General features: G+C 42.8%; 4 protein-coding genes and 1 pseudogene across 50 annotated transcripts in view; 2 read left to right on the top strand and 3 right to left on the bottom strand.

Annotated features, from left to right (window-relative positions):
- The first annotated feature begins 12,954 nt into the window (after positions 1-12,954).
- On the top strand, positions 12,955-16,742 carry LOC118366703 (protocadherin-8-like). The gene is made up of 3 exons (XM_035749297.1): positions 12,955-15,547; positions 15,647-15,845; positions 16,078-16,742. Exons 1-3 carry the CDS (start codon positions 13,124-13,126, stop codon positions 16,395-16,397), a joined length of 2,943 nt encoding a protein of 980 aa, XP_035605190.1. The 5' UTR covers positions 12,955-13,123; the 3' UTR covers positions 16,398-16,742.
- A 23,336-nt stretch (positions 16,743-40,078) lies between these two features.
- On the bottom strand, positions 40,079-44,052 carry LOC118366575 (endothelin receptor type B-like). The gene is made up of 7 exons (XM_035749188.2): positions 43,666-44,052; positions 43,437-43,549; positions 41,785-41,989; positions 41,446-41,586; positions 41,007-41,140; positions 40,817-40,925; positions 40,079-40,293 (listed from the first exon to the last, which is right to left on the bottom strand). Exons 1-7 carry the CDS (start codon positions 44,050-44,052, stop codon positions 40,159-40,161), a joined length of 1,224 nt encoding a protein of 407 aa, XP_035605081.1. The 3' UTR covers positions 40,079-40,158.
- A 1,316-nt stretch (positions 44,053-45,368) lies between these two features.
- On the top strand, positions 45,369-73,781 carry LOC118366704 (glutamate-rich protein 6-like). Of its 4 annotated transcripts, XM_052492874.1 has the most exons (16): positions 45,369-45,648; positions 45,783-45,840; positions 46,561-46,700; positions 48,401-48,483; positions 48,666-48,782; positions 56,979-57,119; positions 57,367-57,527; positions 60,777-60,838; positions 60,993-61,135; positions 63,420-63,499; positions 63,579-63,734; positions 63,884-64,112; positions 64,300-66,190; positions 66,442-66,575; positions 68,383-68,529; positions 73,518-73,781. In XM_052492874.1, exons 1-13 carry the CDS (start codon positions 45,612-45,614, stop codon positions 64,549-64,551), a joined length of 1,659 nt encoding a protein of 552 aa, XP_052348834.1. In that variant the 5' UTR covers positions 45,369-45,611; the 3' UTR covers positions 64,552-66,190; positions 66,442-66,575; positions 68,383-68,529; positions 73,518-73,781. The 4 variants fall into 4 exon arrangements, with proteins under 4 accessions (XP_052348834.1, XP_052348832.1, XP_052348831.1 ...); XM_052492871.1 differs by lacking the exons at positions 45,369-45,648; positions 45,783-45,840; positions 46,561-46,700 and adding exons at positions 46,890-46,963; positions 47,047-47,295 and having other exon boundaries at positions 48,194-48,483; XM_052492872.1 differs by lacking the exons at positions 45,369-45,648; positions 45,783-45,840; positions 46,561-46,700 and adding an exon at positions 46,889-47,295 and having other exon boundaries at positions 48,194-48,483.
- A 12,490-nt stretch (positions 73,782-86,271) lies between these two features.
- On the bottom strand, positions 86,272-119,521 carry LOC118366576 (conserved oligomeric Golgi complex subunit 3-like; annotated as a pseudogene).
- A 9,148-nt stretch (positions 119,522-128,669) lies between these two features.
- The window catches only part of LOC118366705 (E3 ubiquitin-protein ligase Midline-1-like), a 34,075-nt gene continuing 29,733 nt past the window's right edge, over positions 128,670-133,011 (bottom strand). Inside the window, exons 9-16 of one of the 44 annotated variants that reach the window (XM_052492915.1) lie at positions 131,738-131,899; positions 131,100-131,307; positions 130,261-130,896; positions 130,168-130,219; positions 130,038-130,089; positions 129,934-129,959; positions 129,829-129,854; positions 128,670-129,777 (exon numbers count right to left, since the gene is read on the bottom strand). In XM_052492915.1, coding sequence (XP_052348875.1) covers positions 130,548-130,896; positions 131,100-131,307; positions 131,738-131,899 — 719 coding nt within the window. In that variant the 3' untranslated portion in view covers positions 128,670-129,777; positions 129,829-129,854; positions 129,934-129,959; ... (1 more) ...; positions 130,168-130,219; positions 130,261-130,547. The other 43 variants (XM_052492905.1, XM_052492913.1, XM_052492923.1 and 40 more) reach the window with 43 other exon arrangements.

Here is a 133,011-nt window from a genome sequence, read left to right on the forward strand (position 1 = left end):
AAGTATGGCTACACGGACAGCTTTGACATTTATTTACATCAATGCAAATACAGAACATCTGGAAAATGAAAGATTCATCGTTGGTGTCAGTGAAAGGCTAACAGAGCACCCAGATGGCTACGCTAGTAGAGGCAGAGGCAGGGCAGTCACATGGCAGGGCATGGGATGAGGCTCTGACATGGTGGGTGCAGAGGCAGGACAGTCACATGGCAGGGCATGGGATGAGGCTCTGACATGGTGGGTGCAGAGGCAGGGCAGTCACATGGCAGGGCATGGGATGAGGCTCTGACATGGTGGGTGCAGAGGCAGGGCAGTCACATGGCAGGGCACGGGATGAGGCTCTGACATGGTGGGTGCAGAGGCAGGGCAGTCACATGGCAGGGCATGGGATGAGGCTCTGACATGGTGGGTGCAGAGGCAGGGCAGTCACATGGCAGGGCATGGGATGAGGCTCTGACATGGTGGGTGCAGAGGCAGGGCAAGGCATGGGATGAGGCAGTCACATGGGCATGGGATGAGGCAGGGCATGGGATGGGATGGGCGCTGACATGGTGGGTGCAGAGGCAGGGCATGGGATGGGATGCTCTGACATGGTGGGTGCAGAGACAGGGCATGCATGGGATGAGGCTCTGACATGGTGGGTGCAGAGGCAGGGCATGGGATGAGGCTCTGACATGGTGGGTGCAGAGGCAGGGCATGGGATGAGGCTCTGACATGGTGGGTGCAGAGGCAGGGCAGTCACATGGCAGGGCATGGGATGAGGCTCTGACATGGTGGGTGCAGAGGCAGGGCATGGGATGAGGCTCTGACATGGTGGGTGCAGAGGCAGGGCATGGGATGAGGCTCTGACATGGTGGGTGCAGAGGCAGGGCATGGGATGAGGCTCTGACATGGTGGGTGCAGAGGCAGGGCATGGCATGAGGCTCTGACATGGTGGGTGCAGAGACAGGGCATGGGATGAGGCTCTGACATGGTGGGTGCAGAGGCACTGAACAAAATACAACACGGTTAAGGAGTCATTGTGTCGAAATTCTTCCTTTAAAAAGTCTAAAGAAATGATTTATTCTGAATTCTTAAAAGCAAGAAGTGATCTCCCAATTGAAGACTGAATCAGTCCAGTTGAGCTCCAAAACCATGTGATTTCTAATCTTTTTAAAAGAATGAGAAGCTAAGTGCGCTCCACAAAATGCAGACTATCATGGAATTTCTTCAGGCATGTTATGGACCGAAGTGATTAGAGAATTTAAAATGAAAAGGCATCCCCTGAAACTCAATGCATTTTACAATCCCATTAAAAATGGAATTGTGTCTGTGGGCCCACGGTAAATGTGAAATCCCTATCTTCCCTGAAACAGTTCTCATGCATTTTCCTCTTCTGCCTGGTCTCTTTTCTCTGTCTTGTTCCATCCATTCAAAGCCATGAAAGATTTGCCCGCAAACTTTCACAGAAATAACACTTTCGTACATATAAATCACAGCATAAAATGTTATTATGGGCTGATGGAGCCATGCCGTTATATCAGAATTCAGAAACTCTGGCCCGTACATTTATGGTCTGCAGTGGACGGCAGAGGGTTCCAACATTAGAATCTTAAGCTGACTGAGAAGTGAAGTTGGATAAGTAACACAGCTTCCAAGATGATGCAAAATATTATGATAACACACAAAAAAACACCAATATTTTGAGTAAAAGTTGAATTTCTCTCATAGTCTTTATACATTCTTTGTTTTCACCCCCTGTTCTCTCTGTTTATCATTCGCTCGAGATAAAAGTTGCAAGTGAACAGGACAATTCCGGTGTCATAAGAGGGATGGAATTCACCAAGTTTCCATTCACCACAAAAACAAGAATCTGTTACTGTTTCGCTTAGAAATTATGTAAACACCCACGGAGAAATACACACACACACACACACACACACACACACACACACACACACACACACACACACACACACACACACACACACACACACACACACACACACACACACACACACACACACACACACACACACACACACACACACACTACCACAGCAACTCCAAGGAAACTTTCCAGTATGTAACCGTAAATTCCAAAGAAACGTTGGTTTAACAGTTAAACCAAAGAGCCTTTGGAATTTACGGTAACATACTGTACTTTTTTTTTACGGTAACCTACAGGTAACTGGCTGCCAGTAAATTACTGTAAAAACAACAGGATTTTGTATTTTACAGTGTAGCGTAGCCTGATGTTGTTAAGTTTTTGCACTGTGGATATTAGGGACGACAACAAAAGTAAATCTGACATTTTTGTGATATTCCTGTAATGTTTAAAAATATATCTACTGTGTATACATACATATATATTACTGTGTATACATACATATATATATGTATATATATATATATATATATATACTGTGTATACATATATATATCTACTGTGTATACATATATATATCTACTGTGTATATATATATATATATATATCATCTACTGTTTATACATATATATATATACAGTGTCTACTGTGTATACATATATCTACTGTGTATACATATATATATCTACTGTGTATATATATATATATATATATATATCTACTGTGTATACATATATCTACTTTGTATATATATATCTACTGTGTATACATATATATATATACTGTGTATATATATCGCTACTGTGTATACATATATCTACTGTATATATATATATATATATATATCTACTGTGTATATATATATCTACTGTGTATATATATATCTACTGTGTATATATATCTACTGTGTATACATATATATATCTACTGTGCATATATATATATATATACTGTGTATATATATATCTACTGTGTATACATATATCTACTGTGTATATATATATCTACTGTGTATACATATATCTACTGTGTATATATATATATATACATATATCTGTGTATATATATATCTACTGTGTATATATATATCTACTGTGTATATATATATCTACTGTGTATACATATATCTACTGTGTATATATATATATCTACTGTGTATATATATATCTACTGTGTATACATATATCTACTGTGTATATATATATATCTACTGTGTATATATATATCTACTGTGTATACATATATCTACTGTGTATACATATATCTACTGTGTATATATATATATATATCTACTGTGTATACATATATCTACTGTGTATACATATATATCTCTACTGTGTATACATATATCTACTGTGTATACATATATCTACTGTGTGTATATATATATATATATCTACTGTGTATACATATATCTACTGTGTATATATATATATATATATATCTACTGTGTATACATATATCTACTGTGTATACATATATCTACTGTGTATATATATATATATATATTACTGTGTATACATATATCTACTATATATATATACTGTGTATACATATATCTACTGTGTATACATATATATATATATATATCTACTGTGTATACATATATCTACTGTGTATACATATATCTACTGTGTATATATATATATATCTACTGTGTATACATATATCTACTGTGTATATATATATCTACTGTGTATACATATATCTACTGTGTATACATATATCTACTGTGTATATATATATATATATATATATCTACTGTGTATACATATATCTACTGTGTATATATATATCTACTGTGTGTACATATATCTTCTGTGTATACATATATCTTCTGTGTATACATATATCTACTGTGTATATATATATCTACTGTGTATACATATATCTACTGTGTATATATATATCTACTGTGTATACATATATCTACTGTGTATATATATATCTACTGTGTATACATATATCTACTGTGTATACATATATCTACTGTGTATATATATATCTACTGTGTATACATATATCTACTGTGTATATATATATATATATATATATATATCTACTGTGTATATATATATCTACTGTGTATACATATATCTACTGTGTATACATATATCTACTGTGTATATATATATCTACTGTGTATACATATATCTACTGTGTATATATATATCTACTGTGTATACATATATCTACTGTGTATATATATATCTACTGTGTATACATATATCTACTGTGTATACATATATCTACTGTGTATATATATATCTACTGTGTATACATATATCTACTGTGTATATATATATCTACTGTGTATACATATATCTACTGTGTATATATATATATATATATCTACTGTGTATATATATATCTACTGTGTATATATATATATATCTACTGTGTATACATATATCTACTGTGTATACATATATCTACTGTGTATATATATATCTACTGTGTATACATATATCTACTGTGTATACATATATCTACTGTGTATATATATATCTACTGTGTATACATATATCTACTGTGTATACATATATCTACTGTGTATACATATATCTACTGTGTATACATATATCTACTGTGTATATATATATCTACTGTGTATACATATATCTACTGTGTATACATATATCTACTGTGTATATATATATCTACTGTGTATACATATATCTACTGTGTATACATATATCTACTGTGTATATATATATATGTGTATATATATATATATCTACTGTGTATACATATATCTACTGTGTATACATATATCTACTGTGTATATATATATCTACTGTGTATACATATATCTACTGTGTATACATATATCTACTGTGTATACATATATCTACTGTGTATACATATATCTACTGTGTATATATATATCTACTGTGTATATATATCTACTGTGTATACATATATCTACTGTGTATACATATATCTACTGTGTATATATATCTACTGTGTATACATATATCTACTGTGTATATATATATCTACTGTGTATACATATATCTACTGTGTATACATATATCTACTGTGTATACATATATCTACTGTGTATATATATATATACTGTGTATACATATATATATCTACTGTGTATACATATATCTACTGTGTATATATATATATATATATCATCTACTGTGTATACATATATCTACTGTGTATACATATATCTACTGTGTATACATATATATATCTACTGTGTATATATATATATCTACTGTGTATACATATATCTACTGTGTATATATATATCTACTGTGTATACATATATATATATACTGTGTATATATATATCTACTGTGTATACATATATCTACTGTGTATATATATATATATCTACTGTGTATACATATATCTACTGTGTATACATATATCTACTGTGTATATATATATATATATATATATCTACTGTGTATACATATATCTACTGTGTATATATATATCTACTGTGTATACATATATCTACTGTGTATACATATATATATCTACTGTGCATATATATATATATATATACTGTGTATATATATATCTACTGTGTATACATATATCTACTGTGTATATATATATCTACTGTGTATACATATATCTACTGTGTATATATATATCTACTGTGTATACATATATCTACTGTGTATATATATATCTACTGTGTATACATATATCTACTGTGTATATATATATCTACTGTGTATACATATATCTACTGTGTATATATATATCTACTGTGTATATATATATCTACTGTGTATACATATATCTACTGTGTATATATATATATCTACTGTGTATATATATATCTACTGTGTATACATATATCTACTGTGTATACATATATCTACTGTGTATATATATATATATATATCTACTGTGTATACATATATCTACTGTGTATATATATATATATATATATATACTGTGTATACATATATCTACTGTGTATACATATATCTACTGTGTATATATATATATATATATCTACTGTGTATACATATATCTACTGTGTATATATATATATATATATCTACTGTGTATACATATATCTACTGTGTATACATATATCTACTGTGTATATATATATATATATATATCTACTGTGTATACATATATCTACTGTGTATACATATATCTACTGTGTATACATATATCTACTGTGTATATATATATCTACTGTGTATACATATATCTACTGTGTATACATATATCTACTGTGTATATATATATATATCTACTGTGTATACATATATCTACTGTGTATATATATATCTACTGTGTATATATATATCTACTGTGTATATATCTACTGTGTATATATATCTACTGTGTATATATATATCTACTGTGTATACATATATCTACTGTGTATATATATATATATACTGTGTATACATATATCTACTGTGTATACATATATCTACTGTGTATATATATATCTACTGTGTATACATATATCTACTGTGTATATATATATCTACTGTGTATACATATATCTACTGTGTATACATATATCTACTGTGTATATATATATATCTACTGTGTATACATATATCTACTGTGTATACATATATCTACTGTGTATACATATATCTACTGTGTATACATATATCTTCTGTGTATACATATATCTACTGTGTATATATATATCTACTGTGTATACATATATCTACTGTGTATATATATATCTACTGTGTATACATATATCTACTGTGTATATATATATATATATATCTACTGTGTATATATATATCTACTGTGTATATATATATCTACTGTGTATACATATATCTACTGTGTATACATATATCTACTGTGTATACATATATCTACTGTGTATACATATATCTACTGTGTATATATATATCTACTGTGTATACATATATCTACTGTGTATATATATATCTACTGTGTATACATATATCTACTGTGTATATATATATCTACTGTGTATACATATATCTACTGTGTATACATATATCTACTGTGTATATATATATCTACTGTGTATACATATATCTACTGTGTATATATATATCTACTGTGTATACATATATCTACTGTGTATATATATATATATATATCTACTGTGTATATATATATCTACTGTGTATATATATATATATCTACTGTGTATACATATATCTACTGTGTATACATATATCTACTGTGTATATATATATCTACTGTGTATACATATATCTACTGTGTATACATATATCTACTGTGTATACATATATCTACTGTGTATACATATATCTACTGTGTATACATATATCTACTGTGTATACATATATCTACTGTGTATATATATATCTACTGTGTATACATATATCTACTGTGTATACATATATCTACTGTGTATACATATATCTACTGTGTATATATATATCTACTGTGTATATATATATCTACTGTGTATATATATATCTACTGTGTATACATATATCTACTGTGTATACATATATCTACTGTGTATATATATATCTACTGTGTATACATATATCTACTGTGTATACATATATCTACTGTATATATATATATCTACTGTGTATACATATATCTACTGTGTATACATATATCTACTGTGTATACATATATCTACTGTGTATACATATATCTTCTGTGTATATATATATCTACTGTGTATACATATATCTACTGTGTATACATATATCTACTGTGTATACATATATCTACTGTGTGTATATATATCTACTGTGTGTACATATATCTACTGTGTATATATATATATATATATATCTACTGTGTATACATATATCTACTGTGTATACATATATCTACTGTGTATATATATATATATATCTACTGTGTGTATATATATATATATCTACTGTGTGTATATATATATATATATATATGTTTGTTTTTATATGTTGTTTTTTTACTGTCAGATAAAATCAATCAATCCAACCTGACCCATATAATCTAATTGACCTATAAAGGATGGATAGAAATGTACTGAATTGGTACCTGGAGGAAAAGGGGGGAGGGTCATGCTTTTTAATTTCGTTCAAGGGGAGGGATTAGTATTATTATTTTTTAATCTAGTCATGTAATTAGTAATTGATGAAATGTCAGTATTTCTGTGTTTTAGTTGCTTATTAGGGTATATATTGATGTGTGCCAGATGATATATTGATGTGTCCCTCATCTCTGCTGGGCGCATAATATCAAGAATGACTATTGGCTATTTAGTGTGGTCTCAACAAATGATCCATAGCCTACAAGCTACGAAGCGCGTGATTGGAGAAGCACAGAGCAAAGTTGTATTTCTAAGATGGCTGCTGGGATGGTGTAAATAAAACTAGGCTGCATTACACACTGCAATGGATATTCCAACCCTGAGCGCCGGCCTGCTCTGCTCTTGCTGATCAAAAACGTTGTGTGCTGACTAACCAGTGGCTGTGGTGTGTAGGGCCTACTGTATGTTGGCAGTTCAGGAGGAGAGTCAAATGATTCTTCCGAAAATAATTTTTGATTAGCTCTAATACAAAATATGTACAATCTTGTGCGCAGTCTAGCCTATAGCCTATGTTCTGTTCAGCTCAGTTTGAGAAGATGATAATTTTATTTTCCTTAACTAGGCAAGCCAGTGAAAAACAAATTATTATTTACAATGACGCCCTACACCAGCCAAACCCGGATGACGCTGGGTCAATTGTGTGCTGCCCTATGGGACTCCCAATCATGGATTCAAACCAGGGTGTCTGTTGTGACACCCCTAGCACTGAGATGCAGTGCCTTAGAGGACTGGAGGACAACTTTGATAGTTTGCTACTAATTAATTAATTTTATTAAAAACAATATTTGTCTTGCCCATAGTGTATTTTTGAGAGTTTTTGATCTCACAATAAGTCAGATTTTATTAGTTTACATTGTGGTCCTGAAACTTGAAGCGACAGCTACGGCAAAATCAATCAGAAATGGACAGCTCATTGTGGTCAAAGGAGGTAAATTGGATTCGTCATAATTCATTTTATCTGTCTTCATTTTAATTAGACTTTACTGACAACAAGAGGGGTTTGTGTTGGAGCCTATTTCTTCATATTTAAGAAAAAAAAGCCTACATGTTTGACAGAATAAATTAGGCTATAGGCTGCTATATCCATAGATTTGTTGAACAATTCCTCCCCCATGCACTCTTTAAATAGCCTACCTCCGTGTCAGCAAGGGGATGTTAAGTTAAAACCAAGAAATTAGGGGGTATGAGACTTACTTTTTATTAAAGAAAATCGCAAAAATCCCACGCCTGACCTTTGTTAGCTCAAGATAGAAAGTGGCTTTAGCAGTGGATACAGAGGAAGAGAAGGTAGAGAGGAGGGAGTGAAAGGATGATAGGTCCTCTGGAAGTTTAGTTTTCCTCCATTTTCGCTCTGGTGGGCGACAGATGACAACGATGTTAAGTTTGAGTGGACAAGTGACAGTGACAGCATGGAATTCAAATGAGGAGATGGACAGGTGAGACCAGGAGAAAGGAGAAAATCTCCACATAGGAGAAATTAGTAGGCCTGTGCCACCCCCCGAGACGGCCAAATGCTCTCAGATTATGAGCTAAAATGCAGTCAGATGAAGAGAGAGCAGATGGAGTAGCAGTGTTCTCTGGGGTGATCCATGTCTCCGACAGAGCCTTAAAGTCAAGGGACTGAAGGGCAGCATAGGCTGAGATGAACACCGAGTTCTTGACCGCAGATCTGTAGTTCCAAACGTTGCCAGAGACCAGGAGGTCCACATGGGTTGTGTGTGCAGGGTACACTAAATTATAAGGGTTGCAGGCAAGGGTGGGGAGTGTTTGTAAAGCCTACAGGGAGAGAAGCAAACAGGTATAGAAAACACACACATAGTTGCCAAAGCTACAAAAGATCAAAATGAGATCATATGAAAAGAACTAGGTAAGATAATCAAGTGACAGAGTCTAATCTTCCTCTCCTTCCTTCCTTGAACAACTCGGCAGAAAACCTCAATAGAACCATCTTTGTTTTCGGCGACAGTCATAGTTTTGCGACAAGACCCCCACTGACACGACCGCAGATTACAGCTGCTGATGACAAAATAGGGGAGACTGATTGCTAATTGCCTTGCAAAGGCAGTGGTGGGAAAAGTACTCAAATGTCATTCTTTAGTAAAAATGACTCAAGTAAAATTGAACGTTACCCAGTAAAATACTACTTGAGTAAAAGTCTAAAAGTATCTGGATTCAAATGTACTTACATTCAGTGGTAGAAAAAGTACTCATCATCATACTTGAGTAAAAGTAAATGCTATACATCGAATTCCTTATATTAAGCAAACCAGACGGCACATTTTTAAAATTATTTTTTAATTACGGACAGACAGGGGCACACTCCAACACTCAGACATAATTTACAAACACAGTATTTGTGTTTCGTGAGTCCACCAGATCAGAGGCAGTAGGGATGACAAAGTGTTATATTGATAAGTGCCCTAATTCTGTCCTGGCTGAGCATTTTTAAGTACATTTAGGTGTCAGGTAAAATGTATGGAGTAAAAAGTACATTATCTTCTTTAGGAATGTAGTGGAGTAAAAGTAAAAGTTGTCAAAAATATAGATAGTAAAGTACAGATACGACAAAAATAACTGAAGTAGTACTTTAACCTTTCTAGGGCAGGGGTTCCGCTAGCGGAACACCTCGACAACATTCCGCTGAAAAGGCTGCGCGTGAAATTGAAAAATATTTTTTAGAAATGTGTAACTTTCACACAAGTCCAATACAGCAAATGAAAGATAAACATCTTGTTATTCTACACATAATTTCCGATTTAAAAAATGCTTTACAGAGAAAGAAAACTTATGATTATGTTAGGTCAGAGTCAAGTCACAAAAACACACACTGCCATTTTCCAGTCAAATATAGCAGTCACAAAAAAGCATCTTCATCAGATGACACTCATATGACATCATGTTTCACAATACATGTATGTTTCGTTCAATAATGTGCATATTTATATCCAAAAATCTCAGTTTACATTGGCGCTTTACGTGCAGTAATGTTTTGATTCCAAACATCCGGTGATTTTGCAGAAATACTCATAAACATTGATAAAAGATGCAAGTGTTATTCACAGAATTAAAGATAGACTTATCCTCTTTGAAACCGCTGTGTCAGATTTCAAAAAAACTTTATGGAAAAAGCATAATCTGAGAACGGCGCTCAGAACCCTAAACAGCCAGAGGAATATCAGCCATTTTGGGGTCAACAGAAACTAGAAACTAGTAAACTACTAAGTTTTGCACTGGCTTTGAATGCACAGGCACAGCCGGGAGAAGAAGGGTGCTGGTAAAAATTGGTAAAAATAAATGTTATATAGTACCAGTCAAACGTTTGGACACACCTACTCATTCAAGGGTTTTTCTTTCTTTTTACTATTTTCTACATTGTAGAATAATAGTGAAGACATCAAAACTATGAAATAACACATAAGGAATCATGTAGTAACCAAAAACGTGTATCTAAATATATTTCAAATTTTAGATTCTTCAAAGTAGACACCCTTTGCCTTGATGACAGCTTTGCACACTCTTGGCATTCTGTCAACCAGCTTCATGAGGTTGTCACCTGGAATGCATTTCAGGTGTGCCTTCTTTAAAGTTAATTTGTGGAACTTCTTTCCTTCTTAATGCATTTGAGCTAATCGGTTATGTTGTGACAAGGTAGGGGTACAGAAGATAGGCCTATTTGGTAAAAGACCAAGTCCATATTATGGCAAGAACAGCTCAAATAGTCCATCATTACTTTAAGACATGAAGGCCAGTCAATCCGGAAACGTTTCTTCAAGTGCAGCCGCAAAAACCATTTGGCGCTATGATGAAACTGGCTCTCATGAGGACTGCCACAGGAAAGGAAGACAAAGAGTTACCTCTGCTGCAGAGGATAAGTTCATTAGAGTTTTCTAGCCTCAGAAACTGTATGAATAAGGCCTTCATTGTCAAATTGCTGCAAAGAAACCACTACAAAAGGACACCAATAATAAGAAGAGACTTGCTTGGGCCAAGAAACACGAGCAATGGACATTAGACTGGTGGAAATCTGTCCTTTGGTCTGGAGTCCAAATTTGACATTTTTGGTTTCAACCGTCGTGTCTCTGTGAGACACAGAGTAGGTGAACGAATGATCTCTGCATGTGTGATTTCCACCGCGATGCATGGAGGAGGAGGTGTGATGGTGTGGGGGTGCTTTGCTGGTGACACTGTCTGTGATTTATTTAGAATTCAAAGCAGACATAACCAGCATGGCTACCACATCATTCTGCAGCGATATGCCATCCCATCTGGTTTGCGCTTAGTGGGACCATCATTTGTTTTTCAACAGGACAATAACCCAACACACCTCCAGGCTGTGTAAGGACTATTTGACCAAGAAGGAGAGTGATGGAGTGCTGCATCAAATGACCTGGTCTCCACAATCACCCGACCTCAACCCAATTGAGATGTTTTGGGATGAGTTGGACTGCAGAGTGAGGGAAAAGCCGTCAACAAGTGTTCAGTATATGTGGGAACGCCTTCAAGACTGTTGGAAAAACGTTCCTCGTGAAGCAGGTTGGTAGAATGCCAAGAGTGTGTAAAGCTTGCAAGGCATAGGGTGGCTACTTTGAAGAATCTAATATTTGAAATATATTTAGATACATGATTTTGGTTACTACATGATTCCTTATGTGTTATTTCATAGTTTTGATGTCTTCACTATTATTCTACAATGTAGAAAATAGTCAAAGAAATAAAAACCCTTGAATGAGTATGTGTGTCCAAACGTTTGACTGATACTGTATAACATTTCTTTTTACCAGTTTTTACCAGCACCCTTCTTCTCCCGGCTGTGCCTGTGCATTCAAAGCCAGTGCAAAACTTGACTCCAAGCAATCCAAATCTTTTTATTTTGCTGCTTGAGCTCTATGCACATTGAAAACAGGCTTAGAGGTCTTTCATACTGCCTGCCTATTTTTAATTCTAAAGCGGTGGGATTGGTCACACTTCGTCTCATTAGCATGGAAGCTGTGGGTTATAACTCTTCCGCCACGGCAGGATGTGGAGCTGTGTGGAAGGAAAGCGGGAGGCAACAAGCGCGCCTGCTTGACTTTCAGCACAGTTCAGAGAAGCTGATGTTGTTGCTGTTGAGAGGAGGCATTTTCACCATTTTGAGGTGATCTAATCTGTAAAAGTGAAGCGGTTTGGCTCTGTTAAACTAACCAACTAACCCGCGGGCTTTGAAAATGATGCGTGGCATTTTAACAGGTTGGCATCGTTGGATTTTTGGATTCATAACACTAGAAATGTTATTTGTCTCCCTGGCTGAGTCTGGGGGAAATACTCTGAAATACCAGACCAACGAGGAGGGAAGTCCAGGAACAGTGATCGGAAACCTGGCCAAGGACATGTCCTTGAGTCGCTCTTTTAGCTCCAAGACTAATTTTAGAATGATGAAACAATTCAACAATTCTTTTATCCGGGTGAGAGAAAGCGACGGGGAGCTTACTGTCGGGGAAAGGATTGACAGAGAGAGAATCTGCAGGCACACTTTACAGTGTCTCATCACTTTTGATGTTGTCAGTTTTTCAAAAGAGAGGTACAATTTGATTCATGTCGAGGTGGAGGTAAAAGACATTAATGATAACTCTCCGGAGTTTCCAAACAAGGAATCTACAGTGGAGATTTCTGAAAATTCTGATGTGGGCTTCCGTATTCCTTTGGACCCAGCCGAGGACGCAGACGTCGGATCAAACTACATCCAAAGCTATCAAATTTCTGTCAACAGTCATTTTTCCATTGATGTGCTTTTGAGAGCAGATGGGGTTAAATATGCGGAGTTGGTGCTAATGAAACAGTTAGACAGGGAGACTCAGTCATCTTATGTGATGCAGCTTATTGCCACCGACGGAGGAAACCCATTTAACTCGGGTTCAACAAAAATCACCATAACAGTGACAGACTTCAATGACAACCGACCTGTTTTTGACCAGAATAATTTCTCGGTCACTTTGCCCGAGGACGCACCGGTTGGATTCGTTTTATTGGACTTAAATGCAGTTGATCCAGATGAGGGTTTAAACGGAGAGGTGGTCTATGGATTCGGAAAACAGGTTTCTGCCGAGATCCGAGTACTTTTCGAAGTGTACAGTAAATCCGGGCGCCTAACGCTCAAGAACCCAGTGGATTTTGAGACCAAGAAAACATATGAGTTAGACGTGCAGGCGACTGATCTTGGAGCCAACCCGATCCCCGCTATCTGTAAAATAATAATTAATGTCAAAGACGTTAATGACAATGCCCCAGAAATAAGTATTACGCCAATGACCTCCATCTCAACAGGCATCGCATATATCAGCGAGACCGCAGACAAGGACAGCCTAGTGGCGCTGATCAGCACCGCGGACAGGGACTCGGGCGTTAACAGCCAGGTCCATTGCACCTTATATGGGCACGACCATTTCAAACTTAAACAGGCATATGAGGACAGCTACATGATTGTCACCGCAGCAGCCCTGGACAGGGAGAAGATAAGCGAGTACAATTTAACTGTGATGGCTGAAGATTTCGGGTCACCTCCATTGAGAAAGATCACACAATACACCATAAGGCTAAGCGACGAGAATGACAACGCCCCACACTTTACTAAACATGTCTATGAAGTTTCTGTCGTAGAAAATAATGCACCAGGGGCATATATTACAACTGTTGAGGCCAGAGATGCAGACTTGGGAACTAATGGCAAAATTACATACAGACTATTAGACAGTGTTATAATGGGATCACCTGTCAACACGTTTGTATCTCTAAATGCAATCTCTGGTTCAATATATGCACTGAGAAGCTTCAACTATGAAGTCATGAAACATCTGGAGGTACACATCCAGGCAAGTGATGGGGGCTCACCCCAGCTTCAGAGCAGTGCCATCATCAATCTAAAAATAGTTGATCAGAATGACAACTCTCCGTCCATCATGGAGCCCGTCCTTAATAAGGGATCTGCTGAGGTTTTCCTGCCCAAACATGCACCTGCAGGTTATGTCGTCACCCAGATAAAGGCTATGGATGCTGATGAAGGCATAAACGCGCAGCTGTCTTACAATATCACAGAGGGAGGACACTTGGGTTTCTCCATTAACAAGGTTACTGGGAAGTTACACGTGAGTTGTGAGCTGAACTACGACCTGTCTGAAACACTGAGAGTCCTCGTGGCTGTCAACGACAATGGAACACCTTCTCTGACCTCCACGGCCACTATACACCTCACTCTCATCGAAGGCACCCCTCCCAGTGTTCCTGCTATGGTCCAAAATGACAGCGAGGAAGTCTTTGAATGGGACATGTCCATTGCCATTATCATTGCCTTAGCAGGGAGCTGCTCCCTCCTCTTGCTAGGCATCATCCTGATCACTACCACCTGCAGTCGACACAAACGGGAGAAGAGAGAGGCGGGATGCAATGACAAAGTAGACATACAACATGTGGAGAAGGGGGAGAGTAGCCATATTGATTCATTGATCACCAACCACAAAAGCAATGCGTTTGATGTACAGCCTTTTCCTGAGAAAGCACTGTTGGCCTCCAGCAACACAATAAAAACAGCCCCAGGTGATGGCAGACAAGAACAAGAGTGTGACTTTGACAACAGGATAATGGAGAGTAAATTAGAGGTAAGTCATTGTGACTCACTGTATGGATTGGCTGTTTTGTTGTAGTATTTTTCCCCATCAAAACTTTTATGTGTGAGTATTGTGTTTGCCTCTTCACAGGGTTATTCAACACTGCCCGGCTATAGGAAAGAAACCCTCCGACCCATAACCATATGGAAGGGCAACTCATTCACAACCATCTCAGCCAGAGATCCTCAGTTCAGTGGGAAGGACAGTGGGAAAGGAGACAGTGACTTTAACGACAGCGACTCTGACATCAGTGGGGATGGACAAAAAAAAGACTCCCCACCGATAAACAGTAAGTACTACTAATCAATCACAGGATGTTCATGTGATTTTAGACACATTAATGACACATTATTAAAAAACAAAATCCATAAAAGGCATCACCCTCTGTGATGTTCTCAAGCTCTTTATGGTCAGATAGTAAAGGATAATGGTGTATCATAAAATCCAGGCTATTATACCCCAACATATGCAGCATGGTTCACCAAGGGCTAACAGTTTTGGTTGTGGTGTTGTTTCCACAGGTCTCTGGGCCTGCACCAGTGAGTGTAAAATCCTAGGCCACTCAGACCAATGCTGGAGCCCCTCATCCTCTAGACCCAACACCAGCCTCTCCCACGGACCACACCTCTCAACCTTTTCCAAGACAGCCTCGTTGCCACGGAACACCCTGCAAAGAGACACCTACTACCAGCAGGCTCACCTACCCAAGACCAACGGTCTGCAAAGCGTCTATGAAAAAGTCCAGCACCAAGAATTTGATTATATTCTGGTTTGTCCACCAACGCCAGCCAGGATACTAGAAACTGGTGAGATATCCCTCCCGGAGTATGGACACTCTTAAATGAAATGGACAATAATCAAAGCTAATGTAATGAGTAATATGCATCTTTATATACTGTATAGCCTATTGTTTCAATGTTGTGTGATTTGTGTGATTGTTCCCATATATTGTATGGCTGTTTATTGTATAATGTGTCATATGAAAGATTTTATAAATGAAGAATATATTTTTTCATAACGATTCAATGTAAACTGCAATTGTATTATACATTTGGAAGAGCATGTTTGAACTTTTACTATTTAAAAGCATGGCCATTGGACCTTTAGGCTGAAAGGACCCTTTGTCAAGTGGGAAACAATCCATATCAAAATATGAACATGTTTGTAGTAAATTTTGTCACTAAGTCGCACAAATAAATAATACATTTGAAACCAAATGATTGTTCTGTATGTAAAAAAAAAAAGACCGCTTAAATCTACAGTGTGCTTCCATACATTAATTTAGTTTCATTGAGTGAGAAATCAGCTCATGCAGTAGGTTACGACAGGCAATATAATGCCTGATAGCAACGTTAAGTTACATTACAATTACGTTACGTTGCTTAACTTCATCCAAATAAGGAATAAGGATAAGTAATGATTTCAACAGAGGTTGCAACTTAGAAAAGCTAAATGACCAACACTACATGTTGGCTGTATGGTGTTGATCCTTGTCTCACAGGCAAATCAAAATCAAATCAAATTTTATTTGTCACATACACATGGTTAGCAGATGTTAATGTGAGTGTAGCTGTATGCTTGTGCTTCTAGTTCCGACAATGCAGTAATAACCAACAAGTAATCTAACCTAACAATTTTTCAACAACTACCTTATACACACAAGTGTAAAGGGATAAGGAATATGTACATAAAGATATATGAATGAGTGGTGGTACAGAATGGCATAGGCAAGATGTAGTAGATGGTATCGAGTACAGTATAAACATATGAGATGAGTAATGTAGGGTATGTAAACATATAAATGTGGCACTGTTTAAAGTGGCTAGTGATCCATCTATTACATAAAGATGGCAAGAAGCAGTAGATGGTATAGGGTACAGTATATACATATGAGATGAGTAATGTAGGGTACGTAAACATAGAAAGTGGCAATGTTTAAAGTGGCTAGTGATACATTTTTTTTACATCAATTTTTCCATTATTAAAGTGGCTGGAGTTGAGCCAGTATGTTAGCAGCAGCCACTCAATGTTAATGGTGGCTGTTTAACAGTCTGATGACCTTGAGATAGAAGCTATTTTTCAGTCTCTCGGTCCCTGCTTTGATGCACCTGTACTGACCTCGCCTTCTGGATGATAGCGGGGGGAACAGGCAGTAGCTCGGGTGGTTGTTGTCCTTGATGATCTTTATGGCCTTCCTGTGACATTCCTGTAAGTGTCCTGGAGGGCAGGTAGTTTACCCTCTGGAGAGCCTTACGGTTGTGGGCGGAGCAGTTGCCGTACCAGGCGGCGATACACACTGACAGGATGCTCTCGATTGTCCATTTGTAAAAGTTTGTGAGTGCTTTTGGTGACAAGCCGAATAGTTGGTAGTTGTTTCGCTCAGTTACCTTAGCTTTCTTGGGAACAGGAACAATGGTGTGGGAACAGCAGACTGGGATAGGGATTGATTGAATATGTCCGTAAACACACCAGCTGGTCTGCCCATGCTCTGAGGATGCGGCTGGGAATGCCATCTGGCCCTGCAGCCATGCGAGGGATAACATGTTTTAATGTTTTACTCACGTCGGCTGCAGTGAAGGAGAGTCCGCAGGTTTTGGTAGCGGGCCGTGTCAGTGGCACTGTATTGTCCTCAAAGCGAGCAAAGAAGTTGTTCAGTCTGTCTGGGAGCAAGACATCCTGGTCCGCGATGGGGCTGGATTTCTTCTTGTATTCCGTGATTGACTGTAGACCCTGCCACATACCTCTTGTGTCCGAGGCATTGAATTGTGACACTACTTTTTCTCTATACTGACGCATAGCTTGTTTGATTGCCTTGCGGAGGGAATAGCTACACTGTTTGTAGCTTGTTTCCCATTACCTTGCCCTGGTTAAAAGCAGTGGTTCGCACTTTCAGTTTCGCGCGAATGCTGCCATCAATCCACGGTTTCTGGTTTGGGAATGTTTTAATTGTTGCTGTGGGTACGACATCGCTGATGCACTTGCTAATTAACTCGCTCCCCGAATCAGCGTATTCGTCAATGTTATTGTTTAACGCAATGCGGAACATATCCCAATCCACATGATCGAAGCAATCTTGAAGTGTGGAATCAGATTGGTCGGACCAGCATTGAACAGACCTGAGCACGGGAGCTTCCTGTTTTAGTTTCTGTCTAGGAAAGGCTGGAAGCAACAAAATGGAGTCATGGTCAGATTTTCCGAAAGGAGGGTGGGCGAGGGCCTTATATGCGTCACGGAAGTTAGAATAGCAATGATCCAGGGTTTTACCAGCCCTATTAGCACAATCAATATGCTGATAGAATTTAGGGAGTCTTGTTTTCAGATTAGCCTTGTCAAAATCCCCAGCTACAATGAATGCAGCCTTAGGATATGTGGTTTCCAGTTTACATAGAGTCAAAGAAAGTTTTTTCAGGGCCATCGATGTGTCTGCTTGGGGGGGAATATATGTGATTATAATCGAAGAGAATTCTCTTGGTAGATGACTGTATGTAATAACTTAAGATTACCTGTAGTTTCCTAGGAACGCAAAGCGAGGCGGCCATCTCTCCATGCAGACACACGGTTGGATGTTGGTTGTGGCATTTTTGTGGCCGTTTTGTTTGTTTGCTTTGGCACCTTTCAACACCTCTCATTATCACATCTATGCATGCAACCACTCACTTACACTACTGACTACATACACCATTGTTTATTGTATATAGGTTACTTCAGTAATTAAATATATTTTTGTTATTCCTTATCTCCATGTTGTCTCCCTTTTTGTTACGGGCTTTGAGCCAGTTTGTGACACCTGTAAGTAGCCTAAATGCAATAATTCCAATACATTTTCCTGAGCGCTGTAGTCTATTATATTATTTTGAGTTTGATTTTCTCTTGGGGCTTCACTTTGATATTGACTGTGTGCATTGCTGCTCACTTAGCATTCTGACCTTTCTAAAGGCATACAGTATCAAGGCACAAGGCAGGACCCAGATGCAGACACAGGAGGCAGATGGTTGGAGTTTTATCATGTTTATTAATCCAAAGGGGTAGGCAAGAGAATGGTCGTGGACAGGCAAAAAGGTCAAAACCAGATTTTGTCCTATAGGTACCGAAGGGCAGGCAGAATCAAGGTCAGGGCAGGCAGAGTCAAGGTCAGGGCAGGCAGAATCAAGGTCAGGAGGGCAGGCAGAGTCAAGGTCAGGGCAGGCAGGATGATCAGGCAGGCAGGAAAGTAGTCCAGAGTCAGGCAGGGGTCAGAACCGGGAAGATTATAAAAAGAGAATAGAAAAGGAGAACAGGAAAAACACCCTGGTTGACTTGACTAAACATACAATACGAACTGGTACAGAGAGACAGGAAACACAGGGATAAATATACTGGTACAGAGAGACAGGGATAAATACACTGTGGAAAACAAGCGACACCTGGAGGGGGTGGAGACAATCACAGGAACAGGTGAAAAAGATCAGGGCGTGACATACAGTTCGTCGGCTGCGAAGCCTCCTGTTGCTGTTGGTTGTCTCTTGAGATTTGGGGTTGTCGTCGGGGCAGTGTTTATGCTTTGCGGATCCATTGGAGCTCTTCACCTTTGGAAAGTCAGTGACAAAAATGTAAAACATAATGTATCCTTCATGTGCCTCAATATGGGTCATTTTATTATGTCATTTACCATTTAAAATGCAGACTAGACTAGTCAGGTGGGAGATTTTCGATGGTCTACCTGTACCCTGGGACCAAGTGGTATGCTGCAGTCTCTGCACCTTTTTCAGTGTCAAGCACAGTTAGAAAATCGAAAAATATGACATCTTAGTTAACAAATCTCTGCATAATGTCTATCATTCATCATAAAATAACTATCTAATATAGCCTGTCAGTGGATGGTGTGTTGGACATCGGAAATTACATTTGGATTTGCTGGTCGGAATCTTATCAAACATCTGTTACATAATGACATTATTTCTATACCAACCTATTGAATTTCACATTAGAATCACATAGCTTTGATGTGAATATTTTGGGCATGTAACTCAGGCCTGGTGGTGGTGACTGTCTCATTAGAGATACTTGAATATTTATTTATGTAATAATGGGCTTACCTGTAGGGCAAAACATCTCAGGATAGATCCATGTCAAGGCCCTGCTGCCCTCCCTCTGCTGCCCTCCCTCTGAGACATTCTATTCAAATCAGCTATGTGATTGGACTACACATCATACGGTCTTTTAAGTGCTGCACAGGAGAACACAAGGAGGGAGGCAGTTTGAAGTATCGTGTCATGGCAGGACCTTGAAGTGAATATTAGAGCTAGAAAACCTCCTGCCATATCTCCAGCTATTGTAATTGTAAAGGTTTGGGTTCTACAACTAGGGGTTTTGACCATGTGTAGTTGATAGCTGGCAAGTTAGATGTGTTTACTGTATGTGTTATGCATAACCTTGAATATCCTTGTGACTGTAAAAATTGTGTGTCAATGGAAAGGTGGAGGAGAGGAGTCAATGTGTGTCAATGGAAAGGTGGAGGAGAGGAGTCAATGTGTGTCAATGGAAAGGTGGAGGAGAGGAGTCAATGTGTGTCAATGGAAAGGTGGAGGAGAGTAGTCAATGTGTGTCAATGGAAAGGTGGAGGACAGGAGTCAATGTGTGTCAATGGAAAGGTGGAGGAGAGGAGTCAATGTGTGTCAATGGAAAGGTGGAGGAGAGGAGTCAATGTGTGTCAATGGAAAGGTGGAGGAGAGGTCCATGGAAATCGCTTACAATAATAGTCTGGAAAGGTTCCGAACTGGGAGTGAGTAGAGATGACGAGGCGTTGGAGACTTTCATAAGGTGAAGTTGTCCTTATTCTCTCTTTGAAGTAGTTCAACTGAGAGTTGGCATGTGTAGCAAAGTTGTGAGCGTAAATACCCCATCTCTGTGACTCCTGATTCAGGGAATTACAGGAATTCAGTTGTCTGCAGGAGAGAAGCATTATATTAAATCTCAATTCAAAAGCATTCCAGAGGTCAAGACACTCAACAAGGAGTCACTGATGTTTGACCTGGTACCTTGAGCTTTACTAAACATAACTAACACATAATGTTATAACTGAACACATTACTAACTTTATGCATAAGTATAGACCCCACCCCTATGTTCTAGATACTCAAGGACATGTCAATAATCCAGTGGTCGATTGGGCTTTACAGAAACAAATTCATATTGAAATGGAATGACATTTTAATGCCAATTGATAAGCCTGTGGACATAATGTAGGAGTAATGGCCTGATGAGGTGTATTTCGCCCAGTCAGGAAGACTAAATAATGCCAGTGAAGTTTGACGAGAAGTCTCTGACCTGGGTAGCTGCTGACCGGCCATGAAGAACAGCAGCTTCCTCAGCACCAAGATCCTGGACCTCTGTGGAGACCTGCCTATCTTCTGGCTCCAAACCATATATCCTAAAGGCCCCTCTCTCATGGCTCCTGCTATTCACATGGCTCAGTGATAGTACTTCCGGCGCCGACAGAGATGGCCGCCTCGCTTCGCGTTCCTAGGAAACTATGCATTTTTTTTGTTTTTTTACGTGTTATTTCTTACATTAGTACCCCAGGTCATCTTAGGTTTCATTACATACAGTCGAAAAGAACTACTGAATATAAGATCAGCGTCAATTCACCATCAGTACGACCAAGAATATGATTTTCGCGACGCGGATCCTGTGTTCTGCCTTTCAACCAGGACAACGGAATGGATCCCATGCGGCGACCCAAAAAAACGACTCCGTAAAAGAGGGAAATGAGGCGGTCTTCTGGTCAGACTCCGGAGATGGGCACATCGTGCATTGACGAATACGCTGATTCGGTGTGCGAGTTCATTAGAACGTGCGTTGAAGATGTCGTTCCCATAGCAACGATTAAAACATTCCCTAACCAGAAACCTAGGATTGATGGCAGCATCCGCGTGAAACTGAAAGCGCGAACCACTGCTTTTAATCAGGGCAAGGTGACTGGTAACATGACCGAATACAAATAGTGCAGCTATTCCCTCCGCAAGGCTATCAAACAAGCTAAGTGTCAGTATAGAGACAAAGTAGAATCTCAATTCAACGGCTCAGACACAAGAGGTATGTGGCAGGGTCTACAGTCAATCACGGACTACAAGAAGAAAACCAGCCCAGTCACGGACCAGGATGTCTTGCTCCCAGGCAGACTAAATAACTTTTTTGCCCGCTTTGAGGACAATACAGTGCCACTGACACGGCCTGCAACGAAAACATGCGGACTTTCCTTCACTGCAGCCGAGGTGAGTAAAACATTTAAACGTGTTAACCCTCGCAAGGCTGCAGGCCCAGACGGCATCCCCAGCCGGCGCCGTCAGAGCATGCGCAGACCAGCTGGCCGGTGTGTTTACGGACATATTCAATCAATCCCTATACCAGTCTGCTGTTCCCACATGCTTCAAGAGGGCCACCATTGTTCCTGTTCCCAAGAAAGCTAAGGTAACTGAGCTTAACGACTACCGCCCCGTAGCACTCACTTCCGTCATCATGAAGTGCTTTGAGAAACTAGTCAAGGACCATATCACCTCCACCCTGCCTGACACCCTAGACCCACTCCAATTTGCTTACCGCCCAGATAGGTCCACAGACGATGCAATCTCAACCACACTGCACACGGCCCTAACCCATCTGGACAAGAGGAATACCTATGTGAGAATGCTGTTCATCGACGACAGCTCGGCATTCAACACCATAGTACCCTCCAAGCTCGTCATCAAGCTCGAAACCCTGGGTCTCGACCCCGCCCTGTGCAACTGGGTACTGGACTTCCTAACGGGCCGCCCCCAGGTGGTGAGGGTAGGCAACAACATCTCCACCACGCTGATCCTCAACACTGGGGCCCCACAAGGGTGCGTTCTGAGCCCTCTCCTGTACTCCCTGTTCACCCACGATTGCGTGGCCACGCACGCCTCCAACTCAATCATCAAGTTTGCGGACGACACAACAGTGGTAGGCTTGATTACCAACAACGAGGAGACGGCCTACAGGGAGGAGGTGAGGGCCCTCGGAGTGTGGTGTCAGGAAAATAACCTCACACTCAACGTCAACAAAACTAAGGAGATGATTGTGGACTTCAGGAAACAGCAGATGGAACAGTAGTGGAGAGGGTAGTCAGTTTTAAGTTCCTCGGCATACACATCACAGACAAACTGAATTGGTCCACGCACACAGACAGCATCGTGAAGAAGGCGCAGCAGCGCCTCTTCAACCTCAGGAGGCTGAAGAAATTCAGCTTGTCACCAAAAGCACTCACAAACTTCTACAGATGCACAATCGAAAGCATCCTGGCGGGCTGTATCACCGCCTGGTACGGCAACTGCTCCGCCCACAACCATAAGGCTCTCCAGAGGGTAGTGAGGTCTGCACAACGCATCACCGGGGGCAAACTACCTGCCCTCCAGGACACCTACACCACCCAATGTTACAGGAAGGCCATAAAGATCATCAAGGACAACAACCACCCGAAACACTGCCTGTTCACCCCTCTATCATCCAGAAGGCGAGGTCAGTACAGGTGCATCAAAGCTGGGACCGAGAGACTGAAAAACAGCTTCTATCTCAAGGCCATCAGACTGTTAAACAGCCAACACTAACATTGAGTGGCTGCTGCCAACACACTGACACTGACTCAACTCCAGCCACTTTAATAATGGGAATTGATGGGAAATGATGTAAAATATATCACTAGCCACTTTAAACAATGCTACCTAATATAATGTTTACATACCCTCCATTATTCATCTCATATGCATACGTATATACTGTACTCTATATCATCTACTGCATCCTTATGTAATACATGTATCACTAGCCACTTTAAACTATGCCACTTTGTTTACATACTCATCTCATATGTATATACTGTACCCGATACCATCTACTGTAGAGCCTATGCTGCTCTGTACCATCACTCATTCATATATCTTTATGTACATATTCTTTATCCCCTTACACTGTGTATAAGACAGTAGTTTTGGAATTGTTAGTTAGATTACTTGTTGGTTATTACTGCATTGTCGGAACTAGAAGCACAAGCATTTCGCTACACTTAACATCTGCTAACCATGTGTATGTGACAAATAAAATTTGATTTGATTTGAACAAGAACCAGCACAAAGTCAGGAGATGTACTGTAGAACAGGAGTTTGTTGTTCTAGAATGTGATAGAGATACAGTTGTTATATAACGAGATTATAGATTGTGATAGAGATATTCAGGTATGTGATTATAGATTGTGATAGAGATATTCAGGTAAGTGATTACAGATTGTGATAGAGATATTCAGGTAAGTGATTATAGATTGTGACAGAGGTATTCAGATAACTGAGATTATAGATTGTGATATAGATATTCATGTAACTGAGATTATAGATTGTGATATAGATGTTCAGGTAACTGAGATTATAGATTGTGATGGAGATATCCATGTAACTGAGATTATAGAGATTCTGGAGCGGCGACTGAAACTGCGTTTTACACCACCATCAACAAAACACCAAATTATGTAATTTATTATCAACAAATGATGTCACATCCCTCCAATAGAGTTCTAGACACTTGTAGAATCTATGGCAGGGTGCATTGAAGCTGTTCTGGTGGACCAACGCCCTATTAAGAAACCTTATGTTGGTGTTTCCTTTATTTTGGCAGTTATCTATAGTTATTATAGAATGAGATGTGACAGAATGTAAACTAGTTTCCTGCAGTTGTTATAGAATGAGATGTGACAGAATGTAAACTAGTTTCCTGTTGTTGTTGTGGTCCTTCTGTAGCTCAGTTGGTAGAGCATGGTGTTTGTAACGCCAGGGTAGAGGGTTCGATTCCCGGGACCACCCATACGTAGAATGTATGCACACATGACTGTAAGTCGCTTTGGATAAAAGCGTCAGCTAAATGGCATATATTATTATTATTATATTATTATAAAATTAGATGTGACGGGAGTGTTGTAGAACAGGGAATCCTCATTTACAGTAGAACTGTCCTGATCATCCACCTAATAGTAAACACAGACCAGTCAGTGAGCTGTAAACATTATTTACATGCTTTTACCATTCCAATGTGGGTTTCACAAGTTAGTGAGACACCCTGAACACACTCGAGGTATTTGGAGACCTAAACAAAAGCCCCCTATTGTCTTACATTTAAAAAATAATAATGATCTTGAAATATGCAAGGAATCCTTGATATCGTTGTAACTAATTCAATTATTCAGCACGACTGAGCGAGACCGAGTGTATGTAAAATTGTGCTCGGAGGACATGTGTGGGTTCTAGTGGTTGTTGACCCAATACCCATGCCTCCTGTGGCTGCCTGGAACAGATGGAGAGAGGAGAACGAGAGACACACAGAGAGCCAAGCGGCAGTTTGATATGGAGGAGTTTGAGGCAGCTGCTGAGGAGAAGAACACAGTAAATCATGCAGAGAATAGCACCTCCACGGAGGAGGAGGAGGAGGGGGAGGAGGAGGAGGAGGAGGAGGAGGAGGAGGAGGGGGAGGAGGAGGAGGAGGAGGGGGTGGAGGAGGAGGAGGAGGAGGAGGAGGAGGAGGAGGAAGAAGAGGAGGATGAGGAGGGGGAGGAGGAGGAGGAGGAGGAGGAGGAGGAGGGGGAGGAGGAGGAGGAGGAGGAGGGGAAGAGGAGGAGGAGGAGGAGGGGGAGGAGCAGGAGGAGGAGGGGGAAGAGGAGGAGGAGGAGGAGGAGGAGGAGGAGGAGGAGGAGGAGGAGGGGGAGTTGGAGGAGGAGGGGGGAGGAGGGGGAGGAGGAGGGGGAGGAGGAAGAGGAGGAGGAGGGGGAGGAGGAGGAGGGGGGAAGGAGGAGGAGGAGGGGGAGGAGGAGGAGGGGGAAGAGGAGGAGGAGGAGGGGGTGGAGGAGGAGGAGGAGGGGGAGGAGGAGGAGGAGTAGGAAGAGGAGGATGAGGAGGGGAGGAGGAGGAGGAGGAGGAGGAGTAGGAAGAGGAGGATGAGGAGGGGGAGGAGTAGGAGGAGGAGGGGGAGGAGGAGGAGGAGGAGGGGGAGTTGGAGGAGGAGGGGGAGGAGGGGGAGGAGGAGGAGGAGGAGGAGGGGGGAGGAGGGGGAGGAGGAGGAGGAGGAGGAGGAGGAGGGGGAGGAGGAAGAGGAGGAGGAGGGGTAGGAGGAGGAGGATGAGGAGGGGGAGGAGGAGGAGGAGGAGGGGGAAGAGGAGGAGGGGGGAGGAGGGGGAGGAGGAGGAGGAGTCTGTGGGCTCATAAGCCAGCGGACCTACCTACAACCCAGAGGAGGAGGGGGAGGAGGAGGAGGAGGAGGGGGGGAGGAGTAAGAGGAGGAGGAGGGGGAGGAGGATGAGGAGGGGGAGGAGGAGGAGGGGGGAGGGGGAAGAGGAGGAGGAGGAGGAGGAGGAGGAGAGGAGGGAGGAGGAGGAGGAGGGGGAGGTGGAGGAGGGGGAGGAGGAGGAGGAGGAGGAGGGGGAGGAGGAGGAGGGGGAAGAGGGAGGAGGAGGAGGAGGAGGAGGAGGAGGGGGAGGTGGAGGAGGAGGGGGAGGTGGAGGAGGAGGGGGGGAGGGGGGGAGGAGGCGGAGGAGTCTGTGGGCTCATAAGCCAGCGGCTCTACCTACAACCCAGAGGGGGGAGGGGGAGGAGGAGGAGGAGGAGGAGGGGGAGGAGGAGGAGGTGGAGGAGGAGGGGGAGGATGGGGAGGAGGGGGAGGAGGAGGAGTCTGTGGGCTCATAAGCCAGCGGCTCTACCTACAACCCAGAAAACCCTACCATGTAATAGTGAGAATATTGTATACTTTAAAGAGGAGTTGTTTTCTTCAAGCTTGGATTTGATTTTAGCCCCCCTTGGTTTTCTTTGTAAGACATAGTACTTCACTGAATGGTGAGTTTGGATGTCTGTGTGCTACAGTAAGTGATCTGTGCAAACCCACATTCAATGATCACACAATTTGTTGTAATTGGGTGTGTAGGTGTTAGCAGTAATCTAAAGTCACTAGCAGTAGGTGATAACAGACACCCCATGTTCATGGCCATGTGTTTCACAAACTGAAGTGAAAATCATTACCCCCTTAGCCACTGCACGTTGAATAAGGCACATTAGAACCGTGGGCTATGATTCAACTCGTTAGAGCTGTGGACTATCATTCAGCCTGTTAGAACCGTGGGCTATGATTCAACTCGTTAGAGCTGTGGACTATCATTCAGCCTGTTAGAACTGTGGGCTATGATTCAACTCGTTAGAGCTGTGGACTATGATTCAGCTCGTTAGAAACCGTGGGCTATGATTCAACTCGTTAGAACTGTGGACTATCATTCAGCTTGTTAGAACTGTGGGCTATGATTCAACTCGTTAGAACCGTGGGCTATGATTCAACTCGTTAGAGCTGTGGACTATCATTCAGCTTGTTAGAACTGTGGGCTATGATTCAACTCGTTAGAAACCGTGGGCTATGATTCAACTCGTTAGAAACTTTGGGCTATGATTCAGCTCATTAGAAACCTTGGGCTATGATTCAGCTCATTAGAAACCTTGGGCTATGATTCAACTCATTAGAAACCTTGGGCTATGATTCAGCTCATTAGAAACCTTGGGCTATGATTCAACTCATTAGAACCGTGGGCTATGATTCAGCTCATTAGAAACCGTGGGCTATGATTCAGCTCATTAGAAACCTTGGGCTATGATTCAACTCATTAGAACCGTGGGCTATGATTCAGCTCATTAGAAACCGTGGGCTATGATTCAGCTCGTTAGAAACCTTGGGCTATGATTCAGCTCATTAGAAACCTTGGGTTATGATTCAACTCATTAGAACCGTGGACTATGATTCAGCTCATTAGAACCGTGGGCTATGATTCAGCTCGTTAGAAACCTTGGGCTATGATTCAACTCATTAGAACCGTGGGCTATGATTCAGCTCGTTAGAAACCGTGGGCTATGATTCAGCTCATTAGAACCTTGGGCTATGATTCAACTCGTTACAACCGTGGGCTATGATTCAGCTCGTTAGAAACCGTGGGCTATGATTCAGCTCGTTAGAACCTTGGGCTATGATTCAGCTCGTTAGAACCTTGGGCTATGATTCAACTCGTTAGAAACCGTGGGCTATGATTCAACTCGTTAGAAACCGTGGGCTATGATTCAGCTCGTTAGAAACCGTGGGCTATGATTCAGCTCATTAGAACCTTGGGCTATGATTCAGCTCGTTAGAACCTTGGGCTATGATTCAGCTCGTTAGAACCGTGGACTATGATTCAGCTCGTTAGAAACCGTGGGCTATGATTCAACTCGTTAGAAACCGTGGGCTATGATTCAACTCGTTAGAAACCGTGGGCTATGATTCAACTCGTTAGAAACCGTGGGCTATGCCTAAAAGAGGATTGTTGGAAAACTGAAAAGAAACGAGGTGCTGTATATCAAGTTCACGTGAAAACATCCAGCAGAATCATAAATAATTTCCCCTCTCACTCCACAGCGCGATCAGGGGCGAGAGGAGGGTGCCGTGACCTTTGACCCCATGATAGACCACCAGGGGATTTTCTGCTCAGAGTGTCGACACAGCTACACCCACTGCCAGAGGATATGCGAACCCTTGGGCTACAACTACAGAGGCTGCCAGGTATCTTACCGATATATTCTGCCTTGCCGTTGGTGGGTGGCGTGCATATTAGGGGTTGTGTCAGTAGTACACGCCCACTTTCTCAAGCCAAATTCACCAAAGGTCTTAAAGGTCATGTTCTGTAAGCAACAATGTCATTTATATGCAGATATTTATTGTATAACTTTGTATTTGGTTGCAAATACCGGATAGAGGCAGGTGAGTTATGTTCGTTAGAATGAAACAGGGACTTACAGCTCATGATTTAATAAGAAAAACACCAGTTAAGACAAATTTCCACCTGGACCCTTGAGGCGATGTTTAACATATACAGCACGTATACCTTCTCAGCAGGCAATACTTCTCTGCAGGCAATACTGTACTTCTCTGCTGGCAATACTTCTCTGCAGGCAATACTGTACTTCTCTGCAGGCAATACTGTACTTCTCTGCAGGCAATACTTCTCTGCAGGCAATACTTCTCTGCCGGCAATACTTCTCTGCAGGCAATACTTCACTGCAGGCAATACTTCTCTGCCGGCAATACTTCTCTGCCGGCAATACTTCTCTGCAGGCAATACTTCTCTGCCGGCAATACTTCTCTGCCGGCAATACTTCTCTGCAGGCAATACTTCTCTGCCGGCAATACTTCTCTGCCGGCAATACTTCTCTGCAGGCAATACTTCTCTGCAGGCAATACTTGTCTGCCGGCAATACTTCTCTGCCGGCAATACTTCTCTGCAGGCAATACTTCTCTGCAGGCAATACTTCTCTGCAGGCAATACTTCTCTGCAGGCAATACTTCTCTGCCGGCAATACTTCTCTGCAGGCAATACTTCTCTGCAGGCAATACTTGTCTGCCGGCAATACTTCTCTGCCGGCAATACTTCTCTGCCAGCAATACTTCTCTGCCGGCAATACTTCTCTGCAGGCAATACTTCTCTGCCGGCAATACTTCTCTGCAGGCAATACTTCTCTGCCGGCAATACTTCTCTGCCGGCAATACTTCTCTGCAGGCAATACTTCTCTGCAGGCAATACTTCTCTGCCGGCAATACTTCTCTGCCGGCAATACTTCTCTGCCGGCAATACTTCTCTGCCGGCAATACTTCTCTGCCGGCAATACTTCTCTGCTGGCAATACTTCTCTGCCGGCAATACTTCTCTGCCGGCAATACTTCTCTGCAGGCAATACTTGAACAAAAAACCCAGAAAAACAAATGTAGCACAGCAGTTTGCAGCTTTTGATTTAGAAATAAACATACCTTGTTTCTTTCTTCCCCTTTCAACATATCTTTTCAGTAAACAAAGCCTACCAATACTTTTTTTCTGCACAGCGCTGTATTTTATGGAATGTATGGAAATGAATACAGTGATCTGTATAAATTCTTAATGAAGATAATGTACAGTTTCTATACTGTACATACTGTACATTACTGACTGATACGGTTATGATGTAATGTTACCCCTGGTAATGTTACCCCTGGTACTTAGTACTTAGTACAGTACATAGTGATTTTCATGTCGATCTATCTATTCAATGTCTGTTCTGTTTCCTCAGCAGTACGGGGCCCTGCAGTTAAAACTGAAGTGACAGCAATGGTTACCACAATTCCCATCACAATTCAGCACCAGGTTGAAGGCAATGTAATTTGTGCACGTTGACATCTTCGTTGATGTGAACTAATGTGAAATGGGTGTCAGTGCAACCACGAGGACATTTGAGTAAAAATGACATTTCAGTAGAAACAACAGGAGAAAGGCATGGAGGGAGGTTAAGCAACCACATAACGTGATCACAACGGCCAGAACATTTCCCCACCGCAACCAAGATTGGAATACATCTTAAATGTTTCCCCATCTGGAAATGAAAGGAAATCAGATCAGCCTATCTAAAAGCCATATGTCACCTTCCTAGATAATTGAAAAGGAACACACTGAGATCGAGTCGATGTCACACGGGACGATCCCTGCCTGTCAAATTGCAACAGATGTGAAATTCCATCAGATTTGTCTGTAAAGCGCCCATTGAAAGCATGTAGCAGTGTAAATACGAAAACAAAGAGATGCTTGTCTTGGTGCAGAGGTCTTTCCTGTTTTTTTTCTCCTTCTTTTTCAGGGGTGGGGGGAGGTGCTTATCACATCTGCAGTGCCCCTGCGCCTCCGTAGGCTATACAATATTAATCCCCCTCCCACGTCTGCAGATGCACTTAAAGGAAGGTGACATGCATGACATATCCAGGACCTCCTGATGGCTCGTGTTCTGGAGTGCAACCTCTAAGAGAGGCCCCAAGTACCCTGAAGTGATGTAAATTTGCAGAGGGAGTCCAATTTCCATCACTGTGCTGTCACTGCCAAGGTCATTAAACTAAATCAACCCGCCGTGTGTCACATAGCTCCCATTTTAAAGTCCCCTCAATAATGGAGCTATACTTGTACTGCAGATTGCAGAACACTATTGAATCTCTGACCTGACAGCACCAAGGAGCAAGATTAGCCTCGGCTATTCCATCTCTTGGAAATCACAGCCAGAAAAGTGCGTATGAATATGAGGTTACCATAAAATAATAAATGGATCATTTTGACACTATTGGATGTCAGAATTATATGAACTTTAGTAAAATACTCTGTCAGATCTACTCTATATGGAACTTACGTCATTGAAGGTCAATTAAGAAGATCCTGTACACTGAAGGCTGCTACTGGCAACCTTGCACAGTGTGGATATATCATCGTTAATGAGACGACACGAGGGAAAACATTCTGACTCCATAGACAGCCAGAGAAGAAGACAGGAAATACTACCACAAGAAAAAAAGAAGAAAAAAAAGCATTTATCCTGAGAGAAATCCATTGCCCAGAACAACAGAAGTTATGGTATCCTCGGGCCGCGTTCTAAGAAACTAGTTTTCTTTCACCCCCTTAGAAGAGAAATGTACTGCTGTAGAGGAGAAAGAGATGAATGTGTTGGAGGAGCAGCAGCCCCAGTTTGAGACAGTGGGGCCTTTTTGGTTGTTGTCTCCCCTCTGGAGCCATGTTTACCCAGGGAGCCCTTCAGGCCAGGGAACAAACAGGTCTCTGTGAACACTGACCCACTGTGCCCAGCAGCCAGACAGCAAACCTCCCCTCCCATGTTAATGGAAACCTTAGACACAGAGTCCACCGCAGCCCAGGGACGGAGGGTGCCAGGCTTTTCTTGCATCCACCTGCACTTTGGTTATCGCCCATCAAAACAAGGACAGGCTGACAGGGTTTTGACTGCAGCCATGTGAAACCACCAGACCTCAAAATGTCTCTTTTTTTTCTTTCATTCACAGGTATTCACAGACACCTTTATACCTCAATGTAGTATAAGGTAGACACTTTAGCCTAGTAACAATTTTATTTGATACATGTGGTCTTAATTATCAAGCTTCTCCACTTTCGGGGAATTAGCAGTGAATATATTTTGGTTTATCTGTTGGACATGGCTTCCTACCTTTCGATGAAATTACGTTGAACTGATGTCTGTGCCCAGTGGGTTGTTGTCGCGTCTAACACATTAGTAGCGCAAGCCACTCTGGCAGGCATTCACTGCATTTGATTGCATGCTTGCCATTACATCCAGACGTGAACAGAATAAGCGGTAGTGACAGTCCGTTTTGCACCTAACCCAGTACACAGAAAACCTTTTACATCTGCTCATTACGTTTACCCACGAGAGAGCACTGAAATGCTTTCATTGTTAGTGGCATTTTCACAAAAGAGCCCTAACACGACTTAATTTTTTTTGCCATGGCAACATCCGCATCTAGACGTTACTTTTATTTTGTCTGGTATGGTGAGAATGAGCCTGGTTTTGGTACATGGATTAAAAGCTTTTTAATCCCACGGTTGAGTGACCACTAGCAGCTCTGCCTAGTGATCTGGCTCTCCCTGCTGTTTGCACATTTCTCTGAAGTTTTCCTGCATTAGGCTGTAGTGGCAACCTTCTCACTGTTTTAGCATGCAAGGCCCAAATGCCTATTAATTAAATGCCTGCTGGTTCTGTACAAGAAGTCTTGCCTTGTTAATTCCAGTCCATTCAAACTGTATATTTCTTATCAAGATCTGCTCGCATCCAACATTTTTTTTTTTTTATGAAATGCTGCCATGATGCTGGGTGCCAGCCTCTCTCTGTCTAATCTAACCAAATCAAATTGTATTTGTTACATACGCCGAATACAACAGGTGTAGACCGTGCCGTAAAATGCTTACTTTACAAGCCTTTAACCAACAATGCAGTTCAAGAAATAGAGTTAAGAAAATATTTAAAACTAAATCATCTGAAGTAAAAAAGTTAATAATTGAGGCTATATACAGGGGGTAACAGTACCGAGTCTATGTGCGGAGGTACAGGTTAGTCAAGGTAATTGAGGTAATATGTACATGTAGGTAGGGGTAAAGTGACTCTGCGTAGATAATAAACAGGTTAGTTGAGGTAATTGAGGTCATTTGTACATGTAGGTAGGGGTGAAGTGACTATGCATAGATAATAAACAGGTTAGTTGAGGTAATTGAGGTCATATTTACATGTAGGTAGGGGTAAAGTGACTCTGCGTAGATAATAAACAACCTCTCTGTTTATTGAATGAGGTTGCATCTAGGCAAGTGTACTTGTTTTACTTAAATGTCTACACCTGTGTGTAGGTGGAGTGTAGGTGTATTCAGACTATTATAGAGGACTGTATGATTGTTTTTTGTTGGGGACAACAAGAGCGATGTTTAGTCTGGTGAGAGTTTCCATATTACGTCTGATTACAGAGATGACAGAGGTGTGTTTTCTTCATTATACAGAGATTGAGGGTATCACGTTTGAGGTAAGACCCAGATGCAGACAACGTTGAATTAACCACAGTTTAGTCATCCAACAGGGACAGGCAAAAGACAGGTCAATGACAGGCAGGGGTCAATAATTCAGACAGGTGGGGCAAAGGTACCGGGCGACAGGCAGGCTCAGGGTCAGTGTAGGCAGGGGTCAATAATTCAGACAGGTGGGGCAAAGGTACCGGGCGACAGGCAGGCTCAGGGTCAGTGTAGGCAGGGGTCAATAATTCAGACAGGTGGGGCAAAGGTACCGGGCGACAGGCAGGCTCAGGGTCAGTGTAGGCAGGGGTCAATAATTCAGACAGGTGGGGCAAAGGTACCGGGCGACAGGCAGGCTCAGGGTCAGTGTAGGCAGGGGTCAGTAATCCAGACAGGTGGGGCAAAGATACCGGGCGACAGGCAGGCTCAGGGTCAGTGTAGGCAGAGGTCAGTAATACAGACAGGTGGGGCAAAGGTACCGGGCGACAGGCAGGCTCAGGGTCAGTGTAGGCAGGGGTCAGTAATCCAGACAGGTGGGGCACCGGGCGACAGGCAGGCTCAGGGTCAGTTTAGGCAGGGGTCAGTAATCCAGACAGGTGGGCCAAAGGTACCGGGCGACAGGCAGGCTCAGGGTCAGTGTAGGCAGGGGTCAGTAATCCAGACAGGTGGGGCAAAGGTACCGGGCGACAGGCAGGCTCAGGGTCAGTGTAGGCAGAGGTCAGTAATACAGACAGGTGGGGCAAAGGTACCGGGCGACAGGCAGGCTCAGGGTCAGTGTAGGCAGGGGTCAGTAATCCAGACAGGTGGGGCACCGGGCGACAGGCAGGCTCAGGGTCAGTTTAGGCAGGGGTCAGTAATCCAGACAGGTGGGGCAAAGGTACCGGGCGACAGGCAGGCTCAGGGTCAGTGTAGGCAGGGGTCAGTAATCCAGACAGGTGGGGCAAAGGTACCGGGCGACAGGCAGGCTCAGGGTCAGTGTAGGCAGGGGTCAGTAATCCAGACAGGTGGGGCAAAGGTACCGGGCGACAGGCAGGCTCAGGATTAGGGCAGGCAGGGGTCAGTAATCCAGACAGGTGGGGCACCGGGCGACAGGCAGGCTCAGGGTCAGTGTAGGCAGGGGTCAGTAATCCAGACAGGTGGGGCAAAGGTACCGGGCGACAGGCAGGCTCAGGTTCAGGGCAGGCTGAAAAGGTCAAAACTGGGAAAACTAGAGAACAGGAACAATAAAGAGACATGAACAGAGGGAAAACCACTGGTAGGCTTGATGAAACAAAACAAACTGGCAACAGACAAAACAGAGAACACAGGTATAAATACACAGGGGATAATGGAGAAGATGGGTGACACCTGGAGGGGGTGGAGACAATCACAAGACAGGTGAAGCAGATCAGGGTGTGACAGAGGGATTGTATAGACCTGATTTGAGAAAGGTTTACCACCCCTAAGGACAGACACTTCCTGCTTCCTGTCCCCCTAATGGACTTCCTGCTTCCTGTCCCCCTACTGGACTTGTACCTTGTTAGTACAAAAAACACCCCCCACCCCCGGCCCATGTTGACTCCAATTCTTTCCGCAGTTGTGTCAAGTTGGCTGGATGTCCCTTGGGTGGTCGGCCATTCTTGATACACACGGGAAACTGTTGAACGTGAAAAACCCTGCAGCGTTGCAGTTCTTGACACAAGCCGGTGCGCCTGGCACCTACTACCATACCCTGTTCTAAGACACTTAATAAATATTTTGTCTTGTCCATTCACCCTCTGAATGGCACACGTACACAATCCATGTCTCAATTGTCTCAGGGCTTAAACATCCTTCTTTAACCTGTCTCATCCCCTTCATTTACACTAATTGAAGTGACTTTAACAAGTGACATCAATAACGGATCATAGCTTTCTCCTGGATTCACATGGTCAGTCTATGCCATGGTCAGTCTATGCCAGTCTAATGTTTTGTACACTCAGTGGATATTATACAATGGGGTTGTTTCTCAAGCTTTCCCAATGTGTTTGCAGAAACCTTTCCACTGGTTTTGTACTCATGTTCTAAACGCACTTTAGCAGAGCAATAGATATCTCAAGGTACAAATCAAGACTTCACATGTCAAACTGTGAAGCTAGAAGGAAGTTCATTCACACAAATATCAAGAGGCTTTACAACATGAAAGCACAAGTTGTCCAAAGCGTTGCTGGAAGTACTGACAAAGTTTATGAAGAAGAAAGTGTATGTATTTTTAATCCTGTGCAGCACGTGCAACAATGAGAGGCTGAGTGCTTAGATATGCCACCCCTGGGGCAGGTGCTATACTTAATGCTTACAACAGCCTCATTATCGCCTTCCACTCACATCAGGTCCTCGCAGCAGTTTGTCACAGACAGACTCCTCTCTGCCTGCCAGTAGGCATCAGACCAATACTCCTGCAACACTACTGTACATAATTACCATATGGACAGCATTTTGAGCCAGACTGAAGACTAAAAAGCCCTCCAGGCAGATTCCCTAGATAACTAAATGAATATTTTATCTAATTTCCATCTAATTTGCACCAAATTATTATACAGAAGTGAAATTTGTAATTAATTTATAGAACAGATCAAACACAGGTTCATACTTTGATTTTTTTTTGGGGGGGAGCTGTTATTTTGATGCTTTTAATCTCCTCTGCGTTTCACAGCATCTCTATATATAATCAAGCACTATTATAAAACATGCTGCAAATGAATAGCTGTCAGCACACATAGAATGTTTGTCTGGGTTGTGAAAGCAGTTCCATGGAGATGTCCCCTTTACCTGCCACCCAACTGATTAATTAATTTCACACTGTTAATTAAATCCACAGTCTGGGGAGTCTCGGCGCCACCCTGGGAAACCATATCTGGGTCTTGTGTGCACAGATATTACTTAGGGAAGGTCTGAGACAACTGCTCTCTCTGTCTCTCTCAGAAGTTGACACTGACGTCACCGTCTCTGAGGACGAAAGACCATGATGTGTCTCAATGTCATCTGCCAGTCATGGCAACACACTGCAGGGAACAGGACAGGACCACACCATTTTACTGTGACAGGACAAGGTCCAACAATAATTGATAACAAGAGAATATGAGAGAAAAGTGGGAATCTGATACAAAATACAAAGTTAACCAATTTATTTTCAAAATAACCCGTAGATGATTATAAAACATACTGTATATAGAAAGAAAAACCCTTTCACACCGTGCATTGTCCAAGTATAGCCGGTTATTTTAAATGTCTAAGTATAACTGGTTATTTTAGATGTCCAAGTATAGCCGGTTATTTTAAATGTCTAAGTATAGCCGGTTATTTTAGATGTCTAAGTATAGCCAGTTATTTTAGATGTCTAAGTATAGCCAGTTATTTTAGATGTCTAAGTATAGGCAGTTATTTCAGATGTCCAAGTATAGCCAGTTATTTTAGATATCTAAGTATAACTGGTTATTTTAGATGTCTAAGTATAGCCAGTTATTTCAGATGTCTAAGTATAGCCAGTTATTTTAGATGTCTAAGTATAGCCAGTTATTTTAGATGTCTAAGTATAGCCAGTTATTTTACATGTCTCAGTATAGCCGGTTATTTTAAATGTCTAAGTATAGCCAGTTATTTTAGATGTCTCAGTATAGCCGGTTATTTTAGATGTCTAAGTATAGCCAGTTATTTTAGATGTCTCAGTATAGCCGGTTATTTTAGATGTCTAAGTATAGCCAGTTATTTTAGATGTCTCAGTATAGCCGGTTATTTTAGATGTCTAAGTATAGCCAGTTATTTGAGATGTCTAAGTATATAGCCAGTTATTTTAGATGTCTCAGTATAGCTGGTTATTTTAGATGTCTAAGTACAACTGGTTATTTTAGATGTTTTGTGTGATATTCAAATCAGATCAGTTGCTTTTCCAGATCGTCTCCGAAATCAAAACAACACGCAGTGGTTCTGTTCTAAAGGAGTTTTCCATGACCCCGGTGTCTGGGCACCCGCATCACCATGTGTTCCAGGCTGGCAAAGCACTCCAGCAGCTCCAACGTGACAACAGAAGATGCAGTGCATGAGTCTAACACAGCAGATATCAAAGCAGTATGGTTTGGAAGGTACGCTTCCCCCGCTTCCCTTTATTCACTTCTAGGAACATACACTATGCTAATCATGAATGTAATGCACAGATTGAATAGGATGTTCAAATGAGCCTGTAATTGCATAATGATGATATCATTTAGGAGATAATGAATATTTGTATTTTATTTTACTAGGCAACTCAGTTAAGAACAAATTCTTATTTTCAATGACGGCCTAGGAACAGTGGGTTAACTGCCTGTTCAGGGGCAGAACGACCTTGTACGCTCGGGGGTTTGAACTCGCAACCTTCCGGTTACTAGTCCAACACTCTAACCACTAGGGTACCCTTCCTCCTTTGCCTCATACTGATGTTTGGTGAGAATTGATCTGTTTTCCATTTCAACTGGGATTTTGTAAGTCCCTGCGTTGAGATTGATTCAGTTCAGTCCGTCAGTGGTTGATGTGTGGAAAATGGGCAGAGACGAGAGGCAAAGGAGGAAACTATGTTGTGTTCTGACACTCACGAAGAAGAAAGAAATGATGATTACAACCACACGTAACGTATAAATAGGAATTTATTTGACGTTTACATTCATTAAAGATCTAAAGAACAAAAAACAAGAAACCGTATGGGACCATAAGAGTGACTTCTAGCAATATCTTACCTAAATCAAATGCATTATCCCATTATTTGATTCACGGATGCTGTTTAATATGTCTGGGTATAAATCATCATATCGCCAAAAACATAAAGGAAAATGCAATTAATTGACATCCTTATAAATAATTCCCATACTGTACATACAGTCAGGTAGAGTTACAGTACAGAAACTATCATACAGAGCATTATTGTATTCCATGACAAAGAATGACGATATTTTCATAACAGGTTGAAAGTCAGCTTCTCTCTCTAGAAGGCTTCCTTCTATACGTTACGAGGTGGAATATAATTCCTCCTTAAAATAGTTCACTAGATTGATAAGGTATTGGACGGAAGAAAGACTTCCTATCTGTGCTTGCCTTGTCCTGTGACAGGACCCATCAGGTGCTCAGCTCTTCCCTCACCCCTCCTTCTGACCCCTCCTTCTGACCCCCTCCTTCTGACCCCTCCTTCTGACCCCATTCTGTCATCCCTCTGACCCCATTCTGTCATCCTTCTGACCCCTCCTTCTGACCCCATTCTGTCATCCCTCTGACCCCATTCTGTCATCCTTCTGACCCCCCCTTCTGACCCCATTCTGTCATCTCCGTTTCCTCATTTTCCACTCGCAGGTCTTTTATAAAAGTGTCTCTGTTCATTACACATCTAACAATGCATTACAAATAGGCCATCATCAATCAGTCGTTCAGCGGTGAAGGCAGAATCCACTGGTGTCTCCGAAGCGATAGGTTTAGGAACTAAAGGTGCGAGATGTGAGAGGACGGCTTTCTCTCAGAGAGACGGAAATATACATTTGTGTCCTAATAATTTGTCATGCCCTCTCTGACACAGTTTTGATAATGAATAGGAGAACTAATTTGGTTATAAGCTTTTTCAAAATTCTCATTAAATTTCTTCTTAAATAAACAACAACTAATCAGTATTTCTATGTAATTGGGTAAATCTCTTTACAGGTGGTAAGAGCGTGTAATGCTGGATATGTGTCAAGACTAAGTGCCCTGAGGCAGAGTTTTCCAGGTAAACATGTTACCGGCCAGGGCACATAAACTCACAGTGTGTATGATATAGGTGAAACATGACGTACGTAGAGGAGTGGGAGTGAGTCAAGGCCCGAGGGAACGGAGTCAGAACTGTCTGACTCTCTTTGTCTGAGTGTGTCATATCATAAGCAGATGTTCTACTGATAACAAGCTCACAACAGACAATGCCACAGGATTTGTTGCTAAGCAACTCTATACCACTAATGACGGTACATTACATTGTCTGAGTCTACAGAACCAATAAAGACATTGAGGAAAAGCCTAAGACTATAGGTTATGTATAGACCCTCACACTGAAATTACATTAATTAAATATTCATAACATTAAATAAGCCATCTTTGAAATTATTACAGAGACACACTAAAACTGAGCAAAAAAGAAATAAATCTATGCCTATGTCATAGTAATATATTGTTTAAACAGTCAAGTGTCCTCTTACTCAAGTGGAGGTGGGCTTATTAGCTCTAATGTCACTGTGCATAGAGGCCTGGTCCTGCTTATTTGACTTCAAGATAGACTGTACCTCTTCCAGCATCAATAGTTCAGGATGTATGCCCCAACAACATAGGCGTTTCTAAGGGACAAAAAGACAATGAGTTAGAGAAGTCCAAAGGACAATACATCATTTTCAAACACAGTCAAACACAAAACTATCAATGAATATGTTGTGGACAGGCGTAACATAGTTGACCAGCGATTTTGGTTCTGGGCTGTCAGATTACTATCAATATGCTCAGATATCCAAGTTTTACGTTGCATTCATGCACCGTAAATGCTCTTAGATTAAAATGCAAACTAGCAGCACTGTGAATGCCCTTAGATTAAACCTTAGCTATGAGTGTTGCTGATTCAGCTATGACCTGTCTGGTGTCTAGTTCAGCTCTGGTTACTGTTTTCAAAGGACTGCATTTTTTACCCACCTCAAGTCATTGCCCTTTACAAGTTTAACTGTTAAAAGTCAACGAGTCAGAAATGACTGGAACATATAGTCCATACAGCACGTGTCATATCGTCAGACTTCATCCTTTACCTACCTCGGTCTCGTGTGTGTAAGTACTGATATAATAAACAATGAGGAAGATTATATTCAATCTTACCTTGAAACATGTTTTGAATCGTTTGCTGACCATGTACAGAGCGATGGGGTTGATGCAGGAGTTCAGTGAAGCCATATTAATGCCAATATAGTCCAGGACAAGAAACACACTGAAAAGGATGAGAGGATCAGGTCAGTAACACATACCACAATTGAGAACAGCAGTGACGGTTTAATGTATCCTTTCTTACCTCAGTAGCTGACACCTTTTAGAATCCTTCTCATCATAAATGGTGAGTTTTAAGATTCTGCTCAGGTACAGTGGTAACCAACAGAGAGCAAACACAAGCACTAAGCAAAACACCGTCTTGGCCACTTCTCGTCTCTGGGTGAAAACAGATAAGGAGATTTATCTTAGACATTTTAATGACAGCATAAAAAAAATAACGGCATTACAGTGCTAGAACTACAGTGTCTATACTGCACCATGGGCCTCCATGTTCGGTCCAGGAAAGCTAATGGGATGTGGAGGCTTTTATTCCACCCCAGCACTAACACATTTGTTTAAAATAATCAACATATCATTGTCTTCGGGCTGGAGCATGATTAGTTGAATCAGCGTGTTTTACTGCTGGTCTGGAGTAGAAGGCTGTACATCTAATACCTCTCTAGTACCAGAGCTGTAATCACCTGTATGGTGTAGTTCCCCAGGGTATTCTCATTCTTCCTCAACATTTTCCGGGCCATCAGGGTGTAGAAGACAGCCGTGCAAGCCAGCGGCACGCAGAAGTAGAAACCGAAGAGCCACCAGTCTTTTACTGATTTATAAAACTTATGGAAAAATATAGTGTTTAGTATTGTGGTTTCCGGTTTTATATACATACTGGAATGTGATGATAAGCACATCTCACTGGCTGCATTATATCATCAATCTGTCCTTTTCATTTATTAGCTAAAGAAAACCAAATGAATCACATTATTGACCTTTTATTTTTCCATATTACTGCATGTTGTCAGGACTGACATTACCTGCATGAACTGATTGGTCTGTATGGGGTGAAGCAGACATATTGTCAGATGCTGTCCTTTATACTCCATCGTTATTATATCAAAGCCGACAACTTCAGGCACAGCCAGGAATGTTGATATCACCCATATCACAGTTATTTCCACTACTGTCCACATTGAAACCCCAATGCCTTTGATTCGATTCCAGGATGCAACAGCTCGATACCTAGAAAATCAACAGGGAAATTATGTGGCTGGGGAGCGATTTGTTCATAACAATAAAACAAAAATCATATTGCAATGAAAGGGAGTTTCAGGGCCTACTTCAAATAAATATATTTGTTGAAATGTAGACATCAGCCAACTCTAACCATGTTACTCTTCTTATAACCTTTTGTATTCTATACTCTGGTTTTGCCTTGTAAAATCTAAGTAATACAGTCATGTCCAACTATCTTGAAACAGAAATGTGAACTGAAGGTGTAATCCTCTCACCTGTCATACCTCTCACCTGTCATACCTCTCACCTGTCATACCTGTCAACGGTCATACCTCTCACCTGTCATACCTCTCACCTGTCATACCTGTCACCTGTCATACCTCTCACCTGTCATACCTGTCATACCTCTCACCTGTCATACCTCTCACCTGTCATACCTGTCACCTGTCATACCTCTCACCTGTCATACCTGTCATACCTCTCACCTGTCATACCTCTCACCTGTCATACCTGTCATACCTCTCATCTGTCATACCTCTCACCTGTCATACCTGTCAACGGTCATACCTCTCACCTGTCATACCTCTCACCTGTCATACCTGTCACCTGTCATACCTGTCACCTGTCATACCTCTCACCTGTCATACCTGTCACCTGTCATACCTCTCACCTGTCATACCTCTCACCTGTCATACCTGTCACCTGTCATACCTCTCACCTGTCATACCTGTCACCTGTCATACCTCTCATCTGTCATACCTCTCACCTGTCATACCTGTCATACCTCTCACCTGTCATATCTGTCATACCTGTCACCTGTCATACCTCTCATCTGTCATACCTGTCACCTGTCATACCTCTCACCTGTCATACCTCTCATCTGTCATACCTGTCACCTGTCATACCTCTCACCTGTCATACCTCTCATCTGTCATACCTGTCACCTGTCATACCTCTCACCTGTCATACCTGTCACCTGTCATACCTCTCACCTGTCATACCTGTCACCTGTCATACCTCTCATCTGTCATACCTCTCACCTGTCATACCTGTCAACGGTCATACCTCTCACCTGTCATACCTCTCACCTGTCATACCTGTCACCTGTCATACCTGTCACCTGTCATACCTCTCACCTGTCATACCTCTCACCTGTCATACCTGTCATACCTCTCATCTGTCATACCTCTCACCTGTCATACCTCTCACCTGTCATACCTGTCACCTGTCATACCTCTCACCTGTCATACCTGTCACCTGTCATACCTCTCACCTGTCATACCTGTCACCTGTCATACCTCTCACCTGTCATACCTCTCACCTGTCATACCTGTCATACCTCTCATCTGTCATACCTCTCACCTGTCATACCTCTCACCTGTCATACCTGTCACCTGTCATACCTGTCATACCTGTCATACCTCTCACCTGTCATACCTGTCATACCTCTCACCTGTCAATGCTCAAGGCACATAAACTCAACACTGTGATTCCAACAGAGGTTTTCTGGATGAAAGGGATTAGTTTACAGAGTGCCAAACCAAACGGCCAGTCCTCAGCCATGAGCTGCAAAAACAACAAGTCAATATTATATTACAAATCAATTTGTACTCAATAATACAAATCCAATTTGATAGATCAGGATAGACAGATCACTGCACCCCACATTGCTAATAACTCACCCTGTAAGCATTGACTGGAATATCTATCACGATATGCAGCAGGTCTCCCAAAGCAAGGTTGGCAATGAGAATGTTAGGTCCACTTCTCATACATTTGTTTTCATATATAATTCTCAAGAGTACTGAATTTCCAACTATTCCAACGATGAATACAAGAGTAGACACCACAGTACTGATGTATTTGAAAGTGTCTCTGATTCCAGTCGACACTAAGCACATGGGATGGGGTCGGGGGCTTCGTCCTGCTGTTTTGAATAAGGGAACAGAACCATTCGATGTGTGGTCCTCTGTAAGCTCTACAGCATCTGAAGAGGCAGTGGCAAAGAGTTGAATAGTAGGAGCTGGTTGTGGATTCTGATCATTGGTCGCTGCACTGATTAAAACCATTGCATTGGCGAGCAGCAGAGAGAGAACAAGAGCTACACTTTCCATTGACGATGATTTCCTCAAAAGGCCCTGCACTTTACCCCTGCGAAGTAGTCTGCAAATGAGAATGGAAATCATTACTGGACACATTACAGCCTGGAGTGATACCAAAAAATGAATCAAGGTGGAATAAAGTCTATTGATTACAAGAAGCATTGATGATTGTCTGTGAAATTATAGATAACATTGAAAAATGTCAGTTTACCTACTGTACACGCCAATCGATCCAGCATCAACTTTTTCCTCCACAATGCAGTTGCAATTGTTGTCTACACACACAGTCTGTGGCTTAGCTAAGGCAGATTAAGGTTTTTATAGACTGAGATTTTATTGGCATGGTTAGTCATCAATCTGTCACCACATTACTGCTCTTGGTGCATCATTCTGGATGACAGGGCTTCACTGAAGTCTTGTCCTCAGCAGATGACTCTATACAAGTTAGAGCTCTGTTCTCAATCCAATGGTTGTCTTACCATTGGACGTACAAATACAAAAACAGCAATGATTAAAATACTTTTAGGGACACACCGACCCAGTAATTGTATCTGTGACAAATGTGAATCCTGTTATGATCTTTGACATTGAAACAAGTGTCTATCTTGAGAGGATAGGGACTTATATAATTATGAATTTGAATACTAGACATAATATGGACCTGAACCTTCTTATGATAGGAGAAAAGTCAGCCATTATGGTCAGGGAGTTGCCAACCATGGTTTTCCAGTGCTGTGATAAGATATTGTGTAAAATAATTTATTAGGAGAATTTATCTGCACTGTCTTTTATCTAGCTAGCCAGCCTGTTTTAGAGGGATGATTCCATTAATTGTTCAAATTAACTGCCAACATTCCATTCAAATAATGCAGTCAATCCACAGCCATACACTACAGCATGTTTTACATTTATGGTCTTTGTACATATATTTTAAAGGCTATTTATTCAGAAAAATTGCATTTATAATTATATGACAATATGACAACTTCTATTTTCCTGCATAAGTAAAATCGGGATTAAGCCTCTACTAACATTTTGACCCCATTCTGGAACTTTTAGGGTTTATGACATAGCCCCTCTAATAATTTAACAGGATGTCTATGCATCGATTTAAAGGGCATCACCGAGTTCTACATTTCATATGACGTAATAATAACATTAATATATCTCATTGACATCATGAAATAGGAAAAACAATAACACGTAATTCAATTGATGCCTCGAATATTTATACATGATTTCATTAGTATGTGTCATTGATCAGGGGCTATTTATTTTCGTGTGAGTGCCACTTACCCCATAAAACCCTGTCAGTATGAGTGGGGTGCCGCCCACAGATGCTGGTGTTGCGCAATAATTCAAGATTCTGGACAACACGACTGACCTTTCCGCCCCTCGGTTCTTAGCGGAAAACGTGCAAAACCCAGTGGGCCAGTTGACCTGTGACAATCAGAAAGACCCCGTTGCAACTCTTGTGACGGACAGGTAACCACGTTTTATCTGACAACATTTACATTTGCCCACGTATGGCGTCGGATGACATTTGGAAAGTCTGTGAATTGGGTGAGTAAGGGGTGAGTAGACTAGCTCACTGATGAGATGGCATGTTCACTCCCTTCTCGTTTTATTGTAATTGAATAACGTTACATTTAGAAGCAGATAGCCTGCTTAACGTTTCCTTCGCTGTGCATTGCTAGGTGAGAAAACAAAGAGCCATGCCAGGACTACTTTGAGCACAGATGAAAAAGTTATAATGTAAGACTTTTAGTATTATTTCAGGTTCAATGAGAGATTTTTAGAGAGATATGTAGCCAATATGCTGGTAAGGTTTGGCCCAGGTAGCCTGTTGGAGGACAGTGGAACTGGATACAATTGATTGAAACCAACCATGCTTCAGCCATTCATTCGCCTTCATTAAGTTCATATGCTGATGATAAAATGAAGGAGGTTTTAGATTTTAGATATTATTTTCGTGGCCCAGGTACCAATTACAATCGGCATGCAAACCCCTCCCATGTGATTGGCAAATGAGTTGCACACACAATATATTGGTCAGAATTTGTACCAATCTCATGATGTTTTTGCTTTTGTATTCCCGTTGTGATAGTATAAAATGTCATGTATAAAATCCTCCATTTTATTTTCTAAATCAGTGAAGTAGGCCAAATCCTGGCCCAACTGCGGTCATTTTACTCTGAGCAGTGAATCAATTGTTATACACTTCCACTGCCCTCTGACAGTTCCTCAGTTTCTTCTTCACTTCAGTTTGCTCCTCAATTCATGCGCCTTTGGAGAGTGAGGTAGCAGCGTTGTTACCTTCACCCCAGTAGCCTATAAGCATTCACATCATTGTCATACAATTACTAACCACTATTGCATTTCATAACTAAATTGGCATGCGCTTGAAACTATTCTGACCATAGTCTGAACATGCTTGAAGAACAGGCCCTCTTTTTTTCCCCCGACACTATCCAGCACGCTGCCAAGGAGCGATTCCACCACAGCAGAGTTCATAGAGGTCCACGTGCTGGACGGCAGATCCATCACCATAGGCAGCGCCAGCACCCAGACAGACTGGGAGTGGGTGGAGCAGGCACTCACAGACAGCTGTCGAGGTAGTCAGAATGTCCGATGGGTTTTGGCTTCACCCAGACAGACTGGGAGTGGGTGGAGCAGGAACTCACAGACAGCTGTCAAGGTAGTCAGAATGTCCGATGGGTTTTGGCTTCACCCAGACAGACTGGGAGTGGGTGGAGCAGGCACTGGGAGTGGGTGGAGCACAGACAGCTGTCAAGGTAGTCAGAATGTCCGATGGGTTTTGGCTTCACCCAGACAGACTGGGAGTGGGTGGAGCAGGCACTCACAGACAGCTGTCAAGGTAGTCAGAATGTCCGATGGGTTTTGGCTTCACCCAGACAGACTGGGAGTGGGTGGAGCAGGCACTCACAGACAGCTGTCGAGGTAGTCAGAATGTCCGATGGGTTTTGGCTTCACCCAGACAGACTGGGAGTGGGTGGAGCAGGCACTCACAGACAGCTGTCAAGGTAGTCAGAATGTCCGATGGGTTTTGGCTTCACCCAGACAGACTGGGAGTGGGTGGAGCAGGCACTCACAGACAGCTGTCAAGGTAGTCAGAATGTCCGATGGGTTTTGGCTTCACCCAGACAGACTGGGAGTGGGTGGAGCAGGCACTCACAGACAGCTGTCAAGGTAGTCAGAATGTCCGATGGGTTTTGGCTTCACCCAGACAGACTGGGAGTGGGTGGAGCAGGCACTGGGTTTTGGCTTCACAGACAGCTGGGAGTCAAGGTAGTCAGAATGTCCGATGGGTTTTGGCTTCACCCAGACAGACTGGGAGTGGGTGGAGCAGGCACTCACAGACAGCTGTCAGGCAGGTAGTCAGAATGTCCGATGGGTTTTGGCTTCACCCAGACAGACTGGGAGTGGGTGGAGCAGGCACTCACAGACAGCTGTCAAGGTAGTCAGAATGTCCGATGGGTTTTGGCTTCACCCAGACAGACTGGGAGTGGGTGGAGCAGGCACTCACAGACAGCTGTCACAGCTGGGTTTTTGGCGAGGGGAGTAGTGGAGCAGGCACTCATGTCAGGTAGTCAGAATGGGTTTTTGGCTTCACCCAGACAGACTGGGAGTGGGTGGAGCAGGCACTCACAGACAGCTGTCAAGGTAGCTCAGAATCAGGCACTCACAGATGGGGTAGTTGTCCGATGGGTTTTGGCTTCAGAATGTCCGATGGGTTTTTGGCTTCACCCAGACAGACTGGGAGTGGGTGGAGCAGGCACTCACAGACAGCTGTCAAGTCAGAATGTCCGAGGGTTTTTGGCAGAATGTCCGACAGCTGGGTTTTCCGATGCTTCACCCAGACAGACTGGGAGTGGGTGGAGCAGGCACTCACAGACAGCTGTCGAGGTAGTCAGAATGTCCGATGGGTTTTTGGCTTGTCACAGAATGTCCGAGACAGACAGACTGGGAGTGGGTGGAGCAGGCACTCACAGACAGCTGTCAAGGTAGTCAGAATGTCCGATGGGTTTTGGCTTCACCCAGACAGACTGGGAGTGGGTGGAGCAGGCACTCACAGACAGCTGTCGAGGTAGTCAGAATGTCCGATGGGTTTTGGCTTCACCCAGACAGACTGGGAGTGGGTGGAGCAGGCACTCACAGACAGCTGTCAAGGTAGTCAGAATGTCCGATGGGTTTTTGGCTTCGAATGCGTCACATCTTTTTTGTTGCTGTTCTCCCCCTCCGACGACTCAAACATCTGCCAGGCACCTTCCTACAATTATTTCCTCTCTCGTAGTTCAAAGTAAAGTGGAGAGGTTTGAGCCAAAAGCCTCATCACAGACAGTTCCCCAGAGTATAGTTATTGGGCCAGATTCAGAGGTAAGGTAATGTGTGTATATAGCCTATGGTATATATGATTAGTTAATAGAAAACAGTTCAATCACAGTAGGCTATTCAATCAACCAATTTACTACCAATCCCAACAAACTGAAAATAGATCACAACAAACTGAAGAATTGAAATGGTATAACAGGGTTTATCTTTTATGTCCTCTTTGGAAGATTGAAGAGACAGATATGGAGAAGGAGAATGAGTTGTATGGTATACCTAATGTGGGGCCACCTTCCATGTTGGCCTACAAACCAGAGTCGAAACAACCGCCTGTTCATTTTGAAAAGGTAAGCAACCTCAAGCACTTTGGATGAGAACTGATACAATGACTACAAAGTGAGGACTGTCAGCTTTAATTTGAGATTATTGTCATCCATATCAGATGAACCGTTTTGTATTAAAGTCGCTCTGGATAAGAGCGTCTGCTAAATGACTTAAATGTAATGTAAATGTAAAGTAGCAAAAAGGACATTTTTTTGTTCCCATATTTCTAGCACGCATTGACTTACGATAAGGGCTGTGTTTTGACTCGGTTTACCCTGGCGTGACGTTTTGATAACCATGTTCTCAAAAATGACACAATACATCATTTACCGTTCAATTATATTGGGCACAAAAATAATCTGAAACACAACCAAAACTAACCGCAAGTGCATCCAACAATTTTGTGGAGTCACAACAAGCTTGATTTAGTCATTACGTGCTATGAATATGGGACCAAATACCTAACTTTTCACTACTTTAATACACATACAAGTGAATTTTTTCTATACTTTTTCTATCCCCTGTATATACACAAAGTGCAGTAATTTCTAAACGGTTCCCCCCCCCGATATGAATGAAAATACCCTCAAATTAAAGCTGACAGTCTGCACTTTAACCTCATAGTCATTGTATCATTTTTTTTTTTTTTGTACATCCAAAGTGCTGGTGCACAGAGCCAAAACGACAACAAATGAGTGTCACTGTCCCAACACTTTGGGAGCTTACTGTATTTTTTTTTATTCCCACAGTGCTTCTTGTTTTCATGATGACATATTTCATGTTACATACATAATATTGTACTGCACATGCATACACTACCGGTCAAAAGTTTTAAAACACCTACTCATTCAAGGGTTTGCCTTTATTTTTAGTATTTTCTTCATTGTAGAATAATAGTGAAGACATCAAAACTATGAAATAACACATATGGAATCATGTAGTAACCAAAAATGTGTTAAATCAAAATATATTTTATTGGCACCCTTTGCCTTGATGACAGCTTTGCACACTCTTAATATTCTCTCAACCAGCTTCATGAGGTTTTCACCTGGAATGCATTTCAATTAACAGGTGTGCCTTCTTAAAAGTTCATTTGGGGAATTTCTTTCCTTCTTAATGCATTTGAGCCAATCAGTTGTGTTGTGACAAGGTAGGGGGGTATACAGAAGATGGCCCTATTTGGTTAAAGACCAAGTCCATATTATGGCAAGAACAGCTCAAATAAGTAAAGAGAAACAACAGTCTATCATTACTTTAAGACATGAAGGTCAGTCAACACCGAACTTTGAAAGTTTCATCAAGCGCTATGATGAAACTGGCTCCCATGAGGACAGCCACAGGAACGGGAAACCCAGAGGTACCTCTGCTGTAGAGGATACGCTCATTAGAGTTACCAGCCTCAGAAATTGCAGCCCAAATAAATACTTTAGAGTTCAAGTAACAGACACATCTCAACATCAACTGTTCAGTGGAGACTGTGTGAATCAGGCCTTCATGGTTGATTTGCTGCAAAGAAACCACTACTAAAGGGCACCAATAAGAAGAAGAGACTTGCTTGGGCCAAGAAATAAGAGCAATGGATATTAGACCAGTGAAAATATGTCCTTTGGTCTGGGGTCCAAATTGGAGATTTTTGGTCCCAGTCTTGTGAGACGCTGTGTGGGTGAATGGATGATCTCTATGTGTATTTCCCACCGTAAAGCATGGTGGAGGAGGTGTGATGGTGTGGGGGTGCTTTGCTGGTGACACTGTTCGTGATTCATTTAGAGTTCAAGGCATACTTAACCTGCATGGCTACCACAGCATTCTGCAGCGATACACCATCCCATCTGGTTTGGGCTTGGTCCCACAATCATTTGTTTTATAACAGGACAATGACCCAACACACCTCCAAGCTATGTAAGGGCTATTTGATCAAGAATGAGAGTTATGTTTTATTCGTAAGATAAATTTGAAATGTTTTAATAAGCACGCTTTCTTTCATGATTTGTTTTATTTTGACTGGAGCAGATTGAGCTTATCCCTGATGTGGAAACTGCCTGGAAATTCTTTCGTGATGGGTTTTTCCCAAATAGTAAACAAACATGCCCCATTCCGCAGGTTCAGGGTTAAAGGGCGGGTTAATCCATGGTTTTCTTCTGAGCTGTCTTGTATTATTTCACGACCGTAATCTAGCCTGGGCTAAAGCAAGAAAATCATGTTCTGATGCTGATTGGCTTATTTTTAGACAGTTACGAAACAAGTGTTCTTTCTTCTCAGGAAGGCCAAGTCTGAATATTTTATGTCTGTTACCACTGATAACCTGAATTACCCTAGAACGTTTTGGAAGGCTATTAAGTCTATGTCTGGTAACAGTAAGGTTAATTTTTATTTTATTTATTTTATTTCACCTTTATTTAACCAGGTAGGCAAGTTGAGAACAAGTTCTCATTTACAATTGCGACCTGGCCAAGATAAAGCAAAGCAGTTCAACACATACAACAACACAGAGTTACACATGGAGTAAAACAAACATACAGTCAATAATACAGTAGAAAAAGTCTATATACGATGTGAGCAAATGAGGTGAGAAGGGATGTAAAGGCAAAAAAAAAGGCCACGGTGGCAAAGTAAATACAATATAGCAAGTAAAACACTGGAATGGTAAATTTGCAAAGGAAGAATGTGCAAAGTAGAAATAAAAATAATGGGGTGTAAAGGAGCAAAATAAATACATGAATTAAATACAGTAGGGAAAGAGGTAGTTGTTTGGGCTAAATTATAGGTGGGCTATGTACAGGGGCAGTAATCTGTGAATTACCGTCATGTGTTTTGAAGGACTCTGTTGCTGTATATGACAACTGAAATGCTGAATTGTTTTAATGTGCACTTTGTATCATCTGGTAGGCTGTTTGATTCAGTGTCCTCTGTCTCTGTACAACCCTGTGTGGATGAACCAGTGAGAGCTGATCAGACTTTGAGCTTTTTGCCATTCTCAGTGCAGGTGGTACTTAAAGCCCTGAAATCCTTAGATCAGAGAAAGCCTGCAGGTCCTGATCTTTTGGATCCCTGCTTTTTAAATCTGGCAGCTGATTTCATAGCTGAACCACTTACCTCTCTGTTCAATCTAACCCTGGAATGTAATGACATTCCAAAGATCTGGAAATCAGCATTTGTCCTACCACTTTTAAAAGGGGGAGATTTAAATAAATCTCTTTTAAATAATTATAGGCCAATCTCAAAGCTGTCACCCCTGGTGAAAATACTTGAAACCCTTGTAAGTGAACTGCTAAAATAGTTTTTATTTACTAACTATTTTATCAATGTACCAATCGGACTTCAGGAAGAAGCATAGCACAATTACAGCAGCCATGAAGGTTTTAAATTATATCACTGAAGCCATTGACAAAAAACAGCACTGTGTCTCACTTTTTATTGATCTCTCTAAGGCTTTTGGTACAGTTCATCATGCTATAATAAAGGCAGAGATTGTCGGGTGTAGGTCTTTTGGAGCATGCAATTGCATGGTTTGCTAACTATCTGTCTGATAGAACTCAGTGTACTCAATTTGTTGGGCTTATGTCTGTTAAATTGTCTGTCTTGAATGGTGTGCCCCAAGGCTCTGTACTTGGTCCTCTCTTATTCACTATTTATATAAATGATTTAGACAACAATGTCCAAAATGCACAACTTCATTTTTATGCTGATGATACTGTTATTTACTGTTGTGCATTGTCTCTTACAAAAGCTTTCCAGAACATGCCAACTGCTTTTTATACTGTTCAACATACCTTGTGTCAATTGAAGCTTATCCTCAATACTGACAAAACTAAACTAATGGTGTTTTCTAATGCAAGAAATAGACCTCTGAACCTTCACCTATTACTACTACCTGTCAGGGCAAGGAGATTGAGGTTGTAACCTCGTATAAATATCTTGGAATTGTAATTGATGACGGTCTCCCTTAAATTGCATATTCAACCATTTACAAAAACATTGAAGCTGAAATTGGGATTTTATTTTAGGAATAAGGCCTGTTTTTCTTTTGAAGCCAGAAGGAGGCTAGTATCAGCTACATTTATGCCTTTACTAGACTATGGGGATATTTTATATATAAATGCTTCCGCTCAGTGTTTGAGATCAATTGACACTCTACCATGGTACTTTGAGATTTATTTTAATCTGCAAAACCCTTATGCACCACTGCACTTTGTATACCAGGGTTGGCTGGCCTTCTCTAGTCACTCGTAGGCTCAGTCACTGGTATACTTTTATTTACAAAGCCATTTTGGGTTTACTACCTTTTTATTTGTGCATTTTTATTGTTCAGAAATGTGGTGGGTATTCTCTTCGTTCGCTGGACTTTATCCTGCTAACTGTTCCAAATGTCTGAACTGAATTTGGTAAAAGGGCTTTTATGTACTCTGCGTCATCGTCTTGGAACACCTTACAAAATACTTTTAAACTGGAAGAACTTGTCCTGATTGGTGTTTTTAAATCACTGATGAAGGATTTTGAGTCTGATTCCCTGACCTGTCAATGTCTTTAATTTGCTGTTTTATACTCTTGTGAATTCAATGTTTTTTACTAGATTACTTGTCGTTTTTCATGTTGTCTGTCTGTATTTTTTAGTTGTAATGATTTGGTGCTGCCTATCTTGGCCAGGGCGCTCTTGAAAAATATATTATAATCTCAATGAGCCCTTTCTGGTTAAATTAAGGTTAAATAAAAAATAAATAATGTGGAGTGCTGCATCAGATGACCTGGCCTCCACAATAACCCAACCTCAACCCAATTGAGATGTTGTGGGATGAGTTGGACCATAGAGTGAAGGAAAATTAGCCAACAAGTGCTCAGCATATGTGGGAACTCCTTCAAGACTGTTGGAAAAACATTCCAGGTGAATTTTTTTATGTTTTATTTCCCATTTATTTAACTAGGTAGGCTAGTTGAGATCACCTTTATTTAACCAGGTAGGCCAGTTGAGATCACCTTTATTTAACCAGGTAGGCCAGTTGAGATCACCTTTATTTAACCAGGTAGGCCAGTTGAACAAGTTCTCGTTTACAACTGCGACCTGGCCAAGATAAAGCAAAGCAGTGCGACACAGACAACAACAAAGAGTTACACAAGGAATAAACAAACGTACAGTCAATAACACAATAGAAAAGTCTATATACAGTGTATGCAAATGAGGTAAGATTAGGAAGGTAAGGCAATAAATAGGCCGTAGTGGCGAAGTATTTACAATTTAGCAATTTAACACTGGAGTGATAGATGTGCAAGTAGAGATACTGTGGGGTGCAAAGGAGCAAAAAAAACAAAAACAATATGGGGATGAGGTAGTTGGATAGGCTATTTACAGATGGTCTGAGAGAATGCCAAGAGTGTGTAAAGCTGTCATCAAGGCAAAGGGTGGCTACTTTGAAGAGTCTCAAATACAAAATATATTTGGATTTGTTTAATACTTTTTTGGTTACTACTTGTTTCCATATGTGATATTTCATAAGTTTGATGTCTTCACTATTATTCTACAATGTAGAAGTTAGTAAAAAAATAAAGAAAAACATTTGAATGAGTAGGTGTGTCCAAACTTCTGACGGGTACTGAACATGCATACACAATATAGTACTCTACATACATTCTATAGTACTGTACATGTATACTATAGTACTGAACATGCATACACAATATAGTACTCTACATACATTCTATAGTACTGTACATGCATACACAATATAGTACTCTATACATTCTATAGTACTGTACATGTATACTATAGTACTGAACATGCATACACAATATAGTACTCTACATACATTCTATAGTACTGAACATGCATACACAATATAGTACTCTACATACATTCTATAGTACTGTACATGTATACTATAGTACTGAACATGCATACACAATATAGTACTCTACATACATTCTATAGTACTGTACATGCATACATAATATAGTACTGTACATGCATAATATAGTACTTTACATACAAACTATGGTACTATACACGCATAATATAGTACTGTACAAACATACTATGGTACTATACACGCATAATATAGTACTGTACATACATGCTATGGTACTGTACATGCATAATACAGTACTGTACATGCATACTATGTTACTGTAGATGCATACTATATTACTGTACATGCATACATACTATGGTACTGTGCATGCATAATATAGTACTGTACATGCATACATGCATACTATAGTACTGTACATGCATACTATGGTACTGTACATGCATAATATAGTACTGTACATGCATAATATAGTACTGTACATGCATACTATAGTACTGTACATGCATAATAAAGTACTGTACATGCATAATATAGTACTGTACATACATAATATAGTATTGTACATACATAATATAGTACTGTACATGCATAATATAGTACTGTACATATATACATACTATAGTACTGTACATGCATAATACAGTACTGTACATGCATAATATAGTACTGTACATGCATAATATAGTATTGTACATACATAATATAGAACTGTACATGCATAATATAGTACTGTACATATATACATACTATAGTACTGTACATGCATAATATAGTACTGTACATGCATACTATAGTACTGTACATACATAATATAGTACTGTACATGCATAATATAGTACTGTGTATGCATAGTTTACATACACTTAGGTTGGAGTCATTAAAACTCGTTTTTCAACCACTCCACAAATCTCTTTTTAATAATAATAATAATAATAATCTTTTTAACAAACTATAGTTTTGGCAAGTCGGTTAGGACATCAACTTTGTGCATGACACAAGTCATTTTTCCAACAATTGTTTACAGACAGACTATTTCACTTATAATTCACTGTATCACAATTCCAGTGGGTCAGAAGTTTACATACGCTAAGTTGACTGTGCATTTAAACAGCTTGGAAAATTCCAGAAAATTATGTCATGGCTTTAGAAGCTTCTCATCATTTGAGTCAATTGGAGATGTACCTGTGGATGTATTTCAAGGCCTACCTTCAAACTCAGTGCCTCTTTCCTTGACATCATTTGGTAATCAGCCAAGACCTCAGAAAAAAATTGTAGACCTCCACAAGTCTGGTTCATCCTTGGGAGCAATTTCTAAACGGCTGAAGGTACCACGTTCATCTGTACAAACAATAGTACGCAAGTGTAAACACCATGGGACCACGCAGTCGTCATACCGCTCAGGAAGGAGACACGTTCTGTCTCCTAGAGATTTATATACTTTGGTGCGAAAAGTGCAAATCAATCCCAGAACAACAACAAAGGATCTTGTGGAGATGCTGGAGGAAACAGGTACAAAGGTATCTATAGCTACAGTAAAATGAGTCCTATATCGACATAACCTGAAAGGCCTCTTTTTAGAGATATGTCCTCTGGTCTGATGAAACAAAAATAGAACTGTTTGGCCATAATGACCATCGTTATGTTTGGAGGAAAAAGAGGGATGCTTGCAAGCCAAAGAACACCATCCCAACTGTGAAGCAGAGGGGTGGCAGAACCATGTTGTGGAGGTGCATTGCTGCAGGAGGGACTGGTGCACTTCAGAAAATAGATGGCATCATAAGGGTGGAAAATGATCTGGATATATTGAAGCAACATCTCAAGACATCAGTTAAATCACTTAAAGCTTGGTCGCAAATGGGTCTTCCAAATGGACAATGACCCCAAGCATACTTCCAAAGTTGTGGCAAAATGGCTTAAGGACAACAAAGTCAAGGTATTGGAGTGGCCATCACAAAGCCCTGACCTCAATCCTATAGAAAATTTGTGAGCAGAACTGAAAAAGCGTGTGCGAGCAAGGAGGCCTACAAACCTGACTCAGTTACACCAGCTCTGTCAGGAGGAACGAGCCAAAATTCACCCAACAATTTAAAGACGACGCTACCAAATACTAATTGAGTGTATGTAAACTTCAGACCCACTGAGAATGTGATGAAAGAAATAAAAGCTGAAATAAATCATTCTACTATTTTTCTGACATTTCACATTCTTAAAATAAAGTGGTGATCCTAACTGACCTAAGACAGGGAACGTTTACGAGGATGAAATGGAATTGTGAATTGTGAAACTGAGTTTAAATGTATTTGGCTAAGGTGTATTTAAACTTCCAACTTCAACTGTACATGCATAAATACATACATACTATGATACGGTACAACATTTTGCATGAGAGGAGTGATGGTGAAGCTTGCCTTACTCTAGATCCCAGTGTTGCCCATCTCTGGATCCTCTGAAGCTCAGTCCAAACTGAAAGTAGAGTTTGTTCTATGTGACTACTGCCAGCACCCCTGTAACCCATTCATACGCCGGGAACAATTGGAAAATAATCGTGACCTGGAATTGGTGAGTCCCGCTGACAGTGAAGTTGTTCTTCATCAATTCAAAGCCAAACAATGCAAGTAACAATGGGCCAATCTTTAAATACCTGTTTCAGAGAGAGAGCGACTGGAATGATTGCATTCTAATGTTCCTTTATCGTTCCTGGTGTGGATCACATGCTGCTAAGATTGTAGATATGGGTTAGAATGAAGTTAGAATGAAGTTGTCTCCTACTCCCATTGAACAGTTGTTTTGTTATGTTTCTACTCAGCTCTTTTGCTGTGAACGGGCTCAGAAAATGCGAGCGTTTCTCCTGGAAGAGGAGCGGGCCTTAGCCGCCATGGAGATGAACAGGAAGATTGATGTGGGCCCTCACCCACCCTTCATGAACAAACACGAGAAGAGAGCTGCAAAGGAGCGGGCAGAGCAGAGGTGAGAGGATCTAATTTAGGTAATACCCTGTCCATTTTGGTGTCAGCTGTTTGAAACCCTCTGCAGTCGTCATTCATACAATACTTATTGAGTTTTGCGGAGCAGCGTAGAGCTGTTGTCAAGGAAGTGAGTTTGTGTTTATACAGGACCTCCTGCCCCCACCTACCATAAAACAATCATGTGAATGTGGAGCTATACAGAGCCCTCAGCATTGTTACAAAATTTAGGAGGCACATAGCAATGGGATATGGAGCTCAATTTGGAGTCACACCCACCATATGGAGTCCCCAACCACATTTTCAGATCAAACATAAGTTGTCTCTAATCGGGGCCCCCGAGCGGCGCTGCGGTCTAAAGTACTGCATCGCAGTGCTAGAGTCGTCACTACAGATACGTGTTCGATCCCGGGCTGTGTTGAAGCCGGCCGTGACAGGGAGACCCATGAGGCAGCGCACAATTGCGCCCAGTGTCGTCCGGGATAGGGGAGGTTTTGGCTGGGTGGGACGTCCTTGTCCCATCGCGCTCTAGTGTCTCCTTGTGGCGGCTGGGTGCATGCTCGCTGACTTCGGGTTGCCAGCTGTACATTGTTTCCTCCAACACATTACTCCAGCTGGCTTCCGGATTAAGCGAGCAGTGTGTCAAGAAGCGGTGTCGTGTTTCGGAGGAAGCATAGCTCTCGACCTTCGCCTCTCCCGAGTCCATACGGGAGTTGCAGAGCTGGGACAAGAATGTAACTAACAATTGGACATCATGTAATTGGAGAGAAAGAGGGGTATAAAGTACACCCCCAAAATATACACACACATATACAGTGGGGCAAAAAAGTATTTAGTCAGCCACTAATTGTGCAAGTTCTCCCACTTAAAAGATGAGAGAGGCCTGTAATTTTCATCATATGTACACTTAAACTATGACAGACAAAATTATAAAAAAAATCCAGAAAATCACATTGTAGGTTTTTAAATGAATTTATTTGCAAATTATGGTGGAAAATAAGTATTTGGTCACCTACAAACAAGCAAGATTTCTGGCTCTCACAGACCTGTAACTTATTTAAGAGGCTCCTCTGTCCTCCACTCATTACCTGTATTAATGGCACCTGTTTGAACTTGTTATCAGTATAAAAGACACCTGTCCACAACCTCAAACAGTCACACTCCAAACTCCACTATGGCCAAGACCAAAGAGCTGCCAAAGGACACCAGAAACAAAATTGCAGACCTGCACCAGGCTGGGAAGACTGAATCTGCAATAAGTAAGCAGCTTGGTTTGAAGAAATCAACTGTGGGAACAATTATTAGGAAATGGAAGACATACAAGACCACTGATATTCTCCCTCGATCTGGGGCTCCACGCAAGATCTCACCCCGTTGGGTCAAAATGATCATAAGCAAAATTCCCAGAACCACACGGGGGGACCTAGTGAATGACCTGCAGAGAGCTGCGACCAAAGTAACAAAGCCTACCATCAGTAACACACTACGCCGCCAGGGACTCAAATCCTGCAGTGCCAGATGTGTCCCCCTGCTTAAGCCAGTACATGTCCTGGCCCGACTGAAGTTTCCCAGAGAGCATTTGTATGATCCAGAAGAAGATTGGGAGAATGTCATATGGTCAGATGAAACCAAAATATAACTTTTTGGTAAAAACTCAACTCGTCGTGTTTGGAGGACAAAGAACGCTGAGTTGCATCCAAAGAACACCATACCTACTGTGAAGCATGGGGGTGGAAACATCATGCTTTGGGGCTGTTTTTCTGCAAAGGGACCAGGACGACTGATCCGTGTAAAGGAAAGAATGAATGGGGCTATGTATCGTGACATTTTGAGTGAAAACCTCCTTCCATCAGCAAGGGCATTGAAGATGAAACGTGGCTGGGTCTTTCAGCATGACAATGATCCCAAACACACCGCCCAGGCAACAAAGGAGTGGCTTCGTAAGAAGAATTTGAACATTGCCAGTCTCCATATCTCAACCCCATAGAAAATCTTTGGAGGGAGTTGAAAGTTCGTGTTGCCCAGGAACAGCCCCAAAACATCACTGCTCTAGAGGAGATCTGCATGGAGGAATGGGCCAAAATACCAGCAACAGTGTGTGAAAACCTTGTGAAGACTTATAGAAAACATTTGACCTTGTCATTGCCAACAAAGGGTATATAACAAAGTATTGAGATAAACTTGTGTTATTGACCAAATACTTATTTTCCACCATCATTTGGAAATAAATTAATAAAAAATCCTACTATGTGATTTTCTGTACTTTTTTCCTCATTTTGTCTGTCATAGTTGAGATGTACCGATGATGAAAATTACAGGCCTCTCTCATCTTTTTAAGTGGGAGAACTTGCACAATTGGTGGCTGACTAAATAATTTTTTGCCCCACTGTATATGTATGTATGTATGTATGTATGTATGTATGTCTGTCTGTCTGTCTGTCTGTCTGTCTGTCTGTCTGTCTGCTGCCTGCCTGCCTGCCTGCCTGCCTGCCTGCCTGCCTGTCTGTCTGTCTGTCTGCCTGCCTGCCTGCTGCCTGCCTGCCTGTCTGTCTGTCTGTCTGTCTGTCTGTCTGTCTGTCTGTCTGTCTGTCTGCCTGCCTGCCTGCCTGCCTGCCTGCCTGCCTGCCTGCCTGCCTGCCTGCCTGCCTGCCTGCCTGCCTGCCTGCCTGCCTGCCTGCCTGTCAATAAATAAGAATTAGCCTCTAATTGAATGATGGTGTACCTCACACCTCTCAACATACATGTGTAATAGAGTACTACAGTATGAGTCAAAATACCCATAAAACCTAGCGCTCAAACAGGGAAATGGTTCCAATCGTTTCTGCACCCTTAATTTCTCCAATAGGGGATTTTAAAAATACTTAAAATAAGGGTCGAGTTTCGTGTAGGCTTACCATGGCTTGACGTTTGGATCTCTCTAGGACAAGGTGAATTTTATCAATATATCCGCCTGTATTTAATGAAAAAAATGAAATGCTAAAATGATTGGAACCATTTCCCTGTTTGACCGCTAGGTTTTATGGGTATTATGACACCTCCACTGTGGGGCTCTATGGGCCCTTTTTAGACTTAAAAGCTAAACGTGGTCAAAGAGACACATTTCTGTCAAAGTCTTACATTTTGGAAAGAAGAGGAGGATGTCTTGGGTTCTCGATCTTCTGAGAGATTTCCACTTAACCTCCCAAAGTAGTGTCCATCACTCCAAGCTGTTCTGATGCACTCTGAGGAAGGCCAAAATCTATTTTAACTTAAGGTTGTTGGAATGGGAACTTCAGAAGGTCCTGAAGAAAGGCAATCAGAACAGATTCTTTTCAGGTAAGAGTCAAATTTTCACGTTCTCACTAAAACACCTTGATACATTAAATAGTAACAACTGTTATAATCTTAACTAATTTGAGATGGTGAGTATAGTGACTTTGCACTCTCAGACAAAAATGGCAATACTGTTTTTTTTTCTTGTGTTTTTAAGGTCAGATCAAAACCATCTCCTACAGACTGTCCAATGAGGTTTGGACTTTCCGAGAAGAGTCTCACTTCCCTAAGATGGACATCATGAACTCATCAGATATCTTCAGCCTCCAGGGGGAGACGGACAGGCAGCACAGAGAGAGGGTAGGTTTCTGTATTATCACCATCCCTGTACTGGCATTGGCACCAGCTTATCTCATCTGAGTGCTCTCTACACCTATTCCCTTACTGTTACTCCCTTACTGTTCAGGTCTGTGCTATTCCCTTACTGTTCAGGTCCCTGCTACTCCCTTACTGTTCAGGTCCATGCTATTCCCTTACTGTTCAGGTCTGTATTACTCCCTTACTGTTCAGGTCTGTGCTATTCCCTTACTGTTCAGGTCTGTACTACTCCCTTACTGTTCAGGTCTGTGCTATTCCCTTACTGTTCAGGTCTGTGCTATTCCCTTACTGTTCAGGTCCCTGCTATGCCCTTACTGTTCAGGTCTGTGCTATTCCCTTACTGTTCAGGTCCGTGCTATTCCCTTACTGTTCAGGTCCCTGCTATTCCCTTACTGTTCAGGTCCCTGCTATTCCCTTACTGTTCAGGTCTGTGCTATTCCCTTACTGTTCAGGTCTGTGCTATTCCCTTACTGTTCAGGTCCCTGCTATTCCCTTACTGTTCAGGTCCCTGCTATTCCCTTACTGTTCAGGTCCCTGCTATTCCCTTACTGTTCAGGTCTGTGCTATTCCCTTACTGTTCAGGTCCGTGCTATTCCCTTACTGTTCAGGTCTGTGCTATTCCCTTACTGTTCAGGTCTGTGCTACTCCCTTACTGTTCAGTTCTGTGCTATTCCCTTACTGTTCAGGTCCATGCTATTCCCTTACTGTTCAGGTCCCTGCTATTCCCTTACTGTTCAGGTCTGTGCTATTCCCTTACTGTTCAGGTCCATGCTATTCCCTTACTGTTCAGGTCTGTGCTATTCCCTTACTGTTCAGGTCTGTGCTACTCCCTTACTGTTCAGGTCTGTGCTACTCCCTTACTGTTCAGGTCTGTGCTATTCCCTTACTGTTCAGGTCCCTGCTATTCTATTACTGTTCAGGTCCCTGCTATTCTCTTACTGTTCAGGTCCCTGCTATTCCCTTACTGTTCAGGTCCCTGCTATTCCCTTACTGTTCAGGTCCCTGCTATTCCCTTACTGTTCAGGTCCCTGCTATTCTATTACTGTTCAGGTCCCTGCTATTCCCTTACTGTTCAGGTCCCTGCTATTCCCTTACTGTTCAGGTCCCTGCTATTCCCTTACTGTTCAGGTCTGTGCTATTCCCTTACTGTTCAGGTCTGTGCTATTCCCTTACTGTTCAGGTTCCTGCTATTCCCTTACTGTTCAGGTCCCTGCTATTCCCTTACTGTTCAGGTCCCTGCTATTCCCTTACTGTTCAGGTCCCTGCTATTCCCTTACTGTTCAGGTTCCTGCTATTCCCTTACTGTTCAGGTCTGTGCTATTCCCTTACTGTTCAGGTCTGTGCTATTCCCTTACTGTTCAGGTCTGTGCTATTCCCTTACTGTTCAGGTCTGTGATATTCCCTTACTGTTCAGGTCCCTGCTATTCCCTTACTGTTCAGGTCTGTGCTATTCCCTTACTGTTCAGGTCTGTGCTATTCCCTTACTGTTCAGGTTCCTGCTATTCCCTTACTGTTCAGGTCCCTGCTATTCCCTTACTGTTCAGGTCCCTGCTATTCCCTTACTGTTCAGGTCCCTGCTATTCCCTTACTGTTCAGGTTCCTGCTATTCCCTTACTGTTCAGGTCTGTGCTACTCCCTTACTGTTCAGGTCCATGCCATTCCCTTACTGTTCAGGTCTGTGCTATTCCCTTACTGTTCAGGTCTGTGCTATTCCCTTACTGTTCAGGTCCATGCCATTCCCTTACTGTTCAGGTCCCTGCTATTCCCTTACTGTTCAGGTCTGTGCTATTCCCTTACTGTTCAGGTCCCTGCTATTCCCTTACTGTTCAGGTCTGTGCTATTCCCTTACTGTTCAGGTTCCTGCTATTCCCTTACTGTTCAGGTCCCTGCTATTCCCTTACTGTTCAGGTCCCTGCTATTCCCTTACTGTTCAGGTCCCTGCTATTCCCTTACTGTTCAGGTTCCTGCTATTCCCTTACTGTTCAGGTCTGTGCTATTCCCTTACTGTTCAGGTCTGTGCTACTCCCTTACTGTTCAGGTCCATGCCATTCCCTTACTGTTCAGGTCTGTGCTATTCCCTTACTGTTCAGGTCTGTGCTATTCCCTTACTGTTCAGGTCCATGCCATTCCCTTACTGTTCAGGTCCCTGCTATTCCCTTACTGTTCAGGTCTGTGCTATTCCCTTACTGTTCAGGTCCCTGCTATTCCCTTACTGTTCAGGTCCATGGACTACCATTAATGAGTGATCTATATGTTTGTTTTTTAGAGAATACATTTGCTTCTGAGGTTCTATCCAAATGGCAAACCCTTCATCACGTTATATCCAGACGGAACAGGAAATGTGTTGTATCTTTTTATTTAAGAGACTCGGGCACCAGGCAATTGTACAACAGCTTTAGCAATAAGTTCCTTAGTGAAAACAAAGCTATCCATCTGGGAATGTTGCTATCATCATCTCCTCTGTGGAGGCTGCTGACTTCACCTATATAATCATGGAGGACAAGGATTTAGAGCCAAACTTTGAGGCCATGTTTACAACCAGAGGCCAGTCTACGTGCTACCACCCCAATGGACTTATATGGTGTGTACTATTAATACTTGCCCTGAAAATCACATACACAGATAAACTGTGGCAGTGTTCTGCTGTTACTGCATGTCTATACTGTAACTGTGGCCTACTTGTGTTTGGAAACTGGACCTAAGCTTTGGGGTGTGTGTGTGTGTGTGAAGGGTGAACCTGACCCAGCTGGGAGGCTCCTGCTGCAGTGAGACCGGGGCCCTGAGACGACGCTGGAACTGGCTGGACCTTGAGCCTCACATCCAAGCCCCTCCCTTCCAGCCCATCTGTCTGGTCCTGGGTAGCCACGTCAGCCTCCGCATCCAGTCCCAGGAACGCATCTACCTCACATTCTCCTCTCACCAAAGCAGAGTACGTTTCAACGTGGGCTCCAAACTCAAGGTGAGTCGTCACAGGACTGTCTCAAGTGAGCACATATTGATGAACTTCTCCATTGTTCAACATCAATGGATTTTCAAGGATAATTACAGTAATGCACATGAAACAGACATAGCTGATAAGCTGCTAATCTGATGGACACACTCCATCCCATGTGTTCTGACTGTTTTCTGTTGTTTTTCTCTCCTAGCTAACCCATCCGGAAGGCCTAGTGATGCCGGGGCCAGACATCCTGCAACAACATCTCCAAATGAAAAGCCTGGAGATTTACACTCTGCTGGACCGGATGCAGACCTGCATGGCCTACCAGCACTCGGCCAATCCCCACAACATTAAGCCCCAGTACAGCCTCGTTGCCCAGATGCAGAGACTCAAGAGACAGATGGAAAAACAGAGCTCACCCAAAAAGACCAAAGCTCTCATGGCCTCTAAGGACTTATAACAACTGACAACTCAAAGCCTGTGTTGTTCTAGAATTCATATTGTTGCTATGAAACCAAGGCATTTAGCATTTATTCTAATTAGAAATAAATACAGTAGCCATGTGTAAAATATTATAAAAGACTGGTCATGTTTCTTGTCAGATACATTTTGAATAGATTTAATGGTTGGGCCATTGTGCAAATTAAGAAATTAGTCAGCAGTCTAAGGAAAATGACGAATGAGGCACCTCACTCTTCAATCACAAGTAGGCCTAGAAGATTCAGTTGAGGTCCCAACAACCCTTGAACCCACCAACCCGTGCATAGGTTACAGCAGCCGTTTAATGGTGCTGGTCGGCTGTACAGCAGCCGTTTAATGGTGCTGGTTGGCTGTACAGCAGCCGTTTAATGGTGCTGGTTGGCTGTACAGCAGCCAGGCAACTTGAAGGACTTGAAGGATGTGTAGTAATGCAGGAAATCTACAAACAGGATAATAATGTTTTGACTAACTAGTTTTATACTGACTCGGTGCAGGTATCATAGCTAACTCAGAATCTTCAATAGAAATAGGCCACGGTAGACAGAACCTTAATTACTCATCTGTGCAGCAGCCTGAAGGTCAACTGATTGACCATGACATTTCTGAACAGTCTCTTCAGAGGAGCTGTATCTGCGATGTTATGCCCACGGCATTTACATAATTTAAGTAAAAATAAATCTTGTGAGTTAATTTAAGAGTTGGCATATCATATTTTCCCATATATATATATATATATTTTTTTTTTAAGTAGTAGAAGGGAAAAAAAATACATTGCAATGAGTTTTCATGTCAGTGGCATAACGTTGACTTATCTGAATGCCTGGACCACAGGCATGTGGAGGTCATCTCCAGAATGAGCACCAGGACACAGACCGACTGGTTGGACCAGAGGAGACATGACAGTAGCCGACGTAAGAGGAGAAAAGTACTATCAGATAGATGAGTGATGATTGTTATAGGTCAGACTTCAGAATTATGCTGATCCTCGAAGCATAGCATGTTGTTTACTTAGCCCAACTACTTCCCTTTCTCCTGACAAATGATTCCTTTGCAGTCAACATTCAGTCAGAAGAAGGGACTATGAAACCTGTAGAGGAATCAGGGATCCCCTTGGAATGTGTGGAGACACGTCTTGACTCCGAGGTAGCTAGGCGAAACACAGATGTTTTAGAAATATTTCCTCACTATGAAAAAATATAGTAAATCACTTCAGATCAATTCCAATAAATGTCTATTTCCTGTCTCTGAGAAGTCCCTGAAGTGCTCCAAGAGCGCGATTTGTGTTGAGGAGAAAAGTCTACATCTTCATCTAACGGTATTTTTATTGTTACCAGTCTACCAGACAGCAGACAGCGTGAAATGTTAGCGTTACTGTAGATACAGAATCCTGAAATCTGGAGTTTCTCCATTTTCACTTATTAATGATGAGCAATGTGGGCACTTCTGTTGAATAAATGATGAACTGCCTTTGTTGTCTCTCTTTAGAATCTTCCTAAAAACGAGGACCCGGAGATGGATCCGTCCCCAGATAATGAAGTGTTGGCTCACTCAGCAAGGATCTCCAAACTCCCACAGCTTGCCAAGTAGAAACTAAACAGTCACCAACACATTTTGACATGGTAATGTTTGTTGTTATCACTGTTGGATTGTTTCAGAAAACTTTCTTCATGCTGTTTTTTTCTAAGTACATTATGGCTTAGCTGATTCAACTGAACACTGTCACGGTACAGTATTTTCAATATTTTCTTGTATAATTTTTGGGGGGTGTGAAAACAGTGTATTGCTGGTATGTAGGCCACTACAGGCGACTGGCTGTACGGACATGGCTAAAAAGGACAGGCTAAGAGCTGAATGCTTGGTTTCCTTTTAGAGCACAAGGGCATCCAGCTCGGACTCGTCATGGGAGCTCCTGGAAAGTGAGCTGGACTCTATTACCTGTGAGTACTGCCAGCAGCACAGGAAGCCCCCAGAGACCAGCTAGTCAACAATACAAACCCAGAGGAGGTGAGGCCTTCACAAACCACATACACAAGTCTCACACACGTCAAACTCAGCCAATAAGCACAATCCTTTTCGTGTGAAACTGAAATTCACTCCAACCTGCAAAGAACCTCCAGTAACATTTGTCCCTCTGGATGTAATATCCCTGGTTTGATAGTTTGAAATCTCCCATTAGAGGCACAGGCCTTTGGTAGGCTCACCTGATTGGAGGCACAGGCCTTTGGTAGGCTCACCTGATTGGAGGAACAGGCCTTTGGTAGGCTCACCTGATTGGAGGAACAGGCCTTTGGTAGGCTCACCTGATTGCTGGAGAGAAGGAAAAAATCACATGTACACTATTTTACATGTCAAAATCAAGATTATACATGAATAGTCATTTTTGATGATGATGACTTTGTGTGTTTATATTGTACAGACTTAATTCTAATTAAATGGCATTTCAACAAATTGGCCGGTGTAAGCCGTCATTGTAAATGAGAATGTATTCTTTACTGACTTGCCTAGTTAAATAAAACAAATTTGCTGGGAAGGCTTTCCTCTAGATGGAATGGAAACCCATTTCATGAAGCTGCAGACAAACAGTGCTTGTGCTGACGTTGCTTGCAAAGGCATTTTGGAACTCGGTAGTGAGTGTTGCAACCGGGAACAGATTTTTACACGCTTACGTGCTTCATCACTCGGTGGTCCCATTCTGTGAGCTTTTGTAGCCTACCACTTCGCGGCTGAGCCAATGTTGTTGCTCCTAGACGTTTCCACTTCACAATAACAGCATTTACAGTTGACCGGGGCAGCTCTAGTAGTGCAGAAATTTTACGAATTGACTTGTTGGAAAGGTGGCATCCTATGACGGTGCCTTTTTGAAAGTCACTGAGCTCTTCAGTAAGACCATGGAGATTGCATGGCTGTGTGCTAGATTTTATACACCTGTCAGCAACAGGTGTGGCTGAAATAGCTGAATCCACTCATTTTGAAGGGGTGTCCAAGTACTTTTGTGTGTGTGTGTGTGTGTGTGTTTATTATTATTTTTTTTTCACCTTTATTTAACCAGGTAGGCTAGTTGAGAACACCTTTATTTAACCAGGTAGGCTAGTTGAGAACACCTTTATTTAACCAGGTAGGCTAGTTGAGAACAAGTTCTCATTTGCAACTGCGACCTGGCCAAGATAAAGCATAGCAGTGTGAACAGACAACACAGAGTTACACATGGAGTAAACAATTAATAAGTCAATAACACAGTAGAAAAAAAGGGGAGTCTATATACAATGTGTGCAAAAGGCATGAGGAGGTAGGCGAATAATTACAATATTGCAGATTAACACTGGAGTGATAAATGATCAGATGATCATGTACAGGTGGAGATATTGGTGTGCAAAAGAGCAGAAAAGTAAATAAATAAAAACTGTGGGGATGAGGTAGGTGAAAATGGGTGGGTTATTTACCAATAGATTATGTACAGCTGCAGCGATCGGTTAGCTGCTCAGATAGCTGATGTTTGAAGTTGGTGAGGGAGATAAAAGTCTCCAACTTCAGCGATTTTTGCAATTCGTTCCAGTCACAGGCAGCAGAGTACTGGAACGAAAGGCGGCCGAATGAGGTGTTGGCTTTAGGGATGATCAGTGAGATACACCTGCTGGAGCGCGTGCTACGGATGGGTGTTGCCATAGTGAACTGTGTGTGTGTGTGTGTGTGTGTGTGTGTGTGTGTGTGTGTGTGTGTGTGTGTGTGTGTGTGTGTGTGTCTGTGTGTGTGTATCTATTTATGTATATGTGTGTATTTCTCTGCTGCGTTTGAAATGTGTTGTCTCTGTCAGTTGTTTTTGTTACGAAGTGGCCTGGAGGATGGCTGACTGTCTGTCGGAGGGGGAGCCTGTGTTCTGCGTGATCCAGGAGAGCTTAAAGGTTGATGTGGGCCTTCACCTGCCCTTCAAAACGGCTGAGAAGAAGCGGACGGAGCAAAGGTCAGGACCAGTCTATCTGTGATAGATGGGGTACTAATACAAGCAACTCTATTTGACTCTACTTTTGATATGATATCCCTCAGCACCACTTTAAATCATCACTGAGATCCTGATGGTACTGTTCCCACCACTCTAAATTCAGAGTTTTTTTTTGTCCTCAGAATAACCTATTTTCAACTAAACCAGATAAGTCTCCTCACATGGTCACCAACCCCTTTGTTACATGACATGTAGTATATCATTTAAGGTGCTAAAAGTTATTTCATATGCACTGATAAAAGTGAAAACCTTTTATTAATACAAACGGACATTTACATTTTACATTTACATTTAAGTCATTTAGCAGACGCTCTTATCCAGAGCGACTTACAAATTGGTGCATTCACCTTATGACATCCAGTGGAACAGCCACTTTACAATAGTGCATCTAAATCTTTTAAGGGGGGGGGTGAGAAGGATTACTTTATCCTATCCTAGGTATTCCTTAAAGAGGTGGGGTTTCAGGTGTCTCCGGAAGGTGGTGATTGACTCCGCTGTCCTGGCGTCGTGAGGGAGTTTGTTCCACCATTGGGGGCCAGAGCAGCGAACAGTTTTGACTGGGCTGAGCGGGAACTGTACTTCCTCAGTGGTAGGGAGGCGAGCAGGCCAGAGGTGGATGAACGCAGTGCCCTTGTTTGGGTGTAGGGCCTGATCAGAGCCTGGAGGTACTGAGGTGCCGTTCCCCTCACAGCTCCGTAGGCAAGCACCATGGTCTTGTAGCGGATGCGAGCTTCAACTGGAAGCCAGTGGAGAGAGCGGAGGAGCGGGGTGACGTGAGAGAACTTGGGAAGGTTGAACACCAGACGGGCTGTGGCGTTCTGGATGAGTTGTAGGGGTTTAATGGCACAGGCAGGGAGCCCAGCCAACAGCGAGTTGCAGTAATCCAGACGGGAGATGACAAGTGCCTGGATTAGGACCTGCGCCGCTTCCTGTGTGAGGCAGGGTCGTACTCTGCGGATGTTGTAGAGCATGAACCTACAGGAACGGGCCACCGCCTTGATGTTAGTTGAGAACGACAGGGTGTTGTCCAGGATCACGCCAAGGTTCTTAGCGCTCTGGGAGGAGGACACAATGGAGTTGTCAACCGTGATGGCGAGATCATGGAACGGGCAGTCCTTCCCCGGGAGGAAGAGCAGCTCCGTCTTGCCGAGGTTCAGCTTGAGGTGGTGATCCGTCATCCACACTGATATGTCTGCCAGACATGCAGAGATGCGATTCGCCACCTGGTCATCAAAAGGGGGAAAGGAGAAGATTCATTGTGTGTCGTCTGCATAGCAATGATAGGAGAGACCATGTGAGGTTATGACAGAGCCAAGTGACTTGGTGTATAGCGAGAATAGGAGAGGGCCTAGAACAGAGCCCTGGGGGACACCAGTGGTGAGAGCGCGTGGTGAGGAGACAGATTCTCGCCACGCCACCTGGTAGGAGCGACCTGTCAGGTAGGACGCAATCCAAGCGTGGGCCGCGCCGGAGATGCCCAACTCGGAGAGGGTGGAGAGGAGGATCTGATGGTTCACAGTATCGAAGGCAGCCGATAGGACATCTTAGGCTGCTGGACTCCGTTGACGTTCGACCTCATAGGTTCTGTTAAAAGTATCAACGCTCAGTGTTAACCTGCGTAACCATTTGATATTGACTTTCAAATGAGGTCTGGACTGCCAAGAAGAAGAGCCATTCGCCGAAATGGAAATCATTGATTCTCCAGACACTCTGCCCCTTTTATGGAGAAGAACAAGGACAGAAGGTATACAAACTGAACTCTTAATGATGATTTGCAGCGTCGGTGATGCTAACAAATAGGTTAGCTCACTCAATATACAAGGGTAAAGGCCAATGGCTAGGTCTATGTTACTTACTATACAGTCAATTCATGATCACGGGTTTGATTTTACAGAGAAAGACCACGCTTTTCAAACTCTGAGAACAGGCAATCATTTGTTATCATATTGCCAGATGGAACAGGACAGGTTTTGCATCCTTTTGGAGAGGTTACTCAGAGAATGTATCCAAAATACAGGAATGACATTTATAAACAATACAATTATTAAGTTTCTGTATTTTCATGATAACTTTTTCAAAAGTATTGATGATTTGAGAATAAGCAGGATGGTGGGATCGTTTACCCTAATGGTGTGCAAGCCATCCATCAGGAAGGCTTCGCCGGTCTCATATCTTCTGTGACACTAGAGGACAAAGATCTCCTCCCAGAAATCCAGATCGTCTTTACATTCATATCATAATAATGGCATTTCTGAAGAAATGTAGTGCCTTTTTTGACTTCATGAGTACTGTTTGCATTTGGGAAGCTGCTGTTCTCCAGGTGACATGTTGAGTGGGAGTTTTCTGACAGTGTGCGCTTGCTTGAAATAAAACATTTTAGCCAACACCTTTTCAGCTTCATTGGGGCCTGTGTAGGCTTACTTTAATGTCACGTTTACAAATGTATCTGTGATCTTGCTGTCTTGCATGTTGGGTGTGTCTGTGTGTTTTGCCTGGTTGGCAGGGATGAACCTGACCCAGCTGGGATGCTTCTGCTGCAGTGACACCCGGGAATTGTCTGGACCACAAGCCTCACCTGCATGCCCCTCCCTGACTGGACTTGAATGAACCAAAACCAAATGTGATAATCATGCAGTACTCTAACCATGTTAGAAGCACAGAATGAGCAAACAGTGATTTATAATGGGCACCGAAGTGACTCACAATTTTCAAAAAAAAATCTGCAATTCTCTCCTAACACCCACTCATATCAAGACTGATCTCTAGTCTTCTGTAGCTCTGTTGATAGAGCATGGCACTTGCTAGGAGAGTGGGTTTGATTCCCTGGACCACCCATACGTAAAATGTGTGCACGTGTGACAAAGTCACTTTGTATAAAAGCATCTGGTAAATGGCATGTATTATATAAACTCAGCAAAAAAAGAAATGTCCTCACTGTCAAATGTGTTTATTTTCAGCAAACGTAACTATTTGTATGAACATAAGATTCAACAACTGAGACAAAAACTGAACAGGTTCCACAGACATGTGACCAACAGAAATGGAATAATGTGTCCCTGAACAAAGGGGAGGGTCAAAATCAAAAGTAACAGTCAGTATCTGGTGTGGACACCAGCTGCATTAAATACTGCAGTGCATCTCCTCTTCATGGACTGCACCAGATTTTCCAGTTCTTGCTGTGAGATGTTACTACACTCTTCCACCAATGCACCTGCAAGTTCCCGGACATTCCTGGGGGGAATGGCCCTAGCCCTCACCCTCCGATCCAACAGGTCCCAGACGCTCTCAATGTGGTTGAGATCCGGGCTCTTTGCTGGCCATGGCAGAACACTAACATTCCTGTCTTGCAGGAAATCGCGCAGAACGAGCAGTATGGCTGGTGGCATTATCATGCTGGAGGGTCATGTCAGGATGAGCCTGCAGGAAATGTACCACACAAGGAAGGAGGATGTCTTCCCTGTAACGCACAGCGTTGAGATTGCCTGCAATGACAACAAACTCAGTCCGTAGATGCTGTGACACACCACCCCAGACCATGAGACCACTGCCCTCCTTCTCCAAATCGATACCGCTCCAGAGTACAGGCCTCGGTGTAACGCCCATTCCTTTGGCGATAAATGCGAATCCGACCATCATCCCTGGTGTGACAAAACCGCGACTCGTCACCATAGCAACACCCATCCGTAGCATGCGCTCCAGCAGGTATATTGCACTGGTCATCCCCAAAGCCAACACTTACTTTGGCCGCCTTTCCTTCCAGTTCTCTGTTGCCAATGACTGGAATTAATTGCAAAAATCTCTGAAGCTGGAGTCATATCTCCCTCTCTAACTTTAAGCGTCAGCTGCCTGAGCAGCTTACCGATCACTGTACCTGTACACAACACACACGACTACCTCATCCCCATATTATTACTTACCCTCTTCCTCTTGCACCCCAAGTATCTCTACTTGCACATCATCATCTGCACATCTATAACTCCAATAGTAATGCTAAATTGTAATTATTTTCACCTCAAGGGCCCATTTATTGCCTACCACCCTACTCTTCTACATTTGCACACACGACATAAATAGACAAATATTTGATTTTGTGTTGACTGTATGTTTGTTTGTGTAACTGCTTTGCTTTATCTTGGCCAGGTCGCAGTTGTAAATGAGAACTTGTTCTCAACTGGCCTACCTGGTTAAATAAAGGTGAAATCAAATGTAAAAAATGAAGAGCACTTTTTGCCAGTCCTGTCTGGTCCAGCGACGGTGGGTTTGTGCCCATAGGCGAGGTTGTTGCCAGTGATGTCTGGTGAGGACCTGCCTTACAACAGGCTTGCAAGCCCTCAGTCCAACCTCAGACTAAGCACTGAGCACTGATGGAGGGATTGTGCGTTCCTGGTGTAACTTGGGCAATTGTTGTTGTCATTCTGTACTTGTCCCACAGGTGTGATGTTCGGATGTACCGATCCTGTGCAGGTGTTGTTACACGTGGTCTGCCACTGCGAGGACAATCAGCTGTCCGTCCTGTCTCCCTGTAGCACTGTCTTAGGCGTCTCACAGTACAGACATTGCAATTTATTGCCCTGGCCACATCTGCAGTCCTCATGCCTCCTTGCAGCATGCCTAAGGCACGTTCACACAGATGAGCAAGGACCCTGGGTATCTTTCTTTTGGTGTTTTTCAGAGTCAGTGGAAAGGCCTCTTTAGTGTCCTAAGTTTTCATAACTGTGACCTTAATTGTCTACCGTCTGTAAGCTGTTAGTGTCTTAACGACCGTTCCACAGGTGCATGTTCATTAATTGTTTGGTTAATTGAACAAGCATGGGAAACAGTGTTTAAACCCTTTACAATGAAGACCTGTCAAGTTATTTGGATTTTTACAAATGATCTATGAAAGACTGGGTCCTGAAAAGGGGACTTTTTTTGTTTGTTGCTGAGTTTATTACTTTGCTTTTCTGCAGTTGGAGCACACGACGGGCCAGAGACACCTCCACATGAAGCGACCTACAACCTGCTGCAGAGGATCCAGAGCTAGATCACCTAGCAACACTAGATCACCTAGCAACACTAGATCACCTAGCAACACTAGATCACCTAGCAACACTAGATCACCTAGCAACAGACCACCAGTCCACCCCCTTGCCTGGTGTCGCAGATGGAGACGGAAGACACCTCTGGATAAGCACTGTTCAGCTACCTGAGCCATATCATTGAAAACACTCGTATATGCCTGTGTGGTTTCTTTTTCATTAAAATACTATACTTTATTGGATACAGTTGCTTTTGTTTGGTTTTTGCAATGAAAATTGCACAATGAGACATTAGCACTTTTCTATAGTGGTGGACAATGAGACAAGGACAGCAGATATTCCAATTTGTAAACCTTTTTTAAAAAAATCATCATGTTCATAGATAAACACAGTAGTTAAGTATATACAAAGGAGGCTGCGGTTTACATTCACCTTGTAATTCGTTGAATTTTTGTGAATTCCACGAGGCAAATAGAACCATAGTATATTCAATTACTGAGTAGACCAATGACTCAGCACAGGCCTTCATAGACCAGAGATCTCCATGTCCATAGAGAAAGGAAGGCATAGAGACCCATAGACCAGAGATCTCCATGTTCATAGAAAAAGGAAGGCATAGAGACCGATGTTCATAGAGAAAGGAAGGCGTAGAGACCCATAGACCAGAGATCTCCATAGAGAGAGGAAGGAGTAGAGACCCATAGACCAGAGATCTCCATGTCCATAGAGAAAGGAAGGCGTAGAGACCCATAGACCAGAGATCTCCATGTTCATAGAGAAAGGAAGGCGTAGAGACCCATAGACCAGAGATGTTCATAGAGAAAGGAAGGCGTAGAGACCCATAGACCCGAGATCTCCATCTCCATAGAAAAAGGAAGGCCTAGAGACCCATAGACCAGAGGTGTCCATAGAGAAAGGAAGGCGTAGAGACCCAGAGATCTCCATGTCCGGAGAGAAAGGAAGACGTAGAGACCCATAGACCAGAGATCTCCATAGAGAAAGGAAGGCATAGAGACCCATAGACCAGATATGTTCATAGAGAAAGGAAGGCGTAAAGACCCATAGACCAGAGATCTCCATGTTCATAGAGAAAGGACGGCGTAGAGACTCATAGATCCGAGATCTCCATGTTCATAGAGAAAGGAAGGCGTAGAGACCCATAGACCAGAGATGTTCATAGAGAAAGGAAGGCGTAGAGACCCATAGACCAGAGATCTCCAAGTCCGTAGAGAAAGGAAGGCGTAGAGACCCATAGACCAGAGATCTCCATAGAGAAAGGAAGGCGTAGAGACCCATAGACCAGAGATGTTCATAGAGAAAAGAAGGCATAGAGACCCATAGACCAGAGATGTTCATAGAGAAAGGAAGGCGTAGAGACCCATAGACCAGAGATCCCATCCAGAGATGTCCGAGAAAGGAAGGCGTAGAGAAAGGAAGTTCATAGAGAAAGGAAGGCGTAGAGACCCATAGACCAGAGATCTCCAAGTCCGTAGAGAAAGGAAGGCGTAGAGACCCATAGACCAGAGATGTCCGTAGAGAAAGGAAGGCGTAGAGACCCATAGACCAGAGATCTCCATAGAGAAAGGAAGGCGTAGAGACCCATAGACCAGAGATGTTCATAGAGAAAGGAAGGCATAGAGACCCATAGACCAGAGATCTCCAAGTCCGTAGAGAAAGGAAGGCGTAGAGACCCATAGACCAGAGATGTCCATAGAGAAAGGAAGGCGTAGAGACCCATAGACCAGAGATGTTCATAGAGAAAGGAAGGCGTAGAGACCCATAGACCAGAGATGTCCATAGAGAAAGGAAGGCGTAGAGACCCATAGACCAGAGATCTCCATGTTCATCGAGAAAGGAAGGCGTAGAGACCCATAGACCAGAGATGTCCATAGAGAAAGGAAGGCGTAGAGACCCATAGACCAGAGATGTTCATAGAGAAAGGAAGGCGTAGAGACCCATAGACCAGAGATGTTCATAGAGAAAGGAAGGCGTAGAGACCCATAGACCAGAGATCTCCATGTTCATAGAGAAAGGAAGGCGTAGAGACTCATAGACCAGAGATGTTAGAGAAAGGGGAAGGCCATAGACCAGAAAGGAAGGCGTAGAGAAAGGAAGGCGTAGAGACCCATAGACCAGAGATGTCCATAGAGAAAGGAAGGCGTAGAGACCCATAGACCAGAGATGTTCATAGAGAAAGGAAGGCGTAGAGACCCATAGACCAGAGATGTTCATAGAGAAAGGAAGGCGTAGAGACCCATAGACCAGAGATCTCCATGTTCATAGAGAAAGGAAGGCGTAGAGACTCATAGACCAGAGATGTTCATAGAGAAAGGAAGGCATAGAGACCCATAGACCAGAGATGTTCATAGAGAAAGGAAGGCATAGAGACCCATAGACCAGAGATGTTCATAGAGAAAGGAAGGCGTAGAGACCCATAGACCAGAGATGTTCATAGAGAAAGGAAGGCATACCCATAGAGACCCATAGACCAGAGACTCATGTGTTCATAGAGAAAGGAAGACCAGAGATGTTCATAGAGAAAGGAAGGCATAGAGACCCATAGACCAGAGATGTTCATAGAGAAAGGAAGGCATAGAGACCCATAGACCAGAGATGTTCATAGAGAAAGAAAGGCGTAGAGACCCATAGACCAGAGATCTCCATGTTCATCGAGAACTGAAGGAGTAGAGACCCATAGACCAGACATGTTCATAGAGAAAGGAAGGCGTAGAGACCCATAGACCAGAGATCTCCATAGAGAAAGGAAGGCATAGAGACCCATAGACCAGAGATCTCCATGTCTGTAGAGAAAGGAAGGTGAAGAGACATTAGATACTGTACAGAATTCTTTTCACTACGTCTCTCAATCCATTAAGGAAACCAAATGAAGCATAAATGTGGCAGCTGCTTGTCACTCATTTGCTACCTGACTGATGAATAAGCCTTTCTCTACTCGCCTGGTTAGAGCGTCCTCCTTTCTGCCGCACAACATTCACCCTGGTTTGATACAGACTTAACTCTTGAATTAGAACATGGTAACGTGTAGAGAATTGCTGTTGACATAGCTAATAACCCTGGTGCAGCGGTCATCAACCTTTTCTGAGTCAAGATCACAGAGTCGAAATGCAAGCCGAGAGCGATGAGGTTTGTGCAGTAGGCTATAGGCCCAATACATTATCATTGCATATTGGCTATGCTTGAATTGCCCTGCCAAGGTTGTTCTTCTCAGACCACTTTGAAGTAATATTAACAAAACGTAGGTATATGATCACACTGGTAATAGATCATTTGTTTGTATTACTTGTAAGGCACAGCTGAGTGAGCATAATCAATGGCTTTTGAATTTTTTGAACTGGACTGACGGCCTGCATCTGATGGTCAGTTTGAGTGGAGGGACTGAGCAGCGGTGAGGCTGCCTCTGACCAGACTCACCCTCCTTCCTCTCCCTCCTTCCCCTCCCTCCGCTGAGAAAAGGGGGCACAGACCAGTCAATCACTTGGTTGGTGACCACTGCCCTAGTCCAACTGTAACCACCTTTCATTTGATTTAAACAAGTTGATTCAAGATCAGTACCATAAAGAGTCTTAATTTCCCACGATCCTACCTACCAACTGAGTGACTGACGATCCTACCTACGGTGGTACTTCCTTTAAAAGTTGCGTCATACTGCAGCACACCTTGAAGGCTGCCGCAGAATTCTATAGTACGTTATTTTTGTCAGCCATTAATGCTAGTTAGTGCTAGTTTTGCCACGAGAGGGCATCTTTGTGAAGCATTTGACTATAAATCAAATCAAATTCTATTCGTCATATACACATGGTTAGCAGATGTTAATGCGAGTGTAGCGAAATGCTTGTGCTTCTAGTTCCGACAATGCAGTAATAACCAACAAGTAATCTACAATTACAAAACTACTACCTTATACACACAAGTGTAAAGGGATAAAGAATATGTACATAAAGATATATGAATGAGTGATGGTACAGAGCGGTATAGGCAAGATGCAGTAGATGGTATCGAGTACAGTATATACATATGAGATGAGTAATGTAGGGTATGTAAACAAAGTGGCATAGTTTAAAGTGGCTAGTGATACATGTATTACATAAAGATGCAGTAGATGATATAGAGTACAGTATATACGTATACATATGAGATAAATAATGTAGGGTATGTAAACATTATATTAAGCAGCATTGTTTATAGTGGCTAGTGATATATTTTACATTAATTCCCATCAATTCCCATTATTAAAGTGGCTGGAGTTGAGTCAGTGTGATGGCAGCAGCCACTCAATGTTAGTGTTGGCTGTTTAACAGTCTGATGGCCTTGAGATAGAAGCTGTTTTTCAGTCTCTCGGTCCCAGCTTTGATGCACCTGTACTGACCTCGCCTTCTGGATGATAGCGGGGTGAACAGGCAGTGGCTCGGGTGGTTGTTGTCCTTGATGATCTTTATGGCCTTCCTGTGACATCGGGTGGTGTAGGTGTCCTGGAGGGCAGGTAGTTTGCCCCCGGTGATGCGTTGTGCAGACCTCACTACCCTCTGGAGAGCCTTACGGTTGTGGGCGGAGCAGTTGCCATAACAGGCGGTGATACTGTAGAAGTTTGTGAGTGCTTTTCTTCAGCCCCCTGAGGTTGTGTGGGTGGACCAATTCAGTTTGTCTGTGATGTGTACGCCGAGGAACTTAAAACTTACTACCCTCTCCACTACTGTTCCATCGATGTGGATAGGGGGGTGTTCCCTCTGCTGTTTCCTGAAGTCCACAATCATCTCCTTCATTTTGTTGACGTTGAGTGTGAGGTTATTTTCCTGACACCACACTCCGACGGCCCTCACCTCCTCCCTGTAGGCCGTCTCGTCGTTGTTGGTAATCAAGCCTACCACTGTTGTGTCGTCCGCAAACTTGATGATTGAGTTGAAGGCGTGCGTGGCCAGGCAGTCGTGGGTGAACAGGGAGTACAGGAGAGGGCTCAGAACGCACCCTTGTGGGGCCCCAGTGTTGAGGATCAGCGGGGTGGAGATGTTGTTACCTACCCTCACCTCCTGGGGGCGGCCCGTCAGGAAGTCCAGTACCCAGTTGCACAGGGCGGGGTCGAGACCCAGGGTCTCGAGCTTGATGACGAGTTTGGAGGGTACTATGGTGTTAAATGCTGAGCTGTAGTCGATGAACAGCATTCTCACATAGGTATTCCTCTTGTCCAGATGGGTTAGGGCAGTGTGCAGTGTGATTGAGATTGCGTCGTCTGTGGACCTATTTGGGCGGTAAGCAAATTGGAATGGGTCTGGGGTGTCAGGTAGGGTGGAGGTGATATGGTCCTTGACTAGTCTCTCAAAGCACTTCATGATGACGGAAGTGAGTGCTACGGGGCGGTAGTCGTTTAGCTCAGTTACCTTAGCTTTCTTGGAAACAGGAACAATGGTGGCCCTCTTGAAGCATGTGGGAACAGCAGACTGGGATAAGGATTGATTGAATATGTCCGTAAACACACCAGCCAGCTGGTCTGCGCATGCTTTCAGGGCGCGGCTAGGGAAGCCGTCTGGGCCTGCAGCCTTGCGAGGGTTAACACGCTTAAATGTTTTACTCACCTCGGCTGCAGTGAAGGAGAGTCTGCATGTTTTGGTTGCGGGCCGTGTCAGTGGCACTGTATTGTCCTCAAAGCGGGCAAAACATTTATTTAGTCTGCCTGGGAGCAAGGCATCCTGGTCCGTGACTGGGCTGGTTTTCTTTTTGTAATCCGTGATTGACTGTAGACCCTGCCACATACCTCTTGTGTCTGAGCCGTTGAATTGCGATTCTACTTTGTCTCTATACTGACGCTTAGCTTGTTTGATTGCCTTGCGGAGGGAATAGTTACACTGTTTGTATTCGTTCATGTTTCAGGTCACCTTGCCCTGATTGAAAGCAGTGGTTCGCGCTTTCAGTTTCACGCGAATGCTGCCATCAATCCACGGTTTCTGGTTTGGGAATGTTTTAATCGTTGCTATGGGAACGACATCTGCAATGCACGTTCTAATGAACTCGCTCACCGAATAAGCTTATTCGTCAATGTTGTTGTTTGACGCAATACGAAACATATCCCAGTCCACGTGATGGAAGCAGTCTTGGAGCGTGGAATCAGATTGGTCGGACCAGCGTTGAACAGACCTCAGCGTGGGAGCTTCTTGTTTTAGCTTCTGTCTGTAGGCAGGGAGCAACAAAATGGAGTCGTGGTCAGCTTTTCCGAACGGAGGGCGGGGGAGGGCCTTATATGCATCGCGGAAGTTAGAATAGCAATGATCCAAGGTTTTACCAGCCCTGGTTGCGCAATCGATATGCTGATACAATTTAGGGAGTCTTGTTTTCAGATTAGCCTTGTTAAAATCCCCAGCTTCAATGAATGCAGCCTCAGGATGTTTGGATTCCAGTTTGCAAAGAGTCAAATAAAGTTTGTTCAGAGCCATTGATGTGTCTGCTCGGGGGGGAATATATACGGCTGTGATTATAATCGAAGATAATTCCCTTGGTAGATAATGCGGTCGACATTTGATTGTGAGCAATTCTAAATCAGGTGAACAGAAGGACTTGAGTTCCTGTATGTTGTTGTGACCACACCACGTCTCGTTAACCATAAAGCATACGCCCCCGCCCCTCTTCCTACCAGAAAGATGATTGTTTCTGTCGGAGCGATGCGTGGAGAAACCAGCTGGCTGCACCGACTCCGATAGCATCTCTCGAGTGAGCCATGTTTCCGTGAAGCAAAGAACGTTACAGTCCCTGATGTCCCTCTGGAATGCTACCCTTGCTCGGATTTCATCAACCTTGTTGTCAAGAGACTGGACATTGGCGAGTAGTATGCTAGGGAGTGGAGCGCGATGTGCCCGTCTCCGGAGCCTGACCAGAAGACCGCTTCGTTTGCCTCTGTTACGACGTCATTGTTTTGGGTCGCAGGCTGGGATCCATTCCGTTGTCCTGGGTGGAAGGCAGAACACAGGATCCTCTCCGGGAAAGTCATATTCTTGGTCGTACTGATGGTGAGTTGACGCTGCTCTTATATTCAGTAGTTTTTCTCGACTGTATGTAATGAAACCTAAGATGACCTGGGGTACCAATGTAAGAAATAACACGTAAAAAAAAACAAAAAACTGCATAGTTTCCTAGGAACGCGAAGCGAGGCGACCATCTCTGTCAGCGCCGGAAGTCTGGACATAATATTTCCTGTACTAGAGAATTTAAAACTTTTCTTTGTAAGAACATAGTATATGGGATTGATTAAGAAATGTTGGTTAATTAATACGATTAATATTATGGTGTTTTTATTCCAATAAAAAACAAAACCGTTAGGAATATATGGCACTGTACAACGTGACCGGTTGGGAGTACGCTACTGTACTATGAGCAAAATACCAATACCCAAATGGAGATTCACTGAAAATAAAATTCTCATTGATTTATCAATACCAGTCCCCATGCTTAGACTTTTCAGCAAAACTCTAAACACATTCTCAAAACACATTCTGCACTCTAATGCACATGTCATCCATACTGGTAAACACAAGTGGAAACAATCAAATACAAATAGAGAAGACATGTCATTGATTGAACACAACCACTCAAAATTGATTTAACCTGTTTCAAATGATGCGACACAACCAATATAAGCCAGTTCAGAGAGCAACTAGGATGTTGAAGGTGGGAAGGAGAAAGTCTGAGAATGGATAGAAGAAACAATGTGAGAGGACTAGTGCGTATGCGAGGTGGGCAATGAAGAGGAGGAGGGCAAGAAAGAGGAAGAAAAGGACAAGAAAGAGGAAGACAAAGAGTGGGAATATCGGATAAAATTTGAGCAACAGTTATATACCATGTTATTGTCCCTGGACTGGCAATGAGAGAAGCAGGACTTAGAGTGCAACCCAATTTGAGCCGATTTTCTGTGTCCACCAAAGTAAGGACATTCAGAGAAGAGAACAGGTACAGTATACTACTGTATTTTTGTAATTGCAAATTTACTGTACTACCCTATATGCAGCTGTTTCAATAGACATTTGTAAAGTTAATCACTGTATGTATTGTACTGCATGTTTTGTAACTGCACAACTACTTTTTGTAGAATTGCAAGGCTGCCACATGCAGGTGGAAGGACAGCTATATTCACTCGGGAGCAAGAGGCCGTTATAGTTGGCATGGTCCTTCAAGATAATGCAATAAATCGTGAAATCAAGACAACACAAAGACAACACAGAGTGATACAAGACAACACACACTTCCAGGAATCCACAGGGTGAGCATTTCCACCATTGACCGTGTCCTCCATCGTAACAGGATGCGAATGAAACAAGTAGACAGAGTACCTTTTGAGCGCAACTCACCAAGGGTGAAAGAACTGCGAGCTCAGTATGTGCAAGTAAGTGTACATTCAGAAACATTTACTGTAATCCAGATTGTCTACAGTACTAACACATACTATGTGAATGACATTACTCTTCAGTACATACAATGTATGTGAATCAGAAGCCTAATTGTACTCTACAGTATAGCACTGTCTCTGCACGACTTACAAAATCCTACATACAGTATATTGTATTTCTACACAGACAATATTTGACTTGGAATCCTTGGACAAACCCCATGAGTTCATCTCTGTCAGTGAAGCAGGCTTCAATCTAACAAAGAGGAGAAGGAGAGCAGGCCATTGTTGAAGTCCCTGGTCAACGAGGTGGCAATGTCACAATCTGTACTGCTATCAGCAACCATGGTGTTCTACATCACCATGTTACACTCGGGCCATATAACACCCAGCACCTTCTAAGATGTATTGCCAATCTAAGAGATATTTTATTTGAGCAGCAGGTTCAAGAGCAGCAGGGTCAAGAGCTAAATGAGAATCCCATTCCCACCTATGTGATAGTGTGGGACAATGTCAGTTTCCACCGAGCTGCTCAGGTAAGGGAATGGTTTAACATCAATGGGCAGTTTATGAACTTATGAACCCTTCATACTCGCCTTTCCTGAATCCGATTGAGGAGTTTTTCTCCTCTTGGAGATGGAAAGTGTATGATAGACAACCCTACACCAGAGTAAATCTGCTGAAGCCATGGATTTAGCCTGTGGTGATATAGGTGAGGAACAATATTGCTTGATGTCGATGAAGTGCTCTGACCTGACCCAGCCCAAAGACAAGAAGAAGCACATTGATCACATGTTTACTCCTTTGATTGTTGTCCCTTTTAGTATTGTATACTGTAGTACAGTGCATTGTAGGCTGTATACTGTACAATGGACAAATTGTATGGCCCTGAACATTGTGCTTTCCATTTATTAACAGTACTGACTGCTCAATAGATTTTGACTGGTTGCAGGTTCATATCAACAAAGAACAAGAATTACAGTATCACAGAGACAAAGGACAAGTTTGTGAGATGCAGGGTACAGTACTGTAAAAATAGGGGTACAAGGAGGAGGAAGAACAAAAAACAAAATTGCAAAGAGCAAAGCAGAGTAGTAATTTCTGATCAATTTTGAGCTTCTATGATAGAACATGTTTTCGTTCATCAAAAGACAATGACGGAAAAATATGAATATGTTTTTAGATAAAAAAGGTACTTCTCCCTGAGAATTGTATGTTTTGAACAATGTGTTTTCTATTTTTCGGTGTATTGTTTACTGACTGCTTGAGAGTGTATATTATTTTGATCACTTTGTTTATGATTTGAGAGCAGTGTTTAATTTTGAACACAGGTAAAACTGTTTTGAGGCGAATGTTTCATTTTGCGAAAGGAGTCAGAGGTTATGTAAATAGTGCTTGAAGGTTTTGTGTTTAATGTTTTCAGGAAATGGAGCATGGTTTCAGAAATTGTGTTTTAGAAATTGAGAAAAACTTTAATACATTGCAAGTTGGGGGGTCACACCTACAGTAGCCGAGCTACTAGACTATCCTTTGTAAAGGTTGAAGAGTCTATTGTCCTGCTAATAGCCCATCCTTGAAATGTTTACCTAATTTGCAGCCTGCTACACTTGTTTTCTCTCCCTGTTTTTAGAGGGAGACAAACCAAAAGCCCACCGACCGCCCGGCCAAACCCTCCCCTAACCCGGCTGACGCTGGGCTAAATGGGTCTCCTGGTCGCGGCCGGCACGGGTATCAAATCAACATCTGTAGCAACGCAGTGTCTTAGACCGCTGTGCCACTCGGGAGGCCCCATTCAAAGTAATACTTATCAATTGCATTGCACAAAGTATCAAAATACTAAAATACTACTTCAACAGGACTCAAAGAATTGAATTGAAATGTTAATTTTATTTTTTGGATCACAGAAACAATGAGAAAATATGGAAAAATAAATAAATAATGAAATGTTAATTATTTAAAGCAGCCCATGTAATCAGCACATTACTCATGTCGCCTACGGTAGGCCTACAGTATATCACAAAATAATTACATTTAGAGGATTCTAAATTAATATCTAAGGGGCATTTTCCATTAGGGCAAATCTGGTCTGTGAGAATATCTAAGGGGCTTTTATATAATTATAATGCAGGGTTGTTAATAATAATAATAATAAATTGCTTTGTTTAAAAAAATAACTCTATTTTTAATAACCCCTTGTGATAGTGTGGTGCAATGACATCACCATCTACCACTAACGGTCGCAGCATAAACTCTGAACTTTTAAAGGAAGAACCACTGTACAAACTGAGTGACTGATGATCCTACCTATCTACCTACTGAGGGACTGACGATCCTACCTATCTAACTACTGAGTGACTGACGGTCCTACCTACCTACCAAGTGACTGACGATTCTACCTACAGAGTGACGATCCTGGCCAGGTAGGTCAGGGCTGGAGTAACACTGCTGTCTGAGGTGAGGGCTGGAGTCCACAGAGTGACTGATCCTACCTACCGGGTCAGGGGCTGGAGTAACACTGCTGTCTGGCCAGGTCAGTCAGGGCTGGAGTAACACTGCTGTCTGGTCAGGTCAGGTCAGGTGGAGTAACACTGCTGTCCTGTCCAGGTCAGGGCTGGAGAACACTGCTGTCTGGCCAGGTCAGGTCAAGGCTAGAGTACCTAACCAGGTACCAGGGCTGGAGTAACTGAGTGACTGACGGTCCTACCTACCTGGCCAGGTCACTGGAGTAACACTGCTGTCTTGCCAGGTCAGGGCTGGAGTCTTGTCTGGCCAGGTCACCTGGAGTAACACTGCTGTCTGGCCAGGTCAGGGATGGAGTAACACTGCTGTCTGGCCGGGTCACTGGAGTAACACTGCTGTCTGGCCAGGTCAGGTCAGGGCTGGAGTAACACTGCTGTCTGGCCAGGTCAGGTCAGGTCAGGGCTGGAGTAACACTGCTGTCTGGCCAGGCCAGGGCTGGAGTAACACTGCTGTCTGGCCAGGTCCTGGACACTGCTGTCTGGCCAGGTCAGGGCTGGAGTAACACTGCTGTCTACAGGCCAGGTCAGGGCTGGAGTAACACTGCTGTCTGGCCAGGCCAGGTCCTACCTGCCTAGGTCCTACCTACAGGGCTGGAGTAACACTGCTGTCTGGCCAGGTCAGGTCAAGGCTACCTGCTGTCTGGTCACCAGGTCAGGGCTGGACCTGCTGTCTGGCCAGGTCCAGGGCTACCTACCAACTGCTGTCTGGCCAGGTCTCAGGGCTGGAGTGAGGTCAGGGCTGGAGTAACACTGCTGTCTGGCCAGGTCCTGGAGTAACACTGCTGTCTACCTCACATTACTGTCTGGCCGGGTCAGGGCTGACAGTGTGTGGTCAGGGCTGGATCTTTCTGGTAGGATTTTTGTGCACCTCCTGCTGTCTTCAGGGCTGGAGGCTGGTCCAGGTGGGCTGGAGTAACCTGAGGGCCAAAGTCTTGTCTGGCCAGGTGGGCTGGAGTTTGTCTGGCCAGGTCACTGGAGTAACTCACAGGTCCACTGCGAGGCCTCCTGGTCCAGGTCAGGGCTGGAGTAACAATGCTGTCTGGCCAGGTCAGGGCTGGAGTAACACTGCTGTCTGGCCAGGTCAGGTCAGGGCTGGAATAACACTGCTGTCTGGCCAGGTCAGGCTGGAGTCAGGGGTCAGGGCTGGAAACACTGCTGTCTGGCCAGGTCAGGTCAGGGCTGGAGGCTGTCTGGCCAGGTCAGTAGGGCTGGAGTAACACTGCTGTGGAGTAACACTGCTGTCTGGCCAGGTCCAGGTCTGGCCAGGTCAGGGCTGGAGTAACACTGCTGTCTGGCCAGGTCAGGGCTGGAGTAACATTGTCTGGCCAGGTCAGGGCTGGAGTCTGGTCTGGCCAGGTCAGGGCTGGAGTAACACTGCTGTCTGGCCAGGTCAGGTCAGGGCTGGAGTAACACTGCTGTCTGGCCAGGTCAGGTCAAGGCTAGAGTAACACTGCTGTCTGGCCAGGTCAGGTCAGGTCAGGGCTGGAGTAACACTGCTGTCTGGCCAGGTCAGGGCTGGAGTAACACTGCTGTCTGGCCAGGTCAGGGCTGGAGTAACACTGCTGTCTGGCCAGGTCAGGGCTGGAGTAACACTGCTGTCTAGCCAGGTCAGGGATGGAGTAACATTACTGTCTGGCCAGGTCAGGGCTGGAGTAACACTGCTGTCTGGCCAGGTCAGGTCAGGGCTGGAGTAACACTGCTGTCTGGTCAGGTCAGGTCAGGTCTAGAGTAACACTGCTGTCTGGCCAGGTGGAGTAACACTGCTGGGCTGGAGTAACACTGCTGTCTGGCCAGGTCAGGGCTGGAGTAACACTGCTGTCTGGCCAGGTCAGGTCAGGGCTGGAGTAACACTGCTGTCTGGTCAGGTCAGGTCAGGTCTAGAGTAACACTGCTGTCTGGCCAGGTCAGGGCTGGAGTAACACTGCTGTCTGGCCAGGTCAGGGCTGGAGTAACACTGCTGTCTGGCCAGGTCAGGTCAAGGCTAGAGTAACACTGCTGTCTGGTCAGGCCAGGTCAGGTCAGGTCTAGAGTAACACTGCTGTCAGGCCAGGTCAGGTCGGAGCTCATCATCTTCTATGGACCAGCCCTTCAGGCTACTTATTCACAGACAACAGCAGGTTAATCTGGAGAGAACGAGAACAGACACACAGAGCTAACAACATCCAGCATGACTCAATGTCACTCCAGACGCCACTACACACAGTATAAAATACATTGTGATCCCAATTGGATAACCTGAATAAAAGAAAGTTGATTAAATACACTTGTAAAAAGACCTTGAGATCCAACAGCCATCCTCAGTGCGAGAGTGATGCACCTTGTAATACCATGCCCTTGGTTCTGATTTTGTAGTGTAGCCAGTACAAGACTTGCCTGTTCCATAGAAGAGCAAGCGATGATCTGAAGGTCATCTCCACTGTATGCCTCCTGAATCACGGTGTGCAGTCTCTGAAACCCCTGCTGGATGTTGTTCTGTTGGAGAAAACAGCACGCTAGCCAGAGAGCTGCTGGAGAGAAATTACACCCCCACCGGTCCCCTTTGTATCCTAGTTGCCATGTCAACGCCATTGTTGTGCACTTAGATTCACTTAGATTAGCACTTAGCCGTACACAAAGAGCCACAATAATTACTGAACAATGATTTCTCTTTAACAAGCAAGATCGAGGCTGAAAATGGTAACTGAGCATTGCTCAGCCTCAGCGACCTGCTGAAAACGTCTATTTGTTTTGTAGGAGTGTACCAAAACCATCATGAGATCCCAAACAGGGTTAGCCTGGCTCCAAATCTGTTTGTGCTGTATTGTCATTTTTTGTCAGGAAAGCGCAAACCGATTTGGGACCAGGCTACTACAGGGTTTTTAAAAGGAGAATATGAGTTTCAATTCCTCCAGCGTGTAACAGACACCCACCCGAACAGGCTTGAAGAGGATAAACTCTGTGTCTCCGTTGGCCCGGTACAAGGACATGCTTTGTAACGTGCTTGGCAGCTTGCTCTTCATCACCCGGAAGGTAGGCATCACTATGTCGTTGATCTTGGCTAAAAGGGGAGGCACAGAAAGTCATTTTCCAGTTCCATGCCTTCCTTCCACCACATGATTTAGAGGTTCCACTGAAATATGATGCTACTGTTTCTTCCCCGGCTGTTATCCAAGGTTGTTGAGAGAGGTTGTGGGTGGGACCTCCTTGGATCACCATGGTCTTCAGAGTGGACACGTTAAACAACACAAAGCCTCACACAAGGACAACATGAGTAATCTCACACCTGCCAACCTTGAAGAATTTTGATGAGTACCACCTCAGTGCGGCGGTGGAACCCCCCCCACATTGTTCAAATCATAGGGAAATGCACATTTGTTGCCTAATAAGGATGTTGGCAGAAGGCTGCCAGGGTAGGAATGGTAAGCTATAGACTGTTAGGAGTACTTGGTAATTGGCTGCTCTTCAATCGCTAACTAGAAATGTTTTTAAATGTACAATCGGGGCTGTCCGTAGGAGTTTCTAACAAGGTGATGCTGATGTATGCCTAAGGCTGGGTAGGGGGATGTCTGGAGGGGTGTCAGCCAACTTCCCCCTCAGAATGTAACTATTTGTTTTTAAAAACCTATAACTGCTGTTTCCTGAAACCTACTGCAGAGTCTTAAATTATATCAAACAAAGTAGCCAACGCAGAAGTCAGGTGTTTGATCGTTAATAAAATTGAGGTTGACACTTTTAATGACACTTTTACATTTTCTAGGTGAAATTTGGGGAGGGGGGTAATGATCATTGTAATTAATAGGTGTCTTTATGTGGATAGTCTAGTGACAATGTAAACTGTTTTAATTGTATAGTAGTCTAGCATACTGTGAACTGTTTGGAATATGAAACAAGTGAACTAGGCCTATATGAGTTTGTATCAGATCACCATCCTTCACCTCATCCATCAAGTTAGGTCTGACTACTAGGCTACCAATCATTCAACATGCCTTGTTTTCATTGGTGAACTGCCTTATGACAGCATGAGCAACCTACTGTTAATTAACATACAGTACAGCTTACAGTGCCTTCAGAAAGTACATACAGTGCCTTGCGAAAGTATTCGGCCCCCTTGAACTTTGCGACCTTTTGCCACATTTCAGGCTTCAAACATAAAGATATAAAACTGTATTTTTTTGTGAAGAATCAACAACAAGTGGGACACAATCATGAAGTGGAACGACATTTATTGGATATTTCAAGAAAATTATTCAAAATTATTCAGCCCCCTTAAGTTAATACTTTGTAGCGCCACCTTTTGCTGCGATTACAGCTGTAAGTCGCTTGGGGTATGTCTCTATCAGTTTTGCTGAAAAAATGAAAATAAAACATATCTTTTGATTAAATAAGTATTCAACCCCCTGAGTTAATACATGTTAGAATTACAGATGTGAGTCTTTCTGGGTATGTCTCTATGAGCCTCGCATACCTGGATTGTACAATATTAGCCCATTATTCTTTTACAAATTCTCAAAGCTCTGTCAAGTTGATCATTGCTAGACAGCCATTTTCAAGTCTTGCTATAGAGTTACAAGACGATTTAGGTTATTGCGTTTTAGGTTATTGTCCTGCTGAAAGGTGGATTTGTCTCCCAGTGTCTGGTGGAAAGCAGACTGAACCAGGTTTTCCTCTATAATTTTGCCTTTGCTTGGCTCTATTAAATTTATTTTTATTTAAAAAAAACTCCCTAGTCCTTGATGATGAAAGGCATACCCATAACATGATGCAGCCACCACCATGCTTGAAAACATGAGGAGTGGTACTCAGTGATGAGCTGTGTTGGATTTGCCTAAAACAATAGTGCTTCGTAATCAGGACAAAAAGTTAATTTCTTTGCCACATTTTTTGCCGTTTTACTTTAGTGCCTAATAGCAAATGCATGTTTTGGAATATTTTTATTATGTAAAGGCTTCATTCTTTTTGACTCAGTCATTTAGGTTATTATTGTGGAGTAACTAAACTCATGAATACCTTACTGCAAATAGCCATTAGAATGACATTAGATACACATTGAACAAAATAAAGTCATGCCTTGTATCTGGCTACCAACTTGTGCCAGAACTCTATTTCCACAAGGGGGAAATGCATGTATCAATCAATAGACTATGAAATGGCTTACTTCACCATTGCTTTAAAAAAAACTCAGCAAAAATTAAAAGTCCCTTTTACAAGACTCTCTTTCAAAGATAATTCGTAAAAATCCAAATAACTTCACAGATCTTCGTTGTAAAGACTTTAAACACTGTTTCCCATGCTTGTTCAGTGAACCATAAACAATTAATGAACATGCACCTGTGGAACGGTTGTTAAGACACTAACAGCTTACAGAGGTAGGCAATTAAAGGTCTCAGTTATGAAAACTTAGGACACTAAAGAGGCCTTTCCACTGACTCGGAAAAACACCAAAAGAAAGATGCCCAGGGTCCCTGCTCATCTGTGTGAACGTGCCTTATGCATGCTGCAAGGAGGCATGAGGACTGCAAATGTGGCCAGGGCAATACATTGCACTGTCTGTACTGTGAGACGCCTAACACAGTGCTACAGGGAGACAGGATGGACAGCTGATCGTCCTCGCAGTGGCAAACCACGTGTAACAACACCTGCACAGGATCGGTACATCCGAACATCACACCTGTGGGACAGGTACAGGATGGTAACAACAACAACTGCCTGAGTTACACCAGGAACGCACAATCCCTCCATCAGTGCTCAGACTGTCCGCAATAGGCTGAGAGAGGCTGGACTGAGGGCTTGTAGGCCTGTTGTAAGGCAGGCCTGTTTGTAAGGCAGGTCCTCACCAGACATCACCGGCAACAACGCCATCTATGGGCACAAACCCACCGTCGCTGGACCAGACGGGACTGGCAAAAAGTGCTCTTCACTGACGAGTCGTGGTTTTGTCTCACTAGCGGTGAGTCGGATTCACGTTTTTCTTCTAAGGAATGAGCGTTACACCGAGGCCTGTACTCTGGAGTGGGATCGATTTGGAGGTGGAGGGTCAGTCTGGGGTGGTGTGTCACAGCATCATCGGACTGACCTTGTAGTCATTGCAGGCAATCTCAAAGCTGTGCATTACAGGGAAGATATCCTCCTCCCTCATGTGGTACCCTTTCTGCAGGCTCATCCTGACATGACCCTCCAGCATGACAATGCCACCAGCCATACTGCTTGTTCTGTGCGTGATTTCCTGCAAGACAGGAATGTCAGTGTTCTGTCGTGGCCAACGAAGAGCCCGGATCTCAATCCCATTGAGCACATCTGGGACCTGTTGGATCGGAGGGTGATGGCTAGGGCCATTCCCCCCAGGAATGTCTGGGAACTTGCAGATGCCTTGGTGGAAGAGTGGGGTAACATCTCACAGCAAGAACTGGCAAATCTGGTGCAGTCCATGAGGAGGAGATGCACTGCAGTACTTAATGCAGCTGGTGGCCACACCAGATACTGACTGTTACTCTTGAACCCCCTTTGTTCAGGGACACACATTATTCAATTTATGTTAGTCACATGTCTGTGGAACTTGTTCAGTTTGTCTCAGTTGTTGAATCTTATGTTCATACAAATATTTACACGTGAGAGGACGTTTCTTTTTTTGCTGAGTTTACAATGTAGTTGATCTAACCTCAGGTTTCTCTATTCACAGCCATTTAAAAAGATGCACTGTGCAGAAATCCATAACCCAAAATATTTTATTTTCAGCTGGTGTACAAAACCGAACGTAAAAGACGCAAAAACTAAACTTAAGGCCGGGAAGCATAGAAATTGCGCACATAGAACAGATCTACTGCTTCTTAGACTTGCTTTCAATGGGAATGACAATGTACAGTCCTATGTGGATTTGGTCGGGTTGCCCCAAAATGTGACATATTGCTGCTTTAACTCTAAGTGTTTTAAAGTCACCACTGGCCTCATGCTGAAATCCCCAAGTAGTTTCCTTCCTCTCCGGCAACTGAGTTAGGAGGATGCCTGTATCTTTGTAGTGACTGGTTGTATTGATACACCATCCAAAGTGTACAGTGCAGTCGGAAAGTATTCAGACCCCTTGACTATTACCACATTTTATTACGTTACAGCCTTATTCTAAAATTGATTAAATTAAAACAATCCTCAATCTACACACAATACCCCATAATGACAAAGCGAGAACAGGTTTAGAAATTTTAGCAAATTTCTACATAAAAAAAAAAGATAATACCTTATTTACATAAACATTCAGACCAACTGCTATGAGACTCGAAATTGAGTGCAGGTGCATCCTGTTTCCATTGATCATCCTTGAGATGTTACAACTTCTTTGGAGTTCACCTGTGGTAAATTCAATTGATGACATAATTTGGAAAGGACCACACCAGTCTGTATAAGGTCCCACAGTTGACAGCGCATGTCAGAGCCAAAAACTCTCAGACCATGAGAAACAAGATTCTCTGGTCTGATGAAACCAAGATTGAACTCTTTAGCTTGAATGCCAAGCGTCACGTCTGGAGGAAACCTGGCACCATCCCTACGGTGAAGCATGGTGGTGGCAGCATCATGCTGTGGGGATGTTTTTCAGCGGCAGGGACTGGGAGACTAGACAGGATTAAGGCAAGATGAATGGAGCAATGTACAGAGAGATCCTTGGTGAAAACCTGCTCCAGAGCGCTCAGGATCTCAGACTGGGGCAAAGGTTCTCCTTCCACCAGGACAACGACCCTAAGTACACATCCAAGACAACGCAGGAGTGGCTTGTCCTTGAATGTCCTTGAGTGGCACAGCCAGAGTCCGGACTTGAACCCAATCGAACATCTCTGGAGAGACCTGAAAAACATACCTGACAGAGCTTGAGAGAATCTGCGGAGAAGAATAGGAGAAACTCCCCAAATACAAGTGCCAAGCTTGTAGTGTCATACCCATAAAGATCCGAGGCCGTAAAGCTTCAACAAAGTACTGAGTAAAAGGTCTGAATACTTAAGTAAATGTGATATATTTTTATAAATTCTTAAAACCTGTTTTTGCTTTGTCATTATGGGGTATTGTGTGAAGATTGATGAGGGAAAATAACAATTTCATCTATTTTAGAATAAGGCTGTAACGTAACAAAATGTGGAAAAAGTCAAGGGGTCTGAATACTTTCCGAATGCACTGTAAATAATAATTTCACCATGCTCAAAGGGATATATATATATATATTATTTTCATCTACCAATAGTTGCCTTTCTTTGTGAGGCATTGAAAAACATCCCTGGTCTGTGTCATTGAATATGTGCTTGAAATTCACTGCTTGAATGAGGGACCTAACAGACAATTCTACGCGTGGGGTAGTCATTCAACAATCATGTTCAACACTATTATTTCAAACAGAGTTAGTCCATGCAGATCATCTGCCTTGGTAAGCACATTCTTACTGCTGAAGTTATTTAGGCTTGCAATAACATAGGGATTGAATACTTGACTCAAGACATTTCAGCTTTAGATGTTTTATTAACTTCTAGAAACATAATTCCACTTTGACATTATGGGGTATTGTGTGTTGGCAAGTGACACAAAATCTAAATCTAATCAATTTTAAATTCAAGCTGTGTGAATACTTTATGAAGACACTTTCTTTCAAGAGGACAGATCAAGAAGTGATTAATGAACATAATTCTACTGTTGTAACAGTCTAAAGCATGAAGCACACAGAGAATCTCACTGCTGATAGACTGGGACTCATCACAGCGTGAGGCCCTTCCTTCTCTTGCAAGAACAAAAAGTGGTACCTGCTGCGTACCAACCCGGTAGCGACGATCGCAATGCTCATCATTGGCCAACAGCTTGACTTTGAGCCAATCAGAGAGTACGAACCCTCCCGTGTGAGAGGCAAAGACATTTAATAAATGAGGGTATTTTCTCCATACATCCGCAGATGAGCCAGTCACACTTCATATGCATTGGCAGCTAGCTAAGTGCGCAAACGCAATGCACACAACACTAAATACTTCCTCCAAACTAGCTAACCAGTGACCTTTCCCCTACACCCAAAATAGTAATTAAAACAGAAGTGGATGGCAGAGAACATGTCTACCGTTTACCCTCACTTCCTGGACAGAACAGAGCCTGAGATATACCGTTTACCCTCACTTCCTGGACAGAACAGAGCCTGAGATATACCGTTTACCCTCACTTCCTGGACAGAACAGAGCCTGAGATATACAGTTTACCCACTCTTCCTGGACAGAACAGAGCCTGAGATATACAGTTTACCCTCACTTCCTGGACAGAACAGAGCCTGAGATATACAGTTTACCCTCACTTCCTGGACAGAACAGAGCCTTAGATATCCAGTTTTAGAAACTTCATCCTGTCAGCATTATATGGCAACACTGGAATATTTATAGAGCACAGGGCTGCGGGCCAGAAGGTTGTGGGTTCATAGACCACCCTGGACAGGAGTAGGGGTGGAAAGATCTCCTTTATAGTAAAAGCATAGCATGAATCTATCATCATGTTTGCAGGTCTGAAAAAAAATAAAGGCCTTTAACAAAAATGTCATGCAATTCTTCGTAATTTTACACATTAGTAGAATCTTTTTTAATAATACCACACAAATTCCAGGCTAAGAACGGACAGAGAGATAGGCCTATGTGTTCATCTGACAGGCTAAGAACGGACAGAGAGATAGGCCTATGTGTTCATCTGACAGGCTAAGAACGGACAGAGAGATAGGCCTATGTGTTCATCTGACAGGCTAAGAATGGACAGAGAGATAGGCCTATGTGTTCATCTGACAGGCTAAGAATGGACAGAGAGATAGGCCTATGTGTTCATCTGACAGGCTAAGAATGGACAGAGAGATAGGCCTATGTGTTCATCTGACAGGCTAAGAATGGACAGAGAGATAGGCCTATGTGTTCATCTGACAGGCTAAGAATGGACAGAGAGATAGGCCTATGTGTTCATCTGACAGGCTAAGAACGGACAGAGAGATAGGCCTATGTGTTCATCTGACAGGCTAAGAATGGACAGAGAGATAGGCCTATGTGTTCATCTGACAGGCTAAGAAGATGGGCCTATGGACAGAGAGATAGGCCTATGTGTTCATCTGGCTAAGAACGGACAGGCTAAGAATGGACAGAGAGATAGGCCTATGTGTTCATCTGACAGGCTAAGAACGGACAGAGAGATAGGCCTATGTGTTCATCTGACAGGCTAAGAATGGACAGAGAGATAGGCCTATGTGTTCATCTGACAGGCTAAGAAGGCGGACAGAGAGATAGGCCTATGTGTTCATCTGACAGGCTAAGAATGGACAGAGAGATAGGCCTATGTGTTCATCTGACAGGCTAAGAATGGACAGAGAGATAGGTTCATCTGACCTATGTGTGTCATCTGACAGGCTAAGAATGGACAGAGAGATAGGCCTATGTGTTCATCTGACAGGCTAAGAATGGACAGAGAGATAGGCCTATGTGTTCATCTGACAGGCTAAGAACGGACAGAGAGATGGGCCTATGTGTTCATCTGACAGGCTAAGAATGGACAGAGAGATAGGCCTATGTGTTCATCTGACAGGCTAAGAACGGACAGAGAGATAGGCCTATGTGTTCATCTGACAGGCTAAGAACGGACAGAGAGATAGGCCTATGTGTTCATCTGACAGGCTAAGAATGGACAGAGAGATAGGCCTATGTGTTCATCTGACAGGCTAAGAACGGACAGAGAGATAGGCCTATGTGTTCATCTGACAGGCTAAGAACGGACAGAGAGATAGGCCTATGTGTTCATCTGACAGGCTAAGAACGGACAGAGAGATAGGCCTATGTGTTCATCTGACAGGCTAAGAACGGACAGAGAGATAGGCCTATGTGTTCATTTGACAGGCTAAGAATGGACATGTTCATCTTATCCTATTTCTCCAATACCAAATCAGTGCATCTTGTTTGCAAATAATTGAATAATTAGGAATCTGAGCTTGGTACTTTCAAAAGTTAGGTCTACCTGTCCACCACAGACAGAGTAGGTCTACCTGTCCACCACAGACAGAGTAGGTCTACCTGTCCACCCCAGACAGAGTAGGTCTACCTGTCCACCCCAGACAGAGTAGGTCTACCTGTCCACCACAGACACAGAAGGTCTACTGACACAGGCAAATGTAATCTTTAACTGCTGGCTACTCTTGGTCCGTGGCTTAACCCAACGAGAGAAGGTCAAAGCTGTCTGGGTTTAAACATCTTCTATTGTACAGAAAGTGAATAGCTTAACAAATTTACAGTGACAGAATTACATTTCCACGCAAAAGACATTTTTTGGTCTACCTTGGCTATAGAAGATTGTAGCTCAGCCTCTTAATGTCAAAGAAACTAAAACAATGATGTTCCCATAATGCATCAGTCACGTCTTTCCCAGGTATTTTACAGCTTGTTTCTAGCATAAAGCATCACAGACCAAAAACGCTATTATAGATCACTTTATATAATTGGATCCGTAAGCTAACAAATCAAATGTATTTATAAAGCCCTTCTTACATCAGCTGATATCTCAAAGTGCTGTACAGAAACCCAGCCTAAAACCCCAAACAGCAAGCAATGCAGGTGTTAGAAGCATGGTGGCTAGGAAAATTCCCTAGAAAGGCTGGAACCTAGAAAGAAACCTAGAGAGGAACCAGGCTCTGAGGGGTGACCAGTCCTCTTCTGGTTGTGCCGGGTGGAGATTATAAGAGTACACGGCCATTAAGGCCAGATTGTTCTTCAAGATGTTCAAACATTCATAGATGACCAACAGGGTGAAATAACAAATCACAGTGGATATACAGTGGGGCAAAAAAGTCAGCCACGAATTGTGCAAGTTCTCCCACTTAAAAAGATGAGAGAGGCCTGTAAAATACTTATTTTTCACCATAATTAGCAAATACATTCATTAAAAATCCTACAATGTGATTTTCTGGATTTGTTTTCTCATTTTGTCTGTCATAGTTGAAGTGTACCTATGATGAAAATTACAGGCCTCTCTCATATTTTTAAGTGGGAGAACTTGCACAATTGGTGGCTGACTAAATACTTTTTTGCCCCACTGTAGCTGGTTTGTAGCATAATGCATCACCGATCAAAGCGCTGTTATAAATTACTTGATATCATTCAAATCGGTTTTATTTTCTTCAAAATCTTGCTAACAAAAGGGTAGACCTGCATTTAAAAAATATATATATTTAATAAAATGAAGGACTAAGGCCTCTCTCAATTCGAGTCTTGGTTTTAACATAACAGCCCTTAACTGACACGGAGGGAGTCTTTTTAAAGTAGGCATGGTGGGAGGAGGAATTGACTGACAAATCTATGGATATAGTTGTCTATAGCCTAATTTCATCAGTCAAACAGAAATTGGCTCCAACACAAAGCCCATTTTGGTGTTAGTAAAGTCTAATTAAAATGAAGACGGTTCAAATTAATGTCTTCTGGAATTTGCCTACTTTCAGCACCATGTACTGTCGATTTCTGATTGGTTGTGCCCCGGCTGCTGCTTCAAGTAAATCACTAGAGTCTGGCTTATTCACAATAATATCAATAACTCTGATAAATACATCGTGGGAAAGAAACACATTGTTTGTATTAAAATCAAATCATAGCAAGCTATCAAAGTTGACCTCCTGTCCTCCTTCTCAAACTGAACAGAACATAGGCTATACGCTAATCTGCGTAGAAGACACAGAATTTGGGGGAATTAGACCTAATGCATTTTTTCTTTGACTCCTGAACTGCCAACGTACAGTAGGTCCTACACACCACAGCCACTGGTTAGGCAGCACACAACGTTTTTGATCGGCAAGAGCAGAGCAGGCCGGCGCTCAGGGTTGGAATATCCATTGCAGTGTGTAATGCAGCCTAGTTTTATTTACACCATCCCAGCAGCCATCTTAGAAATACAACTTTGCTCTGTGCTTCTCCAATCACGCGCTTCGTAGCTTGTAGCCTATAAATCATTTGATTGAGACCACACTGAATAGCCAAAGGCGCACTTGATATTTCGCGCCCAGCAGAGAATCAGAGACGGGGGCGGCATCGATATACACTGAGGGTACAATTATTATTATAGTTCGTAAAAAAAAAAAATGTAACCTTCATTTAAAACTAGGCAGGTCAGTTAACAACAAATTCGTTTTTACAATGACGGCCTACCCCAGCCACACCTGGACGACGCTGGGCCAATTGTGCGCCGCCCTGTGGGACTCCCAATCACGGCCAGATGTGATACAGCCTGGATTCCAACCAGGGAGACGCCTCTTGCACTGAACTGCATTGCCTTACACCGCAGCGCCACTCGGGAGCGCAACTGCTCTTTCCATGACATAGACTGACCAGGTGAATCCAGGTGAAAGCTATGATCCCTTATTAATGTCACTTGTTAAATCCACTTCAATTCAGTGTAGATGAAGGGGAGGAGACGTGTTAAAGATGGATTTATAAGCCTTGAGACAATTGAGACATGTATTGTATATTTGCCATTCAGAGGGTGAATGGGCAAGACAAAATATTGAAGTGCCTTTGAACGGGGTATGGTTCTGTAGTAGGTGCCAGGGGCACCGGTGTCGAAAACTACAACACTGCTGGGTTTCAAGCTTAACAGTTTCGTGTGTGTATCAAGAATGGTCCACCACCTAAAGGACATCCAGCCAACTTGACAAAACTATGGGAATATCGGCCAGCATCCCTGTGGAACACTTTCAACATCTTGTAGAGAGAGTCCAGTTCTCTGTAACAATTGTTACAGTCATATTATTTCACTGTATCACAATTCCAGTGGGTCAGAAGTTTACATACATTAAGTTGACTGTGCCTTTAAACAGCTTGGAACATTTCAGAAAATGATGTCATGGCTTTAGAAGCTTCTGATAGGCTAATTTACATAATTTGAGTCAATTGGAGGTGTACCTGTGGATGTATTTCAAGGCCTACCTTAAAAATCAGTGTTCTTTGCTTGACATCATGGGAACATCAAAAGAAATCAGCCAAGACCGCAGAATTTTTTTTGTAGACCTCCATAAGTCTGGTTCAACGCCCGAAGGTACCACGTTCATCTGTACAAACACTAGTACGCAAGTATTTTTAAAAATGTTTTTATTTTTAAGTTGACTGAGAACACTTTCTCATTTAAAGCAATGACCTGGGGAATAGTTACAGGGGAGAGGAGGGGGATGAATGAGCCAATTGTAAACTGTGGATTATTAGGTGACCGTGATGGTTTGAGGGCCAGATTGGGAATTTAGCCAGGACACGGGGTTAACACCCCTACTCTTACGATAAGTGCCATGGGATCTTTAATGACCTCAGAGAGTCAGGACACCTGTTTAACGTCCCATCCGAAAGAATGCACCTACACAGGGCAATGTCCCCAATCACTGACACGGAGGGAGGCTATTTAAACACCATGTGACCACGCAGCCTTCATACCGCTCAGGAAGGAGACGGGTTCTGTCTCCTAGAGATGAACGTACTTTGGTGTGAAAAGTGCAAATCAATCCAAGAACAACAGCAAAGGACCTTGTGAAGATGCTGGAGGAAACAGGTACAAAAGTATCTGTATCCACAGTAAAACAAGTCCTATATCAACCTGACCTGAAATGCCGCTCAGCAAGGAAGAAGCCACTGCTCCAAAACCGCCATAAAAAAGCCAGACTACGGTTTGCAACTGCACATGGGGACAAAGATTGTACTTTTTGGAGAAATGTCCTCTGGTCTGATGAAACAAAAATAGAACTGTTTGGCCATAATGACCATCGTTATGTTTGGAGGAAAAGGGGGGATGCTTGGCAGGCCGAAGAACACCATCCCAACCGTGAAGCACGGGGGTGGAAGCATCATGTTGTGCAGTCAGAGCCCCAGGCTACGTCTGCCTGTCCTCTCCTCGGTCTGACTTACACGTTACCTTGGTGGGGGTCTACGTCCTTCTCCCAGTCAATGTAGTGTTCTTTTATCTCAGGTGATCCCTAAGGTCCAACAGAGACAGAGAGACAGAGTTTAGTTACTTGTACAGGGCATTGGCCAATTAATTGGGGCCGATTTCAAGTTTTCATAACAATCGGTAATCAGCACTTTTGGCCGCCGATTATGGCGCTCCATTGCACTCCACGAGGAGACTGCGTGGCAGGCTGACCACCTCATACGCGACTGCAGCAAGGAGCCAAGATAAGTTGCTAGCTAGCATTAAACTTATCCAGCAACTTATCTTATAAAAAAAACAATCAAACTACACATGGTTGATGATATTACTAGTTTAACTAGCTTGTCCTGCGTTGCAAATAATCAACGTGGTGCCTTTCATTTTATCATCGAATCACAGCCTACTTCGCCAAACGGGTGATGATTTAATAAGCGTATTCTCAAAAAAAACACTGTCGTTGCACCAATGTACCGAACCATAAACATCAATGCCTTTCTTAAAATCAATACACAAGTATATTTTTTTAAACCTGCATATTTAGCCCGTAAGCAATATTAACTTGGGAAATTGTGTCACTTCTTTTGCGTTCTGTGCAAACAGAGCCAGGGTATATGCAGCAGTTTGGGCCACCTGGCTTGTTTAAAACTATGTAAAGACCATTTCTTCCTAACAAAGACCGTAATTCATTTGCCCGAATTTTACATAATTATGACATAACATTGAAGGTTGTGCAATGTAACAGCAATATTTAGACCTATGGATGCCACCTGCTCGATAAAATACGGAACGGTTCCTTATTTCACTAAAGATTTTGTTTTCGAAACGATAGTTTCCAGCAGCTCTTCGCAATGCTTGAAGCACAGCGCTGTTAATGACATCAAGCCTATCAACTCCCGAGATTAAGCTGACAATACTATAGTGCCTATAAGAACTTCCTATAGTCAAAGGAAAAAGGAAATACAAATGGTATAGAGAGAAATAGTCCTAATAATTCCTATAATAACTACAACTGGGAATATAGAAGACTCATGTTAAAGGGAACCATCAGCTTTCACATGTTCTTATGTTCTGAACAAGGAAGTTAAACGTTAGCTTTCTTACATGGCACATATTGCACTTTTACTTTCTTCTCCAACACTGTGTTTTTGCATTACTTAAACCAAATTGAACATGTTTCATTATTAATTTGAGACCAAATGGATTTTTATTTATGTATTATATTATTAAAAGTTAGTTAGTTACTAGTAACTGGTATTGCAGATGAGGTCCAACAGTTTAGTAACTAACTAACCTATCTCTGTACATAGTACATAGTAATATAGTAATATAGATGAGGTCCAGAGAGAGGTTAGTTAGTTACTAGTACTGTAGATGAGGTCCAAAGAGAGGTTAGTTACTAGTACATAGTACTGTAGATGAGGTCCAGACAGAGGTTAGTTTCTAGTACATAGTACTATAGATTTGGTCCAGAGAGAGGATAGTTAGTTACTAATACTGTAGATGAGGTCTAGAGAGAGGTTAGTTAGTTACTAGTACATAGTACTGTAGATTAGGTCCAGAGAGAGGTTAGTTACTAGTATATAGTATTGTAGATTAGGTCCAGAAAGTGGTTAGTTACTAGTAACGGGTATTGTAGATTAGGTCCAGAGAGTGGTAAGTTACTAGTATATAGTATTGTAGATTAGGTCCTGAGAGTGGTTAGTTACTAGTAACTGGTATTGTAGATTAGGTCCAGAGAGTGGTTAGTTACTAGTATATAGTATTGTAGATTAGGTCCTGAGAGTGGTTAGTTACTAGTAACTGGTATTGTAGATTAGGTCCAGAGAGAGATTAGTTACTAGTAACTGGTATTGTAGATTAGGTCCAGAGAGAGATTAGTTACTAGTAACTGGTATTGTAGATGAGGGACCTCCCAAATGACATATATGAGGTTTTCTGACATAGAAACTCCTGGTCCTATATGTGTAGGATGTATTTAAACTAAATCTAAAGAACTTTACCTCTAAGAGACATTCTAGGATGGCATTGGGGCTGTAGAGTCTGAAGAAACTAGGTACAGATTTGAGGTTCATCCTTTTGAAGGCAGCATCTGATTTGAAACAGGAAAATAAAAGATGCATCTTGCTGCAGAAGGATTAGAGTGCTCTCTAGTGTTACAAATTAAATCCGCCCTTGGAAGTACCAGAACAGGAGCAATTCTACCGGCGGCTAGATAAGGCTATACAGTAACTCAAGTTATAATGTTATAATAATAGCCATGTGCATTTGGACACAACAGTCACTGATTATGCTAATGTGATGACATGTTTTAAAGGAACCTCTTCTGCCCCTCCTCACCATCTCACCTCTGGTTCTCTTCAGGTCCAGAGAGATCTCCTTGATGGCAAAGTCTGTGTGGAATGTTCCCTCATGATAAACAGGTGTTTGATCAGAAACAGCTGACCGTCTACTTGTGTCCGAACAAGATGAGGTAGTAGTTTTGGAATTGTTAGCTAGATTACTGGTTGGTTATTACTGCATTGTCGGAACTAGAAGCACAAGCATTTCGCTACACTCGCATTAACATCTGCTAACCATGTGTATGTGACAAATAAAAGTTGATTTGATTTGATTTGATAGATTAAACCATACCAGTAACTTTAACATCAGAATATTTCAAATGTTAACCTTTTCCCCCCCAAAAAGAAAACCAGTATTGATCCATTTAAGAAGGAAAAAGGTGAAGAGGTTTTGGAAGGACACCCTTTACAGTCAGAAATGTAGACCCCCGAGGCCAGTTTATTAGGTATAACTATCTAGTACCGGGTCAGACCGCCCTTTGCCTCCAGAACAGTCTTAATTCTTTGGGGGTGTGGGAACATTACTCAATTGGCATCAAGGGACCTAACATGTGCCAGGAAAACACTCCCCACACCATCACACCACCGCCACCAGCCTGTACCGTTGACACCAGGCAGGATGGGGCCATGGACTCATACTGCTCACACCAAATCCTGACTCTGCCATCAACATGACGAAACAGGAACCGGTATTCGACGGACCAGGCAATGTTTTTCCACTTTTCAATCGTCCAGTGTTCGTGGTCATGTGTCCAATGGAGCCGATTCTTGTTTTTAGCTGAGATGTCGTTCTGCACTGTTGTACTGCTCTGTTAATTGTCTGTTTGTCTGCCCGTCTGTTAGCTTGCACGATTCTTGCCATTCTCCTTCGATCTCTCTCATCAACGAGCAGTTTTTGACCACAGGACCACCGACCGCGTGTTTTTTGTTTGTTGCACTGTTCTCTGTAAACCCCAGGAGGACATTTCTGAGAAACTGGAACTGGCACCGACGATCATACCTCGCTCGAAGTCGCTTAGGGCACTCGTTTGGCCCATTCAAACATTCAAATGGAACAGTAGTAACTGCATGCCCGTCTGCCTGCTTTACACAGCAAGCCATGGCCACGTGACTCACTGTGTGTAGGAGAGAACCATTTTGGTGTATCTGATAAACTGGCCACTGGATGCATTACGTGCATCGCATTGTCCTTGTGCCTGAAATAAATCTGCAGCAATCTTGTTCTTGAGGATGACATCAGAGGCTTTGAGCAGGGACTGAATGCAGGCAGATAAGGCCTCTTGAGATAAGCCCTGGAAGGCTGCTCTCTGGAGGGACAACAAATCCCACACATCAATAGGGTGGATGGCATCAACACAGGGACAACAGGGTGGATGGCATCAACACAGGGACAACAGGGTGGATGGCATCAACACAGGGACAACAGGGTGGATGGCATCAACACAGGGACAACATGGTGGACAGCATCAACACAGGGACAACAGGGTGGATGGCATCAACACAGGGACAACATGGTGGACAGCATCAACACAGGGACAACAGGGTGGACAGCATCAACACAGGGACAACAGGGTGGACAGCATCAACACAGGGACAACATGGTGGATGGCATCAACACAGGGACAACAGGGACAACAGGGTGGACAGCATCAACACAGGGACAACATGGTGGATGGCATCAACACAGGGACAACAGGGACAACAGGGTGGACAGCATCAACACAGGGACAACAGGGTGGATGGCATCAACACAGGGACAACAGGGTGGATGGCATCAACACAGGGACAACAGGGTGGATGACATCAACACAGGGACAACAGGGTGGATGGCATCAACACAGGGACAACAGGGACAACAGGGTGGATGGCATCAACACAGGGACAACAGGGTGGACATCATCAACACAGGGACAACATGGTGGATGGCACATCTATACACATGTAGAACTTGGATAAGCAGACCAGCGTCCGTCTGACTGTAGGGTACCACATACCATACATACCAAGCGGTATTAGTCTATACTACCTGTATGCAAGGACCAGAGAGAGAGAAATTACAACAGTAAGACCATTCATAACTTATAAAGAGAAGACTCCTGTGTTCCAGTGGCACGTTGTGTTAGCTAATCCAAGTTTATAATTTTAAAAGGCTAATTGATCATTAGAAAACCCTTTTGCAATTATGTTAGCACAGCTGCAAACTGTTGTTCTGATTAAAGAAGCAATAAAACTGGCCTTTTTCAGACTAGTTGAATATCTGGAGCATCAGCATTTGTGGGTTCGATTACAGGCTGAAAATGGCCAGAAACAAATAACCTTCTGAAACTCGTCAGTCTATTCTTGTTCTGAGAAATGAAGGCTATTCCGTGAGAGAAATTGCCAAGAAAGTGAAGATCTCGTACAACACTGTGTACTACTCCCTTCATAGAACAACACAAACGGGCTCTAACCATTATAGAAAGAGGAGTGGGAGGCCCCGGTGCAACTGAGCAAGAGGACAAGTACATTAGTGTCTAGTTTAAGAAACAGACGCCTCACAAGTCCTCAACTTTAAGCTTCATTAAATAGTACCTGCAAAACAGCAGTCTCAACGTCAACACTAGAGAGGAACCAACTATGAGGGGTGGCCAGTCCTCTTCTGGCTGTGCCGGGTGGAGATTATAACAGAACATGGCCAAGATGTTCAAATGTTCATAAATGACCAGCATGGTCAAATACTAGGTCTGGGACAGGTAGCACGTCTGGTGAACAGGTCAGGATTCCATAGCCGCAGGCAGGTGGACTGGGGACATGTGGACTGGGGACAGCAAGGAGTCATCATGCCAGGTAGTCCTGAGGCATGGTCCTAGGTCCTCCGAGAGAGAGAAAGAAAGAGAGAAAGAGAGAATTAGAGAGAGCATACTTAAATTCACACAGGACACCGGATAAGACAGGACAAGTACTCCAGATATAACAAACTGACCCTAGCCCGACACATAAACTACTGCAGCCTAAATACTGGAGGCTGAGACAGGAGGGGTCAGGAGACACTGTGGCCCCATCCGATGATACCCCCGGACAGAGCCAAACAGGAAGGATATAACCCCACCCACTTTACCAAAGCACAGCCCCCACACCACTAGAGGGATATCTTCAACCACCAACTTACCATCCTGAGACAAGGCCGAGTATAACCCACAAAGATCTCCGCCACGGCACAACATCGGGGGGGGGGCAACCCAGACAGGAAGATCACATCAGTGACTCAACCCACTCAGTGACGCACCCCTCCTAGGGACAGCATGAAAGAGCACCAGTAAGCAGCAGTAAGCAGCAGTAAGCAGCAGTAAGCACCAGTAAGCACCAGTAAGCACCAGTAAGCAGCAGTAAGCACCAGTAAGCAGCAGTAAGCAGCAGTAAGCAGCAGTAAGCAGCAGTAAGCAGCAGTAAGCACCAGTAAGCAGCAGTAAGCACCAGTAAGCAGCAGTAAGCACCAGTAAGCACCAGTAAGCACCAGTAAGCAGCAGTAAGCAGCAGTAAGCACCAGTAAGCACCAGTAAGCAGCAGTAAGCACCAGTAAGCAGCAGTAAGCAGCAGTAAGCACCAGTAAGCACCAGTAAGCAGCAGTAAGCAGCAGTAAGCACCAGTAAGCACCAGTAAGCACCAGTAAGCAGCAGTAAGCACCAGTAAGCAGCAGTAAGCAGCAGTAAGCAGCAGTAAGCAGCAGTAAGCACCAGTAAGCACCAGTAAGCAGCAGTAAGCAGCAGTAAGCACCAGTAAGCACCAGTAAGCAGCAGTAAGCACCAGTAAGCACCAGTAAGCACCAGTAAGCACCAGTAAGCACCAGTAAGCAGCAGTAAGCAGCAGTAAGCACCAGTAAGCAGCAGTAAGCACCAGTAAGCAGCAGTAAGCACCAGTAAGCACCAGTAAGCACCAGTAAGCACCAGTAAGCACAAGTAAGCACCAGTAAGCACCAGTAAGCACCAGTAAGCACCAGTAAGCACCAGTAAGCAGCAGTAAGCACCAGTAAGCAGCAGTAAGCACCAGTAAGCACCAGTAAGCACCGGTAAGCACCAGTAAGCACCAGTAAGCACCAGTAAGCAGCAGTAAGCAGCAGTAAGCAGCAGTAAGCACCAGTAAGCACCAGTAAGCACCAGTAAGCAGCAGTAAGCACCAGTAAGCACCAGTAAGCACCAGTAAGCAGCAGTAAGCAGCAGTAAGCACCAGTAAGCACCAGTAAGCACCAGTAAGCACCAGTAAGCAGCAGTAAGCAGCAGTAAGCACCAGTAAGCACCAGTAAGCACCAGTAAGCACCAGTAAGCAGAAGTACGCAGCAGTAAGCACCAGTAAGCACCAGTAAGCACCAGTAAGCACCAGTAAGCACCAGTAAGCAGCAGTAAGCAGCAGTAAGCACCAGTAAGCACCAGTAAGCACCAGTAAGCACCAGTAAGCAGCAGTAAGCACCAGTAAGCAGCAGTAAACACCAATAAGCACCAGTAAGCACCAGCAAGCAGCAGAAAGCACCAGTAAGCACCAGTAAGCACCAGTAAGCACCAGTAAGCACCAGTAACCACCAGTAAGCAGACGTACGCAGCAGTAAGCACCAGTAAGCACCAGTAAGCACCAGTAAGCACCAGTAAGCACCAGTAAGCACCAGTAAGCACCAGTAAGCACCAGTAAGCACCAGTAAGCACCAGTAAGCACCAGTAAGCACCAGTAAGCACCAGTAAGCACCAGTAAGCACCAGTAAGCACCAGTAAGCACCAGTAAGCAGCAGTAAGCACCAGTAAGCAGCAGTAAGCACCAGTAAGCAGCAGTAAGCACCAGTAAGCACCAGTAAGCACCAGTAAGCCTCATTCAAGGGTTTTTCTTTAGCTGTCATCAAGGAAAAATTGTTTCATACTTTTTTGGTTACTACATGATTCCATGATGTGTTATTTCATAGTTTAGATGTCTTCATGATTATTCACAATGTAGAAAATAGTAAAAAATAAAGAAAAACCCTGGAACGAGTGGCTGTGTACAAACTTTTGACTGGTACTATATGTATGCATGAATACACAGTATATAAATAATTTGTCAATAAAATAGCAAGTGCAATTTATGATTTATTCATTGAAACATTAATATGAACTGGTTATATTATATGGTGGACCAACAACCTTCAAACAGGCAGTAACCTCAGTAGTGGTGCTTGTAGAAGACTATGAAATAGCCTCGTTTTTGGAAAATGCAACAGACAAGACGCTCTTATTTCCCAAGCCCCTTTATCACAGTCAAGACACACTTTACATTTTTTTTTTTTTATAAACAAAAACATGTATAATAAAAACAGAATAACAATAGAACAGAATATTTTTCCAAATGAAAACAGTTGCTATTGCAAAATTATTAAATATTTAATTAATTATTATCAAATGATGCATATCTCGAACAGTTAGTCTGAAAGGGAGATCATTTGAAACGGGGCTCAATTTGACCAGTTGAAATCATTTTCTTCAGGGTTACAAAACAAGAATCGGTCTTCGTTTTCAAGATAAAGATGTTCAATATAGTTTATTCTGCCTGTTATTTTGAATTTTCTTAAATGGATGAACAATTCCACATGGAACAATGCATGGTGATGAATCTGTTTCCTGATTAAGCATATGCTTAATGATTCTGATGGAGATACGCTGTCTTTATCCAGTTTTTCTGTGCATATTTTACGATTTTTACATGATAAAAACTATGATCACTAGGCAAGGACTGTAGCTTGTATATCCCATCGGTTAGATACATTTCTATAGGCATTTATTTCTGTAGGCCTAACAGGAGTTAGTGTGCACACTCAGGACGTGTCTGTGTGTGTATATAGAGAGGTCGAAACGCAATTGAATGAATGAGACACAGAGGGAATTTAGGGAGAAGGACGTGATGCTTGTCTTCTGTTTTTGTTGTGCCCTTCAAATGCACATGTACACATGGAACACTAGAGTCAAAGCAAAGTAATGTTGTCTTTATTAAGACAAAATGTCACTTGCCCATTCGGCCAGACACCAAATAGTTTTACAGTATTCAATAAAAAAATTAAAAATCTCTATTTAATGATCAATGACGTCTGTTGGATTACTCATGGATTACTCATGGATTACTCATGGATTACTCATGGATTACTCATGGATTACTCATGGATTACTCATGGATTACTCATGGATTACTCACGGATTACTCATGGATTACTCATGGATTACTCATGGATTACTCACGGATTACTCATGGATTACTCATGGATTACTCATGGATTACTCATGCCCGGACGTAGTTTATTACAAGTTGAACAGGGAGACGTCTCCAGCACAGAAAACATCTAACAGGCCTCTTGGAGACAGGCTCTTTCTATTCTACTCAGACAGCACCAAGTGTACTGTAAACATCTGTAGTGTAAAACGCCAAGACCTTGTAGAAGTCAAAACAAAGGGCAGTGACTGTCAGCTGCTACAGAATCCGTGTCAATCACTATCACCAGAACACTGGAAATATTACAGAAAGAGAACATTGTGTTCATCTTAACTGGGCTCCCGAGTGGCACAGCGGTCTAAGGAACTGCATCTCAGAGCTTGAGGTGTCACTACAGACACCCTGGTTCGATTCCGGGCTGTATCCCAAACGGCCATGATTGAGAGTCCCATAGGGCGGCGCACAATTGGCCCAGCGTCGTCCGGGTTTGGCCAGTGTAGGCCGTCATTGTAAATAAGAATTGGTTCTTAACTGACTTGCCTAGTTAAATTAAGGTTAAAAAAACACATTTAAAAAACCCAGAATTAACCTTAGATTAGTATATAGGGACAAATTCCTCCCACTGACTTAAGACAGGCAGTCAGTCAAACCCACCTCCATCCTCTCCAGTTTCTCGGGATAGGCCAGGTCCCCGGGGGCGGGGTTGTCTCCGATGATGTCAGTCTGGATGTAGATGTGCGTCCGGTAGACCAGCCTCTCCTGGACATCCTCCAGCATCTGTTTCACCACCGCCTCAAACGCCCCCAGCTGACCAGCTACACACACCATAACGTCATACACTCCTACTCATACACCCTCGCTTATAGAAAGAAACACCATGTCCTTGGGGATGTTTTATCTGTTGACGTGTAGGCATAATTACACCGCTCTCTGAAAATACGTTACGGTGTAAACATGTAACATACTGTAGCGTGATGGTAAGAGTAACCAGAGGTCCTTTGTATTGCGAATGACAGTACCGTTTTTGTTGTGGACGTGGTCTTGTAGCATCTCATTATTTAGGATGCCACAGAGTTCTGACATGATCTCCAAGTAGATACCGTGGATGATGAGCAGTCGCAGGACGTCATACAGCTTCTCCAGCAGTTCACTGGAGGGGGGTAAACTCCTCCACTTTCCCACCAGTGAGCAAAAGGTCACATTTGAGTTGTCCTCTGGGAAATGACAGTATGTTGAAAATGCATTTCTTCTACAAGAGAGAAACACTAGCTAGTATCTGATCAGTTTAGATACATGTTTTATCTCACTGTGTAGCATGTTACAGCTGCCAGTTAATTCAACAGTAAAGTCAGCAGGTGTAGAAAGACAAGACAGACAGGACAGACAGAAAATAAATGAAAGAAAAAGAAAGAAAGGAGAATACTAACAGGGAAATATTAATTGATGTGAGCCTTTACTTCAAGACAAACATATTCTGTACAGAGCTCTGAGTTTCAGTGAGCATTAGCATTAAAGGAAGGTGCTACAAAAAAAGTCAATGTGTGGGTTTGGAGACAGTACTTCCTCTAGTCTAGGTGTGGGTTTGGAGACAGTACTTCCTCTAGTCTAGGTGTGGGTTTGGAGACAGTACTTCCTCTAGTCTAGGTGTGGGTACAGTACTTCCTCTAGTCTAGGGGTGGGTTTGGAGACAGTACTTCCTCTAGTCGAGGTGTGGGTTTGGAGACAGTACTTCCTCTAGTCTAGGTGTGGGTTTGGAGACAGTACTTCCTCTAGTCTAGGTGTGGGTATAGTACTTCCTCTAGTCTAGGTGTGGGTTTGGAGACAGTACTTCCTCTAGTCTAGGTGTGGGTACAGTACTTCCTCTAGTCTAGGTGTGGGTTTGGAGACAGTACTTCCTCTAGTCTAGGTGTGGGTACAGTACTTCCTCTAGTCTAGGTGTGGGTTTGGAGACAGTACTTCCTCTAGTCTAGGTGTGGGTACAGTACTTCCTCTAGTCTAGGTGTGGGTACAGCACTTCCTCTAGTCTAGGGGAGGGTTTGGAGACAGTACTTCCTCTAGTCTAGGTGTGGGTTTGGAGACAGTACTTCCTCTAGTCTAGGTGTGGGTACAGTACTTCCTCTAGTCTAGGGGTGGGTTTGGAGACAGTACTTCCTCTAGTCTAGGTGTGGGTACAGTACTTCCTCTAGTCTAGGTGTGGGTTTGGAGACAGTACTTCCTCTAGTCTAGGTGTGGGTTTGGAGACAGTACTTCCTCTAGTCTAGGTGTGGGTACAGTACTTCCTCTAGTCTATGTGTGGAGACAGTACTTCCTCTCGTCTACGTGTGGGTTTGGAGACAGTACTTCCTCTAGTCTAGGTGTGGGTACAGTACTTCCTCTAGTCTAGGGGTGGGTTTGGAGACAGTACTTCCTCTAGTCTAGGTGTGGGTACAGTACTTCCTCTAGTCTAGGTGTGGAGACAGTACTTCCTCTAGTCTAGGTGTGGGTTTGGAGACAGTACTTCCTCTAGTCTTGGTGTGGGTTTGGAGAAAGTACTTCCTCTAATCTAGGTGTGGGTTTGGAGACAGTACTTCCTCTAGTCTAGGTGTGGGTACAGTACTTCCTCTAGTCTAGGGGTGGGTTTGGAGACAGTACTTCCTCTAGTCTGGGTGTGGGTTTGGAGACAGTACTTCCTCTAGTCTAGGTGTGGGTATAGTACTTCCTCTAGTCTAGGTGTGGGTTTGGAGACAGTACTTCCTCTAGTCTAGGTGTGGGTACAGTACTTCCTCTAGTCTAGGTGTGGGTACAGCACTTCCTCTAGTCTAGGGGAGGGTTTGGAGACAGTACTTCCTCTAGTCTAGGTGTGGGTTTGGAGACAGTACTTCCTCTAGTCTAGGTGTGGGTACAGTACTTCCTCTAGTCTAGGTGTGGGTTTGGAGACAGTACTTCCTCTAGTCTAGGTGTGGGTTTGGAGACAGTACTTCCTCTAGTCTAGGTGTGGGTACAGTACTTCCTCTAGTCTATGTGTGGAGACAGTACTTCCTCTCGTCTACGTGTGGGTTTGGAGACAGTACTTCCTCTAGTCTAGGTGTGGGTACAGTACTTCCTCTAGTCTAGGGGTGGGTTTGGAGACAGTACTTCCTCTAGTCTTGGTGTGGGTTTGGAGAGTACTTCCTCTAATCTAGGTGTGGAGACAGTACTTCCTCTAGTCTAGGTGTGGGTTTGGAGACAGTACTTCCTCTAGTCTTGGTGTGGGTTTGGAGAAAGTACTTCCTCTAATCTAGGTGTGGGTTTGGAGACAGTACTTCCTCTAGTCTAGGTGTGGGTACAGTACTTCCTCTAGTCTAGGGGTGGGTTTGGAGACAGTACTTCCTCTAGTCTGGGTGTGGGTTTGGAGACAGTACTTCCTCTAGTCTGGGTGTGGGTTTGGAGACAGTACTTCCTCTAGTCTAGGTGTTGGTTTGGAGACAGTACTTCCTCTAGTCTAGGTGTGGGTACAGTACTTCCTCTAGTCTGGGTGTGGGTTTGGAGACAGTACTTCCTCTAGTCTAGGTGTGGGTTTGGAGACAGTACTTCCTCTAGTCTGGGTGTGGGTTTGGAGACAGTACTTCCTCTAGTCTAGGTGTTGGTTTGGAGACAGTACTTCCTCTAGTCTAGGTGTTGGTTTGGAGACAGTACTTCCTCTAGTCTAGGTGTGGGTACAGTACTTCCTCTAGTCTGGGTGTGGGTTTGGAGACAGTACTTCCTCTAGTCTAGGTGTGGGTATGGAGACAGTACTTCCTCTAGTCTAGGTGTGGGTACAGTACTTCCTCTACTCTGGGTGTGGGTTTGGAGACAGTACTTCATCTAGTCTAGGTGTTGGTTTGGAGACAGTACTTCCTCTAGTCTAGGTGTGGGTACAGTACTTCCTCTAGTCTATGTGTGGGTTTGGAAAAGAAGTCAGTGTAGAGCCGGTGCTCATCCTGACAGACGTGAAACATGAAGGCGAAGCCACAACACACCTGGGAAGAGAAACACAAAACAGACAGACAACATCAGCGCTGACAAAACATGTTGAAGTCTTCTCAGATAATATCATTTCAGTAATGTGTTTGTACAGTATCTATGCAACTGTATCTGACAAATACAATAAAACCAATCATAAGTAAATGGATCTTCGTAAAATACTGTGATCTTACTAATGCACAGCGGTCCTTGCTGTTTATAACGGTGTAGAAATGATTACTTATGAGCCCTTAAACAAAAATGCAGTTAAGAAGAAATCGATTTAAAATAAATAAGACTACAATTAAAAAAATAAGAGCAACAATAAAATAACACGAGGTTACAGTGAGGGAAAAAAGTATTTGATCCCCTGCTGATTTTGTACGTTTGCCCACTGACAAAGAAATGATCCGTCTATCATTTTAATGGTAGGTTTATTTGAATAGTGAGAGACAGAATAACAATAAAAAAAATCCAGAAAAACGCATGTCAAAAATGTTATAAATTGATTTGCATTTTAATGAGGGAAATAAGTATTTGACCCCGTCTCAATCAGAAATATTTCTGGCTCCCAGATGTCTTTTGTACAGGTAACGAGCTGAGATTAGGAGCACGCTCTGAAAGGGACGGGTAGCAGTACCGAGTAAATGTGTAAATGTTCAGGGGTACAGGTTAGTCATGGTAATTGAGGTAATATGTACATGTTGGTAGTGGTTAAGTGACTATGCATTCATGACAAACATTGAGTAGCAGCAGCATAAATGCAAATAACCATTTAATTAGCTGTTCAGCAGTCGTATGGCTTGTGGGAAAAAGCTGTTCAGAAGCCTCTTGGACCTAGACTTGATGCTCTGGTACCGCTTGCCGTGTGGTAGCAGAGAGAACATTCTATGACTGGGGTGGCTGGAGTCTTTGACAGTTTTTAGGGCCTTCCTCTGACACCACCTGGTAAAGGTCCGGGATGGCAGGAAGCTTGTAGCGCCTTGCGGTTGGAGGCTGAGCAGTTGCCATACCAGGCGGTGATGCAACCAGTCATGCTCTCGATGGTGTAGCTGTAGAACGTTTTGAGGATGTGGGGACCCATGACATCTTTTCAGTCTCTCGAGGGGGAATAGGCGTTGTCGTGACCTCTTCATGACTGTCTTGGTGTATTTGGACCATGATAGTTTGTTGGTGATATGGACACCAAGGAACTTGAAGATCTCAACCTGCTCCACTACAGCCCCGTCAATGAGCATGGGGGCGCGCTCCGCCCACCTTTTCCTGTAGTCCACAATCATTTCCTTTGTCTTGATCACATTGAGGGAGAAGTTGTTGCCTTGGCACCACTCTTCCAGGTTCCTGACCTCCTCCCTATAGGCTGTCTCATCGTTGTCTGTGATCAGGCCTACCACAATGTCATCAATGCACTTATTGATGAAGCCGGTGACTGATGTGGTATACACCTCAATGCCATTGGATGAGTCCCAGAACATTTTCCAGTCTGTGCTAGCGGAACAGTCCTGTAGCTTGGCAGCTGCGTCATCTGACCACTTCCATATTGAGCGATTCACTGGTACTTCCTGCTTTAGTTTTTGCTTGTAAGCAGGAGGAGAGCATTGTGGTCAGATTTGCCAAATGGGGGGCGAGCTTCGTAAGCGTCTCTGTGTGGATTAAAAGTGGTGTCAATTGTTTTGCCTCCTCTTGTTGCACCTGTAACATGCTGGTAGAAATGAGGTAAAACAGATTTAAATTTCCCTGCATTAAAGTCCCCTGCCACTAGGAGAGTCGCCTCTGGATGAGCATTTTCTTGTTTGCTTATGGCTATATACAGCTCGTTGAGTACAGTCTTAGTGCCAGCATCGGTTTGTGGTGGTAAATAGACAGCTACGAAAAATATAGATTAACTCTTGGTGAATAGTGTTGTCTACAGCTTATCATGAGATACTCTACCTCAGGCAAACAAAACCTTGAGACTTCCTTAATATTTGATTTCACGCACCAGCTGTTATTAACAAATAGACACAGACTGCCACCCCTTGTTATCCATGTCGTCGTTCAGTCAGGACACGGAGAAACATAAGATATCACAGTTTAATGTCCCGTTGGTAGGATAGTCTTGACAGGAGTTCATCCAGTTTATTTTTCAATGATTGCACATTGGCCAATAGGACGGATGATAGAGGCGGGTTACCCACTCGTCGACAAATTCTCACAAGGCACCCGGACCTGCGTCCCCTGTATCTGTGTCTTCTCTTCATGCGAATATCTGAGATTTGGGCCTGGTCTGGTATCTGGAATAAATCCTTTGCGTCCGACTCGTTAAAGAAAATAATCTTTGTCCAGTTCACAGTGAGTAATCTCTGTTCTGATATCCAGAAGCTCTTTTCGGTCATAATATGTACAAAATAGGTTACAAATAACGCAAAAAAAAAACACATTAAATAATAGCACAATTGATTAGGAGCCCATTACTAATGCATAGTGGTCTTTATTGTTTTGGCTGGTCAAGTCTGCGATTGTAGATGACAGAACACGGGTCGGCATTACACATGGACGACAGAACACGGGTCGGCATTACACATGGACGACAGAACACGGGTCGGCATTACACATAGATGACAGAACACTGATCGGCGTTACACATAGATGACAGAACACGGGTAGGCATTACACATAGATGACAGAACACGGGTCGGCATTACACATAGATGACAGAACACGGGTCGGCATTACACATGGACGACAGAACACGGGTCGGCATTACACATAGGTGACAGAACACAGGTCGGCATTACACATGGACGACAGAACATGGGTCGGCATAACACATAGATGACAGAACACGGGTCGGCGTTACACATAGATGACAGAACACGGGTCGGCGTTACACATGGATGACAGAACACGGGTCGGCGTTACACATAGATGACAGAACACGGGTCGGCATTACACATAGACGACAGAACACGGGTCGGCATTACACATAGATGACAGAACACGGGTCGGCATTAAACATAGGTGACAGAACACGGGTCGGCATTACACATAGGTGACAGAACACGGGTAGGCATTACACATAGATGACAGAACACGGGTCGGCATTACACATAGGTGACAGAACACGGGTAGGCATTACACATAGGTGACAGAACACTGATCGGCATTACACATAGATGACAGAACACGGGTCGGCATTACACATAGATGACAGAACACGGGTAGGCATTACACATAGATGACAGAACACGGGTAGGCATTACACATAGATGACAGAACACAGGTAGGCATTACACATAGATGACAGAACACAGGTAGGCATTACACATAGATGACAGAACACAGGTAGGCATTACACATAGATGACAGAACACAGGTAGGCATTACACATAGATGACAGAACACAGGTAGGCATTACACATAGATGACAGAACACAGGTAGGCATTACACATAGATGACAGAACACGGGTAGGCATTACACATAGATGACAGAACACGGGTAGGCATTACACATAGATGACAGAACACTGATCGGCATTACACATAGATGACAGAACACTGATCGGCATTACACATAGATGACAGAACACGGGTAGGCATTACACATAGATGACAGAACACTGATCGGCATTACACATAGATGACAGAACACTGATCGGCATTACACATAGATGACAGAACACGGGTAGGCATTACACATAGATGACAGAACACAGGTAGGCATTACACATAGATGACAGAACACTGATCGGCATTACACATAGATGACAGAACACTGATCGGCATTACACATAGATGACAGAACACTGATCGGCATTACACATAGATGACAGAACACTGATCGGCATTACACATAGATGACAGAACACGGGTAGGCATTACACATAGATGACAGAACACGGGTAGGCATTACACATAGATGACAGAACACGGGTAGGCATTACACATAGATGACAGAACACTGATAGGCATTACACATAGATGACAGAACACTGATCGGCATTACACATAGATGACAGAACACGGGTAGGCATTACACATAGATGACAGAACACGGGTAGGCATTACACATAGATGACAGAACACGGGTAGGCATTACACATAGGTGACAGAACACAGGTAGGTTTTACACATAGATACTGTAACAGAACATGTGTAGGAATTAGGAAATAAATGTAAATAATAATCGCACCCGGAGGGGATGGCTGCCATTTTATTGGCTCTTAACCAACCGTGCGGAAGGAGATCGGGGTGCCTTGTAAGGATCCGGCAGTGAGTGGCTAATCTGGATGTGGTAGGGCTTGCAATCTATTACATCAAATCAAAATCAAATCAAATCAAATGTATTTATATAGCCCTTCGTACATCAGCTGATATATCAAAGTGCTGTACAGAAACCCAGCCTAAAACCCCAAACAGCAAGCAATGCAGGTGTAGAAGCACGGTGGCTAGGAAAAACTCCCTAGAAAGGCCAAAACCTAGGAAGAAACCTAGTACATACTACAAAGGGAAGAACAGCCGCGAGCTGCCCAGTGAGACAAGCCTACCAGATGAGCTAAATTACTAAATTACTTCTATGCTTGCTTCGAGTAACACTGAAACATGCATGAGAGCACCAGCTGTTGCGGACGATTGTGTGATCACACTCTCTGTAGCTGATGTGACTAAGAGCTTTAAACAGGTCAACATTCACAAGGCCGCTGGGCCAGATGGATTACCAGGACATGTACTCCAAGCTTGCACTGACCAACTGGCAAGTGTCTTCACTGACATTTTCAACCTCCCCCTGTCTGGGTTTGTATTACCAACATCTTTCAAGCAGACCACCATAGGCCCTGTGCCCAAGAACACTAAGGTAACCTACCTAAATGACTACCGACCTGTAGCCCTCACTTCTGTAGCCATGAAGGCTGGTCATGGCTCACAAAGCAACTTTCCCAGAAACCCTAGACCCACTCCAATTCGCATAGCGCCCCAACAGATCCACAGATGATACAATCTCTATTGCACTCCACACTGCCCTTTCATGCCTGGACAAAAGGAACACCTATGTGAAAATGTTACTAATTGACTACAGCTCAGTGTTCAACACCATCGTGTCCTCAAAGCTCATCACTAAGCTGAGAACCCTTGAACTAAACACTTCCCTCTGCAACTGGATACTGGACTTCCTGATGGGCCGCCCCCAGGTGGTAAGGATAGGTAACAGCACATCCGCCACGCTGATCCTCAAGACAGGGGCCCCTCAGGGGTGCGTGCTCAGTCCCTTCCTTTACTCCCTGTTCACTCATGACTGCATGGCCAGGCATGCACCATCATTAAGTTTGCCGACAACACAATGGTTGTATGCCTGATCACTAACCACAATGAGACAGCCTATAGGGAGGAGATCAGAGACCTGGCCGTGTCATGCTAAGACAAAAACCTCTCCCTCAACATGACCAAGGAGATGATTGTGGACTACAGGAAAAGGAGGACCAAGCACCCCCACATTCTCAACGATGGGGCTGCAGTGGAGCAGGTTGAGGATTTCAAGTTCCTTGGTGTCCATATCACCAACAAACTAACATGGTCCAAGCACACCAAGACAGTCGTGAAGAGGGCATGACAAAACCTATTCCCCCTCAGGTCCTCAAATCCTCAAATGGTTCTACAGCTGCACCATCGAGAGCATCCTGACTGGTTGCATCACTGCTAGGTATGGCAATTGCTCGGCCTCTGACCGCAAGGCACGACAGAGTGTAGTGCGTACGGCCCAGTAAATCACAGATGCCAAGCTTCCTGCCATCTAGGACCTCTATACCAGGCGGTGTCAGAGGAAGGCCCTAAGAATTGTCAGACTCCAGCCACCCTAGTCATAGACTGTTCTCTCTGCTACCGCATGGCAAGCGGTACCGGAGCACCAAGTCTAAGTCCAAAAGGCTTCTAAACAGCTTCTACCCCCAAGCCATAAGACTCCTGAACATCTAAGCAGTGGCTACCCAGAATATTTGCATTGCCCCCCCCCCCTAATGTTGCTGCTACTCTGTTCATTATCTATGCATAGTCACTTTAATAACTCTACCTTCATGTACATATTACCTCAACTACCTCGAATAACCGGTACCCCCGCACATTGACTCTGTACCGGTAGCCCCTGTATATAGCCTAGCTATTGGTATTTTACTGCTGCTCTTTAATTATTTGGTACTTTTATTTCTTAAGGTATTTTTCTATAAACTGCATTGTTGGTTAAGGGCTTGTAAGTAAGAATTTCACTGTAAAAGTCTACACCTGTTGTATTTGGCGCATGTGACAAATAAACGTTGATTTGAATGACATAAAGATAACAGAACACACCACAGTAGGTGAGGCGATCCTGATAAGCCATGATCATACAGTACATGAACCCAATACTCGCTCAAGTATTCTCTCTGACCTCTGTTCCATTTGTTCCAATCAGCATCTGAAAGAACAATCACTATTATTCATCTCTACAAACACAACAGAGATGTTCAACCAAAAGGATGGCTTAGCAATTTGATGTTTAATTCCAACAGAAAAAATAAATAAATAATTATACTCAGTCTGACTTTGGGTGCAGCTGCTCTGAACTTGACACAGTGTGAAGGCATCGTCTGGGTCCGTTAGACCCAACAGATCCTGAAAGAAAAATACATTTTAAATCAGACAGACAACTCAAGACAGAAGACTTGTGTACCAGTACCAAGTCAAAATCCATGATAAAAAAGCGTCTGAGGACTCCTTCCTACCCATTTGTTAACTGGCTGGTGAGATTCTGCATAGCGTCTTCGTGAAGGGCTTTAGACAGACATTGTTGTAACTTGGTCAGATACACTGGGTAATCCTTCAAGTTTGCCTGAAAAAAAAGGAAGTAAATCATCCAATATGAAGACACAGCTCTACAATAGAATACACACTTTCCTATGTGGGATGAAAATATAATTACATGGGAAGAAACATACTCTATACTGTCATCCAATTTCGAAAGCATTGGTATAAATCCTTCACTGTTTACAGACCGTGTGGGCGGGTTTAATTTCTGCAGAGACAGGGCGAGAATGAACTTTTGCAAGGCTCGAGTCAGGAAAAAGATTAACCAATGACATTTGCTAAAGGATTTAAAATGCCACAGAAAGGAGGATGGGTACAGGGTTTAATACGTTTTTTTTAAAGACAGCTAACCGTGTTGATGTTCTCCAACTCGTTGTTGTAAGAATGCTTCTGCTGTACGTTCTCAGTCAGAGACACCAGTTCTGACTGTTTAAGAGAAAACTATCTGTTGACAGGGAAATAGGATTTTGATAACAGGTTGACATTTAAATGTCTGATGTTTTATTCCATTACAAATGGAAACAGGTCCATACTACTTTGTTCTGTTGGTACTTTTTGTGCCTCTGACACAGTCACATAACCAAAATGTGACTGTCAGATAACCAACATGTAGGCTACGTGACTGTGTCAGAGAACCTACATCTGCAGTGGTTTCTCCACTAAATAAGGTGAATGCACCAATTTGTAAGTCGCTCTGGATAAGAGCGTCTGCTAAATGACTTAAATGTAAATGTAAATGTAAATGTTTTGCGATTATGCTGCGGGATTTAAAAGTAATTTGTGGTTTTGTACGGTACCCTGCGACTCCACTTCATTACTCCAGACCTCCACAAGGGGGAGTTAGAATACTGATTATGCTTTTATTAGGCGTCCAAAACTCCGATATTACTGTTAGGCCATATCACCCAGGGCGACTATCAAATGTTTCTCAAAGATGCCCTCTGGTGGTCAAACTAGCACTAACCAGCATTAATGGTCCCAGTGCTTCACACTTAAATAAAGTGCCATTGAATTCTGCGGCACCATGCAAGCTGCACCGCAGTACTAAAGGATGAACCACTGTAGCCTAAGTTGTTTCTCTGACACAGTCACATAGTTTACGTGTTGGCCCTCAGCGCGGTCGTCGCTATTTACCACAGCCACAAAGTCATGAACTCCTCTTATTTCTGCAATTTACCTTTTTAAAATTTCATTTGAAACTTAATCCTAACCTTAACCACACTGCTAACCCACTGCTAACCCTATGCCTTAACCTTAAATCAAGACCAACAATACGTGTTTTGTTTTCATACATTATTTATTATTATTATATTAAGTATGCCGATTTGTACTTTGTGGCTGTGATATCTAGTGGAAACCAGACAGCAGCAGACGGGGTCCTGTTCCGGGGCGGTGTTCCAAAAAGGGGGAGGACTGTGACTACAGCTTCCAATAGTATGACTATTTTCAGAACACATGTATACTTCATTGGTTGAAACGTTTTAAGGCTCCAGACGTTGCACACAGAAATGAAGATGATAAATGAAGGTTTATGCTCAGGTGGAATTTAGTGAACAGTGTTGTTCCAATGCAGTTGCAAGTCTGTAACATCAAATCAAACTTCATTTGTCACATGCGCCGAATACAAGTGTAGACCTTACCATGAAATACTTACTTACAAGCCCTTAACCAACAGTGCAGTTCAAGAAGAGTTAAGAAAATATTTACCAAATAAACTAAAGTAAAAAATAATTAAAAGTAACACAATAACATAACAATAAACAAGGCTATATACAGGGGGTACCGGTAATGAGTCAGTTTGCGGGGGTACATGTTAGGCGTCATTTGTACATGTAAGTATGGATGAAGTGACTATGCATAGATAATAAACAGCGAGTAGCAGCAGTGTAAAAACAAATGGGGGGTCAATGTAATAGTCCGGTGGCCATTTGATGAATTGTTCAGCGGTCTTATGGCTTGGGAGTAGAAGGGAGGACAGAGCCTTTTGGTCCCAGACTTGACGCTCTGGTACCGCTTTTTATTTTTTATTTCACCTTTATTTAACCAGGTAGGCTAGTTGAGAACACCTTTATTTAACCAGGTAGGCTAGTTGAGAACAACTTTATTTAACCAGGTAGGCTAGTTGAGAACACCTTTATTTAACCAGGTAGGCTAGTTGAGAACACCTTTATTTAACCAGGTAGGCCAGTTGAGAACACCTTTATTTAACCAGGTAGGCCAGTTGAGAACACCTTTATTTAACCAGGTAGGCTAGTTGAGAACACCTTTATTTAACCAGGTAGGCTAGTTGAGAACACCTTTATTTAACCAGGTAGGCCAGTTGAGAACACCTTTATTTAACCAGGTAGGCTAGTTGAGAACACCTTTATTTAACCAGGTAGGCTAGTTGAGAACAACTTTATTTAACCAGGTAGGCTAGTTGAGAACACCTTTATTTAACCAGGTAGGCTAGTTGAGAACACCTTTATTTAACCAGGTAGGCCAGTTGAGAACACCCTTATTTAACCAGGTTGGCTAGTTGAGAACACCTTTATTTAACCAGGTAGGCCAGTTGAGAACACCTTTATTTAACCAGGTAGGCTAGTTGAGAACAACTTTATTTAACCAGGTAGGCCAGTTGAGAACACCTTTATTTAACCAGGTAGGCCAGTTGAGAACACCTTTATTTAACCAGGTAGGCTAGTTGAGAACACCTTTATTTAACCAGGTAGGCTAGTTGAGAACACCTTTATTTAACCAGGTAGGCTAGTTGAGAACACCTTTATTTAACCAGGTAGGCTAGTTGAGAACACCTTTATTTAACCAGGTAGGCCAGTTGAGAACACCTTTATTTAACCAGGTAGGCTAGTTGAGAACACCTTTATTTAACCAGGTAGGCTAGTTGAGAACACCTTTATTTAACCAGGTAGGCCAGTTGAGAACACCTTTATTTAACCAGGTAGGCTAGTTGACAACACCTTTATTTAACCAGTTAGGCTAGTTGAGAACACCTTTATTTAACCAGGTAGGCCAGTTGAGAACACCTTTATTTAACCAGGTAGGCCAGTTGAGAACACCTTTATTTAACCAGGTAGGCTAGTTGAGAACACCTTTATTTAACCAGGTAGGCTAGTTGAGAACACCTTTATTTAACCAGGTAGGCTAGTTGAGAACACCTTTATTTAACCAGGTAGGCCAGTTGAGAACACCTTTATTTAACCAGGTAGGCTAGTTGAGAACACCTTTATTTAATTAACCAGGTAGGCCAGTTGAGAACACCTTTATTTAACCAGGTAGGCCAGTTGAGAACACCTTTATTTAACCAGGTAGGCTAGTTGAGAACACCTTTATTTAACCAGGTAGGCTAGTTGAGAACACCTTTATTTAACCAGGTAGGCTAGTTTCGAACACCTTTATTTAACCAGGTAGGCCAGTTGAGAACACCTTTATTTAACCAGGTAGGCCGGTTGAGAACAAGTTCTCTTTTACAACTGTGACCTGGCCAAGATAAATCAAAGCAGTGTGAACAGACAACAACACATTGAGTAAACAATAAACAAGTCAATAACACAATAACACTCTGCGGAAGCAAGGAAAACAGTCTTTGACTTGGGTGACTGGAGTCTCTGACAATTTTATGGGCTTTCCTCTGACACCGCCTATTATATAGATCCTGGATGGCAGGAAGCTTGGCCCCAGTGATGTACTGGGCCGTACGCACTACCCTCTGTAGCGCCTTATGGTCAGATGCCGAGCAGTTGCCATACCAGGCGGTGATGCAACCGGTCAGGATGCTCTTGATGGTGCAGTTTTATAACTTTTTGAGGATCTGGGGACCCATGCCAAATCCTTTCAGCCTTCTGAGGGGAAAAGGTTTTGTCATGCCCTCTTCACGACTGTCTTGGTGTGTTTGGACAATGATAAGAACGTTGGTGATGTGGACACCAAGGAAATTGAAACTCTTGACCCGCTCCACTACAGCCCAGTTGATGTTAAAGGGGGCCTGTTCGGCCCACCTTTTCCTGTAGTCCACAATCAGCTCCTTTGTCCTGCTCACACTGCCAGTTCTCTGACCTCCTCTCTATAGGCTGTCTCATTGTTGTCGGTGATCAGGCCTACCACTGTTGTGTCGTCAGCAACTTAATGATGGTGTTGGAGTCGTGTTTGGCCACGCGGTCGTGGGTGAACAGGGAGTACAGGAGGGGACTAAGTACACACCCCTGAGGGGCCCCAGTGTTGAGGATCAGTGTGGCAGACATGTTGTTTTAGCTTGTAAGCAGGAATCAGGAGGATAGAATTACAGTCAGATTTTCCAAGTGGAGAGCGGGGGAGAGCTTTGTATGCATTTCTTTGTGTGGAGTAAAGGTGGCCTAGAGATGTTTTTCCTCTGGTTGCACATGTGACATTCAGGTAAAATTTTTGTAAAACTGATTTAAGTTTGCCCTGCATTAAAATCACTGGCCACTAGGAGCGCCACTTCTGGGTGAGCCTTTTCTTGTTTGCTTTTGGCCTTATAGATTTGGTTGAGTGCAGTCTTAGTGCCAGCATCGGTCTGTGGTGGTAAATAGACGGCTACGAATAATCTAGATGAGAACTCTCTTGGTAGATAGTGTGGTCTACAGCTTATCATAAGGTACTCTACCTCAGGCGAGCAATATCTCGAGACTTCTTTAATATTAGATATCGCGCACCGGCTGTTATTGACAAAAAGATGCACACACCCCACAAAAGCACACGCTCCCATTGAGGACACTCTTTGACGTTGTGTCACTAAACAGAGGAATGACATAACCCAAAGCATCAATTAGCATGACAGCATAGAAGCACTCACTGCTGTTGCCCATCGCTCCTAGAATTAGATTAATAAGAATGTCCTTTTGGTGTCTGCTACCTGGGTGGAGCTGAGTTGAAAATTCTTGGCTAGGTAACAGACTCTGTTAGTATGTGTAATGTGTAGGTAGATTGTAACGTGTGTGTTTTACCTGCTACCATACAGAGATGGTGATATTTACCACCAGGTGGAGCCCTGGATCAGATTTGACATCCAATAAGTGATTTTTCCACAATCTAAGGACATAACTAGGCATACGGAACACGTCTGTATGACTCTCAGAATTACAATAATATCAGACAAAACCATGTCAAACTGTACTGGTTTGTAAATCAACATACGTTGTGCTGAATGTATTTTTAAAAGAGACACTTATACAAAGAGCAATCCCAAAAATACTGTCTGAGGAATGTTTGTGAAAGCAAGAACCCTTGAACCAGACTGACAGACTCATAGACGGCCATGTACTGCGTCTATTCAACCACTTTATTATGAAGGGGTATGAGACAGTTTCTGCCCCCAGCATGCAGTCTGTCTAGACGTGGATCGATAAGTCCCAAGAAAGGTCAAAGATCTGCATCTAGTAATGACACAAATATAAGGCATCATATATATCACCAGTTTCGTCTGTGTTTCCTTCTCTGTAGTTTTTTTTGCACTGTTTTTCAACCAAACAATCTGCTTTCATTTATGTGAAATGTTTATCTTCACAAGGGGCTCCTGAGTGGTGCAGCGGTCTAAGCCACTGCGTGTCAGTGCTAGAGGCGTCACTACAGACTTTGGTTCCATTCCAGGTTGTATCACAACCGGCCGTGATTGGGAGTCCCATAGGACTGCGTACAATTGGCCCAATGTCATCCGGGTTAGGTCATTGTAAATACGAATTTGTAAATAAGAATTTGTTCTTACTTGCCTAGTTAAATAAAGAATATGTATATGTATAAAAGAGTGGGGGAATAAAGGAGAAAATATGATTACATAGTTAATGTTTGTCTAACAGAATGTTCTTTCTTTGTTGTGGTAGAAAAACAACCAATTTACCTTCAGTTAAAATATAATTTTCTTGCCCAATGTTGATACGTTCCATGTTTCTTTGCCATTCCTTGGAAAAATGGTGAATGTACTGGACAGTATATCCAAGACATATAATCCACATCCGAATATTAGTTTCAAATAATCATTTGATATTAAAAATAACCTGATATTGTTGCTTAATAAGTATTTCCAATATGTGTTATTCATTAATACAGTTTGTTAAAAAAATATAGTGTTTGAGACTACAGCTTTAGAATGTTCATCAGTCATCAAACAGTACACCGTATTGATTACACCGTATTGATTACACCGTATAGCAAGTACACCGTATTGATTACACCATATTGATTACACCATATATCAAGTACACCGTATTGATTACACCGTATTGATTACACCTTATAGCAAGTACACCGTATTGATTACACCATATTGATTACACCGTATTGATTACACCGTATAGCAAGTACACCGTATTGATTACACCGTATTGATTACACCTTATAGCAAGTACACCGTATTGATTACACCATATATCAAGTACACCGTATTGATTACACCGTATTGATTACACCTTATAGCAAGTACACCGTATTGATTACACCGTATTGATTACACCGTATTGATTACACCGTATAGCAAGTATACCGTATTGATTACACCGTATAGCAAGTATACCGTATTGATTACACCGTATAGCAAGTATACCGTATTGATTACACCGTATAGCAAGTACACCGTATTGATTACACCGTATTGATTACACCGTATTGATTACACCGTATAGCAAGTACACCGTATTGATTACACTGTATAGCAAGTACACCGTATTGATTACACCGTATTGATTACACCGTATTGATTACACCGTATAGCAAGTACACCGTATTGATTACACCGTATTGATTACACCGTATTGATTACACCTTATAGCAAGTACACCGTATTGATTACACCATATTGATTACACCGTATTGATTACACCGTATAGCAAGTACACCATATTGATTACACCGTATAGCAAGTACACCGTATTGATTACACCGTATTGATTACACCGTATTGATTACACCGTATAGCAAGTATACCGTATTGATTACACCGTATAGCAAGTACACCGTATTGATTACACCGTATTGATTACACCGTATTGATTACACCGTATAGCAAGTACACTGTATTGATTACACCGTATAGCAAGTACACCATATTGATTACACCGTATTGATTACACCGTATTGATTACACCATATAGCAAGTACACCGTATTGATTACACCGTATTCATTACACCGTATTGATTACACCGTATAGCAAGTACACCGTATTGATTACATCATATTGATTACACTGTACAGCAAGTACACCGTATTGATTACACCGTATAGCAAGTACACCGTATTGATTACACAGTATTGATTACACCGTATTGATTACACCGTATAGCAAGTACACTGTATTGATTACACCGTATAGCAAGTACACCATATTGATTACACCGTATTGATTACACCGCATAGCAAGTACACCGTATTGATTACACCGTATAGCAAGTACACCGTATTGATTACACTGTATTGATTACACCGTATTGATTACACCGTATAGCAAGTACACCGTATTGATTACACCGTATTGATTGCACCGTATAGCAAGTACACCATATTGATTACACCGTATTGATTACACCGTATAGCAAGTACACCGTATTGATTACACCGTATTGATTACACCGTATTGATTACACCGTATAGCAAGTACACCGTATTGATTACACCGTATAGCATGTACACTGTATTGATTACACCGTATAGCAAGTACACCATATTGATTACACCGTATTGATTACACCGTATTGATTACACCGTATAGCAAGTACACCATATTGATTACACCGTATAGCAAGTACACCATATTGATTACACCGTATTGATTACACCGTATTGATTACACCGTATTGATTACACCGTATTGATTACACTGTATAGCATGTACACTGTATTGATTACACCGTATAGCAAGTACACCGTATTGATTACACCGTATTGATTACACCGTATTGATTACACCGTATAGCAAGTACACCGTATTGATTACACCGTATAGCAAGTACACCGTATTGATTACACCGTATAGCAAGTACACCGTATTGATTACACCGTATAGCAAGTACACCGTATTGATTACACCGTATATCAAGTACACCGTATTGATTACACCGTATAGCAAGTACACCGTATTGATTACACCGTATATCAAGTACACCGTATTGATTACACCGTATATCAAGTACACCGTATTGATTACACCGTATAGCAAGTACACCGTATTGATTACACCGTATATCAAGTGCACCGTATTGATTACACCGTATATCAAGTACACCGTATTGATTACACCGTATATCAAGTACACCGTATTGATTACACCGTATTGATTACACCGTATAGCAAGTACACCGTATTGATTACACCGTATAGCAAGTACACCGTATTGATTACACCGTATATCAAGTACGCCGTATTGATTACACCGTATAGCAAGTACACCGTATTGATTACACCGTATATCAAGTACACCGTATTGATTACACCGTATATCAAGTACACCGTATTGATTACACCGTATAGCAAGTACACCGTATTGATTACACCGTATAGCAAGTACACCGTATTGATTACACCGTATATCAAGTACACCGTATTGATTACACCGTATATCAAGTACACCGTATTGATTACACCGTATTGATTACACCGTATTGATTACACCGTATTGATTACACCGTATTGATTACACCGTATAGCAAGTACACCGTATTGATTACACTGTATAGCAAGTACACCGTATTGATTACACCATATAGCAATTTATTTGTTTCCTTCTTTTGAAAAGCATCTTACTGTACGACTATTTGAACACTATCGTTGCTTCATAATGGCCTCAGGGCGTTCCGACTGCTGATAACCCCATTCTGCATCAGATTGTGTGCAAATCCACTGTTCTCTCAATGCCCTGAAATGACTAAATGTTCATGCAATAAAATAAATAGGATTTCTTGAACCGTGTTGTCAGTGACTTAGATAACTTCTTAATCAGTCGGCATGGTTAGAATCTCTTTCTATTCCTCTCTATTGGGATTGTCTCCGGTACATTTACATTTACATTTAAGTCATTTAGCAGACGCTCTTATCCAGAGCGACTTACAAATTGGTGCATACACCTTATGACATCCAGTGGAACAGCCACTTTACAATAGTGCATCTAAATCTTTTTAGGGGGTGAGAAGGATTACTTACCCTATCCTAGGTACCGTATCACCGAAACAACCGCCAACCTCGGTGAAGCCACAAGCCAATACTTTGTCCAAGATTAAAGGCCAGATTTAATATATTCCATCCTGCCTTAGCTGTCTTTATGCATTGGTTTTGAATACACAGCTACATTCCAACATAGAATCATCTTATTCTGAAAACTAGGTAGGCCTAACTACTGCACCTGCAATTTCACCCTGTGTACTTTTATTTAAACAAATAAGGTATGTTATTGTTCTGTGTAAATACCTAATTTTTCAGCTTGTATAATGTTATTTAAACAAATAAGTGTATGTTAAGCTACTGTGTAAATACCACAAATGCACATTTGATCAAATTGACCAGCAAAACCTTTTCACAGTCTTTAAATATATATATTTTTGTAAATAAATTATTTACAAACGTCTCCAATCAACATCATTCTAGCTGGACTGTGTTCGTGCACTCGGGCTCTGTCATGATCCATGTCACGAGGGTGTCTGATGGTGAGGTCACAGTGAGTTCAGATATTTTTTTAAAAAGTCTACTACTAGTTGAAAGGATCGGGGTCTAGTGGGGTCTTACTGGAGGATAAAGAGAGATGTCAGAAGGAATCTCATCACAGCTTCATCGTTGTTGTACGGTGCTGAAGTGGTCTGTAGATTAATAGTGATTACAGCCACCTAACGCTCCACGACACCGTATAATCGGTGAAATTAATCTAAGCCACAAAATATCAAGTGGTTTTCATTTGTTTTGCCTACAAAGTGTGTGTCTGAATTAAATGAAAATTAGTTAAGATGAGGTAACAGACAAATAAAAAGCATTATCATTACAATTCACACTTTATTTATGTAATTTTATTACATTTTCAACAAGGAATGTGTGAAAATAATGGTGCATCGGAAAAAGTCAAATGGCTCAAATACCAAATGTACCGGCATGTGAACATACCGAGCCAATAGGTGAGAAGAAAACAGTAATGTATTTACAGAGATTGCACATGTTGTTTCTAATTACAATTAAGACATTATTTCTGTATTGGAATGTCACTTCAAATGGCTTTTCTTTAGAAGTATACATTTTCAACATGAATCAACGTTTTTAACATCGCAGTGCTTCTTTTTTTGACAAAGAGATGAAGAATTGTGTCTTTGTGAGTTTGTCAATTAATAGTCAAGTTGTCAGTGCATTAGAAGTGCTGTGATTTTAGCATTGTAAAAGAGGCAGATTAACTATTAAAATGAACTCTTAACATGTTTATTTTCACAAACATCATCCTAATACATAAGAAACATCATGGAGAGGATATTGTATGAAACAGAAGATTGTAGATGAATAGTCCTGTTATAACTGCTCTGTGATCAGAGGAACTGATGTCATGATGACATGTCGAGATAAACAGGGTTACACGTAAAACATTTAGCAACATGCTGCTAACGACTGATACATGGACAAAGGTCAACAATCTACTGTATGTGTAATACTGTATGAAATAAACTCATCTCAGGGCTTTTCATTTTGTTTTATTTAACTCGGCAATGACGGCCTGCCCGGGGAACAGCGGATTAACTGCCTTGTTCAGGGGCAGAACAACAGAAAGACGTATTGCCTTGTCAGCTCAGGGATTCGAACTAGCAACCTTTTGCTTACTGGCCCAACGCTCTAACCGCTGCCTGCTTAAAAATACAGTAAGTTTCACTGAATTTGAAAACGTTATACCCACCTTCCTCTCTAAGCGCATCCCAAAACCTTCCTCTCTAAGCGCATCTCAAAACCTTCCTCTCTAAGCGCATCCCAAAACCTTCCTCTCTAAGCGCATCCCAAAACCTTCCTCTCTAAGCGCATCTCAAAACCTTCCTCTCTAAGCGCATCTCAAAACCTTCCTCTCTAAGCGCATCTCAAAACCTTCCTCTCTAAGCGCATCTCAAAACCTTCCTCTCTAAGCGCATCTCAAAACCTTCCTCTCTAAGCGCATCCAAAACCTTCCTCTCTAAGCGCATCCCAAAACCTTCCTCTCTCTAAGCGCATCCAAAACCTTCCTCTCTAAGCGCATCTCAAAACCTTCCTCTCTAAGCGCATCTCAAAACCTTCCTCTCTAAGCGCATCCCAAAACCTTCCTCTCTAAGCGCATCCCAAAACCTTCCTCTCTAAGCGCATCCCAAAACCTTCCTCTCTAAGCGCATCTCAAAACCTTCCTCTCTAAGCGCATCTCAAAACCTTCCTCTCTAAGCGCATCTCAAAACCTTCCTCTCTAAGCGCATCCCAAAACCTTCCTCTCTAAGCGCATCCCAAAACCTTCCTCTCTAAGCGCATCCCAAAACCTTCCTCTCTAAGCGCATCTCAAAACCTTCCTCTCTAAGCGCATCTCAAAACCTTCCTCTCTAAAACCTTCCTCTCTAAGCGCATCCCAAAACCTTCCTCTCTAAGCGCATCCCAAAACCAACAAGCATAAATATAGCAGTGAATATTAATGTGTTAAAGCAAGAAATAAAATCTACAATATTTTTTTAACCCAATAAATGGTTTCCATAAATAATTTTTAAAAAACAATGTATTTGCTTCTATAAGAGAATGATTGGAGACTGATCTGGCACCATGGCTTTGTTCTGCTTTATACAGCATGGATGGTGTGACACAAAGGCAGCCAGGTGAGGCTGAAGTGGGTCTGTTCTGCTCCCTTTGTGTTGCATTAGCTGGTCTGTTAATCCTGGCAGTCTGTCCCCTCGAGGTGGTCTGGGATGGGCAGCCCCGTGAGAACAGTCAGACACTTGTTCCACACGTTGAACACGGGACACACTGGCTGAGCGAAGGTGATGTCGAACGTGTACAGGTGCTGTGAGCCGGCGCCATCGTAGAAGGCCAGGGAACCGGCGTCGTAGTCCAACAACACCCCCACGCGACGCAGGTGGGGGGACGGCTCGATGGGCATCTCCTTGCTGTTGTGACGTACTACCCAGGAGTTGTTGCATCGAGATAATACCCACGAGGCCGAGTTCTTGCCGATCCACTCGTGTTTCGGTGCTGACTTGTAAGCAACGCCCACAGCAAACCTGATGAAGATAGAAAAATAGCATGTTAATGGCTCATTCTCTAGTTGAGGTCAAATAGCACCTGTGGGAAATGACAGGACTCCTAGCATCCTAGAGATTTTTAGAGACTGTGATTGGATTTCCCAATGTGAATCTCACACGTCTTTGTCTCTCCATATGTTCTGGTCTGAGGTATCTGAGGCACGACTGGTTCATATCCTTACCATGTGCTCCCTCCTATCAAGGCCTCCCAGTAGTGGCGCCCGCTGTCGATGTACACATTCCCAGTGACGCCGTAGCTGCCCTGGCTGGTGAAGCGGTCCTGATTGTGGCTCTTCTTGGACGACGTCTCGTCTCGCTCCACCGTCAGGTTGTCGTGGGAGACCTTCAGCTTCTTGTGAGCAGACTTTGGGTCCAACTTGAACGGCTGACCTGTAAATGGACCATAGATTGATTAAGAAATAATACCTGGGGGGGGGGGTGTGTGTGTGTGTGATATATGGTTAATATACCACGGCTAAGGGCTGATCTTAAGCCCGACGCAACGCGGAGTGCCTGGACACAGACCTTAGCCGTAGTATATTGGCCATATACCACAAACCCCCGAGGTCCCTTATTGCTATTATAAACTGGTTACCAACGTAATTAGAGCAGTAAAAATATACATGTTTTGTCATACCCTTGATATACGATCTGATATACCACGGCTTTCAGCCAATCAGCATTCAGGGCTCGAACCAACCAGTTTATAATTTAACAGTAAACAATAGTAAATACGCTAGTAAATATCTCCATATGTCAATATCTCCTAAGAAGGTTTAATGACGTCAGCACGGTACAGCTATTGGAAACTCTGACATACTGTTGGTCTTGAGCTTCCCAGGTACACTGCTGCGACTCCCTGCCTGGTTGATAGCTTTGACCATAAAGATGTACTTGGTGCCACACTGGAGTCCATGCACTGTGTAGTGGTTCTGCTTGATGTTGGGCACAATCATCCAACTGTCAGCTGAGTTACACAAACCTAGACCACAGACAAAGTTAAGTCAGTTAAATAACAGGAGCTACAACCACTGGGATTGTAACAAAACACACAAATGTAACAGACATTCGTTGACATAACAACACCTTCAATTAATACTTTGTTGTCATCAAATCAAGATTGTGGTAATTCTAGCATCTGTTTCGTCATAACCTCTCGCGGCTGTTATTTCTCTGCGTGACCCGTCGTACACAATAACATTGTCCGCTCACTGTAGTATGAACAGGCCCTGGGGCAGAAGAGGAACAATTTCTTGCAACCCTTGCTAGGGTGATCTGTTCCAACAGTCTGCCACTTACATGAGCCGCAGGGAAACACAAATCTCCATCTGGATTGGAATCCAGTCTGACTCAACCTATATACTCTGGCCTGGATCAGTCTCTAGCAGAGATACACAGCAGAGATCTCTGATATCTTATTATCGTCTTATTATCCAATGAAAGGAAAGCATGGTTGTTCCCGTCCTTCTGAAATTAAAAAATGCTTTATTTGATCGGCGTAATGTAATGCCCCCCCAAAGCTATTCACAGCAGGAGCCACTCAGATAGTCAGATGGCCACTCAGATAGCCACTCAGATAGTCAGATAGCCACTCAGATAGTCAGATAGCCACTCAGATAGTCAGATGGCCACTCAGATAGTCAGATGGCCACTCAGATAGTCAGATGGCCACTCAGATAGTCAGATGGCCACTCAGATAGTCAGATGGCCACTCAGATAGTCAGATGGCCACTCAGATAGTCAGATAGCCACTCAGATAGTCAGATGGCCACTCAGATAGTCAGATAGCCACTCAGATAGTCAGATAGCCACTCAGATAGTCAGATGGCCACTCAGATAGTCAGATAGCCACTCAGATAGTCAGATAGCCACTCAGATAGTCAGATAGCCACTCAGATAGTCAGATAGCCACTCAGATAGTCAGATGGCCACTCAGATAGTCAGATAGTCAGATAGCCACTCAGATAGTCAGATGGCCACTCAGATAGTCAGATAGCCACTCAGATAGTCAGATAGCCACTCAGATAGTCAGATGGCCACTCAGATAGTCAGATGGCCACTCAGATAGTCAGATGGCCACTCAGATAATCAGAT

Source organism: Oncorhynchus keta, chromosome 34 (assembly GCF_023373465.1).
Source record: "Oncorhynchus keta strain PuntledgeMale-10-30-2019 chromosome 34, Oket_V2, whole genome shotgun sequence".
In the NCBI taxonomy this organism is placed as follows: domain Eukaryota; kingdom Metazoa; phylum Chordata; class Actinopteri; order Salmoniformes; family Salmonidae; genus Oncorhynchus; species Oncorhynchus keta.

Excerpts from the sequence above, each read along its gene's own strand:
- LOC118366575 (XM_035749188.2), bottom strand. The coding sequence starts at position 44,052 with ATGGTTTTAATCAGTGCAGCGACCAATGATCAGAATCCACAACCAGCT. Across the intron at positions 43,550-43,665 it reads TTCCAGTCAATGCTTACAGG|CTCATGGCTGAGGACTGGCC; the intron begins GTGAGTTATTAG and ends TTGTTTTTGCAG. Across the intron at positions 40,294-40,816 it reads GATTCAAAACATGTTTCAAG|AAACGCCTATGTTGTTGGGG; the intron begins GTAAGATTGAAT and ends TTTGTCCCTTAG.
- LOC118366703 (XM_035749297.1), top strand. The coding sequence starts at position 13,124 with ATGATGCGTGGCATTTTAACAGGTTGGCATCGTTGGATTTTTGGATTC. Across the intron at positions 15,548-15,646 it reads TAATGGAGAGTAAATTAGAG|GGTTATTCAACACTGCCCGG; the intron begins GTAAGTCATTGT and ends GCCTCTTCACAG. Across the intron at positions 15,846-16,077 it reads AGACTCCCCACCGATAAACA|GTCTCTGGGCCTGCACCAGT; the intron begins GTAAGTACTACT and ends TTGTTTCCACAG.
- LOC118366704 (XM_052492872.1), top strand. The coding sequence starts at position 47,229 with ATGGGTTTTGGCTTCACCCAGACAGACTGGGAGTGGGTGGAGCAGGCA. Across the intron at positions 57,528-60,776 it reads AAGGAGCGGGCAGAGCAGAG|GTTGTTGGAATGGGAACTTC; the intron begins GTGAGAGGATCT and ends TTTTAACTTAAG. Across the intron at positions 60,839-60,992 it reads TCAGAACAGATTCTTTTCAG|GTCAGATCAAAACCATCTCC; the intron begins GTAAGAGTCAAA and ends TGTGTTTTTAAG.